The sequence below is a fragment of the Neodiprion lecontei genome, chromosome 2 (genome assembly GCF_021901455.1).
Source record: "Neodiprion lecontei isolate iyNeoLeco1 chromosome 2, iyNeoLeco1.1, whole genome shotgun sequence".
Classification (NCBI taxonomy): Eukaryota; Metazoa; Arthropoda; class Insecta; order Hymenoptera; family Diprionidae; genus Neodiprion; species Neodiprion lecontei.
This window is the reverse complement of record NC_060261.1, coordinates 27,316,651-27,460,829: the sequence shown is the minus strand read 5'-3', so window position 1 is coordinate 27,460,829 and position 144,179 is coordinate 27,316,651. Positions and strand designations below refer to the sequence as shown.

General features: G+C 38.0%; 2 protein-coding genes and 1 long non-coding RNA gene across 21 annotated transcripts; 1 reads left to right on the top strand and 2 right to left on the bottom strand.

Annotated features, from left to right (window-relative positions):
• Window positions 1-11,322: 11,322 nt before the first annotated feature.
• Window positions 11,323-13,744, bottom strand: LOC124293118. The gene is made up of 3 exons (XR_006903035.1): window positions 13,532-13,744; window positions 13,081-13,199; window positions 11,323-11,450 (listed from the first exon to the last, which is right to left on the bottom strand). It is a non-coding gene; the product is annotated as an uncharacterized LOC124293118 (long non-coding RNA).
• Window positions 13,745-30,155: 16,411 nt separating this feature from the next.
• LOC107216975 lies at window positions 30,156-143,707 on the bottom strand. Of its 19 annotated transcripts, XR_006903029.1 has the most exons (11): window positions 142,538-143,029; window positions 141,731-141,870; window positions 140,663-141,201; window positions 83,717-83,792; window positions 73,120-73,246; window positions 56,688-56,823; window positions 48,182-48,315; window positions 35,533-35,645; window positions 35,056-35,129; window positions 30,842-31,039; window positions 30,156-30,716 (listed from the first exon to the last, which is right to left on the bottom strand). XR_006903029.1 is itself a non-coding variant. In XM_046732680.1 (10 exons), the coding sequence occupies exons 3-10, from the start codon at window positions 140,706-140,708 to the stop codon at window positions 30,954-30,956; spliced, it is 792 nt and encodes a 263-aa protein (XP_046588636.1). In that variant the 5' UTR covers window positions 140,709-141,044; window positions 141,438-141,870; window positions 142,538-143,029; the 3' UTR covers window positions 30,156-30,953. The 19 variants fall into 19 exon arrangements, 17 of the variants coding, with proteins under 17 accessions (XP_046588636.1, XP_046588624.1, XP_046588626.1 ...); XM_046732680.1 differs by having other exon boundaries at window positions 30,156-31,039; window positions 140,663-141,044; window positions 141,438-141,870; XM_046732668.1 differs by having other exon boundaries at window positions 30,156-31,039.
• On the top strand, window positions 49,453-50,138 carry LOC124293114. Its single transcript, XM_046732687.1, has 2 exons — window positions 49,453-49,874; window positions 49,994-50,138. Exons 1-2 carry the CDS (start codon window positions 49,539-49,541, stop codon window positions 50,018-50,020), a joined length of 363 nt encoding a protein of 120 aa, XP_046588643.1. The 5' UTR covers window positions 49,453-49,538; the 3' UTR covers window positions 50,021-50,138.
• Window positions 143,708-144,179: the final 472 nt, after the last annotated feature.

The window sequence follows — 144,179 nt, the reverse complement described above, 5'->3', positions numbered from 1 at the left end:
AGTTTTAACAACCAACTCGCGTTGCCAAGTGTGATCGCGAAGTTCACAAGGTATCAAATTTCATTTACTGAAGACAAGTCGATCTCGGGAAAATATATTTTTGGACGAAAGTGGAAAGAGAGACGGATGGAGACAGTGAAGTTCACGCATATAACGATAGCATACCAGAGTAAGAAACACTTATCCATCCACCTTGGACTCAGACCCTGATCGAAAGTAGGTGTATTGTCTCGTGATCTGCGAAGAACCGCTTTGACCCTCCTACATGTTTGACAGGATTGGATATACCGAGGCTGAACACTGTCAACCTACCAACTGACTGAACTCAACGACCCCGGCGCGTTTGGCCCGGAAGAAAATCGATATGCAATGCTTCTCTAGCTCAACATCTCATCGTCAATTTCTATCTCTTCCCACCTACCTTTTCCCCCCGTCCCCCACCCTCATCCCACCACCTGGTCTCTTCTCCAGCATTTTCCTCGATTCTTGCCGACCAACTTTTAATAATGAAGACTTGGCGCGCGAATCTGAATGTCAGATAAGGTGGGTTCGCTTCGATTTTTCGCGTCACGAGGAAGCAAGTTAGTTGGCACATCATCTTCCACTTTCAGATATTACAGATGCGGTTGCGGTGTCTCTTCTTGTCTTCCTTTTTAGGCACTGTTCTTGACTATGCCAACCATGAATTAGTGATTGGATTAGGAAACGCGGAATGTTATATGTGTTTTTGATTTTCAGAGACTTGAACGAGCTTGGAAAGACTGCAAAAAGTAAGCCTTGTTAAGATTGGTTCAAGGCTGCGCCTGATTACCTAACATTGTTTGGGCATTTTGTACCGACAGCGACAATGAATCTATAGCAAAAAATTACCTTCGGAGACAATAACAGAACAGAAAACGCGATGTGATCACCGCGTGGAATTCCCGGAATCGTTCATTCGAATGTAAATGAGTATCGAACGAGCAGGCGAGTGGTAAATTTGATTTGATGTTCCCTCGTGTAATCCTATACCCTAAGTAACGCTACGATATTGTTTTCCGCCTGTCTCATTCCCAATACTGTGATTCGTGAGCCCTAAAGCGTTCCAATTGAGATACGGCAAAAAAATCATACACGTGAAAAAAAAAAAACAAAAAGCAACATCCCAATTGAATCGAAACGCCTTGTCCCTGAATTGACGTTCTAGTTAAATATCTACGTCACAGTAATTGCTTGTACACTTCGAATGCCAGTTTCTTCAACCAGCAGCTCTGTGTCTTTCTGTTGGTAACTGATAAGTACTAGAATGTGTGGATCGTGAGATATCTAAAACGAAAACGAGTGTCGTGAACTTCAGGAGAGGAATCAAACGGCTTAAGCCCGTCGGGAGAAGATCAGCCAGTGATCGCAGCTAATCGACTAATCCCACGCGGCTAGAGTCACGCTCGCCTTCATCTTATCTCTTGCCAAAGTCGGAGCTGTGGGAAGAACATCTGTCACATTCTCGTCGACCCGTTTATACTATCAAGATGAACGATCAGAGGTGACGCGGACACGAGTATCACTGTTAAGTGAGTATCACATTTAAATTTGACATCCGATTGTGTGAATTGACCGACTGAGATCCAGCTGTACTTAAATACACTTTAAAAAATGAAGGAAACGCAGTTGCTCGTTTGATGCGCTGACCTCTCTGGTGTCCTGTTCTTCGATTGAATCCAAACGAAATTAATCACTGACAACGAGACACATAAACGATTTGACAATAATTGCGAGCACGGGAAGCGGATGCTGGTATGAAATTCATGAGGCTTCAGTTCGGCGCTCAAGTATCAGACAGGAGAGTCTCTACTCGCGATTTCTTTTACCCATAGTTACTTGAGAAATACTTTTATCTTCCTTTTCCCGGCATACCTATATCATACGTAGCTATATCCATTCTTTGGGCGTTGTTTTTATACGATTTCAAAAGTTAAGCCTCCACTTACCGCTCCACATGCCCGCGGAGTTCCTCAGCTTTTAAAAAGTTAACATTTTTTTTACCGTTTTTCTATTTTTTTTGATTTTTTCTTTTTGTTCTCTCCATAGATCAATACACGTATAATAATGTGTACAATACGTCTTCGCGCATCCGAAAGTTTGACCTGAAACACTTTGAAGCATACATTTTTCCTAACAGTCTAATTCCTTGATACTGAGTATACGAGGGTTTTCGGGGTCGCTGAGAATGAATCTGACGTCAGAATTCCAAAATTCAAGATGGCGGATCCAAGATAGTGGACAAAAAATATGAAAATTGATTTTTTTCTCTTGAAATTTGTTGACCGGGGGTTTTCACAGTCGCTGAAAACGAATTCAACGTCGAAATGACAAAATTCAATATACGGAATGCACGAAAAAAAAAAAAATAGTCGGTTTTTTTGAAACACTCTAATATATATATATATATATATATATATATATGTGACGCTGTGGGGGGCCGTTGATTTGTTTCTCTTTCTTTACTTCCAAATCCCAATTAGCCTTCTCCGAAGAACTCGACTCCTAAGGAGCTTACTTAACTTCGAGAAAATTATCTTTCTTGAATGGTATCAAGTTACCTGCCCGAGGAAACAGAAGATCCTACAAATCCACGGATTAATTTCTCTCAATTGGCACTTGGACGGCTGTAACGGTGCTTTTAGATATAATTCGTAACACTGGCCTGTGAATGGTACGATTGATTTATTGGAAGAATTAATGGCTCGCGATGAAATTAAAGCTAATGTTTACTTGGAAAACACCACAACAATCATATTTCGTATCAGGACGAATTGTACACATGCGATGGTATTTTCGTTCAGATACTCGGTCATATGTATGTATGGTACGTCGTTCACGTGTACGAACATGTATAATACAAGAAACAGAAAATACCTCTGGGAAAAGTTTACGACACGGTTGTATCAAATATCCGTTACCGTTGCCGAATCGTGTTTCATCGTCGTAATGGAATGTCATCCTGTACACTCGGCCATGTAACGGTCTTTTCGTTTTCGCGGTTTGCTTCGACCAGGATTAACTCCAACTGCGGAGCCTCTCGCAATTAACAAAAATCATCCGCTATCAATTTACTTTTTATTGTTTTTTATTTTTTTTTTTTTTTATTTAAAACGGAATTTCGGATGTCGGTATGACCGAATGACATGCATCTATAAATGGAAACCGAATAAAAGAAAAGTATAAATATGAGAGAAAATAATAAATAAATTGTATAAATAAAATGTGCACGGCGGACATCTAGGACAATAACAATTCCATAAACGGCATACTCGTAAAATTACAGATAAAAATAGTACAGGTCAGAATATAAAACTTATCATAAGCGTGTCTTTGGGGATATTCTTCAAATCCCAGTTTCCATTTCCTCAGTTGCGCTCGCTAATTCTGTGCCCGGCCAATTTGAATCCCCTCGTCCGTCATATCTAGGTGGTTTTTCCTTGATCGGGAATCCGTAAAAGATGGGTCGCTGCTACGAGTCCTTCGTTCTCGCAATAGAATCCGTATGCGTTTTACTTCATTTTTCGTCGATTGTATTTATTCGTTCGTTATGATTTCTTTATTTTAGAGCGCACTCTGATGACGATCGACCGCTCATCCGTCGTCTATCGCTTACACTTCTCGATCGATTGCCTATACATATGTCATTTAACCGCTTAGGTGAAAGCCCCCCTCCCTACGGACCTACCTATTACTGAGTCCCGTAGTCACTGCTTTGGCGGCTAAATTCAACTGTTACAGCCACTACTAGTGAACGAAGGAACCAGGAGATTATATCTACACATACGTACCTACAATTAGATACCAGGGATGTGTGATATTCACCATTCGCCGTGCGATTATCAATACACAATTTTTGTCGGGGTATTTTGTACACGGGACCGTGTTTCATCCTAGTAAAAGAAAAATGACTTCGTTTATCTGATTTTTATTGAATTCAGATTACTTAATATAATTCCTTACGACTCACAATGAAACCGCACAACTTGAATGACTTCATAACGTTGCTTTGATCGACTTTACCTAACACTCGATCATCTCATGTGATTTCAAGTGGTTTCAAAAGATTTTTCACAACGTATGATTTTGGGTTTCTGAAAGTGGATTTTTATGGAAGATTTAAAACACTCGCATCTTTGAAAAACTTCGAATTCTCAGGAAAATTCTAACCATTTAGCACTTTGCTAACAATTATTTACTTAGCACTCTTTTCAGCCGTGCTGTAAGTCAACGCAGCCTTGCCACAGATTTCAAATACTTTAATGACGAAGTTGAAAAGATTAAATATGATATTTCACATGATTTATGTAATTTTGATTTGATGATCAGTCCACCGGTGGAAAACCGTATGCGCGTTGTGGTGGGCTAGATGAAATTTGCACTGTAGTGCAATTGTTGACTGTTGGCAATCTCATTTATTATTTGTAAATGGCAAAGCAATCGGAAAGCGGGTTCACGTTCCCTGCGGGGCGAGCTATAGGCTTGAACGAACAACGATCACCATCCCGGGGAACGGAAACGGAAATTATGTGTAAACATGAAACAAGGATATAACTAGATTATGTATGAAGGCCTGAACTGTAACAGATTGATTCTTTTTACACAGCTTTTCCTGTTCACTACTGATTGCAATTCCATTTTCGAGACAATCATCGGCAAGATCTCGTACAATGAGACTTGTGATATTCTATACAATTCAAAGAAAAAAGATTTTGCATGTGTAAATTGTGCACTGTTACGTTTTGGTACTTTGATGAATTGTTATTTCAATCCCATATTCTTATAAGTTTATTTTAAATTTGTATCTCTCTTTATCTTCTTATTTGAAATTCTAGCCCGCCTGCATTTCACTGTATCCTTTCATTAGCTCATCTCGAGGCCAGGGCGTAATAAACGAAATCCAATCATTCGTTCATCTATACAATTTTGAGTCGAAAAATGTGAAAAATATCCATCTGTCTGGATGTAGCTGTTACAGAAAGCTGCCAAGGAAAGATAAATTGTGTTTCGAGAAAATAATTTCGTTCTACGTTCGGGCTGTTCGACCAACACCTACACAGATCTGTGCTCGCGGTAACGTTTCAAACCTTTGTAGTTAATCTCTAAACCACAGATGAAAACCATGAACTGAGAAGGATCGAAACAACAGGTCGGTTCCGGGCTCGCATGGCAGAGCTTGCCTTTGCAAATATACCTTGCTCTGCAAATACCTCTTACTTCACCGGTGAGATGGGCTACCAGCTTTGCTCAGTTTCACAGTTTCTGCCTGTAACGTGGAACGAATAGAATTAAAATTCACTTATTACACTGGCCAACAGTGGTTTTGTTGCTCTAGATATTTGAGTCGTCTTAGAAAGATTCGATGTCAACGACCTTAGGAGTAAGCATGGTTTTTCGAAATTGGCTCTAGTTATTTATTTTATCGACATTTTCATATATGACTCAAAAAAGCAATGTTTAGGTAAAAAATTCGATTTCTTTTTTTTAATATCTAAAGTTTATCAGAAAAATACTATCTATAACCTTAGTTATGCTTACTTTATTCGGGCAGAAGTATAAAAAATATAAGAAATATAATACTTTGTTGTTCTCGCCATGAAAAAGAGGGCACAACAAGTTTTTTCGAAAGGGGGGGTATTGGGGTGTTCCGAAAAAAAAAAATTAAAAAATTTCTCTCAAACACGCATCAAACTTTCGGTAGAGCATCTTATATAGAATATCTCAGCCAAATACGAGCTTTTAATACTAATTTTTTTCCATTTTCCATTTAAATGACAGGTAAAAAAATTTAGGAAAAAATATATCTCATAAACGTCTGACATATAAACCATCTAAACGTACATCTAATAAACTATCTGTATTAACAGATTATTATAGGAAATTTCACGCTCTATAAAAAACTACTGATATAGAACTTTAACCGTTCAAGAGAAATTCGCCTTTAAACATTGAGTCATCTCGAATACAATACTACAATAACATAAAAACCAGAGCCAATCTAATATAATCATAATTATATTCGTAAGTTTTACGTTCTCAAACACCAGGATTCACAGAAAAAATCAGAGCAACAAAAAAAAGTATTTATTTTGTAGAGCTGTGTTACCTGTAGGTGGTAACAAAAATAGTGTTCTCCCCACCATTGTCCACCAGACATGTGCCATATATTCGTCTGCAATATGTCCACTCTACATCTGAAGTTAAGCGATCGCTTTATCGTGGGAATAGTTATCTGTCTATTCATCTCTGCCGGAAAAAATGTCACTAGAAGAGATGAAGAACAAGTTTAATGGTAGAGATGAGCGTATGTCGCATGTAAAATGACTGTAAATAAAGTTTGAAAAGGATAAGAGAGGAGCGAAGTTCGTATTCCACGACACGCACGTGTCACCAAGGCTAGCAGTCGGATTTCTCTCCTAGCCACATAGGTCACAATGGAAAAAAAAAAAAACTTCAATTTGACACCTTCCAAATGTTTCAGACAATCGACTGACAGCTTCGTGTAAACTCAACGCTGCTCGCCGACGAATAAAATTTTTCAAAATATGTACCTGGCAACAATAAATCAAACATTCTCTGGGCACTTTACTAAGAGAAACTAATTCCCAGTCTGCTTTTCCTGGTGAATAAAAATTTCTGTGGAAATCGTTGCTGAAAACTCAGCTTTCGTCTGTTGTTTGGAATATTTGTCAGAGAAAAGTCAAACTTTTTCTTCAAAACTCTATTCAATATCACTGGTTAAAACATTTCTATGAAAGGCTGCAAAATGTCTCTGCAATTGTCAATCGTATGGAACCACAAAACTAATACAACACATTGCACATTTACTTTAAACTTTTAACTCAAACGTAGATACATATAAAAATGACTGAAGGTTTTGGAAACTTTTATATATACTGAGCTTGGAATATTGCACCATCTGCGAGAGAGGATATCACGCTCAAAAATTTTGATCTACTCGTTAATAAACAATCTTTTTGACAAACTGTATTTGGAAGATGGCCTTGATGTTTGAAAGTTAAAATTATAGAGTATGAATCATTTTTTTTAGTTAAACTTTTGTATTGTTCGTTAATTAATTGGAACATCAGTAGTTCGAAAATTTTGATTCAAGATATATTCTTTGGGAAACTTGGCTGATTTTCACAGAATTGTTACGTCCAGCGTACCACCACACATCTTTCCCATCTTCTTCTTCCACGTATTCCCTCTACTTGCCAACTCTTCCACATTTCATGTAGTAACTTTATGGTCTCCATCCGATCCTCCTATTTCCATCCAGCCTTACGCCACTCGTTATCACCCTTATTCTATTTCCCACCATTCTGGATTCTCGCATCTTTCGTGCATTCATACTCTTTCTCTCAAGACCATTTCTAATCCACCCTTCATCAAATACACTTCAATTCCAACGTTCGTCTAATCAACTTCTATTCCTACGTCCAACCAACTGAACTTTTAATTACAAATTCCAATTTCATCTATTCCAAAATTCACTTCGTTTACACATTTAGACTGACAATCAGTAGTTCAATAAATCGTTTACGCGGTCAATTTGACCTTCTCAATCTCATTTATTGCTCCTTCCATTTTTCCCCGAGCCAAGGGTACTGACGAGAAAGAACCCAAAGAAACCCAAAACAACATCTTGGGTGGGCGTGAAAGCGTATTGATACTCGCTTGTTAATACCAATCCCTCTATCCTGTAACAGAATTTTACAGATTTAGTAGCATTTTTGGATTTTTTTCCCAGAGTTCAGATATCTTTAAGACTATGTTTTTTATTTCTACTTATTCATTGGTAGAGTTTTTCAGAGAAACAATACAGAAATGACGGAGCTTTTTTACACCAGAGTTTCGACCAAATTTGACAAAATCCCTGTGCTTATTATGTCGCAAAAATCTTAATATACTATAAATTTGAGAAAGTTGCCTAACCGAAGATCGATAATTGTTACCAATATTATCACAAGATGGCCGTACATTTGATAGCTGTTAAAATTGAATCATTAGAAGGTGCGAACGCGTTAAAGAAAGCCGTTGTGTAGAAAGTCAAGCATTTTAGTTGTGCGCATGCGCCAACGTCATTTTACCGCACTCTTAAGAAATGTAGTACTTTAAGCACGCTTCGGAGACTTCGAAAATTGATTTGTCTTAGCAGGTGTTGGAAATATGTACATATGTACAGGTATACGTATAACATTCAAGGGCTGGCATAATGTTGGAAAATGTGGCTACATTCCGATCGATGAAGCGCAATCACCGTCACTATCACAGTATTAAAAAAGCGTCCGTTCCTCCCCGCACAAGCCTCTTGGCTTGTTTCTATCTGTGTGTATGAAGCATTTTCAATTTAATTTTGTTTCACTTTGATTATTATTATCGTTATACGATTCCTTTTGCTCAAACGAATTTCAATCGGAGAGCAGAAAATTTAATATCCCCAACTTACAACAGTGTTTTGACTTCTCACTCGATACAAACAACTTCAAAAACTTATTACCACAAAGCTTCGTAACTGCCGCACTGTGTTGGAAAATTATTACACTAATAGTACAGACATTCTGTCGATCTCCGTACGATCTCGTTTTCTCTTCCATTTATATCTCCCCTTCACATCGATATGACTGTGTTATTTGGCAATATTTATTTGTTTCTTTTAATTTGTTTTGGTACTTCTTTGTTCTAGATTATAAAACGTGGTTTCGATGAAAGAAAGTAACACGCATTGGTTTTATAATATCTATTTTTCAATACTAATAATTGTGAAACGTGTTGGTCTATGGGAACGAGCACCCAAAGAGAAATCATGTTTTAACTGGATGAAAAGTGGTAAAATTTAGTTATACAAATCCGCTCCATGTCCGATGTAGAGTTGAGCCTCGTTAAATTTAAAAAATCATCAAGTCGAATGAAACTGATTGTGAGTGGTCCGATCACGCTTCAAATAGAGTTAAAAAAAAAGCAGTCTGGCTAAAAGGCTTTGCTTTTCGTTTTTCGTTTGTGTATTTCACAATTTGGATGATGATAGCAAAAATCATAGAAATTAAGTGCAGTAGAGATGTATGCCGAATTTTTTTTATAATCTTTTATCTAAATATGTACATGACGTGCATAAAAACATATTTCAACGTCAAAAAATTGTATTTCAGACTGCGTTAAATTATCTCGAAACATGTCGGAGCAGTGTCCACCATTTTCAAATCGGTTCTCGGTCTGTCGTACCGTTTTTCAAATGAACTTGATTACCTCCGAAACAGCTGTAGATAAAAATATAAAAATTCCAGAGTTCACTTGGTTATTAAACGGAATGCGGCCCTCTCGTTTGAGGTCACATCCGACCACTGTTTATTTGTTTTGGGGTAAATAATTTTGAGCAAACCGCGAATTGGGTTGATAAAAGAGTATAAAATTTCGTAGCGTAACAGGGAATGATTTCCTAGCCGCGTAGCCGGCAGTAATTCGACCCAAACTTGGTACACACGTTCTAATCAATGACTCTAGTGACACACGAGATTGAGTAAATACTGGGCTAAACCGCTCGTTACCGCCAGCAAAGGAGATCACACGCCGCAGATGATATAATTATCCTAAACGGCGTTGGTGACGCGCGAAAAGATTGGCGCGTCGTCGATTAAATGTCGATAATTGCGTATCGGTCCGTCTCGAATTCGCCTTTATACCTCTTGACCACGTACGAAATTACTTGACTATGGTGTCTTTGGTATCTTTTACGCGGACGGTGTGATGGTTGCCTGTCCCAGTGGATATATAAGTGGATTCCAGGCTGAATGGTATGCGTTTGAAACAAGGGATTATCCTTTTGGACTCAACGAGTTAATCAATGTGAGAAATATTTTTCGACTGGCTGAATGGAGTCACATAAACCTAATAAATTAGCCTCTGTTGGAATTTAGCTGTATTCGATAATAACCAGGTTCAGTTAAGAATCTTGGTTTGTTGAATTAGCTTTACTTGGGATTTCTGCACACATCAATGAGGTTTTCGTTGAATCAAAATGAACTTTTATCTAATACGATAGAAAATTACGCATCCAAAAACGCTGTTCACTATTGTTGACCTCAGAATTTCATTATGCATGGGACTCCGAAATGACAGTTTGGGACAGAATTCATATTCTTCCTTCAGAATTATAAAAGATTCATGCAATATTCATGTAGTATATAAACCATGTTATACGGGTGACAACCACAGAGAAGCATGTGACGTAAAAATAAAAGATGCCGTAGCTTTGATCCCTGAAATATCATGCCCACATTAAAAGAAAGCTTCCATTATTTATTGATAATTTTTCAACAAGCTGAAGTATGCAAATTATGCTGATGTAAATGCAAGCTATAAACAAATCTTATGCAAAATATCGATGTCACAACGGAAACAAAATTGTCGCTGAATTTACTACAATATCTGGAAAAATGGGGGACTGGTACAGATTACTGTTGAAGCTAGATAGGTCCTGCGGTACATTTATTGCGAGTTACTTGATCGACGGTACGATTTGTCACGGAGAAAAATTGCAGTTATTTCTGTAACGCGAATCTGCCAGCTCCCAAATTAGTTTATGCAACAATAATATCCGTCGATTGATTCATTTGCGGTCGTATAAATTATATGTGTAATAATGTGTATATTGTATGGAAATGAGGATGCGACCAAAAATAGTACAAAACTGTTCGATCAGTTTCAATAATTGTATGCATTAGTTTGTAAAAATTTCAGAGTATCAAAAAGTCCCGATTGGCATTATCTGTAAGGTGTATGATATTTTTCATATCAATTAAAATCAGTGTTGAAAAAAGAACCGAGGAGTTGTTGCCGTCAACAAATCCGTGCCACGCTTGGCATCTAATTTTCACCTCATACAGAGCATCGACTCTGTGCATGCCAGGACTGAAGGAACGTTAAAGTACTTACTCATAAAGTAACGAAGCGATATCGGTGATAAATCATTCAAGGTACGCATTTGGTAGCACGCATGGGTTAGATTCCAGACTTCCAGGACTGATGATACATCCTAGACGTGGTTGTACAATTCACTTCGGATCCCAAACTTCATAGGTTGATGAGGTTTTCGGTTGTCTTTTGTTGATCGTTTATCTTTGATTAGAATCTTTGGTGAATTTGCATGGAATAGCGAGAGATGGGAATCTTTTCCGATTACATGTCATTTAAGTTTATAAGACAAATATACTAATATAATACATCTATAAAGATATAACAAATGCATGCGGTCAAATCTGACTGTCAATATTGTATTATTTTGGTTGGACAGTCCACATGTCACTTCCAATTGACAGTTCGACAGATTGAGAGTTTTTACGTGTCTATCGCATCGGTTTTATTCATAGACTGAAATTCTATTCGGTCGAGTTGAACCTAGCCATTCCAACACTGCAACGGCCACTCTGAAGCTTAACGAAATAAACCCCAGTGAGAGGTGTTCAGATTGAGTATCTCAAGATTTTTTAGATGCCAGAGAAAAAGGAAAACAAAAATACAGAAATATATACCCTTGCTCTTGTCGATGCTAACCTGTCATAACCTATGGAAGGATGAAATTATCTTGAAGGATCTGTTGGTTAGGTATATTAACCCGTAATGATCACACTTCAGTACAGTTTCAAACTGATTACACCGGTCCAATTTGACCCGGGGAATCTTGGAGCGATTACTGGGGCAGGACGACGTATTACATTGCCGTGAAAAAATTTACAGACACAATTTGAACATTGGAAAATATGTTCTCACTGAATGAATTGTAAAATACTGTCTTGTTAGTCTGAAATAAATTCATAACATTTTTTGCAAAAGAACGTGGATCCTCACTCTTGAATTTATAAGTTTTGCAATTTTAATATTACTTCGCAAAATTTCGATACGGTACTCGAAAGTTATATTAAATTTAAAAAAAAATCGTTTGATACAGTGTGTTTCAAAAAACATATTTATTTTGAAGGTTAATGATTTAGGATCTGAGCGGTAAAATAATTCAATACAACCCGAAGAGTTTATTTACTCATTTTGTTACTGATTATATCGAGATCCTCATCTTCCTCGTGAAGCGTGAACGAAGATTAATCGATATCTGAACAATCAATAAAGCACGATCAGCGATGAAAGAAATGGGTGCGTGTACTTATGTACGCGCGTGAGAAGTTATACTTCTTTGGCATCATTAAAAAACAATAAAACAAATAACGGATGTCTTACATTAAATTTAAATAATCTATTAAATTTTTGTCACGAACTTTTTATTAAATGTTCTATTAAATTTATTTCTTTATTTTGTAAATATTAAAAAACCAATAATAAATATTCAACATTGATAATTTAATAATATTTAGTATTAATTACATTAAATAATGATATTTTAATTTATATCAATAAATAATACATACGGATAACTAACCTCAATTATATTGGAGCACTTGAAAAAGTATTTTAGCACAATTTTTTCACTAATATTCACAAATAGTAAATAATATTAATCCAAATATTCAATTTAAATCACTACTGAATATATTTTATTGCCACATATATAATTCGCACTTGTATGAAAATAAAACACGTGTTGTGACTGTAAAAACTAAAACCATGTGGATAAATATTATAAATAAATATGAAAACAGTGATCAGAGGCGACAAGCGTACCAACATTAGCTTTTTTTCGAGACTTAATGAATTCGGTTGAGTGGGCAACTTCATCCTGTTAATTTTGTGTTACAGTGATGCGCACGCATCTTGAAATTTCACTCTCATTAGTTTTTCATAACGCGCCTAAAGAAGTATAACTTCAAAAAATCGTTTTTAGAAAGTTAGGTTCAGCACGTGACATAATTTACATTATTTTAAATATATTTGACCAACAAATGGCAGCACAATAATTCAAATTTGAAAAAAGAGGGTCCGTGAACATTTTTTTGGCAAAATACAAAGCATTTTCTTTTTCTGGGGAAAGTGATAATTCCGATTCCCCATTATTTTGCATTGTACAAGGAGTATTTCTCGAGGTTTCAGATAGCGTTCAAATTTTATCCTTACTTCAATATAGGTATGGTCGGACTCTCAACTCCAACAACCGCCGTTTTCTTTTCGACGTTTCTCACCACAACGAAACCAGAACCCGCTGAACTTTTAACTTTCAGATCATGTTTCAAAATCTGAAACAATTACAATGAATTCCACGCAAAGCTTGAAATATTTTCAAGCCTCGCAGGAAGTATTATTTTCACTGGCTTGAAAAGGATTGATTATAAAAACACTACCGTTACTATTAAATTTGTCCTTCTGCATCTGCGTTCTAAAAAATGAGTGAAAAATTACGAATAACTTTAGATAACATTACCTTTCTAACGGTGTAGGTTGTATCCAAAAACATCATCAAATACCAATGCAACCCTACGTTGACTTCTACCGTCAAATATCGCATGTCATTCTTCGCATATAATTTTTTCTCTTAGGTCTATACAGACGATGTAATTCGAAGACACACCGATTTATTTTCGTCGATTCACGTTGGTAGTCCGGGGGTAAAAAAATCCACGGCAGTACCTCACCTCATATATGTTGGGTAAAAGTTTGAGCGTATGATAAATTTTCGGCGTCCAGAGAGATTTCAGAGACCACATATCAGTCGGGGTCTGTAGCTGGAATGTGAATTTGATAAATCTCTACATCGTGGGTAGCTCTTCAACGATTCGTTTCAAGCAAATTGAAACTTGAAGTAGAGAATGATATCGATTGAGGAAGGCTATAAGTCTGTCTCGCCCCCCCTCCCCCATCCGTGGAGACCCCCCTGACCTCAGAAATTTATTGAAAGCAAACTGCGAGCTCTCCTGAAAGGCGAGGCCATGTTCCACATCACATGCGCGAACCAATATGGGTAGTTTATAACAAGCTCATATACTCACCAATACTGCCCGCCTTTGCCTATGTATGTATATTGTATACCCACTTCAAACTTCCCGGCAGTCCGATCAACAGCCTCTGCATCATACTCTGCCCTTCTGTGATAGCTCAGAGTATCTGAATTACTTCAAGAAAACTCCTCCATTACTGTCTGTAGTATGCCCATGGCGTTGCAAGGGAAAGTAAATGTACGTATTCTCCTTGGGCCTCGCCAAAAAATTATCCTAAAAATATTGGGTTGATTCGAAATTCACACGAGTTCGTCGTTGCTCCTATTGTTTCCATATTTTGATATTGTAATACCGATAAAAAAAAAAAAACCCTAGTTACGAAAAGTTCCGTCAATAGGCTTACACAATTATTACATCAAATTACGGTTCGTTGATACAGAATGTTATCTCTGAATAACAATTGTAATCAGGAGTCAATATCATATACCAAAGTATTCTTTCACGGAAGTTCTGTATATTCAATACCAGTGTAAATTGCAACAGGCGTCAATTGTAAAACAGAATTGTTACTCCGACATCATGCGAGAATATTAGCGTCAACCCGTGTATCGATACATGTGACCATCTGTGCCGTTATTGCATCGATCAATGTTTGGCAAAGTTGAACGAAGTCATTCCTATGCTGTGTCTGGTTCTTTGTTTTTTTTGGTTTTTTTTCAGAGTGTAAAGTGTAAGTCTTATCCGAAATTGACCCGAACCATAATTGACTAAAAGTGATGTGGATTGGAATTTAAAGATTATAATAATTGCAGTAGCGGATTTAGGCCATAATTAACAACGTTGTGAATTGTAACACGTTAATCGGTGTCGATTTAAACGCTACTCGAAGTCAGTCAATTTTTTCATTCGCAAGACTTACACAATTCGGGTATTTTCAGGGTTCCATGAGTTTGTCAGCGAAACATTGTACAGCTGAAAGTGATCGAACAAAAAGCTCGTGAAACGAAGCGAGGCTGAAAAAGAGTACTTCCACTTCGAATACTAAAAAATCTCATCGCATTCATACTAATACACTACAACTTGTGCGGATTTGGCCAAGCAGTCGTTTCGTTGTTTATAACTTATGTTGAACCGTTCAGTGACTGCGTTCTGGCGAAACGTTAAATCACTTATACGACATGACTTGACTGAAATGGTAATGACTCGGTAAGTCTGTTTTACCGATATTTGTTCCCCTTAGTAGTAGGCACCCCAACATACGACGTTGTTCACTTGGAAACACCTTGCACATAAACGAGATGTGTCGAGTGTTTCGTGTACGTGTACCTCCGTGATGCACTGTCAAGGTCGCAATGACTATACGCAAATCATGAAACCCGATTGACTAATACCAATTGCCACGCACTTGCAAGAATATTATAGCCAATAATCATTTGCATGTATTATATTTGCTTGCGCTGGTATATTCAAATCATTTGGGGCTGCTGGGTGGGATGTGTTACCGATGTTGGGCGTCTGAGTTCAATTTGAACCGTTAGTATTTTCGATTTGGTAGTAATGTTAAACTATCCGCACTTGAATATGTTCTTCAGCCCAGAACGTGTTCGATTCCAGGTGTAAAAGATCAAATAATTTCCGAATTATCATGGCATAAACAAAAATAAGAAATAGCTTTGTTTTACCTGTACGAAGGACTAGTCAAAAATAATGAGTTGAAGAGCTAAATAATAACAAAACGAAGACGATTCTATTCTAACTCTGATCGATTTCAACGGTTTCTTTGTGATATATGTACTTGCTATACCTAATCACTGGAATTATTTTATGTTGGCGGCTTTCTAACTATTTTCTGCCTCATTCTCCCTATTCCAACTACTCTTCCTGAGTTCACTTACCCTATATTCAAGTCTATGAATTTTGCATGCATTCTCGCGTCGTCGGTTTCCGACTGCATCTCTGTTAATGGGTTAGATATACCTGGGTAGGTAGAGAAAACAAATTGATTTTTTTTTTTAAGTGTTCGATCGAAAGTACCATCCTTTGAGTGTCTAACCTAGAAATTTCGCCAGGAAAACTCGCAGTAATGACGAAGTTATAGCGTTTTGTAACCGATTCGTTGAGCAGCCACAAAGGCATCAAAACGGAAGAATGAGGTTGACACAGCAATAGAAAAAAGGTCTAATGGAATCATCGACATCTCAGGAAGATTCATCATGTGTCCTAGGAATCGACGGTTTTATACAAGATTAGAATGAACCAGTTATTTCACTATCAGTGTAAACTGTACTCAAAACTGTAAACGCGTTTTTTTCGAAACAGTGTTTTCAAAATCGGTTCCACAAATATGTCCGCGACTATTGGATCTATCGGGATCTAATTTTGCACAGTTAGGTTTCACAATATAATCCAGTATTTATCGAACCGTTTTTTCCATCCCCGGCTTAGTTTTTTTTTTTTTTTTTTTTTTCATCGTTAGTACTGAACAATTTTGAGGCGAAAAATCATGTGTTTTATTCGAAAAAATTAAATTTTTACAATCCGGCTGAATAAGTATTACTTTTATCTACCTATATGAAATTTTGTTTTCACATAAAAAGTGGCGGAGACATGTCTGGCATCGCAAACGCTATCAACAAAACCGTCCCAGAAGAATGACTGAAATTTTTAAACAACATAGATAAAATGTTATACTTTAAAAAATATGTAATGGTTATTCAATAAAATAGAGTTTTATAGACGAAAAAAAGTCTGAAATATAACCTTAGTTTTAGCCGTACCAGGTACATGTAACCCCTTAATTGATCAAGATTATCATTATTCAGCGTTTCTACGGTGTCGTGAAACTGAAATTTTTTTTTCATCTGAGAATTCTTCTGTAATACAACACGACAAAGTTGCATAATAGTAGAATTAACTTAGTGGGGCAGGGTTGAAGTTCCGATTTTGAAAAGTTCCGAAACCACCTTATTCCGAATTATTTGGTGGTGAAACTTGAAGTAAAGAAATAAGACTTTCACGAAACAACAAAGTTTCAAATGGTGGGAAACTCGACGACTTAAAGCTTACCAAGATTTCGAAAATTCAAGTTACAATCTAGCAACGTTTCGAAAAGTAAAGTTCCGATAGAGTAAAATATCGAAAATTAAAATATAGATCTGAACTGAAAATCTTCGATCATTCGGAATTTTTATGTTTCAAATTTTTCACATTTCTTATTTCCACACTTTAGGAATTTTGATTTGTCGGATTTTGGTTCATTCGAAACTTTGATGATTCGACAAATTTTAGTTTCTTTACTTTAAGTTTCCCCGCCAAAAAAATTGTAATTTATCATTTTCGGAACTTTCCAAATTCGGAATTCAATCCCGCCCCAGCTTAGCTAACGTGCATGCCTATACAAAACTGGCCTGTGCTAAAGTATGATTTTTATCTATTTCCACCCGTAATTTGATCTTCCTCAAGCAAGCAAATATCTTGATTTATGTGCTCAAATGCGAACTTGAATTGTCACGAACAGGTTTATAGGCAGTTACAGTTATCCCCAATTTATTCCATGAATGTAATTTTATTAATTTCTATTATTACAAAACTTCCGAAATCATGAAGATGCAGAACTCGGTAAACGCCGCACTATTCTCTAATCATTAGACGATCCGAACCATCTTTAAGGTATAGTTAAGAGAGACGATGGTTGTCAAAGAGGGAATGAAACATGAAGACATGTCCATGAAGTATAAGTAAACGCAGCTTAGCTTTGGCATGGTGAACTTTAGAAGGCTTCTGAGAACGTTAACCCTCCGTATGACCTTTACGCTTCAAACGTCTATGCACGTGATGCGTATCCTGCTCTCACCTCGTTTGTAAGGTTGAATTAAAACATCTCATAATCGGATATTCAAACTTTTTTTCCTTACTTTCCATGCATGAATTCTCAAAAACTATGCGTTTTGAAGATGCTTATGCGCTGTTTTGAAACGTTTTCAAAGCTATTCTAAAGATTGTTTAGCTATCGAGGCTTATTGCATGATAATTATAAATAATTTGAAATCAGAATCGTGATAACTTTCATTGTCAAAGAAATACATACATCAGCCTTTCCAGCTTTCGAGAAGATTCCCTAGTTGTCAGAAATATAACTTTACAAAATACACCGATGCTTCAAAGTTTGACCACCACTCATGGAATTTTTCAAATTTCGAGTCATGGTTGCTGACAATGGTTTTTTACTCGATATCAGAGACCGATTGAATTTGTCACTGTTGCTATATTTCCAGGTTTCCAATCGATTCATGTTTCAATATTCTAGAGATCATACAGGTAGCCTCTTTCTATTTGTGACATTTAACTGAATATTGATATCGCGTCAAGTGAAGAGTAAAGCTCTAATATCACGTGCCTGTATATTCAAGAGGACGACTGAGTGTTAAACCTTCGAGAAGACCATCCAACTTTGAAGGAATACGGTACGACGTGTGCTATGAATAATACACGTACGCATACGCGTACCTTGAGACGAGCTGGTCTTATTTCAAAGTGGGTGACGACCCACCCTTCCCCCCAACTTGAGTAACTCTTGGAAAGTTCGTAGCAACTCTTGGAAAGAAGTATAATAATTCCTTCCGAATTAAAAGTATACAGTAATGTACATTATTCTTTTCAGTGTGTACCGTAACTTCGAGAAGTTTCTTTTCTTTGAATACACTGTATATAACACGTGCAGGATCTACACGCAGCAGCCATACCAGTTTCACGAGTTTCCTTTACTAAAAAATGTATGATTTCTTGTTTGCCGCTTTCTCTGAACTCGCAACTTTTATTGCAAAAGTAAAAATTTCTATATCACGAGATTAATGCTCGAGGCTCGGATTCAATATGAATATTCGAATTTTACTGCAGCCGATTTCTGCATACGGACCTGCTCAATCGCAATCACATTAAGAGTTCCTACCACCATCCTCTCGAACCGAGAACCAATTTCAACCCTCCGCGGTCTACGGATTTCTTTATTCGATCGCAACTCAATGCTGTGTACCAGCGATGCAGCTACAGATATTATCGGATCCGTTGGCAAACGACGTTTGGTTCGAGATAAGACCTGCATCCCCGACTCAGTCCAGGCACCGGTTACTCGACGGTGTGCTATTGACGTCCTGTCAAGATTCGAATATAGAAATTTGAGAGTTACTTCATTTATGGCATGCGTACTTAGATTCTTTTTGAGATGCGGGATCAGACGCAAAAACCAACCTCGAAACCCGTAACACGACGTATCCAAAGTCTACCTAGAAATCAACCAACTCCAAGACTGGACTTTTCCATCCCTCACACTTCACAGTATAATCTTCCTCATACATATTTTTCTCGCATTTCCTTCCACCAATCAGTATCAAGTTTTTCAGTTTATGCTCCCTACGTTTCCTAGTGATGGCATATGCGGACCTTTGTTTTGTATTGGTGGTTTGAAAACTTTCGTATGATTGTGATGAACGTATAAACCGTTGGCAATCAGCCGAAGAATATTGTGTGGATATCGAACAGCTACGTATCCTAAATAAAACCGAGTAGCAAATGATAAATTAATTCGTACTAATTGTGTCCAACAGCGTGAGTCCCTGCAGTATGTGTGAGACAGATTAAATTCAGCGTATGTACCGAGGTAGTATATCCCTCCTCCGTTAATTTGTTCGATCGATCTCGCAAATTCGAGCCAGCCCGAGGGTAATTCGTGCGAATATTCATCAAATAAATAAACGCGTTTAGCGAGTGTCTCGTTAAATCTCCGTATTTAATCATTCGATCATTATTTTATCGAGGGTTAAGTTGTTCCAATTTTACAACACGCTACGTGACGTTTCGCTCGAACTCAAATTCCACCTTTCTTTTCGCAATCGCCGTTTTTCTTCGCGATACTTTACCTCACCTCTTTCCGCACTCGTTTATCTCTCGCAAAATAACCAAGTACATTAAAATTCGTACATTGGAATGACGCACCGGCATTGACGAGCGTAGGAAATGCTGTGAATCGTCAAACAAGCATGGCGCAGAATTTGCGCACTCGAAGCACGTATCCAAAACATTCCAGAGGTTAACTGCACAAGTTTTTGGCAAAATTGCTCTGGGAAATCAGACAGTCACTTCTGCGCCGGTACGATTCAAAATCTCCATTCCCGAGTGCTAGCGGAACCTGAAGTAAATCCTTGTTCATCGAGGCGTTCTTTCGCTGCTTCTTTCATAAGTTGGGTTACACACATTTTCGAAATAAAACAAGCATCGAGTCTCTGGAGCGAACCATGCAAGCGTACGTATTAAATAGAACTTTTTTCACGCGAGGTAAAGATTGAAACGGGAAAACAAACTGGAGGGAAATCAAGACCGCAGGGAACTATCAATATCTAGCAGAGATACCCATGCGAATGGTGGGTATAAATTGGTACATTTCCCACACTGTACTTTTCGAATGGTTTGCTTCGCTCGCGATCGGAATATGCATATATTCAAATGGCGTTGCCCCGTTTTCCTCCTCATTACCATTAATCGCTCCAAGCTGCGCCATCACTATAACTGTTCAACTGCTAACCGCCACATCTTTTTGCGAAAACCGAACATTGGCACGCCTACAAGCTTCGGCTAATTTCTGCATTGCGAGGCGACTGCCGATGGAAAGTAAAATTCGCTCAAAGTTTAGACGATCATGATTACACTTAATTTTCAGACAGATTTAGTTCAGTACATTACTTACATTAATATAGCTGCAAACTGCGAGATGCCTGTTTAAAAAATATATCAGCTTCAGACGGAAAACAGGAATCAAAACTTTGACTAGTTGTGACGGACTTTTGTTCGTTTGTGTTTGACCAAATCAGTTATTTGTGTGAAAAACTATGAAAAAACATTTTTGTAGCACATGTTCGGAAAGTTGGAATTTTCTAAGTAGTAAATGTTCTATTTCTGAACAGTTCGGTAAAACGACGCTTGCGCATGCGTTTACTGGAAATTTTCATTTTCCACACTAGGGCTTTCTTGGCACATGCGTGCTTTCCGATAATTTAATTTTACGCACCACCAGTGACATCATTCGGCTGAGTTTATTCCGAAGTTTGCATGTTTAGATTAGGTTTCATGAAACTGTCTATGCTTCTGGACCTCATGATCGCCCTTAATTTACTTATTACAAATAATTGTATTAGATTCGTTTGTTTTTTAAATCGAACTTTCCTTCACGGGTGTAGGAAGAAAAGAGTGTATTGTGCTGTTTACAGTTTGGCTTATGCTGCAAACTTCACACTTGTCGGAAATCGCTTACTTTCCGCCCTTCTTACACAATATTTTACATTTATGGTCAGTAGATTAATAATATATTTAGGGTGTCGAATATTTACGAACGTATCTGGTGCACATTATACAGACACCATCAAGAATATCATGTCAGTCTGTACAATATTGATGTTTTCTGTAATGGGGTCATTTTTCGAATTATCAGAACCCTTTTGTACCTCACCCCCACCAATTTGATTATTAATGATAATTCGACACAACACTACTAATAATCGTACTTGATCGCTCGTCAGATGTGATCTCGTCTAGAGACGATCTTGAACTGAACTCTAGCGAAGACGACTGGCTTTTATATAATATAGCAAGGCAGCGTTCCGGAACTGGACTTCGTAGTTAGACTTTTCAGGTAAACACAAGTCGATAGCTAGGTTCTCGTGGCTCCGATCCGGTCCCCTTGGTCCAAACCCTCACCACTTTCTGTTCACCCGAACGCTTCCATTCAACAGAATCATACTACCGATGTTTTGAATAATCGAAATGTACTTTTCAAATCCAATTTACTGAAAATTGGAAGACTCGCAGGATTTCGATTATCCGAAAAATTAGTGTCACTGTTTTGACGAAATGAAGAACCATCAAATTTTGAAAAAATACGAACTGTACTTTGTGATGTATACTATTTACACAAAAATTAGAATCAAGTTTGTCGGGGTGAGGGAAAATAGTATTTGAAGAATTCGGAGAACGACCCAATAGCAGACGTTGACTTTAATTAAATACCTTTACCGAAGCACGAGATTATGTTGTGGAATTAATCCTCGCAATATGTTACTAAACTGTTGTTGAGTGCTACACTTTTCTTTTTCGTCAAAACCTTCAACAATATTGATGATGTGTGTAGTATTCTTTGGACTCTTATATATTTTGAATTAATTACACGTTGACTTATCGCTACATTTAAAATCAAATTCAAATACTCCTTACTCAAATTATCCGCAGACCGAAAATAGTATCAGTTTATTTCTACTTATTTCTTACAAATGATTTGGGATCCGGAATTTCTTTTCTTTTTTTTATCAACTGGAAAGACGATGAGAAACTTTCTCATTTTTTCTTTTCAACCATTCAAGACTCTGAAAACACACTATGAAATAGATGCCGTTATCAAACGACCAGTGGAAGCAAGAAACAAATGGACCGATAAAGTATGAATTAAATTTTGCTGAAGTTTTCATTTTTCCCACCTCTGTTCTAACTCCTCTCGCACGTAGCTGCCACAACTATCCCATCGCCTCGATGCCTTGCGGCACGTTAACGATCAGAGAATATCCATCCTGTACACTTGACGCAGCATAGCTAATCGTAGAATGCTGCATGAGATACGATGCGCGGAATGCCCGAGTACTCAGTCGAGCCTCGGAAATCCGTTTACGCGCAAGAACCCGTGAGATTGCAATGTCTCTGTCCGGCAAACCGGGCTGGATTGCCTTCTAACAAGTCGTATAACGCCAGGCGGCGGCTTGATATTGCACTTTTGCTACCAACTCAAGGACGCCGCGAACCAAGGTGACAAACCGTCCTATGACTTCTTCACCGATGTCTCATTCGACCTGCGTGATGCCCACGGGCATAATTATCGCTGATAACTTATTGTTAGTATTACGGGCAGCAGCGTAACTACAGCGATAGAATTGCCGGGCCCAATTTACCGAGAGCGTGAAATGTTCCTGGATGCAAAAAAATTTTAACAACAAACAAGCATGTTAACTAAATTAGACGCACAATTTGTGGTTTCTTTTGGATTTATGGGAGCTTTTATGAAATTCTGTGTTAATTGACGAGAATTGGGATTTCTTTAGTTATGCTGAATTCATTACTGAACTACAAATTTGAGTAAGTTTTGGAAAGAAGTCTTTTGATATTTCGTAAAACTTTGATTTCTTCACGTCAAGCTTCGCTACCAAATAATTCGGAATTAGTCGCTTTCGGAAATTTTCAAAGGAGGAATTCCAGCCTAGCCCCTGAAAATCCTGCTTAACTCAATAATCGTTGAGACGAACAACCAAATTAATTAACTAATTGAAAGAGACGATTACGTACAGAGCCAAACTAATCGTATATTAAACCTTAATCACACCACAGGCATAAAATCTGGCATATCACGGCGCTGGATACCAACGAAGAAACCTTGCCGCTCGTTATCTCTAGCCGCACCGCTTCCTAACAACCCTCGACAGTGGACTAGAGAAGAATCACTGGTTGAGCAGTGGACAACCGAAGGAGGGAATAGGTCGTATAAGAGGATTCAGAATTCGCCGACTTTCCAATATACCATGCGTCTCTCCTGGGTGATCTATAGGCAAACCAAGATACATTCACCCGGATGAAGTCACCCTCCTTTACACCCACGCGCATAAGTTTGTCATTCTAGGATTTACCGTTTTTATTTTACTTCCCGCTGCATCCTCTATGCTGTTTCATCCGGCATGTTCTATTTTATTCAACCGGATATCAGCCGCCGCTGATTCAAATATTGCTTTTAATTATTCTACAATCAGTACGAACTAGATAATTACATCACTTCTGAATCGATGATGGGAAGCTAGAGTCAGTTCGCAGATTTTAAACCAGTTCTGTAATATTGTCAAATCCTAAACGGCTTCTGATGTTTGTCAGATAGTTTCATGGTAATATTTCAAAAGAGTTTCTTGGAATAAGGTTTGTCATAATGCGATTAGATGAAAAAAATTACGTAAAAAATACGCCCGGTATAATAGCCTTCTATAATGTACCTTATTTTTTGTTTTTTTGATTGGTACACTTTCGGTTATTCTCAGAAATTCCATGGGACATGTCAATGAAAATTTAAGTGAAATAGAAATGGATTAACAGGAATGTGCCAAATTCTGGCGGTAGAATAATGATTATGAATACAAATCCGCGAAAGTTTCTCTACAAGGTTCTTGAAATAATCTGAACTTCTCTGGAGGATCTTTTTTGAAAGATTTTTGAATTTCAGTAAAATTTCCGAATGCTTGAAAGGTGTAAGAATTTACTCCACGAGACGAATATTTAGTAAGCGTATTTGGAAATGTTCGAAACAGTTGCCAAACTGATTATTGATACGCAACTATAAATTCGAAAAAAAAAACACATATATGTTTATCCAGTATTTTCATCAATTATGCATTCAATCAAAATATATTGATTCATCACAATCACAAATAGTATTAGAGGAGGCCTGTTGATTTTTTATTTGAATCAATGTAGCTGCGTTATACTTTCGTATTTCGTGAAGTCCTTAACCCTGTCGATGATGGAATTCAATGTCTTACATCTAAATCGACGAAGTAGGTATTATTCTTCTTCAATTTTAACCTGATTGGGAACCATGTCATAAAACATTCGCATACCAAGACAAAAGCGAATATTCTCATTTTGCGTGAAAATCGTCAATTTTCCAATGTTTATGAAAATCATGTCATCAGAACAAGAATTCCGTCTGGAGTTTATAGAATTCACTTTGTATAATTGCCTGATCAATATAATAAATCAATAAAAAAAAGGAACAATAATAAACGGAAGAATTCAGAGAAATAGTCAAATTTGCGTCTCAACTTTTTCATCATTGTCATCTATGCTAGCGCAATCCACATTACAATCTGTATAATATAAATAGTTTGAAAACCCTCTTTAAGCTCATAAGAACCCAGGAAATTCTGTACTAGTAACTGAAACAACGGAGGTCCGTCCAATGGGATAGAAATTAAAGGTTTCTCTATGTTTTGACTGAGACTTCGACATTCTTTAAACAACCACAAATAGCCATCGCTTTCTATCTGATCGTCGCATCAACACTGATAAAATTTCGTAGAAACGCTTACTATTTTGACATAGTAATCGATACTACGTGCAAGTGAAGAAGGTGTAATTATGGATTATAGTGTTCAATTCATGAAAATGTAGTAACAGTACCATTTGTATAGTAACGGATACTATGCAACCACATAATTACCTTCACTGTCCAATACAGTAATCATTACTATCGGCACGTAGTAACAGATACTATGCCAAGTTACGCAATGTTACTTTGAAATTTTATCAACTTTGTTTAAGGGGACTTCCATAAATTACGTAACGCGAAAATTTGAGTTTTTGAACCCCACCCCCTCCCAATGTGACATAACACATTTCGTCAATGAGCCCCTTTTATCGGAAGAGTTTGAAGCTAATTATTGATAATAGATAAATGAATTGTTCAACGAGAAAATATCGTTACGCAACAACGATATCAAGCCGCCCCCTTCCCTCGTGTAACAATTAAAGCGTAACGAATTTCTTGACCCCCTCCCGCCCGCGAGCGCGTTGCGTAATTTATGAAAGCTCCGTAATGTAAAACTTGGAATAAATGTTATTTTTTTGTCTTAGGTACGTCTTAACGACGGGCCTGGATTCAACCGTCGATATACTAATAGACTCAGGACAACAATGTGGAGAACAGATCTCGCTAATAATTTAATAACTTCAAGCATTCAATTAAGGGTGAAGTGAATTTATCTGTGTTTATTGCACATTAAAATACTCCAAGTAGTAGTAACATTCTAATGAAAACGACATCACCTACCAATCTCACACGTTCTCCCTTTGTTAACTTTGCCGATTGTGAAATCTAACTGGCGAAGTCTATGCGGCGTGTCGGTAAATGATATTGGCACAAGTTTATCCCGAACATAATCGGTCGCTACCGTTACTTATCCCGCGGGCTACGTAACCACCCCAGAGCCAAGCTCCGGGAAGGTCTCGGTTTACATACCCATGCTGGTTTCCCAGCATGTCAACCATTACGAGAATCTCCTCGCGGTTGCGAGACCCATTCGTGAAGGGCAACCCGCGCCAATAATTTTCGCTTCCACTACCGATTCGCGGACTACAATTTCCACCCGTGTGTCAACCACCCTGGCGTAACCCCTCGTATCGGGCCCCCAGGAGGCCAGCCCGCGAATCCCGTACTCCGCACAGACTCGCCCTCGTCTCATGGTTAGCAGCAAATTAATTTCATCATGCAAGTCGTCCCGATCGACACGCCGACAGCCGTTCACTCCCGCAATGCCACACTGACCGCGTATTTATGCCTAGACAAATTTTCCTTCAGCACTTACTACTTGCTGGCGCGCCGTTTGGAGCAATACTGAGCAGATATTGTCGGCTCATCCGGTTAGCCGAACGTGGCGCTGATTACATAGGTCAGGTCGTGTTTACGATTAGCTACTCGGTTCTGAACCCTTTTTCTACTATATACCATTCGTTCGGCCTACTCTCGCGGGCAACGGCCTCTCTTTAAACGAATCGAGTAACTGAACATAATTTTGTTTTATTTTATGTGAATGACACATGGATGATGAAAATTTATGGCTAACCGGAATAATGAAAATAAACTAAAATTCGTGTATCATCAATATTATAGTACGTAATCTCTGAATCGTTAACTAAGAATTTATAAAGGCGGTTACGCTTGTGGGACTTCGTGAGTCAGCCAAGTTTTATATCATGGACTAGTTACGTTCTTTCCTAATTTATTGGTCGTTACCGTCATACGGAATCTCGGCAGATTTTATACATTCGCAACATGTAGTTGCCAAGACTATGTGCGAAGTTGCGGGAATTATGTCGATATTGTAACCGCCACAATGTGACGCGGATTAGCTACTATGTGACTATAGTAACAGATAGTACGCGTATCACGCGGTAACAGTTACTATGCTTGCATACTTCGGAGCACCAAAATGGCAAACCTGTTACTTATTTACCATGTTTCTCTGGTAACCGTAACTATAATTTTAGTTACCGTTACTATAAAATTTTTCCATCAAAGATAGAGTCTTAAATAGTTCATTTAGGCATATTCACAATCCTTCAATCTCAGTATTTACAATTAATTGTCAAAGTTTTTCAGGCTGACAAACCTTTAGCCACCGAACCTATTTACAGAGACCTTCTGCCACCAATTGAGATCCCAAAAATTCAAAACTACCGTACAAACAAATATCAAAGGTCCTTTATATTGCTTAGAGCTTTGTGTTGCTAGAAGCCTTAATCCGCCTCACTAATTTCGAAATTTATAGGACCAAAAGCTTTTGATTTTAGAGTCGACATCGTGACATTTTTTTTTTTTATCTGGCAATTGGAAACTGCAAATACCTAATTTTTGCGATTCTTGAGTCCAAAAACTGTTTACCCCAAAATTGACGTAGGGTAAAATTTTATTTTACTATTACCTACCGTTTACTATTAATAAAACAACTTGGGACCCAACGCAGTTGGCTTTTTTGATGAATCGACACGTTTTTCATATTTTCTAATTTTCAGTAAGAAAGCAAAAGTATTACAGACATAGCTCCATTGACGACTTACGAGTAAATCTTACTTCAACACTTTGGCACGAGTGATTTTGCAAAATCTTTCGTCCCTCTTCGTGAGCCTTCTGTATTCATATCTTGTGGTGACCATTTTAGCGTTTTAAGGGCCGATCTAAGGGACGAGTGTTACAAAAGTGCACCATTTCTGCTTCGCTTCAGGTATCAAAATACGTGGATCTACAAACTTTACGTAATATTTTAATTTTGGTCGTGGTTTTCTAATTACCGAAAATATGTAACAGAGAGGCGAATCAACGAATTTTAAATCATGTGATACGCACAGTGCTTGTATTTCTAAAAACATTTTGAAGAACGAGATAACCAATTATAAGCGGGGAATGTTTTTGCCGCGGGGTTTTTTTTTAATCTAAACTCAGTGGTTGGAGCCCGAATATTATAACGTGTGCTGATGTTATTTTTAGTCGAGTTGTTGCAATCAATAATTCAGAGCTTGCATCAGGTTCGTATTTGCTTAAATCAGTGTCACGCAACCCCTATAAGTTTCATAATTCATGAAATTAATTGAATTACTGTGAACCCCTCGCGTGACGGATACCGCAGGAATTAAGAACAGAAGCCCGACTGGTGGTGATCAGTTGCCAAGATAAAATTATTACGTCGAATTGTGGACCGGCCAGTTTTGTTCGTCCGTTCAAACTCCAACTTCTTCTATTCCATCGAAGACGTCAGGAGACTGAATACGTTCATGGGACTTCCCTGAAACATTAAAAACGGCGAAAAAAACCTGTCACGGATTGGAACTTTCCACCCGATTTCTGATACAGTGGAAATGAAATTCTTTCCAGCCGATAAGAAGTATCGGATATCTTCTTTACCGACAAGGTAACGCTGGGCTCTCAGATTTATACAACGTCGAAGCGCTGCCTGGTACGCAAATATTAGGGATCCACCAATTATTCATTTAACTTTATCTCCTGCCAATCGTTCATTTCCGAAGATATTCAGCGTCTCGTGATTCTACCCGAGTGGGCATTATTGATTTATGCCTAATGACTTTGAACGACGAGATATGCACGCTGGTCGACGTTATTGAAAATCGCTGATCCCATTCACGACAACTTGTACTAATTCATCGGTTTGTTCATTCGCTGGTTTCCGATGTCTTTTAATATCGTGAAATTGGCTGCGGCATAATTTTTTTTTTTTTTTTTAAATAATACGAAAGAATGAGAAGTGTCTTGATTGAAATTAGACCATTTCAAAATACACTCAGGGTTCTCTGTTGGAGGAAAGTAATTTTTAATTTCTTATTTTATCGTCTAAATATATATTCCCATAATTTTCAACACAGTTAAGATTCTGCTTTTGAAAGTTACGAACGTAAAATCAATCCTGCGGAATATCTGAAAGATCGAAAGAAAAACGTCTTTATTTAGCAGTTACCTTGAAATATTAATACCGCCTTTGACTATCGTCCTGCTTACTGAATATTGTTCGGATTCGGGTGAAGTTTGGTCAATTGATCTGCGAACATTGCAGCTGTAATGAAATATTGATTTATTACTAAACTTGCGAATTATATACATTAGGCCGTACACATAAGTATATATTGCATACATATATGTATATTATATGCACCATACATATCATATATATATACATGTACAATTCCATATTTATTGAAGGATCTAACTACTTTAACGCAGGGATAGGTATACATAAATATGCGTGTCTATGGTGTATAGCTGCAGCTCTTTCGGAATGAGAACCAATGGGCGATCAGAGTTATTCGTTAGTTTGTTTCATTCGTTATGTATCTATTTCTAATTACGTTTCATTCTATTATCATATCAATATAACGCTTTTGCGTTTGATGAAATGAATTTCTTAGAAAAACTTCCCTTTCAAGAGGTCCCGTCATCTCTCTTTTGTTGTTCGCCTTATCTTTCCGCAGTACGTCAAATACAAGTACAACTTTGTTCTCGAGACGTGTCTGTATATGATTTTTCAACACCTGCTTGGAAGTTTTTATTTTCGCAGCCCGTGGAGCGTGCGTAAAGTATCCCGTTTCTGAACAGCGCGGTAAAACGACGTTGGCGCATGCGCACCATCGACATGCTCAATTTTACACACTAGCGCCTACTCTTCGTACGCATTCGCACTTTCGATCAACTCAATTTTACGCACTGCGTCATTGAGCGTAACATATCCGACCCTAAATTAACGCGCTGTTAGTGGTATCTTTGTTGCTTTTCGAATGAAACTTTTCTTCACAGGTGCTCGAAAAGATAGCGTGTATCACAAGCGTGGATGGACGTAACACAACATACAATCTTTTTCAACATTGTCTCTTTCGGTGGCTTGTATCAACGATTCAACAAATACTAAATCCACGACATTCATATTTTCAGGCTTAAGGTGAAATCGTCACGCAAAAAAAGAAAGCAAAGGCGCTTTTTCGATGCTCGGGGCTCCTAAAAAAAAAAAAAAAAAAAAAGCCCCTATTCTTACATCCTGTGAGTAGGTACAGAGCTTGTTTTAGGCTTAACGTTGTACAGCGTTTTACGGTTAGCATGTGTCGCAGATTATTCTCCTCGCTTATGAATATTATATATGTAATATATTTATTTATTTATCTATGCAGTACGTGTGCGCTGATTTCACCCTCAATAATATCACTACAGAATATACATGTATGTACATACACACAATTGGTTTCATTCGCGGTATACATGATTTCGAAGATATGTTTATTTCATTAAATGTCTAGCGCAGATATATCACAAAGCCACGTAAGACGATCAACCAAAGTATTATTACTACAATTTCTTTTTTTACAGTGTCTGTCGTTTTTTTCAAGCATTGTTGTGACAAAAATTTCAAGACATAAAAAATCATCACAATTCGTCCACTTATTTCCTTACCTGTATTTCACAGCTTTGTTTTGTCAAAAAGCTTTATCATGTTCAGTCCGGTTATAAGATTATAACCTACAACAATACAAAACACGTTTTACGGAAGTATTTGAACAAATTCGGATAAATTATCCTACCGAATTCATGGTAGAAATTTTCGTATTCAAGCTTCTCTGCCAAGTCAAGCCTCGTATAATTCAGGAAAAGCACGACGTTTACTCTTCGTTTAGATCGAACAGGAATACCGTCAACTATAATTAATTACAAAACTGATATGACGATTCAACTATCCACATTGCACACGTACTTTCTGTACACTTCGTATATATATGTTTTATATATATATATATATACATATAATTATTGATATATTAACCTGACCGCAGCTCTATGATTATCCACTTAGATTTTTCGCAGCTGCTCTGATTGTCTTTAGTCACGAATTTTTTCTTCTTCATGTTCTTCCTCACCGTACTCGCATTCCGAATTTACGAAAGCGCAAGTAGCCGAGTGACCGTCAAAAATCCAACCAGCAACATCAAGCATGGCCTCGGGAGATACGCGCTGCCCTGAACTGTAAAATAAAATAACGTATTCGATTTATACAAACATTTCCATTCTGCCCAACGTGTTTTTATTCAGAAACTGACAACACCCGTATAAAAAAAGTTTTATGAGAAGTCGACTTGAAATTTGATCGGATTAGACGAGGTTTGAGTAGACAATACGTAATCGCATTTCAACAACTCGTTTCCAAGTAATTGCAGACAAATTTATTCCCTGCTTTGAATAGACGATTCTCTCATCTCGGAATAAATGAACTGAGAAAATATAAATACCAAGAGAAAAATGGAAAAGAAAAGAAAATTTTGTATACAGTGGTGAATTCGAAGAATTATTTATACAAAAGCTGTTGGGCCTCTCCAACGGTCCGAATGAACGATGGGGCGCCTCGAATGATATTGCTGTTCAACTTTTCGAGGTAATTCGGAACAATGGGAGATCTTTGTGTGGACGAGGAGAGGCCAATATAATGGGTGAAAAGTGGAATGAAAGTTCGTTACGTGTACGTGAGCGCAGCCACATAGCTGGGAGACGAAGTTACGGAAACGTTGAACACGTTTGTACCCAATGAGAATGCTTCGCAGCTTCCCCATCAGATTCATCCTGGTAGAATGGAGACGATTTATGTTTTTCTGCAAGGACTCGTTATGTATACGCCCGAACAATTACAGCGTCAAACATCATTCCAATTTCATTTGCATTTTATGATCGGAACGCTATGATTCGCCCAAGGTGGAATTATAAAAAATGATGTTTAAAGGTCTTCAAATCGTTGTCCTGCGAATCAGGCGATCTAGCGTTTGTATAAGATTTTCACTTTATTTGTCGCCCCAATGAGGATAACAGAGGAAAAATGAACAGAAAAATGGAAAAATGATTCAGTAGAAAGATCAATGACTCGTGAACTTGTTCGACATGAATGAGGTTCATTTGCCAACAATCGTTACTAATCGTTTATTTCATTACAAGATAGTCGTACGTAATTCAGGATTTGTCAAATTATAATATTTGTAAGCTATGAAAAATTCTTTGAAAATGCAAAAATGAACAATACTGGAATTATGAACGCAGACAGAAAAGGTATTCAATAAAGATTTTCTCAATGATTGCTGTTCTCACAGTGACGAGTTTCCCGAAATTATATCAATTTCATCGAAAGAATTGGTATCGTTATTTTTAAACAATCATGCATAATCAATAGATTTGGGCCGTACTGTTTCAAAATTCATGCACGGATTTACTAACATAAATTAACACAGTGTTACATCCTGTAGTTAATGAGTGGCCCAGTTTCAGCTATACCTTCGTTATTGATGCAACTAAAAGAGCAGATCATCGATTACGCGCAAATTGTAAGCTAGATTGTGAAACATTAACAATCATTGATCGCATAATTTGCGACAGTAATGTGGTCACCAAATTGTAACAGATGACGAGTGAAGAGACAAAGAAACTAACAACGAATAATGACGATCGAATCTCAACAAATCTCAAAAAACGCAGTCATTATTCACTTTCCAACCTGTTGCAAAACAACGACGTTATAATTTTCCCAGATGTAATGAAGCTATTTGTTCAACTAGGTACTGCTGATGGAGATATTCCACAATATTTTGGTACAACATATATTTGTTGTTATAAACCTAATAAGAAATATTAAAAAAACACTGTATTGCAATGCATTTGATCCGTTTTTGTTGGGTATAAGTAACGATAAAAAGTAGTTTCTTCTTTTTGGCATCGAGGGAATGAGTATAGCCGCTAGCACTGGGTGTAGACAGTCATATAATACAGTATACGTAGCTAGTTAGCCTGTAACGTGGACATATTGAAATTTCTCGGAGAATTTGTAACATTAATTAACCCTTGGGTGAGCAGGGTGTTCTCCCGTTTCAGTATGCTCCGATTCTCGGCCGGCGGTTCTCTTCAATCGTATTGTCTATGGTAAATGTATACGCTGTGCCTAATTGCTTCTTAAATTAGACCCAGTGGCAGATTGTCTTATTATAAGCGTACGTACAGTTCACTGGCGCAATAAAGAACAAGTTAGAATTGAGAAATATGGTCACGGAGGGTCGGAATTTGTTCGTAAATCACACCCGCGGTCGTACCTACTAGTGCCGTTACAAACAATAGTAACAACAATTAGAGGAAATCAAACGTCCGTTACACTTTATCATGATCCGCCAGCGATGATTCAGATAATAATCTATCACGAAATTTTTTAATATAATTATTATTTGACGTTGACATGGAGGATGGAAACGAAAATTTCAGAAAAAGATAAAAGAGCGAGGGGGGAATCAAATTATCGTAAATTGGGTGACAAGCGATTGTAATGATGTCAATGATTTCAAGTGACATCAAGCGATTTCACACGATTTCATGCGATATCAAATAATTTCAAGCGGTTCCAACTGATTTTAAGTGATATCGAATGATGACTGTTTTCCGAAGTGATTTGCGATTTCAATAAGCGAATGCACGTCCGATTTAATGCGATATCAAGCGATTTCACACGATTTCAAGTGATTTCATATGATTTCAAGTGGTTTCAAGTAATTTCAAGCAGTGACTGTTCTGTAAACTGATTTGCGAGTTCGACAAGTGAATACGTGTGTAATTTTATGCCATATCAAGCACTTTCATTCGATTTCATACGATTTCATACGATTTCAAGTGATTTCAAGTGATAACAAACGATGACTGTTTTCCAAAGTGATTTGCGATTTTATCAAAGCGAATACACGTGTCATTTCACGCAATTACATTATCATCTTCTATCGTTTCAACTAATTTCAAGCGATTCTAAAGTGAGTTCTTTCCAAAGTGAATGGCGATTTCAACAAGTTAACTCCCCCTCGTAAAAATCGATATTGCAGCCAGTGCGCGTGGCGGCTATTTCACAATTTCGGCATCAGTTTAAGGAGTAATATTCAGAAGTTGCTGATTCAAAAACTGACACGAGCGGGTAATTATAGCAACTTTTTGGGACCGGGTGGGTTCAGCTACTTATTTAGCCCAGCGTTATGAACATCAGGGCATTCGGGCAAAGACCGGCTGGTATATACGCCGACGGCTCCAGAGCCGTGAATAAATTTAACCAAATGTCATGAATAAATTTCACCGTGCAACTAGAGTCTCTTGATTTTGATTAAGCCGTAAACTGTATAACGTACACACTGGGCTGTGAACAACCCGTATAAACAATATATACATAAACATACACAGCCAAAGCTTAGATACACCTTATAAGCTGCGAATAAAGTGCATTCCATCGGTGTACGTTAATGAGAAAATGATATAGGCTGGATGCATTCCGCGATATTGCTCTGATAATCATATGAATTTACGGTAAATGTGATCAAATTATGATCATAAAAATGTTGAACGATATTCAAGACTTCTGCATCTGTAAAAATGAACTTTTGGCAAGCAGTAATTAGTGCATAACCATTCTGAGAGGAAAGTTGTGAAGGTTTTTTTACTTCCTAATTCGATTATGTAGAGATTGTTTTTTACGTTTTATTTTTATACCGAAACAAAGTTCGTTTTTTGCTAAATTGGTACTTAACAAGCCGTAGCATCCTAACGATCTTTTTGAGAGCAAAGTTCGGTGGAACTTTTTTATTCGTTATTCGATTATCTGGTGGCGGTATTTTTTTTTCTGTCAAAGCAACGTCAATTTTACGCAACCATTGAACAAGTAATGCTGCATCTTGTACCAATATACTGTGAATCAGTGATACGTATTTACGAAATTACTAGCCAAAGTACTCATTCAGTAAAACAAAACCGAAAAAAAACAACAAAAAAACGATCTTTGCATCCGTTTTAAAATCAAAATTTTATTCCCACTTCTTTATCAAATAAAGTATAACTATGTCCTACATAACTTTGCCATCAAGAGGAATAAGTTTGTTTTTGGATCTACCATAAATCTTGAAAGTCGTAAATGTTTCATTGAAGTATACAAATATATGTTTCTTTATTGGATGGTAGGTTTAATTTTTCATTAAAACTTACCGAATACTTGCGCCTTTCGATAATCAATCAGCGGCTCCTTGATTGGACGACTTGATTGCACTGTTGCCTCACACCTTTATAACAGGGAAGTAAAAAGGAGATGATAGAAAAATCAATGTTAGTTTGCTTCAAGATATTACGTTATCACAGGCTCGAGTACCGCGGAAAATTAATTCATTGTAGAAAATTTACCGAGGGATGCGCAGTAATTGTCTACACTTTACAAAGGAAAAGAACCTGTTCATTTCTGCGCATTTCACTGTGTCATAATTCAGGTTTACTTTGTATATCAGTACGAAAAGTTCTCTGTTATTTTCAATCACGAGGCAAGGTGAATCAGACAGTTTCAATTTTCAGATATAATTATTTATCATCCACTTTTCCCAGTGCGATAAATTGGCAAACAAAGTTCATTTTCCCTCGCCGCTACGTACTTTTATATTTCCGAGGGTCAGATTTAACCGATTGGAATATTACCTCACGTTTATTTTTCCCTCCGTGAGGTGATGCGGTCCAACTTCCAGACGAAGACCCGACACGGACGAAACCAAACCGTGCTGTTGTATCAGCGCCTCGTAGTCCGAGCGTGCCTGAAAAATACAGGAAATGGCGATAAAGAGAAATTAGAGAAATTGAACGAATTGCGTAGGGTAGTTTTGGGCTGATTGATGAATTTCAGAAATTGATAATATCGATAGAAAGGAATGTTAGACGGCGAAATTGTGACCAATTTTTTCCTACTCCCTTCTCCATGGATCCCCATGCATAGATGACCGACTAACCTTGCTTGGACAACTACAACTACACGTGTAGCAGCGATGCATTCAAATTCCAAAATTTAAGTGAAAACGCCTTTCGGCCTAGCAGCCGGCAGCTGCATACAGGAAATTAATGTTCTGCTCATTTCCCCCACATTTCCGCTGTTTTCAATTCGAATTGAAATCAACTTGGTCCCCGGTGCTTATCTCTTCGAGCTAAACGAACATTTCAATTTCGTACCGTGTGCTAGTATTACTGTAGGGCGTATTTATTGGAAAGTGATTCTAATTTGTAGAGAATTTTAATTTTACTCAAAGTTGTTTCAATTTGTGATTTTCGTTAACTGGACAAAAAGGAGTTGCACAGAGTTTACGTAAACGTACCAAGTTTAAATCAGTTTCGTAAAGGAGTTGGTTCGAGAGAAAAAAATTTCCAGTCATTTTCGACAGTCTGTAAGTGCGCGATGATGTCTCGCACTGTTTTTCACAACTGCAAGTGTTCAACTTCTTCGGTTCTTACGTGTTTTTATATCTGTTGAAAGTAGTACTAATTATCTTCTCGTACCTTTTCACCGGAAGTTTAATCAGCATCTCTGGGTGTATTTACGAGTGTGTATGGTGTTAATTAAGTCAATTATAACTATCCAAACGTGACGCCTACGCAGTCGAGCAGCAGAAGGTTATAAGTCAGAACATAACTTACTGCGCATAGGCGCGGAAAGTACGACGGGTAGACTTTCGCTGTGTTTCTACTTCAGCCCTGACTTTAATTTACAAGTTTGTCCGAGGTCGAAACTTTCCTGTTATTAGTTTACCGGTCAAAATATAGGCAAGAGTTTACCGAAAGACATTTCACAGTCCAGCAACTCGAGGGTAGAAATAAAACATCCGCACTCAATTAAAAATTTAGAATATTCTAAAGAAAAATGAATCAAAGATTCAAACTTTGTTACCGAAGTAGAATTGTGCAGAACTTGCGTTCAAATTACTAACCGCGAATTAAATTTAGCAAAGTCATGGCTTGATAACACAATCGGGAGAAAGAATAACAAAAAAATTAAACGACAAAAAATAATGGTTTTGAATTTCAGAATAATTTTTCAAAATATCTGCGGCTTCTCTGGATTTTGACTCAATCTTGACTAACGATGTTATAAATCTGGAACAATTATGTTGCGTCTCATCGCGATTAGATTTGGATTCAAAGTCCATGAGGATAAACTGCACCAGAAAGAAATGCCCTGTTCGAAAAACGAGTTCTTTTGCGTGCGGTTTGCTTGAACAAGTATATTATTTGTTATGTGTAATGATTGAATGCGATATTGGTGGTATGAGACTTAAAAAGCTACGATTTGAATGAGTACAAAACTAGGTTATGGGCTCCGACGCCATGAGGATATTTCCCAACTATATAGATACGCGATTATTCATTTGCTAGAGCGAAGCTATTGAAATGAAATATCGGATCAGTGAATCTCGAGCGTGAAATCTGCCGGCAATAATCCCACGCAAATAGAGACTGAGTGAAATGAGAAAAAATTAAGGAATAATGAGATGGAGCAATTAGCAAAATACTGAGAAATATTAATTTCTGGTTTCGTCGGTAACGCACTTAGCCCGATGTATTTTTATTTATTTATTTATTTATTTTTTTCATCTCGTTCATCATTTTATTTCGTCTTTATCCTGCCGTTAGATGTTTTTAAACTTTCTACATTACTGCAAGGAAATCAGAGTATCAAACGAACCCTGGAACCCAGTTAAGGATATCATTAATTTCAAGCTCTGCTTGCGATTTTACTCGAATCTCTCTCATCCTCTCTCTCCTCGAGATGTATCTGTATATTCGCGCATTTGCACACCTCGATTCGTATATCTCGAGTCGGATTGCTATTCGACTTCCGATTATGATCTTGGATATTCGGTATTGTCGGAAAGCTGATTTCAGATTGGAAGTTAAATTACATCGGCGTGAAGTATGATTTTCTATAATGTAGAAAATGCGTTATGGGTAAAATGAATTTTCTTTCGAATAAACTGTTAACTCGAGATGATGACATTCATCGGTATAAATTCTTGAGAATCCAGGGGCGTTTAAAATTAATTGACTCGGCAAGAATAAGCGAGGGAAGCAATTTTCCGCGTGGGAATGTATAATAATGGAAGCGGTGCGCAGAGTTGGCGAAAAATGCGGAAAAAAAAAAGTTTAATTCTGTAGTAGGTCGGTGAGTGGGTGTGGAGGGATTTTATCCCAAGTTACTATCGCGAGCTCTGAGCCGAGGGAGGAGGAATCAAATTTTCCAAAATAGTCAGGCGGGCCCAGCGCGGCGTCCGATACAGCTAATAAGCAATATTGGCGGGAAATTTACCGTCGAAATAGTTTAAGGAATGTTTGAGAAAGTTCACCGCACGGGTTTATCCGATACGGATAAAACTTTGACGCTAAATTTACCAAAGTTCAACCGGAACTTCTGCCAGACTCTTGCTAACCCCAAACGTTGTACTAAAATCTTATCCGCTTCTAAAGACTCGAAATCTGCCTACTCATTGCTCGGTTCGCTATGGAAGATCAAGAGTTTTCCTATCAATTATGTCGCGGCCTTTACTCAGCCACGAAAATTTGCGTTTACCAAGAACTCAATTTTAGCCGCAGAGACTTAACGTGTATTAAGCCGAAGATTCTCGCTTCAAATCTTTTACGGAGAATGAATCAGTTTTTTCCCTCTTTTCCACAGGCATATTCAAAAAAAAATCTTTTCATTTCTTGCACATTCACTTGAAATTGGTTAACTCTTGATGTGAAGGATTAATATCAAGTACAATAATCCACTGAAATATATTGCATTTTTTTGCAGAAATTTTTATTTTTTTTTTCTTCCTTCACTAAATATTTCGGGATTAAATCTTGTCGTAATAACTAATGCATGATTATTATAACCTTCTACTGAAATTCACCAATGATGTCACACCCACAAGTGAGTGGGAGGATTGGTCGCATGACAAATTGTGACTTCAAGGGTTGAAGGGTCTGGCCTAGCGTGATGTCACGTTATGCGTGCTACTCGCACGTGTAACTTATCTTAATTTCGAAATGAGAAATCAGTGAACGACGTTTCAATTCGTTCTGTCTGACGCAATTCTCAATTAATTCAAGAATCAGCTCAATTTAATTCTATTAACCTTCGGAATTTAGCAAATTAGGTCATTGTTTATTGACTCAATCACACTGCAAATACAAAAACTAGTTTGCATAAGCCCTACACGTATGACTCCGAGAATCTCGTTTTATTCCGAATTATGTGCAATATACATTAAACATCGTGACGCATGAGTTAATTATTTCATATTTTTATTCATTTGAATACTGCAATTGTAATGAAGGTCCTTTTTCAAATACAGACGGTTCTCATATTTTCGAACGTTAAAGTGAAATTGACGATGCGAAAGGACGGGGGGGGGGAGGGCAAAATTCTGGAAATCGGCTTAACATCACTCGTGAATGGCGCCTGAATCAGCTGACAAATGAAAATTCACCCATCACTGTTATTTATTCAATAAAGTTTACGAATTTGCAACAAGAACTAATGATGGTAATTTCGAAACAAAATTGTCATTCTACAATTGGAACATTATTAACAATGTGATTTCACGGGAAAAATTTCTGAACGGTATTGCGATGTCTTGATCAATGAAGACCTTATGCAATTGTCCAATTTTAAACTCACTTCTTTGGTACATAATACTCAAATAACTTCAAGTTAGGTATAAGAGACGGAACGGAATGCGACTTTACGATGTAAATAACATTTCTCAAAGATAAAAGTCAAGTTGCTCTGCCATTCGATATTCAAAGAATCGTTCATACTCCGTATGACCAAGAAGCCTGGAGACGTTTAAATTTTGATTGCGAGTGATGTGAAAAGTGGGTACGACTAGTAAACTTTGAGAGGAAAATGTGAAAGGTTGAATTCTATAGTATGATTGAAAATAAAGGAAACTCTAGAAGGCAGCCGACCGCGTCTTTGCAGTCTCTTGACGTTCAAGTTGGGATTGTCGGACCTGACCGTGGTTCTGGGAATCCCGAGGCTCGGACCGGCATCATTCTACGTCGAGCAAAGATCCCCTGAAAAGCAACTATCCGTCAAGCCGCGCTCACTTGAATTTCTTTGAGACCGCCCACACGTCCATCTCCTACGCGAGACGAAGATGTTTGAACTTTCAAAAACTGATTCCATTTCATTTCCTGTCAGTACCCGCATACACATACCCGTAACATCCACGCGATTCAAAAGCTAAAATTCTATTCAGTTCAGTTTTTCTTTCAAAGAGTTTATCCAAGTAGAGATTTTCATCAGGCTTAGAGATAAGGCCATGATCAGGCTTGCCTTACCGTCTGAACGGGGCCTGAGCAGAAATGTCACGTAACACGTTCTGGAATGCGTGATTAACCTGAATTCAAGTACGTTGGTCAGACCCAGATCAGGTGTTGATCAGAATTCGATTAGAACATATAAATGCGGTAGCTGATCAGAATTGGGAAACGGTTGATCAGGTTTATTGATTTTGCAAGTGGATGGCCACACTTTGTTACAATTCATCCGAGTCTTTTTTAATGAGAACGCCAAGGACTTTCACGACACCTGGCGGCTGCTCGCGGTACTTGCAATATATGCGCCAGGTTTAGTCAGAGTTGGATCAGGTGTACCGTAGTAGAGTTTGCCTGACCTGAGCCTGCTCAGCACCAGATCAAGCATGCCCTACTTATACGTGACTGATATTAACCTGATCATCCTGCCTTAACAAGGCACTTCTGATTTCAACCGGATCAGGTACTGGGCTGGGACATCAGACTGGCCCGTTAAAATCTCTAATCGGAGAATGGATGGAGTTCCGGTGAGTCTAGACTCTCTAATATCTGAATCTCGACCGCCAGATTCTCTGAAGGACTGGTTCAGCCCTCACCAGTTGGCGTGTCTGGTTGACATTAGAATGAGCCGGTTCGTAACGAGCCTTGTTATTCCACGATATTGACGTCTGCAAAACGAGTGGGAGGGGAGCCGGGATCAGTTGAATTATTTGGATGTAATATGATTTATGGTAATTAAATAAGGAGCCCCGAACGAAAATTCAATTACATCGGCGTGCCTTGCTGCAGCCTTATGCAGGGGTGGAAGAGGCGAACGATTAACGGCCCACGCTATGCTTGAATACAAATTTACGGGGAACCGGTATGAAGTTTGCTTTGACAAATGGGGAAAGGAATTTTTTTTTTTAATTAGATTTTTACTTATAAGTTTACGATAAAAACTCACCAGAGGAACCAGACTTGATCATTTATTTCGTAAGTAGTTTAAGATTATGTTAATTGCTCGGATATTAACAAATCACTGTTTTTCGAGAGATTTACTCGGTGATCGAAGCAGTCTTGTAAGGTCCAAAGTCGATCGATGAGATAATACAAATGTTTGGCTCTATAACTTGTCGAAAGAAGGCATCGATTCTGCGAACCAAGGAAACAGTTTGGTGACGATCTTTCTTGTATCAATGTTTCTCAAAAAAAATTTTGGAGCATCGAACAAAATTGCCATCTCATTTGGGATGTTAGCCTTATATGGATGCAAAAATTTGATCACAATTTTTAGGATTCAAAAAGTTTGAAAAATTTTTTACAATAATTTTTACTAAGGTTATAAACTCTGACACCACAGACAAAGTATATATTTTTAATCTTGCTAAGAACAGTAAAATGAAAAAGCACTTCATCACTCGAACGACATTTTCTCCTGCACTCGAGAAGTGCCTCTGATCACGATGATCGCTGTCTGAAATATTCATCGTGATTTTTAATAATTTCCAATGAATAAATTCAAGGCAGGAAAAGGTCACGGACGAGGCAGAAGCAAATCGATAAGTAAAATAAAGGCAACACATAGAATACGGGGAAGATAAGCGTGTGAAATGAAACCAAATGAAATAAAATCGTAAAATTTCGCTTATGGGTATGGAATGAGGCGAGATAAAAGGGGAGCGGGGGTCGTGTTATTTAAAAATTCCCAGCAGCAAATCCGAGTTTAATAAGACGCAGCGTCGTCAGAATATTTAATAATCTCACAGCAATCAGTTTGAGCCCACCTCTTTTTCATCCTCGTCATCTTCGTCGTCTGATTCAAGTTGACGAGTGACTCTTTTCAATTCGCTTAAGAATTTACCAACTGACACGCCCCTGTCGTCATTAGGAGTAAGAAGACCGGGTTATATCACGGGGCCCCAAGAGTCTATTCCAACAAGCGTGCGAGCCATGGGGAAGAGGGCGGAAATATTCTGAACCACTGGAAGTGCCGGTATGGTTGATGAACCAAAGCTTAGTCCCAATTAGCGCGTAGAGACCGAGTTTGGGTTCACGTAGCAGCCTTACGAGGAGATAGCTTAAATCGCCTTGGAAATTAAGGTGAAAATTCTTAGCATCGACAATTTTCGTCGGGGTCCTTTGATCTCCGGTTAATTTTGAAAATGGTGTATACATGTGTGTACGGATCAGCTAAGAATAATGTTCCATAATTCTGTAAAAATTTTTGCCAATTAGCTCGAGACTCTTCTAACAGCTTTGGTAATAATTTCCCCAGGATCAATTCCAGAACCGGTTAAAAGATTAGCTATTAAGTAGCGCCGAGACATATTTTAATCGTGTCCTCCACCCGGGCTCCTTCAGAAATTCGACGGTGACAGCTGAGCTATTTTCGACCCCTGAACAAGGCCCGACAAGTGGCTCCTGAAGTTATCCTCTATCGTGCGTAAGGATGGATGCAGGATAAGAAAGAATGGAGGAAAGGAAGAAGTCGAGGCATCCACGCCTCATTAAGGCCCGCAGAATCGATCTGATCAAAAAACGCCGAGACGAAAAGAGCCCTCATCGCTCCCGCTGCTGGATGAAAGTTAATTGTAATCTCCCGAGCCGAGGGCGCAATGAGGGAACCAGACGCGGTCAGTGTATAGGTGCAACTTTTTTATGGGCGAAAAGACAAGCCGCGTGGTAGTCAATCATCTGCGACGCATCTGGTGAAAGGCTACGCTGAAAATCTGCGATCTCGTCATCAGTCGTTTGTATGATGGAACAAAAAAATTTTGACACCTTTTCCCGAACGTCAAATAAAGACGTAACACGATCGTGACGGTTCATAATTTCATTGAGGATTAGAATAACGGATGAACAAAGTCAATGACGATGTATTGATTGATGTGGTTAAACGACATTGGTTCTTTTACTCGGTAACTGATGGTGAGCTAGGTAATACACATACTCGTGATTAATGATCCCAAGAGATATATTCTCAAACAATGAAGACTAACGGCTGGTACACCACATTGTTAAGAATCCCTTCTGTGACTTTGACGTTTTTCTTCCATGCAAACGCATTTAGGGAAAATGTGGTAGAATGGGGAATGTCGACTTCAAAGTTTAGTTGAAGATACTTGAATAGACGAAACGAGTATTCATACCCACATAATACCGAAATCTCGAGTTATATTAGCAATAGTATATTTTGCTTTCATCTGTGTCAACAATTTTCAATCAAACTCAACGGGCTGTGTAACATTATTACATTCAAAACAAGTACCTACTATCTTCAGTTCAGGGTACACGCTACTTTTTCACTCCGAGTGCGTTTGTCACTACGGATGAAAACGCGAAAGCTTGAATGCACGGTTTAGAGCGATGATGGAAAGGGGGTTGGCTTTACTCATGTTCTGCTTGGTGAAACATCAGCAATTTGCCGGCAACGCTTGTGTAATTCACTCGTCTCAAGCCCTTTTCATGTAATCATCTACATGCAGAGGAGTGGAGTGAAGAATACCGAATAAAAATGGACGTACGAAGAAATGTCAAATTGCAGGCTATTCATCACTTGAATAGAGCGATAGTGAAGAGAATGATTTGATTAGCTGAAAACATCTTGTTGCCAATGTTAGGCTTAAAGCCGGAAAACTGTCAAGTATTAGTTCATAAAAAAAATTCCAAACTATAGTAAATTAATCCTTTAGAGATCAATGGGCTACACTGGTAACCCATGAACGCTATTCAAACATTCTTATATAATAAGTTTAAGCTTTTCACTGGTTTAGTTCTCTAAAATATGTAAATGTGAAAATCGAATTCGCAGACAAGTTCACGAAATAACGGACCGGTTTTTGCGACTTGAATCCGATGGTCTTTCTTACGACTTAAAACTTTGCCCACGTTTTGTACATGATATTAGTCTTCTATTTGTTTCCACAATTAAAGTAGTAGCTGATGGCAAAGTTAGAGTTATTGATACCATTGAGTTCAACTTTACATCTTGACCTGTTGTCCTGTTTGAGAAGTTTCATGCGAACTGTACAGAGTTTCGCAGAATAAAGTACTCCTAAGTCGTGTTATTTTATTCTCGAAATAACGAAAAAAATAATAATTCAAACAAACAACACAATTTCTTTACATTTAGAATCGTTACGACATAAGACACCGACGTAAGTAGGCTTAGCATATAATACAAATAATAAAGTCTTAGATCTTGAGCTTGCAGGCTATTCATGAATAAATACTGAATATTAAATCAACATGAAAGATTATATAAGCCTATAATGTATTTGGCACGCAATATTGAACACGCGTTTTTCAACTTTGATGCTACATTCTTTTGCACTTAATTACATGGATTTATTTTTGAACGTCGTATGCAGCGTACGACAAGAAAAACATCTTTTGATTAAATAGAGTCGGATCCATTCCGAGCGAAGTATTGTTACGAGCAGCTGATAGTAATTCTGCCATTAGCGCCGAAAGGCAATACTTGACAATAAGGTTTACATGATGAAAAGGATTTGTAATTTGAGATTATCGGAGGAAGGAGATATGGCGGAACACAGAAATACGTTGTTAAACTTGAATAATCAGCTGACGGAATTCGGGAAAACTTTGAAGGTAGAAATAGCAGTGGCAAATTTTCTTATGTAATCTACTTCAATCCCGTAATACTTCCATCATTGCTGTACAGAGTAGACCTTCGGAAGATCTCACTTTAGAATTAGTCAAACATAAACTCATAGACGAGTATAAGAGGCCTGAATACAATGATGAAAAAAATTTTCAAAGAACAACTATTCGAGTTACAGTTTCAAGTGAAGAAATGAAATAAAAATTAGAATTGTACGCGAAGAAATGGTTTCTTCTGTAATAAAGTAGATTACATCAAAAATATTTGCGAAAAAGTGGGAAAATTAATTTCCGACGGATATGCAAAAAAATTGAAAGCATATTGAATGAAAGTAATGACTACGTCACGATCAGCAGTGACGTTAAGGGTTTGATTAAACATAATGATGAGCATGAGAATATTGAAGTCAAGCCAGAAACCGAGTTTGAATAAATTCGAATAACGAAGATGAAGCAGATGAAAATGAATGAGCTGAAGAAAAAAAAAGCTGAATAACGAGAAAAACAAACAGAAGACCGAAAAATGTTGGAGTACCACAAGATAGGTACGACAGCGCAGAAAATTTAGCATCGTTGAATCCGATAAATTCAGAAAACTACAAAGAAGCAACTACGGGAGAGGAAAAGGATCTAGAACAAAAAACGAACCTGAACTTTCGAAATCAATCATTTGCAATACTTGCTTGGAAGGTTCAATTTTCGGAGTCTATAGAGCGTGCGTAAAATACTCTTTTTTTAAACGGTGCGGAAAAGAAACCTTCTACATAACTTTTCATAGTATGGCAATTTTTCACGATCACTTTTCGCACCGCTATGCGTCAGTGACGTTACTGATCGTGGGTGTGGCTCACAATCAGCCTTCTACTTCGTTTAAGCTATCTTACGCTATTCGTCTGCTTCTCAAATTTAAGTTTCCTGTGCAGGTGTTGCGAAGACTAGCATGTCTTGCCCTACCATTATAAAGAAAGAGCGTTTGTGTTTGTTATCAATGATCTAAAAAACTGCTAAGCCGATTATTATTATATTTTAACAGAATTTTCTGCAATATCTGCCGATGACTATAGAAGGTATAAACTACAGTTATATATCTTATGAAGCTGCTATTATCAACAATATTCAACAGCTTGGTGATAGTCGAAGACGTTTCGTGGTAAGTGCGTCTTAGTTTAAGATCCTTCGCCAGATAGCGGTAGGTCAAAAGTCGTTCCGGCGTTCCAAATATCTATTGGACATACATCATTCCGAACTCTGCTCGAAATATAGCAGGCGAAGCTTCACCGGAGGATGCAATTTATTGTATACACGGTGTCCCAGCTCAGTAAATTGTCCCATAGAACATGTGGTCTCCAAAGCAGCTTTTGCGAGATGCAACCGAACAAAAAGACGGATAACATTATCGATTCGATGCGTCAGTCACTACTTCATACAAGTGAATTGTGCGTCAAAACTGAAGAACGTGATTTTAAGCGAATCTTGTAACGACTGGTTTCTTCTTTAACTTAAATTTGATACTAAGAGTACTTTAGTTTGATGTTTTCAAATTTGAAAGCGCTCGGACAAGCATATATAGTCAACTGGAGTGATCACGTGTTCTGTTGTTCAATTTACTCAGTTCGATACTTTCTAGTGCCCCCTTAAATTTCTGCACTTGGTTCTGGGACACCATGTGCAAAATCGTTCAATTCAGGTTCACTCACGTTATTTGGAACAATCTATTATCGATATTTATGTCATAAATATTATGAATATTATCCTATAACATACTGGTTCTGGAAAAATCAAATCGCTTATCCTGAAAAGTTGCTTGGTAGTTGGTGGTCTCAATACGCTTGCATAGATCGGGGCAAGTCGAACGCCTTTAGAATATTCCTAGTCCAGCGGGTATATCAAGTTGATCCAGTTCTACTGATACATTTCCAAGGCCATTGCAGCCGTCTATACACACACGTAATGGGGATAGACAGGTGTGGGAATTAAAAATTGCGAGGTACCGAGAATGGTCGATAAAAGGTTTCTCTACGCCGCGGCGCGGTTCAATCCTCTTCACTTTCGTAGCTGAGGAAGAGCTGAGCGGATCGGAGATAGCGCGAGAGAGCGGAGAGGATTTGCTGCTTGTAAAATCTATTTTATCGGAAGTGTGCAGCTCGGTGGTTCACTGAGCGCTCGATCAATTTTATCGACAGGTTCAACCGCATCGTCGACCTTATCGCGTCCCAATATTCTCAGGAAGACGGCACCCTCCGTACATCCGCGTATAGATACACAAGGTGTTTTCAGAGCACCCACGTGTCCGTTCGCTTCGTGTTACTCGCCCCCTGCCGAAGCGGGCTTATCGGCGAACATCGCGATAACGGTTTCCGCGACAACAAACGGAAACCCGTATTGTTACCCGCGTTCTACGCGACCACGTCTTCAATCTTTTCCCAGTTCACCCCCGGTATTGTATAAGATAAGTATTATTATTTAAATGAAGGCAAGATTGTTCATACGAAGTTTCATCTGGATACGAACAAAATTATTTTATCTCGCAATTATTTCTATGAAAGATAATATTAACCTCATTCTCATCTGGATAATCAAACAGATAACGACAAAATCGAGAGACTCTTCGTATCACAGAGAAAAAAACATTGTTGATACATACATTTTTGCCACGAATACCTTTTTGTTGAAAAAATGAAAAATTTACTGTTTGGGTGCGTCGATTTTTGAAGCCTGTCGAGCGTGCAAAAAGTACCCTATTTCCGAATAGTGCAGTGAAACAACGTTGGCGCATGCGCGCAGTCAATTTTACACTCCACGACTTTACTTGGCGCATGCGCCCTTTCGAGTTACTCGATCTTACGCGCTGTATAACCCAGCAGAAGTTACTTTACCCCAATTTTACGCGCTGTCAGTGGCGCCTTCGTTGCTTTTCAGATCAAATTTTCCTTCTCAGATCTCGGACAGAATACCGTAAACTCAGCACTCACCTTTGCGGCTCACATTGCGAATTTCACACTCATCGTAACATAATATACTATTCTACGTCACCAGCTAACACAAATATGTTTTGCTGAAACAATGTTTTTTTTTTTTGTTCGGTGTACTAAATTGACTTTCAATGGCGTCGCCCATGTTTCAGTAAACAGTTCATCTTATCTTTACTAGAAAAAAATATGAGTTGCGATTGCAGATTTATGTAGACGAAGATGATAAATGATTTTCAACTTGTGTCATCATGATCTATGAGATAAAAAACGAGGTGAATGTATCTTGGATTATTATCTCGGATAAAAATTGTATACATAACGGACAAAAGTGATCACCATGCTATTAAGGTTAACGAAAAGTGAAAACAGCAAATAAAGATTTCAAAAAGAATGCAATGTGATGCAGCATAGATCTAAAATATTACCGGAACGCCGTTGATAAACCACTTGAGCCGTGCTGGTGGAAAGGATTTGCTACTCGTACAATTTAGCGCCAGGATATCCCCACTGGCATAGACTTTTTCCTCCCCCGTGATCTGCGGATCCTCTTGAGGGAGCGCTGTAACAAGGAAATGCACATATTTGACAACATGCATATATAACTATGCTAAATTGTTGCGCTCATTGGAAATATCGTTTCACAAGCTTGAGATGTAGGTTAGAAAGTTGTAACGATATTACATGCGAGTCACATAGAATATAAAGTAATTCGTATGTACGCGCCTTAAGCACATACAACGTTTCAAAATAAAGGGCAAACGCTTAACTCTAGGTGTCACGTCGGTCAAGATCACCTATCCGGTGAAATAAGTGTAACTCTCTCTCTCTGCGAGCCGGGGTCGAAGCGAACGGTCGATATAAAGTCTAGTCCTGTCATATTCACATTCTTATAATTTCGTTAACATTTGGGAAAACAAAACAAGCCAAAAAAAAAAAATTTTGAGACGACGATTCATACAAGAAGTGTAACCCAACGCAATCCCAATCTTTCGGAGCCTGTGAGCCTAAAGAACAAATCCAAATATCTGATCGACGAACGACCACGCAGTATAATCGGTGAAGACCGATTCTATAAAAGGAATATCAAAGAACTTCAACATCCATGATCATCTACGGAGCCGTTAGGCCACCTCTCTTCATCAGAGATATTCCGAGCTAAGTCATCTTTTCATTACTGATTAGTAGGTGGATTGTGCCACAAATCTGTAATAGCCTTCTTAAGTCAGTATTTTATATCTTCGTCTGTTAACTTTATTGTAATCTCACCATAATTTAGAGTCCTTTGTCAGTAGATTCATTCTTTCACTAGAATCATTTTTAAATTTGAACCATAAAGGAAAAGAGAGCCAGTCTTTCGTTAATATGGTACAAAAATTTTACCAGAATAATTATATACAAAACGTCGGTAATCGCATTGAGTAATTTTAACGTGTGAATGAAAGAGTGAATGAGATTTTCTATGATTGCCTGTTCTTTTAAAAGGTTATACCAAAACTCAATAAATCTGTGTTCTACATTGTTTCCTCCTGATTTAATGTATTTTGTTCATTGAATATATCTAGATTTCTAATATAACATAAAATCAAAACGTATCGGTTGAACCTCAAAAAAAAAAAAACCGTTACAAAATGGCGCCCGAACATAAAGTTTAGACATAAAGAAAGTAAACATAGGATTAAATTTGAAATTTCGTCGTTGAATGTTTGTATGATTGACCTTAGGTAGTAATTGTAAGAAACATATATTACGCGATAAATAGAAATATAAGAATTTCAAAAGTACATGGCACCAACGATTAAAAGAACACCTGTTAAAACTAGGTCAAGGATCACAAATAAACCAAGGAGGTCAGAACCTGACATATCAAAAGCAGGCAATAGTCAAATACGAAATAATACAGGCGAGATGGAGGGAGAACTGGAGCGTTTGAAGGAGGAAATGGCGAGTTTCGCGGGTTTACGAAATGCGATTGAACAGCTACAGGCACAACAAGCAACTAACGCACAGCTGGCAAACGAAGTCGCATTGTTGAAGCTCCAGAACGAACAACAAAGACAGGCTCTTCAACAGATACAGAATCCAGTTCAACAACCAGTTACCAATAACGATCAAATATCGGTGAGTGAGTTAATAGTAAGTTTGCAACGAAGTCACATTGATGCCAAAGCTCCCGAGTTTACAGATGAAGAAGTTATAAATCCTATTGAATATTTGGAAAATTTGGAAAATTATTTCAGGTTAAAATGTGTGAAGGAAGAGTGTAAATTGTCGATAGTCGAAAGTAAATTATCAGGTAGAGCAAAAATATGGTGGGAAGCGAGTAAAGAAACTATCAACACGTATAATGATTTTAAAGAAGCCTTTAAAAATAAATTTTATTCCATTCCAATTCAAGTTAAAGTCAAAACAAGGTGGAGTTCAAGAAGGTATAATCAACAGGATGGTTCACTTCAAACATATTTTTTTAAACAGCTTAAGGAAGCAAAATACCTATTACCGAAACTAGACCAGTTCGAAATAAACTATACCATTATCCAACAATTACCATATAAAATTCGTGATACTCTAGCAACTGTGAATATGGCGGATACAAAAATAATAGAACAAGCTTTATCGCAATTAGATGTAAATTATGAAGAAAGAAACAATAATAAACACAAATATCAAAATCAAAGTAACAACAATCAAGTGAATAATGTAAACAACATGCAAATTCAACATAAACAACAGCAACAGATAAATAATACAAGTAGGCAACAAAATTATCCAAATGCTGCAAACAACTTTTATCAAAATCCTCAATTTGGTACAAACTTATCACCATGGCAATATCAACCGCAAGTTCAAACATCAACAAGCAACCAAATGAATTTACCAAACGTCAATTATCCACCACCTTATTTCTCAGGAACCAATAATCAGATACAGTCATTACAAACTCAAATGCAAACTAACACCAATAATTTACAAACCAGTCCAAATAGAAATTTAAACTAATAAACAGCTCGATGTGTATAAGTCCGACATCGAGTTGGGATTATGCAAATTTAGTTGAGGACTTAATGCACGAAATTGGTAATGCTGAAGAAAAAATTGAAAGAGTAAAACAAAACTTATCGAAGGGTCCAAATGTAGTAATAAATGTGTTAAATTATCGAATGGTAGCTTTATTTGATTCAGGAAGCCAAGTAACATGTATGTCTGAAAAAGTATATAAATCTCTCAAAGGTAATCATAGTTTAAATGAACTACCAGTTACAAATGTAGTAGTTTTACCAGCAATTGGGAAAAAGCCCACAGCGGTTAAGCGACAAATTTTGGTTGATGTTCATATGGGATCGCAGAAAATCACAACAGCTTTTTTAATTATACCGCATCTGTCTAGTAGTGTGATTTTTGGTAACGATTGGCTTGATATTAATAAAGTAGTTTTAGATTACGGTCAGAAAACAATTAGTATTAAAGGTAAAGTAATAGCTCCACCACTTTTCTCATACGACCGGGAACCTGCGGAAAGGTTGAGCTCATTTGCACAAAACGCGAAAATATATATCAAAATTTTAAGAACTGAAGATTCAGAAAAAGAACATGAAAAAATAGGTAAAGAAATATTTAAAAAGAATTCAAAGAAAGAGAATAATAATGAAGAAAATAAAAATGATGATGAAGATATAAAAACAGTTTTTGAAAATATCACAACTAAAGATCCTGAATGTGATAATGATGATAAAATGTCAGAAACACATGAAAATGTGATGCAAATTGACAATGAATCTGATTGTGTAGAAGAGAATAAAATTGATGAAGAAACAGAAATAAATTTAAAATATATTTTTGTAGAAAATGATGAAATTGATAAAAATATTTTAGTAGATAAGGAAAATATATGTGTAGCAATAAGTGAATTTGATAAAATTGCATCGGTAGATCAAAGAGATAATCCGAGAAATAATGAATTAGAAAATCTAAATTTGATGTGTGTAAAAAATAATATAAAATGTAATGAATCTGTATTTCAAAATGTAAACGAACATGAACAAAATAACGCAGAAACAATAGAATCACAAGACCATAATTTTTACAAAAAGAATTTAGTTTGCCAGAAAACAGTAGAATCGGAAGATCACAATTTTTTGAAAGATAAATTGGATGAAAATATCGAATCAATTTTAATAGAACAAATTCAAGTAACAAGATCTCAAACAAATGATCAAAACTTTTTCGAATCTGTCCGGTCGATCGCGAATAATCTTATGGGTACAAGTGAAGAGCAAAAAGCTGAGCTGGAAAAATTGCTAATTAAATATGAAAAACTATTTTCAGAGAAAGCCGGATGTACAAACATTTATGAACACTCTATCAAATTACTAAAAGACAAGCCAATCGTTAAAAAATCATACCCGGTACCATTTAAACTTAGAGAAGCAGTAGATGCAGAGATAAAGAAAATGCTTCAAGCAGGAATTATAGAAAGATCAAATAGTCAATACTGCAATCCATTGCGAATAGTACAAAAGAGGGAGAATGGAGTGAGGTTATGTTTAGATGCCAGATATATAAATGACATAATTGAGTCTGATAACGAATGTCCACCACCAATAAATGAATTATTAAGAAAATATCATGGTGTAAAATACATGACATCTACTGATCTAACACATGGATATTGGCAAATCCCGCTAGAGAGAAATTCACGTCAATATACAGCTTTTTTACACGGTGGCACTTTATACCACTTTTGCAGAATTCCATTTGGTCTCAAGACGGCAGGAAGTGGATTCATACGTGCCCTAAATATGGCATTAGGTAATGAATTTACCTCCTTTCTGACTTGTTATATAGATGATCTTTTAATAACCTCAACTGATTTTGATTCTCATATGAAACACCTAAGCCTAATATTTGATCGTTTAATGAAACACAATTTTACACTTCGTCTAAATAAGTCACTTTTTTGTAAGAAGTCAATCGCATTTCTCGGATACGTTATAACACCTGAGGGAGTTAGTCCCAACCCAGACAAAATCAAGGTGATTAGAGAATTTCCAGTACCAACAAGTAAATTGATTTTACAACGATTTTTAGGAGCGTGTAACTTTTACCGGCAGTTTAGCATAAAATATTCGAACTATGTCACGCCTTTGAGAGATTTATTAACAGACAATACACCGTTTAGATGGACAGAGAAACATACGAAAGCATTTAAAGAGATAAAGGAAAGTTTTATAAACTGTGTAACCCTTAATCACTATTTACCTGGCGTCATATGTAGAGTACAAACAGACGCAAGCGATCTTGGAATAAGTGCGATTTTGTACCAAATTGATGAGGAAGATAACCATAAAATTATTTCACTTATAAGTAAATGTTTGTCGAAAGCAGAATTAAATTACACAACTACGGAAAAGGAATTACTGGCAATAATGTATGCATTAGATAAATTTAGAATTTGGTTAATTGGAAGTCCATTTGAAATAATAACAGATCATAAAGCATTAACTTTTATAAATACAGCACCGTTTTTAAGTCCACGATTATCACGATGGGTTGTAATCTTACAACAGTACACATTCACAGTCAAGCATTGCAAAGGAAAAGATAATGTGGTGGCAGATTTTTTCAGCCGAAATATCAACGGGAAACAAAGTACAAACGAACGTAACAAGTTACTAATAGCAAAAATAAACCAACTGCTAGTAGATAATGTAGAACTCGAACTAAACAAAATCGCATCTCAAACTATTAAAATGAATCCAACGTTGATAAAAAACCTGAAAAATTTAAAACAATTGCAAATAAAAGATGAGGAATTGAAAAATATCATAAATAAATGCAATACAGATTCATCTGATGGTTGTTACAAAGTACATGAAGACTTGTTGTTTTATAAAAGTAAATTCGATCAAAATTGGCGAGTAGTAATCCCACAAAGTATAGTAGATTTACTCGTAATTTCTGTACATGAAAAAATAGGTCATATGGGTGTATATAAAACATACCAATATATTAACAGATATTATTACTGGCGAAAAATGAGAGAAGGTATCAAAAAACGTATTCAAGCATGTGACACATGTCAAAGAACAAAGGCATTATCCTACAGCATGCAAGGAAAGTACAAGCAGGTAACAGCTGATCACCCGAACGAATTGACTACAATTGACTTCTATGGCCCTCTGCCGAGATCTATTGGGGGAGTCCAATATTTGTTAGTTGCAATAGATGCATTTTCAAAACTAGTTACGTTATACCCCATAAAACGAGCTACTACAACAATAGCATTAAATAAAATAATCAACGAGTACTTTAAAAACGTAGGAAAACCAAAAAGATTGCTATCCGACAATGGAACTCAATTCACAGCTGCTAGATGGAAAGTCGAATTAGAAAAACAAGGAGTAGAAGTTTGCTATTCATCAATTAGACACCCACAATCCAATCCTACTGAACGAGTGATGAGAGAACTGGGGAGATTTTTCCGTACCTTCTGCAATGATAAGCATACTAGATGGGCAAAATATGTCAAAGAAATCGAAAAATTATTAAATTTAACAACACACCATAGCACCGGTTTTATTCCATACGAACTTCATTTTAATAAAACAGCGCATGATGAATTAACAAAAATTGTAAAATTTCCAGACAGAATTGAAAATAGTCACGATATTAAAATATTGTTAGCCAAAGAAAACTTGAAGAAAAATTTTGAATATAGAAGCCGGAATCAAAAATCAATTTCAACTGTAATTTTAAATGAAGGAGATCTAGTTTTACTACGTGTACCATATCCATCCTCCGCTATCGATAAATTAACACACAAATTCTTCCATTTGTTTAAAGGTCCGTACAAAATAAACAAAAAAGTTAATGAAAATGCATATAATTTAATAGATACAAAAAATAAAAACAAAAACTTGGGAACTTTCAATCGTGTGAGTTTACGCAAATATTATCAGCCCACAAATCCAAGTGCTAAATAACAGATAATTTTTTGTAATGAAAATTCACGAAAAACTCGTCATGAATCCTTCAAATGTTCTAATAAGTCCAACATGCATAGATTATAGAATTTTTTAGATGTAAGTCCAGTTAAACAAAATGTTTGCTAAAAGAAAATGTGATTAGATTTTAAAATGATAATTTTAATGATGAATGATGAAGGATGAATGGATTGAATGATTGATAAGTAAGAAGTAATTTAAAGAGAGGTTTTTAGATTTTACTGCAAATATAGGATAACGAGTAATTTTCGATATTTTCGTTCTCACAACAATCTCGAAAATGGGGGGGGTGATGTAACGATATTACATGCGAGTCACATAGAATATAAAGTAATTCGTATGTACGCGCCTTAAGCACATACAACGTTTCAAAATAAAGGGCAAACGCTTAACTCTAGGTGTCACGTCGGTCAAGATCACCTATCCGGTGAAATAAGTGTAACTCTCTCTCTCTGCGAGCCGGGGTCGAAGCGAACGGTCGATATAAAGTCTAGTCCTGTCATATTCACATTCTTATAATTTCGTTAACATTTGGGAAAACAAAACAAGCCAAAAAAAAAAAATTTTGAGACGACGATTCATACAAGAAGTGTAACCCAACGCAATCCCAATCTTTCGGAGCCTGTGAGCCTAAAGAACAAATCCAAATATCTGATCGACGAACGACCACGCAGTATAATCGGTGAAGACCGATTCTATAAAAGGAATATCAAAGAACTTCAACATCCATGATCATCTACGGAGCCGTTAGGCCACCTCTCTTCATCAGAGATATTCCGAGCTAAGTCATCTTTTCATTACTGATTAGTAGGTGGATTGTGCCACAAATCTGTAATAGCCTTCTTAAGTCAGTATTTTATATCTTCGTCTGTTAACTTTATTGTAATCTCACCATAATTTAGAGTCCTTTGTCAGTAGATTCATTCTTTCACTAGAATCATTTTTAAATTTGAACCATAAAGGAAAAGAGAGCCAGTCTTTCGTTAATATGGTACAAAAATTTTACCAGAATAATTATATACAAAACGTCGGTAATCGCATTGAGTAATTTTAACGTGTGAATGAAAGAGTGAATGAGATTTTCTATGATTGCCTGTTCTTTTAAAAGGTTATACCAAAACTCAATAAATCTGTGTTCTACATTGTTTCCTCCTGATTTAATGTATTTTGTTCATTGAATATATCTAGATTTCTAATATAACATAAAATCAAAACGTATCGGTTGAACCTCAAAAAAAAAAAAACCGTTACAAAGTCCTGGTTCCAAGCTTTGACTCCTAATGTTTGTCAGGGAAATGAATCTAAGTGTGGAAGCTGCCTCTACTTTACTCTAGTATTTGAAAAAAAACTACACAAAGAAAAATAAAAAATAAAGTAAATAAACTCTTATAGGTAATTTTATAGTGTCTATTTGGAAATTCTTCTACAATACAACAGCCATCATTTTGCTTCAGAAAAGAGTATATCACGAACAAATACTACCACCAAAAAAGAATACCAGCAGTTTGTTAGTGAATTGGATATGTTCTTGTGTGAAAAGGTCATGTTGTAGATTGAAACACTTAGATCGACCTAAACAGAGTCACTTGTAGAACATAGACTACAGAATTTAAATTGGTTAAGGTTCAACGTCAAGTAGTCGAATATGTGGTGTTGCATTTTTTCCAGTGTATTACGATGCCGGTGATTAGGTGCTTTGAATCGTAATTCAAAAATTCAAATGGAACAAAGGCCTCGGTCTAGAGTTTTACTGTTGACCACCGAAGTACTCGGAAAAGGGAGTCTTCACCTCATGTTAAAGTCCAATGAGAAGCTGCGTTTATGTTTTGCAGAACACCAAAGTCCCATCTCTTTGCTCACTGGCGATTGATTGATCGTGAGAATTTCATTGTCGTTAAATCCAATGTCATCCAATGGTTATTATACTCACAAATAACTTCCATGTGGCCGTCGCCATGAACAGAAGTGAAGCTCGGCGCCTCTGCGCTCACTTCACATCTGTAGAGTCCACTCGTGCGTAAGCTTACGTGCCTCAAGAAGACCTGCTGGCTGTCCGACATGTGCGCCTGTAACAAATGATTGGATTCTTGAAAAAATTTAAAGCGATTGAGGCATTCGTCCCGCTGGTGAGAAACGATAAAATTCTGTGAACAATTACGCAGCTGGTCGGACCGATTAGGGTTTGCACGAATTGTTTTGTGTCTTAAACCTTCCCTTCAGGCTATATGTAGCCAATTTCATGGGCAAAAAAGTTTTGCCCATGCTGAATTAGCCGATTGACAAGAACCTGACAATTAATCTGCTTACTCAGCCACCTACTTTGAGTTGCTTTCGCATGGTATAAAATTTGCATCAGTTTCAAAGTGCCTGCGACTGTCTTTGTAATGACTTTCTTTGCTTGAAAATCTGTTTCGTATCACACGCGGGTTTGTTTTTGAACTTGTTTTTACACATTTGTAGGTATATCTGTACAGAAAAGATTTTTCGTTCCGACTTTCTAAAAAATACCTGGAGCAATTGGATTGAAATTTGGCTGAACAATCAATCTGGTGGAGGTGTGTACTTGATGAAACATCGCAAATTTTGTTAAACTTGATGAAAATTGATTGAATTTCTGCGATTATCCGTAAACCTGCGTAAACTGTCGCGTCCTCTATGATTCTATTACTTTACACACCCTCCTGAACTGTTCTTTGAAGTACCTATTCCATAAAGGCTTTTGGTGTTACAATCTTTCATATTTCTACTATCTCAACATTTGAGAAACCTATGAGCTATTGTGACTCATGATGCGGTTTTGGTATCTCATGCAAAAGGAAAAGAAATCTTTTTCCTTCATTTCACCGGTTACTTCTAATATTCCGTTATTCTCCTACAGCGGTGTAAAAAAACGTAAGTTCATTTTACCTAGGCAGATAAGTGTTATTTTTACTCACCATCGTTACAAAGTATACTTTTTCAAATGCTACTGTCCATCGATACGTTCTAGAAAGCATTATTAGTTCTTTAGCAATGATTTCAGACCTACAAAACGTTTTCAGATATATTCAATAACACCAACTGTTGTATAGACAAATAAACATTGTATAAATCTACTTTTTTGCAGGTAATCAATATTTTGTCGTCTGTTTTTAGATGCTAATGAATCATCACAGATCGTGTGATCCTTGATATAGTTTGACTAATTATGAGAGGTTAATGCTCCCTTGTGTAAACTTTTTTTTCTTTTCCTCGTTCTTCTGTTATTTATTTATTTATGGGTATACCGTACTATTCCTCCCCTCTATAAGTAAAAATTCAAGCTAAAGAATTGAACACATAACGAGGTATGTCGTTCACACTTCACAGCCAACGCGAAAAAGTAAGTGTTTAGCATTAATTTATAGATACGATGAAAAATACGCAAACGGTGTTCATACTTGAATTCGAACTCAGACTTGTGCGCTAAATTATACATTCGTATCGAGATCAACGATATGCCTAAACGAAATGCAATTAGGTACAATTTCATCACGACAAAATATACTGTGTAGCCTTTACGAGAAAATCGAATAAATAATTCTCGCAGTTAAGCCATGGAAATTATTCACCGGAATAATTTGTCTCGTTTGAAAATAAAGAGAATAATTTGGAAGTGTCTCGCCACCTTCTACCAAACTTCTACCGTGCCACAAAGTAACGTCGTCGTTGAACCCGTTTGAAAAAGTCTCAAACTCGATGCAGTTGCAAAATGGATCTCATTGCGATAATCTTTGGCAGTTTGTATCAAGATTCATCCACTGCAAATATAATGCAAGTGTGATTTCGTAGTTGTACCGAAAACTGCGGGATCGATTAAGCACCGTTTGGCAAATACGGTGCCGCAGACAAAACAAACACCGGGGTAACGAAATCTATTTTCTGTACACCTTGATGAGATCGATACTCGCGTATTGTTTGATCGATTTTATATAACTTTCGTACGTTGTTGACCATCACGCGACTCTCGCGGGGTCTTCAAAGAGCGTCACAATTTGACCATGAAGTTGGGGATCTCAACCCGGGGATCGGGGGCTTCTACGTTTCTTCCTGACAAGGGATAAGGGATGTGGATTACTTTGGATCCGTCGCTGAAGAGCCAGAGCTGATATATGTCAAGGTATCACTGTGCCAGTAGCGTGTACTCACTGACGTACTACGATTTTGAGTGTCAGAGTGCGTTGAATTATATACACGCCGATAACACTGGTCAACATGAATTTTGAGTCTGGGTTCTATATATCAAATTGTGATTTCTTCCACGTAACTAATAAAGGAAAAATAGTTTTGTGACATAAAGTTCTTTATTTCAACGTGCTGCTACCTGCTCCTTATGCTGTGCACCGAAAACTTCAAGACTTGTTTTTATCAACGTAAGAAAGACAAAAACAAACTTCATGCATCAAGATTTTGGTTATTATTCGTTCTATAGAATCAAAATTTGTTCATTTAAATATAAACACAAGTAAAAAAAAAAAAAGGTATTATCCCAAATGTGGAACGGCGTAAATTGTCGAGCATCATAAAAGTTCTTTTCTAACAGACTGACGGGGACGGAGCAATGATTGGTTAAAGACCGCGAAACAGTTTTCCAAATACGGTAGTCGTACCTTCTCATTGCGAATGACGAGATTCACTTAAAAAATTTTATCGATTTAAATGAAAACACTGATAACAAAATTCATTCCTGGATCTTGCTACCACAATCTTCATCGAAAGAAGCGAAACTGCTCAACATCTTCTAGATCATCAACCACACGTCCATAAACACAAGCCTCTGGCGAAGTAAGCCGTTCATAAAAAATCTGTGGAAGCTTGACGTTCCGATTTTCTACCGATCACAAATTTCATAATTCGTTTTCATTAATTGACAGTATAAGTATTGAAGCAAGTCTGCAGATTATAGGTACTTTATAAAACCAAGTGTTTGTCTAACCAAACTAACAGCCTGAGTCTCAAGTATTATTTGGTATATTATCCAGTAATTAGATAACGAGAAAACTGATAACATTATTCCAAATTACTTTAACATAAAGCAAGTACCTACGGCTGGTTGAAATTTGTCGAGTTTGTGATGTTTGTAATGCCGAGAATCCAACTCACAATATGAATTCGCCACTTATTATGACTTTCAGTTCGGAAGATGCGATGACGCCAATTTTTGAATCATTAAAAACATCTACGATTACAGATCATCATCAGTGAACACATGTTGAAAAAACAACAATTTTACTGTACATGGTAAAAATTCGTTATCCACTCTGCAAACACGGCACCAATAACGAGCCTTGGACATTTGAATTAAACCGCGACGCTCCACGTAGGCAATCGAAATACATTTCGGCCAAGTAACATGGCAGGCTGCTTTGCATCACTTATCCTCAATCTACTCAATCATCGACCCACGGGAAATCATGGCACTTGGTGAAAAAGACTCGATAACCACTTAAAGGAAATATTGAAACTGAAAGTAATAAATCGCTGAGAAAAAAGAGAGGCACGTTCCTCTTGCAATTAGCTGTCTTTTATCCTTGGATCGATTGGCACTCCCCGATCAAGAGGACGGTTACTAATGTCCAACATGGATCAGTTCCTACTTTATGGATCACCACATATCCAGTTAGTATGTGTTCTGATATCCGCAGTATTTGCATGAGTTCGAACACGCAACGTACAGCCTACTCAGATAAAATAATTGGGCTAATTTCAGCATCAGCAATTAGTAGAGCAGTTACGGATAATCGGAATTCACCTATGAAGTCTAATTGAACTGCTTTATCCGAGGCGTGGTTCGACAAGATCAGGATACTCGAACACAACGCACAATATTGCTGGTAACCTACCAGGTGTAATTCGATAAGCAATATCGACTCGAAGATATCACGGCAAATCGATGTACACGCGCTTGTGTACCTTCTACGCAAATTGAGTCCGCACGGATCGGTGGGTTTCGTCGTGCCAATCCAATTATAAGACGTCATACGACATCCTTCGCAGCAAATCACTTGACAATCACAACCTTAGCGGAGAGTAAATCACGCCATCTATAACCGTGGATGGATTTTTCATTCCTATTTTTACCGATTCTTGGTTTCTGCGTGGTCGCTGCGTGTCCGATCGAAAAGTACAATGTACGCGTCGCTCGTTGTGTAGCTTGGTGTTGGGATTTCAGGGATGCTGTGCTGCCCAGGGGAGTCGTCATCGTACAGCCATGCTCCTCAATCTTCCGACCAGCTGGGGGCTAAAGTTGTAATTCAGTTTTTTGATTTCAAGAAGTTCACTGCAGGGGACTCGCGAGCAGAAACTTGGAAGTGGAACCTTAAGAAGAATGATAGTGCCTACCCGCTGTAAAGTGTGGGAGTGCAAGACTGGGCAGTGACTCGAGAAAAAAAACGTTCGAAACAGGAAAAGGGATCCAGACCAGGATATTGAAGAACTGTGTGTGAGAACGATTTCCAATGCTTAAACCAGTACCTTCATAATACAATGTTCTAATTTTATAGTATTACGTTATTTCTTCTTAAGAGAATAAGTTTGCCTACGGTGGGTCAGTTGATTTGATATAAGATGGAGTCGACGATAAACTCAAGTTTACGGTTTCGCAATTGAATGTTGACCATGTTTTCAGTATTCTCCAGTATAACGAATCGTGAAAATATAAATATTATACTTGCACAATGACTTAGACTTAATTCTTTACAGAAAACTAGTTATACTTCTGCCCAAAAGTTATTACACGATACTGTTTCCGAAGATGTGTTTGAAATATTACTTTGGGATAAAATTGATGTAGAAGTCGAGGAGTTTAAGTATACTACCAGAATATTAAATTCATAATTAAATAAGTTGCCATGGTTAATATTCATCCTGTTTAAGTTACTCCTGTAGCTAGATCTCCATCATTACTTTTGCTACTTTCTGTTTTCTCTTAGGTGGGAATAGGCTATGTCGTACCACCACCATGTTGACAAGTGCGAAAATGAAATTAGACGCTGCTGGATGCAATCCTCGAAAAGGTTCGCATAATTATTTATTTCACTAGTACTCGATAAGGCTTTTGACAGTAAATCCTAATGCTTTTCAGTATTAATACATCAAAAGTGTGATCCTTCCTGGTTATTTTACCGCGCTGGTACTTACGTTACAGTTGCTATGAGCCAAATGCGAAATGTTTTCGCAAAACAACACGTAGTTGGCTAATTCGTACCAATGCTGTTCCGGTAAATTGTACCGGGATACTAAATAACACTTCTGCCTCAGCTGATACAATCAGAAAAAATGAAGAAAGAAGCACAACGTGCTGTAGAACTTATTAGCAGTCCATATAAAAATGACTTGCATATGAAAAAGGAAAACCACAAACAAAAGGTGAAATCAAAGGACAAAAAAGTCAAGAAATCGAAATTGTCTTCGTTGCGAACTGCCAAGACGATTTGCAGATAAAAGAAGAAAACCAGAAAGACAAAGTAACACCAAAAGGTGAAAAGATAGTAGAAACAAATGAATTCGTTGCCAAAAACTGTCAAGCCCGTCGCATCTATATTAAAAAAGAATTTCACGATTGACATTGATGGAGAAGAATGGTACTGTGGAATTTGATTCTGATTAGTGACACTTTCGAAAGTCAAGATTTCGAATAATACATCTTTCGTTGTTTTATATACGCATGTTTGAAATTTTCATGTATCGGCAATTCGAAATATTGACCCTTCCAAGTCTTAACCACCACCCAAAAATATGTCCATGACATCGGAATTAAAAATAAAATTTGAAAACATACAAAGTCCAAAGTGTTGCGATATAATCTACATGGAGAAAAATTTCATTTGTTATAGTAACTCGAAAAATTCAGTAAAACAGGTATCGTTAAAAAAACTGTTTGAATATTGTTGGAATTACGAAAATCGATTTTCCAAATCACGCTGCTCAGATTACGAATGTAACAAACCGAAACTTACCTAATAATAAGTTTTACTTGAGAGGTACTCGAACATATTTTATATGGGGTATTGTGGGATACGACGAACCCACTAAGCCGCTAATTATTATTTGTCGCTTTTCAGCACCGGGTACAAGTTGTTTTGATATATCTCTAACAAATTCATCATTATATTACCATAACTTAAACTAAAAAAAAAAAAAAAATATCCAGAGCACGACGGACACCTCCAAAAAATGATTAAGGAAATATTTTTATTTTTTAAAACTATTGGGGAATTGTATTTCACCGGAAATACTCTATTTTGTTTACAAATCTCTTGTAAACTCTCAACTATAAAGTTTAAACGTTACCCTATCTATACCGTTTTGAGCTGTTGCCACAGATCTGCGCTTCACAATCTCTGTAACATTATTTTCATTACTAATCAATTGCAGTTGGCCTACTTTGGCAAATATTTGCTCGCTTACGTCTGATGCCCGTCTGAGATCCTGTAGCGTTTTTTCATTCCTATATAAATCACACCAGATTTGCAATATCTGAGATGCAAATAAGATAGATTCATCACGACGTCACGTGTTCTCAGGCCTCAATGAATTTCTCGTGAAGTAAATATTGTACGGGAAAGCATGACGGTAAAAAGAACAAGGTGAAGAAATGGAGTCTGATGGATACTGTTAAAAAGAGTTTCCGCAGTATGGCTGATCAACACCCCAGAGAGCCGTAAGAAGTTCAACGTGAGATTTGGCGATCCGGATGCGAATGTAACTTCTTTCGGAATTCAGGGATCCGGATAGTTGTCAGACATCCCACGTAGAACTCATTACGTCTGCAGGGATGTTCACCGCACAGCGTGATCCCCCTATTTCCATCGTCAAACACTTTTCCACCGTGGCGAAATTCAATGCTGCAACCAACTGCGCTGCGACGTTAGATATTCGTTAGGAAATTTTGCAAGTCGGCGCCAACGCACCGGATAAGTTGTACCGTACTACGATTTCACACAGCTGCCCGAGGTGGTGGGAGATTGCAGGTGAGGTGCAGCGCCTTTGATCTTGGTGGAATTTTATAACGAGGCTAATTTATGCACTATTTTTACACGGTGGGAAAGTCAAAAGAGAAAATCACACAGGGATTGTAAAAGGAAGAAAAAAGTAGATCGAGCACCTGGTATTGAATTTTTCCTCGTCGGCATTCCGTCAGCCTCACCACAATGCATCACGTTCGAAAGTAACCCAGCCAAACTGGATTGGCACTAGAAATCTGCCGCCTTAACATCCGAAGGTAAAAGTGTACAATTTAGTTTTCCGACCCGATTCTTTACTGTGCTGGAAATTATGTATCGCTGTTTTGCAATTTGTTACTCCAGTGAAATAGGTTTCACACAAAATCAATTTAGATTTTAGATCGTTAGATGTAAAGAGTGTCGAGATGTTGACGTTTTTACAAAATTAAAATTTTTTTTTTTCACGGTTAACGAGCAAATTTCAGCTGAAAAGCTCGTCAGTTTTTGTTTGCAAAAGGCACGATTACTCAAAGCTGGTTTACCTGATATTCTTGCTAATGATGAAGCAATCTAAAAAAATCAGCACATCCTAAGATTTGTTTTCGAATCTAAATATGCGCATTTGCTCAAGTACGTTAAAATAATGATGGCATGTTTTTTAATTCCACTTAAAAGTGACAATTGCATATGTTATATGCAAGGGGATGCTCTCGAATCAGGTCACCAAGGATCTCCACGTCACCGACTAACGGGTTCATAATATAGAGAGCCGTCGTTACATTCAAAAATATCTTTCAATCTTGTCCAAATACTCTTTTATTCCGGTGTACATAATTCTTTACAATCTGTTGTACACACGTGTCACACACGATCGTCACAATACACGGCAGTGCATCCAAATGTCTTGATTCTTGATCAAGAAGCTACAAATTCTAAACGTACCTTATGTACACAACGTGCACCAAGCCGAAGTCCCAACGCAGTCACATCGACATTAAGTCCACATCGTCGCCACTGACTTATCAATCGTGGCGTTAAGAGCTCCGGCACACATATGCACACACGCCTCAAACCCAAAGACTTTTCTATATTTAGCCACGAGAGGGGTTGAAGCTTTCTTTCAATGATGAAAACAATCCGGAACAATGGCCGATTCGATACGTGCAATCTACTCATAATCAGACGCCGGGATCTCTACGCGGTCACATGAACATCTCGGTGTCTACGCCGCAGAGAACCAGGCGCTTCTGATATGCATCAGCACATACTCGTATTCAACTTCAAATTGACGGACTCCCCTCCCCTCGTATCGCTGTTGATTGGAAACCGATATCTACTTAACTGTCTCGAGCACTTCTGGTTGTCACGATGTCTAGAGCTCAACTGAAAATCTGAAAATCATCGTGCTACCTCCAGCTCGTTTCGTTTCTCCCCGATTGTAGCGCCCGATTCGAGCGGCTAGTCCAAGAAACTTTTGAGTTAATAAATAACTCTGTTGAATTGCATTGCAAAGGTCGTTGCATAATTTCGAAATGAAAATAGATGAGTCATATCGATAACCTTTTCAAATCCGGAGATGCGATTGAGCTCGAAACCTTATTGGCCTATCTTCGTAACAACAAAAATACCATCCCGTACAAAGCTATTTCAAACCAGTTTAGCGATTTTACTGAAATCCAGTTCACAAAAAACTCATACCCGTACTCGTGAGACAAAAACATCCAAAGAAGTTCGGTAATTTTTTTTCAACGTTGACAGACCGTATTCCAAAGCTCGTTTGAAAATATCGAAAAATGATGTAGTGGCAAAAATAATGCTGTGTCCAGATTTCAACCTAATCGGTTCCGCAGTTCGATTAGAATCCGGCTTACAAGGAATCCATGCAAACATATATCCACTTCTGAAAATACTTTCTAACTTTCTCTTTAGAGTACTAAAATGCACTTCGTAGGTGATTTTAGGATTTCAACCTGAACTGAAGTTTATTGCGATGCACAATGTATAAGGCTGTTTACTAACGATCTTGCAAAAAAAAAAAAAAATATATATATAAATGTCCTTACGTGATTACGGTCCGACTTCAGATCCGAGCTCACCTTATGTAATCCATTATTCTAGATATAGCAGACGATCGATTGAGCATGTAATTTTGTCACTTTCACGAGCAAACATGGTTTGAACGTTGATAATTCGCTCAGCTCATTGAAATTTTTTACTTCATTTCCTTGTGCTCTTCGAGCACACAATTACGATTGCAAGCACCGATAAGATGCGATTAAAAAACTATAAACAACAGACGCACTGTACAGTATTGTCAAAAAATAATAGTGTATAAGAAAAGGATACAGAAAGATGAACCTTAGGGATGATGCGTATATTGAATTTTTTCATTCTCCTTATTCGCCGTCAAGCTTTCATGCGGAAATAACGACATGAACACCAACCTTAGACGAGGTTCAGGTTTGACTTTGAGTGAATATGCTCGGAGTATTAGAATAATCTTCAAAATATTTTTTTGTCGTCTAATCATGATCGAAATACCTGTGTTTTATTGCCACAATACAATGTTGATTGATTTACTATTTATTAACTTATACGTTTTTTTTTTTTTTTATATTTTTTTATGATTATTAGTTTGCACTCTCAGTTTATCATTCCAAGTATCTCTTTTTATGGATCTTCCATACTTTTTTTCAGCCCAATTTAGAAAATACAGCCCCGTTAGTTCCTCGATGACAGGGTTCAGTTTAACGCTATGTTTTTCAAAACACTAAACAGCACCATTAAAAATGATTTTCAATTTACTAAACATTTACTGTACAAAAGAGGTGTAAATTTACAAGTTCAGTTCAGCAACGTGAATTACCATGCATTTGTTTGAAATTTACAATTGAAATTGTAGATTTCATTAAATTTTGTAGGAAATTTATTGTGTTCATAAATTGTATACACAGTAAATGTATGGTGAATTCATTGTTCCGTATCCGAATAAAACGTCTAATGCAGTGTAAGAATTTCGATACAGAAATTTTCAACAGTGAACGTTCAGAAAAACATTGACTATTTTGTACGTCGATAATTCCGCACGTGACTAATGATGTCAGGATGCATGGATTGGAGTCAGCTAGAGAAAGAAAAGTTCCTACAAGCTGCTTTATCAATTGCTGTTTAGCCACTGAACCCATTCCGGTTATCTGAGCTCAAATTACGCGAAACCTTGTCTCGAATTTACTACAGAGACCTGCCACTTAAGTCTCTTAATTAAACTAACGCTCCTGCAGCAATTCCTTCCCCAGCCCGGCACATTATTCATTTCATGTGTCACGATACAGTGTTTCATTTTACAGTCACAACCGCGTCGTTTACGCTACTTATAAGTTATAACGTGCATGCGGGAATGACAACCATGAACCACCTTTACGCGTATCCATGCCCTATCCGCTACATCATCGTGTGCACCAGACTTTCTCCCTGGCGAACGAAACTTTTTGCCCCAACAGGAAATTGAGTTAATACCAAGGTAAAACTTTCCTCACGACTATATTATCGCGGGCTGAGTTTAAAACTAGAAATACGAACGCGTATGCAGGATCGTGAAACGCATTCCGAACTCCGCAGTGCAAATGAATTCGGGCGGGATTATTCTCTCGTAGCGAACACTAACGATAAATCGAAATGCAACCAGGAAATAAAGGCTGACAGCTATTGCCGGGTATTGGTTATAGGTTGAAGATTTCTCGAGAAGATTGAGGCCACACATCAGCCGGAAAGGTGTACTTTGTCTGCGCCCCTTTCCACCAAATTGGAGGGCTCGCAGCTGCCTGACTGGGCAACCCCCAACTGATCGACTTCTTACAGCACAAATCTATCTTGTAATAGGGAGCTAAGTCTATTACCGGGGCTACTTGTCAGACTGGAAAAGTGCCGCCGTTTCCGGTTTATACGCGTATATATACACTATGTGAAACCTTTTCGCGAAATTTCGTCAGCCAATTGTTACTTTTGTGCAATGAATAACCGCCGAATGCTAAAGAATATCAATTTATTTCTGGTGCAAAAAATTTTTAAAAAAATTTTTTAAATATGCAAACTCCTGGAGTGAAATACATGTAATGAAACTTATTAATCCAGAGTAATTTTGGAATGAAAATTTTCAATTTGTTTTTTCAGTCAGTTTGTGGAGTGGGTTACAATAATTTTTGTCGGCTTCGACAAACTATTAATTTTTAATTAATGTCACCAGCTACGTTCAATTACTAAAATACCTTCAAATATTGACCATGCGACAACAATTTTTAGCTACAACAAACCAGGCGTGACCAAATGAATCGTAACACATTCGGGACAGTGGCGGGATACGTGACGTTGATTTTTCGATTATGAAGGTCAACAGTTGAGGTAAATTTCCGTATAATGATATGATTTGTCTTGTGATGAAAATTTCTCCCATGGTTAGGGATACACTTTTGCTGTCCAGCTCACTCGATCTTATTTTAAACAATATTCAGCATTAAATCTCGGCGCATTAATTTTAAAAGTGTTCCCTGCATAAGCCGCCAGAATCCGGAACCGATTCTAAGCACAGGATTCAGCAACAGTGAGTCGAATTTGCGTCCTATTTGACGGAGCGACTATTGACGTAGTTTTTGGGAGTGTGATGGAACGGGTAATCCCTCCACGTGGCCGCGATTGAATCGAATTGAAATACGCGTATCGGAAAATCCGGAATTCTCCGCAGTGCCGAAATGCCGAATTGAATAAGTTGGCGGTGATGCGAGTGGGTTGTACTGCGATGAAGGAGGAAAACAGAGAATGGAAAAAAAAATAGGAGACGGACACGAAGAACGAACTACAGCTATAACCACGGTAACGGTAATGGTAACGGAAGTGCGAGAAAAGGATGAGCCGATAACCGTTTGAACGAATCCCAACCTGCTGAATCTCCGAAGACAAAAAGTCCGCGAACTCTTCGGGCAATCACTGAGATCAGAAGTTCTCCCCGCGAGCCAAGCCTAACGTGTGTCACAATTTTTCGTTGTTGACTTTCATCCAATCCAATCCGACGCCAACCGCAACCCCCGTGAGTTGGAGTCTGGATTGAGAGCTTCCGGTATTCGCATGGGAATCGTTTTCGAATTGTATAAGAGTGTTTTCTTTTCGAGAGGTAATTGCTCTCGGACGTCAAAGGTATGGATGACCACCGACAAGGAGGGGACACTGTTCAATGAATGTCAAGTTATTTCTTTCGGCATAGCCATCTCATTTCCAGAGAAGATACGAGTCTGATACACTGAGAAAAATTTCATTTGTTACAGTAACTAGAAAAATTCAGTAAAACAGGTATCGTTACAAAAACTGTTTGAATATCGTTGGAATTACGAAAAACGAGGTACGCCTAACCATTTTGCGCTATTGTCGATCCTTTTTTGGTCATTGCAACGCAAAATCAGTTTCTGAGGTTTACTCTACTTTTTTAGCTAAACAAGGTTTTAACGTCAATTTATTGTCGCACGAGCATTAAACTTTCGCAACAGTTGCAAGAAAATCTAGTAACAGCGATCGTAATGAGAAAGAACAGTAACGGATACTAGAGTTTCCGGTAACAGCTAGAAAACTAATTTCCATTTTGTACCGAGAACTATATTTTTGATTGCGGTAAAAATGAAAATAGTTAAGGACTGAGCGGTAACCGGAACTAAAAATTTCTCTCGGTGTACCACTGCGAAACAGGATTGGGGTCCTTCATAAGTGAAACGTTTTTTATCATCGTACGCTTATTCGATAGAAACTTGTCGATTCACACGAGCTAATCTTCGAACGAGAATTGCACAAATATTATGTTGTCTTAATTTGTACCGGTGCCTCCAACGAGGTTATATTGCAATGAATAGAAGAGAAACAAGAACGAGCCGTAGCGATGAGGATGATGGGCTGAATCACTGTATACCTATACTTCTAGTCCTCGGATGGAATCCCTGGTAACCACGGTCGATGTGAAAATGTGTAAATTGCTATTCTATCCGTAATTCATTCACCGCGTACGTATAATGTGCATCCGTTGAGCCGAGGGATCTGCGGCTCAGGCGGTTGAACAAAATTGACCTAATTATTCGCACTGTCCAGATCGGACATGCTTCCACTCGCCATCCATTGTGCATAATCGTACACAACCCTGCAGTTCTCATATAACGATATAAACACACATGTCTGCGTGAAGTACGTACTTCACGAATACGCCTACACCGCACACTTGCACAACATGATTTCACGAATGCGGATAGAAGGGTAGAACCGTGGACGTAGCAGAGATAGTTTTCCATGCAATCTATATATATATATATATATATAACTGATCGTATCTTTAACGATGCTATCCGTCAACAAGGTTATACAATTTCCTAGCGAATGTTTGGTAATTTTTATTGGATCTAAAGACAGTTTTTAAGATTGTGTTGATACCATTGGCTATGATAGGGACTCTGGTCAATATGACTGCTCGGAGTATACATTTCGGAATGTATTTACATGGGAGTATGATAGGAAATAGTGTATTGTTAATTAACAAAAATCACAATCATGTTGTCATCACGCTCGAATATAACTTATAATTTTGCGAAAGCGATGCCATCATCACAGAACGTGATTGAAAGCCAAAAGGTGATTAATTCGTTATGTATCGTGCAGGCGCGTGTAAACGCACTACTGTTAGTTTGCGGATTGCCCGGTAGTGTCGCATTGCAATTTTAACTCCCAATATACAATGTTCATGAGTTAACTAACAATAAAATATGGTATATTCTTATTCCTGCGTCAGTCTCTTCTACTTATTTTCGTTTCACTTACACCAGGTGTATAATCTCACAGTCAATTAGATTTTGGTCATGATTAACGATTCGTTACGCTATGTACTGAGGTTTCCCGAATCAGTCATTACATTAGTTCTTTTACTTAATATGGCTGTATCTCCTCATTAGCAGCCTGCGTGAAAATCTTAACAATAATAAAGTGGTCTAAGCAATTGAAAGCAAATCATAAGTATGATTTTCGTATGAAAGTTCCAATATAATTTTGTTCTGCACCATTCTTCGAAAGCAATAAGCTGATTGGAATTGAACTCTGCTGCAGCCATTTTGTTTAAACAAATGCACAAAATTCTGCGTTATCGGAAGTTGGGCAGCCAACTGTTTGAAATTTCAGAAGTATTTACGTGAAGTATTTGAATACAATCAATCAGCGATTTAATCTCATAAAACGAACAATTAGGAATTATTTATTGCAAAAATCTTGATGGAATCTGTATAATTTTGAGAAAATAATTCTGTTGATTGCAAGAGAATTAAGGTCAACGGTCATATTAGAACACATTTGTCTTGGAATTTAAGAATTGCTGGCATTTAGAAGATAGACTAAAAGTATTATTTCTCAATAGTATTTGAAAAAAAAAATGCTAAAACACATACCTTCGTATTCTGTTCCGATTATCACAAAGAAAAACAGTTTCATTAAAAATAATCAATTGAAAGGGTCGATTACTCAATCAATCAAGAGAACGATAACTCTGAAATACCAATGAGAAAAAATTTCTAAATATCGATTAGTCAAAGTCTCGATTAACCGACTAGTTGACGAATCAATTGTCGACAATAAGTCAACTAATCGCGTGGCTCTAATATTTGATGATCTCTATTTTTCATAAGTCGAAAGGAAAGCAAAGACGAATGAAAAGCTGTACGCAGAACTGAACATCTTGCATATCATATTGTTACAAAGGTACCCTCTCACCCTGTATAACAATAGAAGGAAATCTCAGCCCTTAGAAATGAATTTCTATCATAAATAGATGAACTGCTGGGCTGTATTTTTTTGAACGGTCACTCTCAAGACTTTAACACGAGAGCATGTATTTATAAAATACACATTTTGCCCCATATTTTCTGTGTTTACTGTACTCAGCTTATTTTATCGGAGACCCGTTTCACATATGTAAAATTCACGATTCTCATATGTGGACCTGCATACCTGGGAAGGAAACAAATCCCAACTGTATTTTATTTCATGACTCGTGAAATTGACTCGAAATTATAGCATAAAAAATAACTGCGTGCCATTCACCAATGTTCCGACTCTCGGCGTTTTCGGTGCACATTTGCTTTACCCTGAAAAGTTTCCCGGTAGTCCGTAAAGGTATCGCCTAAGGTAGCCATCCTAACCAAACCCTACTCCGTCTCACACACCATCATTGAATTCTTAATCAGCCTTGGGATACGTAGAGATCCAACATGCCACCTCCAACTACTCTATCCTGAATATTTTAATTGATACAACTGGAGAAGAACACATTCATACTTGAGTTAAAACTAAAATGTAAACATGCTCGGTACGGGCAGGGTAACAACTATCGAAAGTTACATAAATTTTAAATCATCAGCTGCGTTTAGTATCCGTTTATCTGATCATTGCTTTTTCAAGACGGCTTTCCAGAGCTAATTTCCGCGATAAATAACACCTCGATGCAGTATACGTGAGCATAATTTTAGGGTAATTTCTGGGCAATATGAAATTTGATGTCGAAATAGATAATTTCATTGGAACTACTTCCATGAAAGAAATTGAAAAAAAATTTACAAGGAAATTTGAGAGAAATCGATTTATCGAAAGTGTTGTACTGTCCAGCCCACATGACTAAAATCAACAACGAGAAGTCATCGAAGAGAGACTTGCGTGATTACAGCGCTCATTTTGGCTCATACCATCGAAAATCATCCTCTTTCCGCACTTGAAACACAATATACTGATCTGTCGGGTATTATAGTCTCTTTGATAACATTTGGACACACATGTCTTTCAATCAGAATTTGTTCCTAGGAAAAGTTGTAACATAGTTGGATCATTATAGTGTATAAAAACGCTTTATCCTTGCCTCTATAGCGTAGTTGGATTAGAAACGTACCGTTGAATTGTCTGTTCATAAACTAACCGCGAGTGTCATATTCTGGCTGATGGATTCTCATAACTTAATAAATTATGTTCCACAGTGGAGCTTCAATCTTATCAATAATCGAAGACCGAAATCGTTCGTTCTCAGAAAGCTGTGTACCTCGAATATCGGATACGTGCGTCTAGGAGTAAATTCAAAAAGATTTTCCGTGCAAGTGTAAGAAGTTGATAGCAGGTTAAAGGCGGGGAACATCTTCACGCCACAGAATGGAAGACCCGTTCCGATCGGGGGTCAAAGACACATGTAGGGAGTTTGCGAGTGGGCGTTGATGTGGTGGGTGCGGTAGGTGAACGTGTTTGTAGCGGAGGAATAAGGGATGGAATGGGGGAGAAAACGGATGGAGAAGTGACTGTCCGTAGCCAATAGTCCCGGGGGCCTGAAGGGCGGGCAGGGATACTCACGTCAACTTTAACCCCGTCGACGAGATAACTGTGCTGGGTTGGATTGGACCGGGGCACGTATCTGTAGAACTCTTCGTGGTCCTTGTACCACGTCACTGAGTAGAGTTTGTCTAGGCCCAAGTCGTATCTGTAAACACAAAGGGTTAGAAAGGGTTAATCTACATTGAATCGTGAAATTAATTCGAGTCGCACAACAGACACCAAACGTCTCTCACGCTGGTTATTGTACCTATCTCACCACGCGGGGTTTCGATTTAACAAGTCTAGTGAGATTATCGCACGCGGTACGAAGTGGAAGCCAATTTCTACCTGATACCTTCGACCCTTCTGCCGTTAAATTCCTTTCGACACGTTGTGATTATAATTTTGATTTTGATCGTAAGAATTTAGGCGTTCTCAATTGTGTCTGACGAGAGTTTTCAGAGCGAAAGAATATGAGTGTCTGCAGTAATCTTTAACGTGTGTAGAGAAAACTGTTTTCGATTAAATGGTCTTGTGTTTCTTGAGTTCCTGATTCCGGGTCAGAGCTCGCTTTCAGACTGTCAGGATAGAGGAAAGCCCAAAAACCAGGTTCGATTTTCATGAAAAGTTGGTTTCAAGGTTGCACTGAGCTTCGATTCAATTTCCAAGATTTTAAATTTCAGAATATTAGCACCTTAATGAAGGTCCAAGAAACAGGTTCGACTTCAAAACAAGATTCCTGAATTTAAAAAGCCTCATTTAATTTTCCAGAAATTCTAAGCAGTCTGTTCAACACACTTATAATATTGGGGCAGCCCAATACAAAGTTTCAAAATCTGGTTGGTGATATTCTGTAGTTGAAAATTTGTTCCAAAAAATGAAAACTAAGGTCAAACATCATATCCATTTTAGTAGCTCGAGCTGCCAGTGAATAATCAGGTAGTTTAACCAATGATAAATAGCGTATAGGTGAGAAAAATGTGAATAGTTTGATTTGAGGATACTGCCCTGTGTCAAAGTTTCAAACAATGAGGAACAGTGACCGTTTGACGCTAGGTGAAATCGCATGAAACTCTCGATCTACGTTCTTACACATTCCGACAAGCGAAATGGTTTCCGATTCCGAAAAATTGTCCAAAATACTCAGTACAAAAAAGTTGCGGCAGAATTTTGTCGTTTATTATTTAAGCGACACAGAATGACATCCTGTGGAATACCTCGGATAAAACGAATAAAAATTGCTTATAATAAGAAAAACACACTGTCGGTATTTCTGAGGGTTTAATTAATTCGTGGATTGTTAGACAAATACATGCACACGTATGGATGTGAACAGTTTGTTTCCTCGCGGGAGAGCTGTGAACAACTGAAACCTGTAGTCACCGAGCAGTTTGCTTAAGGGTGCGAGTGTGGATAGTGGGTAATATTCATCATCTGGAAATCTGATGCGGTCGTTCCGACTTCCAAAGCCACCGTTGCACCATCAGAACTGCCTTACTAGGTGTTAACCTCCCTGGAGAACGTTCCTATATCTCCGCTACTGCACCACATGAATAACAATACAAAGCACCAGCGTCCCGCAGAAAGCGCCACGGTGAAGCCTTTGTCTGTGCAGTTGCATTGGAATATGATGCCTTACGCAGAATTGGCCCTCACTCCGAAATAGCTGAATGTGTGTTTCCGTACTCCGTGTATCCGAGAATCCCAACGAATAGAGACGAGCGAAACAGTTATTACCTCTGTTGGCTCCATCGCGAAGATCAGTTTTCACGTATGTTTTGGAGAGAGATTTTCAGATGTTGTCCAAATCCAATTCAGAACCAATAAATCTTGCAATACGTAAGTGGTTTGTGATAAATTTCAACGTTCCAATTAGATTGACCTACAACCCTCAGAATTTGTCACTCCGCATATTTACGGTACCATAAACGGACGTTACCCAAGTTAATCTCGTACTCTTTTGACGCATCTCGATATAACTGCACTTGGAAGTCTCACATGGTTTATTCGCAGTATCTGAAATGGATTTCAATTTCGGATACAAAGTGATCCTGGAATAAGTATCGGCATATGTGTCGATGAAGTTTCACCCCTGCTGTTCAGCGCTTGCGTAATAACAAGATTCGTCTCCCTCCGAGTTGGCTTTCGACTGTAGTACCTGGATCACCACATCCAGGCATCAGATTCTGGGTTCAAACACTTCGGACTCAAATAGTAATTGCAAACTGTTTGCACGCGATGAATGTCGTTGAACTCTACTCGAAAGATAAAGTTTGGTGGTAGATGGACACACAGCTGCGAGCATCGAGCACTAGAGTGGAACTAAGAAGTCGAATCATTATCATCGCACAAGATGATTCCTCCGAGGAACGTCAATGTTTCGCGCGAAAAGAAAACTGTAACAAGGCGCTCGTCTTTAGCTCATCCAAGACCTTGTCTATGGCCAACAAACAGGCTTTTAGAGAACAGTACCTAGGGGGCGTCAATTTTTAATTGGCTTTCCGCACTCGAAGGCTCATCGCCTTGAGCCACAAGGGTGGTGCACCCCTCGCAACGAAGGCTAGAAGTTAGGTTACAGTGAAGCTTCGTTTCCGCACGGTATATATTATCCACGTATATACACAGAAAAATATGTTATTCCGGAAGTTTCCAGCACGCAAGGCTCCGGAGGACGTAAATCACTTTATGTTTATTTAATTTCCGATTGGCTACGTGCCTTACAATCTCATAACGATCTTGGCCCGTGTCGAACGCGGTTAGTGCAACAATAAATTATTAGAAAAAGTCGAATCGCGAGCAATAACTGCAACGGGACGTTGAATGGGCGTGCAACGAGAATACAAAGGGAATCGAGGAACCTGGAATGTGTGGGTGAATCGTGCGCGAGTATCGAGGCGTGAATACGGGCGCACAATTTGGTGCGCTCTACACTGGAATTGATTTGCATCCTCCGGCTTATTTGCCGGGTCACATCCCAGGGGTGGTTCAACCCGACCATCAATTGATGAACATGCAGTATTGAAATACAGCTTCGCGGTACCATTATATACCGCGATATTATACAAACTGTTGCCCGCGGTTTTACCGGCTAGGATGAACGTCGCACTATAAAATTCTCTGCATGGATCGCTGGGATCCATTATTATGTGACGTGAGCTCTCCACGGTCCAAAGCTTCCGATCTGAATGGCGACTTTTCTGCTTTCCAAAAACAGCTTTTACCCCAAGCACATGCTTATGTGAAACAAGTTCCTTGACGATCCACAGTTGCTCTTGCAATCGTTAGTTCCACCTACAATTTTCACCGATTTAATGGGAACTCGGCTTTCTATACGTGCAGAATACCAGACGCAGCTCTTTTCACCTCGGAAACTGTTGCACTTGCGGCTACGGCTAATTACAAACGGTCGCTTGGTAATCCCTGGACTGCACTTTACGCTACGAAGCCCATAAAAACTGGACGACACTCGAGTTTGACACTCTGGCTTTGAAGGACTTTGTGTTCACGAATACGTTTCCCAACGTTCATGCCAAAGGTTTACTCTAGTGATTCATTTTCGGATTTTCCGTTTTGATATCGGGCTGCATTCTTCATTGGTTCGATACTCGAATAGCAAGCTTCACCATGACCATTTTTCGGCTAGCATTCAGTCTCATCAAGCCCCCAATTTACGTTATCGGATTGTAACGCAAGCCGTAAAGGTGGTTAGTTAAGGATTGAGGAATGGAAAATTGTGTACACTACGCCCAAAACGGTTTTACGTGCCTTCGAGTCGCGTGCTGGTCCACAATCCGCGGCTGATAGATGCGGAGAGAAGAGCTGGGGCGCTTGTAAAATCTTTCATATCATCGTGTACGTGCTTGGGGGCGCGTGTTATTTTTCACCCGAGTACTGCTGACGCCGCTTCACCGTCTTGAAGATCATATAGATAAGAGAGCCCCCGCGGCTAAGAAAATAGAGAGCCGAAGTAGGCGGAATCTGCCACGAGCAGTGCTGACGTCAAATTATACGTCCGTCTACGTGTAACCTAACATATATATATATATATATATATATATATATATATATATATATATATATATATCGCGGAAGCCCGATCGCGTCAGGGCGACGGCAGAATTCAGAGATGGTGTAAATTTGACAGAAACGCAAGAAGCGCTTGTACAACAGCCGGGTCAAAAGAGACGGAGGAACTAAGAGAGGGTGAATCAGACCGAGACGGAATCGGTGAGTGTAGGCGAAAGTCTCAACGAAGCTGGAAGCTGGGCTGAGGATCGAGGAATTAACGCCATATTGTTCAGCTCGTCGTTCGGAACGAGGAGTTCTTGAGAAAACTTAATTGCAAACGGGTTACAGTTTAGGCAAGTATAGAATCACTCCAGAGAGCTGGCGGAAGACTATCTTGAAACTGGATTGTCGGGACACTCGGTACTCTTCCGACCATCTCGGATCCTTTTGGATTCTCTGGATATAATTGTTTCGGCAAATGTGTCTACTACCAAAAGACCACTGGCAGTGTGCCATTCGTAATGCTTAGGCATTTCGTCTATGCTAGTTATCGCACACTGTCATGACAATGCTGTGTGCGTTCCAATGCACCGGTAACACTGCGACATAATGCAGTGATGAAAATCTGCTTCCACATACGATATCGATAATTCTACAATCTTCATGTGAAATTTGGCGCTCCGATAATGAGGACATTTACGCTGGTGTTACTGATAATAAATTTCACTATCATGTCTGGAGGGGAAATTGATTCACTTCGAAGCCGGTAGATCTCTTATTCATCGTATAAAAAGTGTTGCAGATGTTCATTTGATTCCAAACTTACGATAACTGTGCAACACAGATAAAAATCTTATTGTTAGTTACAAGTGGGATGAAAAACATGTAGAATAGGAAATTGGAGAACTAGCTGGTACCCAGGAATCAACAGTAAATCAGAGATTCAGACTGACCTTTTTTGGAAATGAACAAGCAGCAGGATACATCAAAATTTGATTGATTTTTCGATGCAGTGTGCGACAACTTGGGTTAAATATTGTAAGAGGACACTTTGGTGAAATTTTGTCCAAAAAACGATTTTCGTAATTATTGACTGATTATAAAAAGTCGTATAAGGAAATCCTTCCACCAATTCCAGATCATCGTAGTATTTCCGTTGAAATAAATTTCAACCTTACGCGATTAAAATCACTATTCGCAGAACCGAGGATGGCAGGCAATGCTCCGACCGAAACGTGTCAACAAAGTATTCTTATTATTGGCAACTGACCGTTGCACCCAAGAATTCTCATCCTTCCTATCCCGCAACTGATTGCGGAGAGATCATGTTACATTGAAGCATGAATATCGGAGCTGAGGTGGACCGAGAGATCGGGTGGGAATGTAAATTACGAGAAGAGATGTTATTGAGTTCGTTAGATGCCTGGTGAGTCGCATTCGCTGAAGACATGGCTGAAAATTTCATTACCAGATTACTCGACTGCCTGCCTCCCCGGTTCTTGCGCTCGCGCACGCGGATGGTATATGGAAAAATCTGAGATAATTGTATCATAATTTAGGAGGACGTTGTCAGGCGTGCCCGAGACGCGGCGAAGAAGGTAAGGGAAGGGAATGGAAGGTAAGGGCGGAGCGCAGCTCCTCTTCCATGCCGTTCAACCCCATCCTCCCCTTTTCCGTTCGCCCCTTCCGCGCTGCGTCGCGTCGTTCCATTTCGCGTACACCAACTGCATTAGTCGAAGCCAGGAACGCTTCTAGAATTCGTAAAATAAGCCGGTTGCCGTTGGCAGCATGTAGAGAAGAAGGGAGAGATCCCGGGAACGACAACGTCCGCAACTTCCGCCGGCTCCGGATGAGCATCGAACCAGATCGGCGATAAGTGTGGATAGGCTTTCGATCGAAACTCTCTCTCTCTCTCTCTCTCTCTCTCTATGCTGACTTTGGTCTGCTATTCACAACCGAGGCATTTCGTTCTGTCGATACGTGCCTCGTTTCCTGCCAGATGCATCTGCACACCGATGGCTGCTGCAACGCGAATCACGCGAATGTCCGAATTTTAGCGCGTCAACTAGGCGTCCTCATTTTCTCACTCACTGTCGGAGAGAAATTCTTTCGGCAGCGCTTACTTATTTATTAATGTAAATCCTAATCAGTTTTCCATCGATACACAGTTGTACGAAGATAGGTATTGAAAAAATTGGGTGAATTTTGCAGTGAGAATAATTGTATAAATATTTAAGAGTTATTTGAACAGTCATTTGTGATATTTAGTACATTTTTTTTGTCACTTTGGTTGAATATGACTGTCTATTACGCTTGGTGTAACTGCGGCTGCATCGAGTACATGGATATGGTTGAACGCATTGAATTCACGATCATGGTCTGCCGAATAAATGATTCAGTTATCGGAATTGAACATCGGTTGATTTATTTAGTGGTATCAGTGCGTAAATAGATGTTCGGTAAAACCAACTGACGATGAAATTTTATTACAGCGAGTAAATTCTCATTCGGTGGTGGTCTGTGGTCGTTGAATTAATTGGTTCAATAAATTTTTCAACTGCTCGTGAATGAGAAAATATTATTCTTATTCTTGCAACAACGATCCCATAAAAATAATAATAAGTTTATCATTTCTGTTTAGTAACTGTTACTATATATACATATACTGTTATTTTAGGGATCCAAATATTTCTTAATTCTCAAGGTATGAGTTTAAAGGATTTGTTGATTTTATTGAAATTGATTTTATCGCGCTGAAAACATCGTATTTATACAAAAATACTTTCACAAAGGTTAACGTTTCGTAAGTTAATACCTTGGATTACGTACATAATATTATATATTCTCTATCTTCTATTTCAAAACCTCAAACGTACCCTTCAACTGAAACTTATCTACATTTGTCAGTAAGATATTCACCATTTCAATTTAAAGGCAAAATATTTTGGAGACGGTAATTTAGAAAGGAAATTCATTATTTCGGAAATCTCCAACGAATTTTGTGATATTTCTTTCTTGTTTTTTTTTTTTTTTTTCAGTATTATTTATATTTCCCCATTCCGCAGAAACTATAGCGTTTCTATAAAATATTTCTTTGACTCTGACTTCGAAAATAACAAATTTCATGAAACTAAGCGGAAGTGCTTGCTTCAGTGCATAAAATAAATAGTAATAACGTTTCGCATGGTCATAATATTTCAGCACAGAACCGCAGAAGCTCGAAATTTGTATCGCGAGTCAGTGATTAGCATACATTATTTTATTTCACTGTCCGTATAATTTTTTGTGAATCTCCTGTTCATATTAGGACAGAACATGGTTTGCCATAAAATAAAAAAAAAAAAACAGATTATTTTTCTCTCAAGTTACGTAATTATCACTGTACGGAGTAAAATGGAATTGTAAGAATATCGTGAAGATTATAATATATTAGTATTTCAATATCGCTGAGTGATGAAGTAAAAAAATCAATCAATACCTCACTCTATCGCTATGTGTATCTTCGGCAGAGTTTTTGCAGCGACTGCTAAAAGACACGAGGCCAAATTTGAATTCCCCATGAGTATTTCGAATAAGGCACGAACGTATAGGTATGTGGATTCCGGTTTTCTAAAAATCCCAATCTTTTCCCGGCTGGCCGTAATAACACAGTTTCTCGCCCTGCAGCGAGAGTTGCGAAATCGATTTGGTGGTAAAATTGGCGAGAAACGTGCCCATGTTCGCTGTAGAAGGTTGCCAATTAGAAGAAGGCACGTACCGAACGCGGAGAAATTCCAAGCTCCGGTGTGCTGTTTTGTTGTTATTGCTTTTTCGGTTTTTCGTTGTCGTTTGTTTGTGTTATTCTCATCCCCCTACGCCCGTCTCCTTTCCTCCTCAGTTTCCCGCAAGTATCAGCAGTCTTGTTATATGCTCAAGGACGCAGCTAATGCATTAGTGATCAGCCCTATACCGAAATACCCCCGTGTAACTGTGCGGACGAGAATCAATGGGGATAATAATCAGGAAGATTGAGAAGGGATTTGAACTTGGTGGACGTTAGAATTAGTCTCTCTGTATATACTCCGCCTAATTCTGACCTGATCCAGAGTCCGGACCCGTAATCCCACCCGAATGAAAATTCAGATCTTTTCCTGCTCCCTGTCTCATTCTCTTTCTCTTTCTCTTACTCTCTGCCTCCATCCAGCCTGTATACCTCCTCTCCTTTTCATTAGTAGGCGGTACTGTAGTTGTCAGGAACTCGCACGAGAAAACTTATTGGTACCCGGATTACGCGAGTAGTACGTTATTAGTTGGGATTGGGGATTATGATCCAATCGCGCAATTACAGAAACGCGTGAGCTGAACCGCGGGACTCTGAGACCACCACTGACCCTCGTGAAGTAGAAAGTTCTATCTCTCCGAAGCTACGTTTTCTTTTATATTTTATTCTCGACTCAACTTTGCTCAACTCAACGAATGTTCACTTTTTTTTTTACCCGTGAAGCGGGACGGAATTGATACATTACTCCCTCTTTACTATTATTTCTCATCTGCGGGAAATATGAACTTATATTTCCCGCAAATTCAAATTAGCGGGAAATATGCATAATATCATATTTCTCACCAATAAATTTTCTGTCTTTTCTAGTTTTCTCTCTTTCGTTTCCATTTTTAACTACATGCTCTCTGTATTAATTAGAAACTTTCAATAATATAATAATTTTAAGACTTATAGATAACACTCGCACGTTGAAGGAAAACACTTTCAAGTCAATAATCTGGCCAGAGTTGAGTTGGAAATAAAGTCTTATATGTAACACAGGAATAAAAGTTGATTATTTCCTTGTTACATAATATACTATTATTCTATTCAATTTTTTTCATCATTACCACTGTATCTATTATAATTTACGAGTGACGAGCATACACAATCAGGGATTTGTCTTTTTATCGTCTAAGAAAAAGTTGCAGTTAAGCACAAGATCCGAATCTGCATTCAAAGAGCCTCGCGGATAGTTAGCCTTGTGGTGAGTTTTGATTTTTTCTTAATTGTGAGAAAAGTCGTATTCAATATCTACCGTTACAGATTATAACAATAGTCGAACTGCAACTTTAAATAGAAAATTTATCAGATATTGAGCATATTTTTATCTAGTTTCACCTATCGCCGTGTGAAAAAATTACGACTCTAATGCAATCCAAGCCCGTGAAACATTAACAAATGTAATGTTTTATCTGTTCCATCTTGCTATTCGAATAATTCGATAACTAATTGGCCGATAAAATCCAAAATTCATCCTGTTTTAGGCTAGGAAAAGCCGCGTCGACTAAAACGAAAATCATCAAAATCCGCTTGGACTATCTCGAGACATAATTTTTTTTTATTTTTTTTTTTTTGGGGGGGGGGGGGGGGATCTCTTTATTCAAGTAACGCAAAAACTACTCTGGCAATCATATGCAAAATCTAATCAGTGCTAAGTTAAGAATATTCCCATCGATTGAGCTCAAAATCAACCAAATCCTTTCATTCGTTGTCGATATATGGTTGTACAAAAAATTGATCTGACACACGCTAAGATACGCAGTATTCAGTTTAATGTATTCAAATTTCGGTAAATTTATTTTAATCTACGCAAATTGTAACACCGACAATGCCCTTTTGACATGATGGAAATGCAGAATAATTTATGTTGACTGCTTAAAATCTTCAATAACAGAGCTTTTACCATCGGAATTCCCTGGAAAATTTCTTTTTATGTTGTGCTTAACAGGGAATGTTTTTCCAATTGACTGAAATCTTACGAAATTTGTTTCCACGTCGGGAATCTTCGTTCAATTTTTATACCTGTTTTCACGTTCCTTTGACTGAACCATAAGTTTATTGCATCGTCACAGAATTTCCTTTTCATTTCTACCCTCCTACCGATGGTAGAAGAGTCAGGTGTTAAGGTACCGTAGTAGGGCGGAAAATTAAGAGCGTTTAAGGGGGCATTTACAGAGATTTCCGGAAATTCCTGGATATTAGAGTTAATTTTTTTCTCACGCAGGAAAAGTTAAAAAAATTTTAGAGGTTTCAAGTATGAATTTCTTAGATCGTTTAGAGTGAATTTGCCTTATTATTTCCTCATTTAAATGTATCAGGGTGATGCACAGAGAGAAATATTAATATAGTATAAAACGGTGAAAATTCATTGCGTGCAAGGTTTCTCACTTAATATTTGTAGCGTAGCCTACGGATTTTTTCGGCATAATGTACTTACAAATGCCCACAAATTATAACCGGATTATTTTAATAGCTTGATTGTTAAAGACAATACATCGTTTTTAAGAATCTTGACGAGAAATTATTTAAATAAGGCTTTTACATCAATTTATTGTTGCACAAGCATTAAATTTTCGCAACAACAACAAGAAAATATAGTAACAGTGATCGTAATGAGAAAGAATAGTAACGGATTCTAGATTTTCCGGTAACAGCTAGAAAACTAATTTTCAGTTTGTACCTAGAACTGTATTTTTCGATTGTGGTAAAACATGAAAATAGTTAAGGACTTAGCGGTAACCGGAACTAAAAATTTCTCTCAGTGTATAATGATATATCACCTCTTCACACCAAGCTCCACGCATCCATTGGCTAACTAGTCCTTACCTGCAATGAAGAATCGCATTTTCCCCCTTGATAGTATAAGGTGGTACGTGGATATGGAGAAGCTTGACAGCGTCGGCTGTAACAGAGAAATGAGAGGAAGTTTTAGAAAACATTAAATGAGAATTAGCCACAAGCAGAGCATCGTAGCCCATCGTTCACAACGATCATTATCATCGATTATGCATTTGATTAATAAACAGTTTGCAATTTAAGAATCAGATTTTCGTCGGCGTGTATATTTCGCTATAAAAGAGATTGTAACGGTTTAAATAGCGCGCCTATTACCACCGGTTCATGAACTCTGCGAGAAGGCGCCGAAGAATCAACATCTAATCAATACTTCGTAATCCACATTTTCAATCTATTTATCGCACATTTAGATGTATCCAATTTTACAATCTATATTTATTTTTTTTCATGTTACAAAGTCTAGCTACGTTTCTTCTAAAACTGTAAGTGAAATCGTAGCAATTTTAACAAGTTTATAACAGTTGAGAGTGAAAAGCAGTCGACGGAAACGAAATATATAATATAAATTGAAAACGTGGTTCAACGGCTTGACAAAATCCGTCTTAAAATATCTGCCTCCGTTTTCACGAAGAAACTACGAACCTGCTTCGACAACAATAAGGAAAAGTAGGTGTAAGCTAAGTAAAACAGAAAACTGGTAATGTTTAAATGAAAGACCAGTTGCGTAAAAATATTCAAATTAAATTTGAAAATTAACATTTATATACAGAAAAAGCGTATTTTAATCTTGCCAAGGAATGGATAGATGAATGAATTATCCACAATAATTAATAATGACAATTTTGTTTCTACAAGTTTATACACCTGTGATTTATTCGCTTATAAAACAAAAAGAAAATGTATACAGTTCACCTAAAAAGAAAGAAATTCACTCAAAATTGATAATAAAACTAAACTGACTGATTTTACATCTATGAGTATATGTCTGAAGAATGTTGTTTCCTGTTTGAGTCTTGTGTCATAAATAATAAGTTTTCTCTTTTTTTTGGTCACAATCGTTACAATAAGCACCCAAAGTTTATTTATTATACACATATGTATATCTATGTATAATATATGATCTTAAAAATCGAGGAAATGGAAACAGAACATAAAACTTCGTATAGTGGTTGACTTCTTTTTCAACTCCCTCATCTTCGCTCCCTCATTGCAATATGTGAACAAAACGATTTTAGGTTTGAAAAAGAAATCCAATCCATTTCATCCTGAATGATGAAAAAGGAATAGTTTTTTCGTATGTGCGAATAGAAGCATGTATTTCCATCACTTGTTTCACTGTATAATTTAAAGGACACATTGCCTTGAAAATCGGTTTACTGTACTTTTTTAGTTAAATAAGGCTTTGACATCAATTTATTGTTGCACAAGTATTGAATTATCGCAAAAGTTACAAGAAAATATAGTAACAGTGATCGTAATGATAAAGAATAGTAACAGACACTAGACTTTCTGGTAACAGCTAGAAAACAAATTCTCATTCTCTACCTAGAATTATATTTTTCAATTTTGGTAAAAAATGAAAATAGTCAAGTACTGAGCGGTAACCGGAACTAAAAATTTCTCTCAGTGTAAATTCCAGTCACACGTGCTATAATTTTTTTCAGAAAAGACAATTTCGTGTAAATTATAAATTTCTTAATCCTTCGATACAACAAATAGCAAATTGATTCCACTTAAATTTGAAATCCTCACAGATATTATTCCAATAAAATTTCATATATAATATGCTGGTGAGACGAAAGCATCGTGTTTGCAGGACCATGAATCCCGATATCTGGGTACGGTAAAGGGATCAGTCCAGCGGGCAGGCTGGCGAAGAACAGTTTTCTGTTTCATTCAAACCCCACAGCAGGTGTTATCTGTCCCTCGCGATGCCAGCCATGTATTATATATAGTTCAGGGGATGCTCGAGGTATAATCGCGAGCCTCGAAAGAGACGGAAAAATTCCGCAATAAGAGATACGGACACATTTCTAAGCTGCTGCGCGAAGATCGATAGGAAAATAGGACAGGACTGATTTATGCATGAGACACTTTGCTTACGGTGTCTGCGTTCGCGTGTGTGTGTGCGTGTGTGTGTGAGTTATTATGAGAAAGTAGAGTAATTGTGTCAAAACAGTCCAACGTGTGTACGAAAATTAATAAAATCAATTCGAATCTATTCTAGGCTATGAGCATATTTCGACTGATATAATTTGATGTAATTGTTCTGAAATTGTGAAAAATTGGAATTTTTTAGATTGAGTCTGAACGGATGGGAAATTATTATTGTAAGGTAGTCCTTCGCCGAAATCGACTGTCAAAAAATATCATCTATGAATATGTAGAAGTTGAGATATAACTTTGTACATTATTTGAGAAATTTCAAATTTGATTGTCAAATAAATGAGAAGAAAACGCAGCTTATCGTTTGGAAATTAAATTTCTGTCACCCATTTCTTTTTTTTTTCGAAGAAATTTAAAACGCTTGAAGCAATTTGACCTTGGAGCTTTATTACTCATTGTTTCAAGAACATTTTGAAATTTTTTCATTGAAATTATCAACAAAACAGCGGCATGGTGTATATAATTAGTTAATTACTTCGAATTCGAGACCTTTTGCGGTAGCGTTTCTCCTGTCTTCACTGTCCAACTTGTAACAGGTGGAAAAAAATTTTCAAGTTAAAAACACCTCTTCGGATTCAAGCTCGTAACCCAAATATTAAAAACAAATTTTTTTTCAAATATATACTATTATAAACAAAACAAATGTATCCTACCTACGAGCTCGATTCGATAAAGAAGTTTTAAAGATTGTGTCAAAATTTCAAGTCGATCGGATAAAAAGTGACGCAGTTATCTGCGCCACAGGATTGAAAACGTGGTCGTTCGCTACTTAAATGCGCCATGCTGCCAGTTTGTGATGAATTTCAATGAAAAAAATTCTAAAATGGTCTGAAAACTATAAATAATAAAGCCCTCAAATTGAAATTGCTCCAAGTGTTTTCATTTTCTTTCAAAAAACTCTTAAGAATAGGTATAATTTTAGACCGTCCAAGCTGTACCCCCCAGCCTTGTAAGTAAACATTTGGCAGAAGCAAAGTCAATATGTCACAGGCTCTGATAATTCCAGACAACGCACAAAAAAATGTCTAGTCGGCAGAAATTTTGAAGAAAAAAAAACATACAGTTTTAATAACGTTACTTTATAAATATTTTCTACTAAATCAGAGGATCGATACGTCTGCATTGTAGACAGCCAAATTGTATTCATGTATACTTCAGGGGACAATGTACAGTTTACAGAACTGAAAATTTAGTTTATATTGCTAACCTTAGATACTCTCATGTTTGTTAAATATTTCAATGCAAACATAAGATCGTTGTATAGGAGTTTTTTGCAGGTTTTCAAATGAAATGAAATGGAAAAATAAATAAGAATGTACAAAATAGTTTGAAGTGTGTAAAAAATAGATTATTCGTTTATTTATATGATTATTCATGATTTCAAACCAGAGAAGTTTATAAAAACAAAAATAAAATATACCCAGTCGTCACAAGCCATCAAATCTGACTTGATATAGTTCTAAACATCAAATATAAATGTATAGTACGAAGTGTATGAATGAAAGTATAATTGAACTTTAATTTTAAAGAAATGGAACAATAGCGTAAATAAGGATAATCGCCGAACTCCTATATGAAGGCTTTTTTTCAGCAACATTCCCTTTAATATGTACTTGGAAGTTACTTAAGCAGCCACTAAACTATTCGTAATGCGCATAAGATTCAACCTATGGTATCAAGAATCGAATTACATGAATTTTGTTTTATAATCGAAAAATTAAGCGGAAATAATCGCTCAATTAAAAATTCTTTTTTATAGGCATACGTATAAGACCGAACATTTAGACATTATTTATGGGATCCTCGAGCATAATTGTCAATTTTACCTACGTGAAACCTTAACAAATTAACTAAAGGAATTTCGTCTCAAACGCGCACAATTCCAGTAACAAAACATGGAGAAATTTTCAGACAGTTGTGCGTCACAGACGATTATTTACTCACAGGGTATTCGTTAAGCCCTAAAGATAATCCCCACAGTCATCCTCAAACTGAGTGAAAGCCACTAAAAAAAAGATTTGCCTCTTTCTCGACTACGACCACTTGAGTATCACCTTGAATTTCACAGTTCAAGTCGCGTATGTTACCTCAAATTATTGAGTATTATATTTTGTTTCTCAGTGTCAACAATTTCTGAACTATATCTATGCAGTATACAGTGGTATACGCACATGTACAGATAATCAAGCTCCTGCTGAGGAAATTGCAAAAAGGCATTTAACTGAAGGAAAAGCTCAAAGAGATGTCTCGTCAAATTAATTCAACTCGGTCAAACTCATCGTTAGTCAGAGCTTTTTTGGGCTAATTTTGTCATGTCGGGTAAAAGCTTTGAAACAGAGAACTCCGTGATCTGTTCAATTTTACCACATCGAGCAAAACTTCTACTTCTGCGGTTACTATTGCCCTCAATTATTTTCATTTTTCACCATAATCTAACGATGTAGTTCCGGCACGATACGAATATAAGTTTTTCAGCCGTAACCAGAAAATCTGCTATATATATATATATATATGTATATTGTGACGTGGATTTTTCTTGCACCTCGGTCACTTGGAGCAAATGACCGAGAACTTACCGCGTGCACAATGAATCGGCGTCCGCGCGGTATCCTGGACCTAAAAACAATATCGCGAAATACGTAACGCCAACACGTTATTTTATGAAGTAATGATAAAATCAACTAATATATTTTCTTCCAATGATAGTACTAACAAAAAAAATTATACAAAACCAAAAAAAAAAAAAAAATATAACTCTTCAAATGTCGCTTGTGGCGACTCCAAATACAAACGAGAAATAATAATGCCACGGTCGCTCTTCGCGATTCGAAAGGCTAAACAATAGAAATACTAATTCGTAATTCGCTATTCGCGATTCATACTCAGTTACTTAGAGTTAACAAACAAAAGAACCTAAAATCGGCTCTACGTTATTCCGCGCAACACAGGCTACGGTCACCAAACGAGAGAATCGGCAAACGAATTTCGATGATTTTTCGACACGCAAATTACAAATGGCTATCTTTTTTCGGACAAGCCCTCGCTCAATTCCTCTCGAAATACGATCGCAAGAATAGCAGCAACGCTGAAGCTCCACATCCAGCTCACGAAGCTTCCCACTCCCTCATGTCCGTGTCCGTCCATCGTGCCTCGCAACAACACTTCACCCTTGTCTACTCAAAAAGGAACGGAACTCAAACGCCAAGTCAAAGGGGTAACCGTTGCAGTTAACCGCCAGAACTAGAGTGATCTCAGATGGCCGATCGGCCGTCACGCTAATCCTTCGTGACGTCGTCACCCTTGGAATGCGCAACAATCGATCTGTCATCGATTTCGGAGATTGCGCAGCTTGACGCGCAGCTGTCGTCGCTTCGCGGCGCAGAACTTAACGCTAGATCGCGATTTCGTCTTCCGCGCAGCTCCACGGTGTCCAGGGGTTGAACGGGGTGGTGCTCCCTCGTCGCTAGCCGGTCTCTCGCGGTTGCCTCGGTCAGGTGTAGGCGGAGTAAGGGGGGAGGCTGCGGTGCGCCGGCCGCCAGCGGAAATCGCGTCCGCCTTGGATTCCCGCGCTGCAGGGATCTGCGTTGGCTACCCCTCCGCAGCCTCGGTATCCTTCACGCGAAATCTCCGCGGTTTTGCCTTGCCTCGAAATATCTTTGGCGTCGGAGTTTGTCGCTGGCTTGTGGCCGGTGTACTCAAAAAAAAAAATAAATAAATAAAAACAAAAGCCTGCAATATCTTAGTCGTAATTCGCTGTTGCGTCCCTGTCGAAGCTCGGATGCGGGACTCCAGTTCTGGCGCTCTCTGTTATTATTTCGCGACTCGATCTCAGAAACCCTTATTCCTGGACTCCGCCCAAGGTTCAGGAAGTACCTTGTAACGGGCATGCCTAACCGAAATGCCACGTTACAATATATACAACTATTCTGTTTGTTATGATTGCTCGTTCTATATTCTTTTGTCACTATTGGGATGATTTGATATTGATGCATTAATAAACTAACGCCACGACCCTTTAACTAAAAGAATGTATTTGATTGAACAAACAGATTTGATTCTCGCAATAACTATAAATTTGGTGTTGATAATTATAGTCACACGAACTAGCAGTTACTTCAACTACGTTCCCTTACAATTCTTACAACATCTACTCAAAGTATATGAGTGTAACGTTGGTCATTTTACAAAAATTTTTTAGTACAAACTACGACAAATAAAATTTTTCTCAACCTTCTTAACTCTGTCAGTGACACATTTATCAACTCAATATTTTGGCTCGAATTCTGTTGTTCGGAGATATTCAGGGTCGCTGATCACGAATCTGAACCAAGAATTTGATAGTTTCTAAATCCAAGATAGCGATTCCTATCTGTCCGATGTAAACTCGAAAAAAACTATGAAAATTCGATGATTCCAACCGAAACTTGTTTACTCGGGGATTTTCGGGGTTGAAGAAAGTAACAGATATCATTGGAAGTTGTAAATAAAGTGTTTTAAGGCTAGGACAAGCAAATTTTTGAAGCTGGACGCTGAGCATCCCATGTAACTAAAAGTGTTAAAAACCGAAATACTATCCACCCAAACCGTGTAGTTCAGGGTGACTGCGGGCAAGACTTGCCGGCGATGCGATTGCCGTAGAAGACGCTGCTGCTTTTGAAGAATACGTATCCCATGTTTACCGAGATAGCGGTAAGGCGGGGTAAGGCGCAACTCCAATGAAGCCGAAGCCTAAGGAGCGTCGGCCTTTATGCGCGTGCATGATCCCCAAAAAGTGTATATATACAGAGAATGTTAAACGGGATGAATTATTCAGCCATCCTTGAAGCACGTAGCCGAGTTTGGTGAGAGATGGCCCGAAGCAACTGGGCCGCAGACTCTAGTAGAAACAGAAGTAGTAGGCAAGCCGCTGCCTCCACTTCCGCCTCCGCACCCCCAAGAAGGACAAGTTTACTTATTCAAGTTGACTCAGCCCTCCCTCATCTCAAAGTACGCATGTGTGTTCACCCTCCTTCATTCGCGTAAGCGGGCAGAGTGCAAAGGTCGCGCAGCTCGCCCGACTCGCCAGAAACCCTGCATCCTGCGTCCGTAAGGATACCTGACAGGACAAGGATGCTTTGGGTAATTATCGACCGGATTCTCGCCGGGAATGTTTCCCGGCTTATCTGTGTATATAATACGGAGTTATCAAATCAGACCTCGACCCTCGGTTTCCTACCATATTGCAACCCCGTTAAGCTCCGCATCATCAGCGCGTGACAATTATACATACCTACAGTGAATCTGTTGACCGCAGTTGGGTTATCGGGCCTCGATACCTCGCGATTAAAATCGGGTAAAATCGATCGGACAAATTTAAATTCCTGTAATACACGATGTCATTAATACTCAGCTTCCGATTTTCCGAAGGTCATAATTGACTGGTGGTCAGAATTGCTCGAGAAATTATCGAATTAACAAAAGTGATATCGTGACTGGATTAGCATTATCCGAAGAATAATTAATCAGGCTGAACTGGTACCTTTAACCATTGAAAATATCATAAGAACGTTTATCGCTGTGATTAATAGTATACGCGATAAGATATTCGAGATGAGCTTGCATAATGTGACTTAAGAGCGGAGCAAAAGACCGTGCTTACTGGTTTGGTTGATCATTCAAGCACCAACTTTCAGGGGGATATTACGTTACGCACCATCAGCTTATCCGCAGATACTTGACGCGCTTGTTCACAAAAATTCAACGCAGAATGATTACGGATTCGTGAGCATCCCGTCAAGCACCTTCTCAGTAACGGGAAATTACCACTCAAAGATCGTGGACCCGAGCAGTGACATATTTTGGTCGAGTATTGTAAATCAGGGATCATTTCATCAGTCTCAATATCTGCCAATACTTCAGTGAACAAGACAAATATCAATTTCGTACGACTCGTAGAAGACAGTGATGCGTTCAATATCCTGAAGGGTCAAGATCTGGACAGAGAATCCATCAAACTGTTGACCACTGTTCGGATTACCGTCTCCATGTTGGCTGCAGTGAGCCATAGTCTGAACCTCATAAAAGTTACACCAAACATTAAATTATCGAATCTAGCTAGGTTGAAAAGAAAAATTGTTTATTACGAATGTGGCGAGTTTTCACATCAACTATAATTACATTAAATGAAGGCTCACACTTACTGTGGAGTTCAAACAGTCGAAACCGCAAGGATTCAGAGATCCATTAAACCCTGGATTTAGTCCTGATCCAGGGAAGGTCGTACCTTGGGTTATTGACATAATCTACCATGTCTACCACTTGGTGTGGTGGGGATTCTAATTGTTATTGAAGGGTCCCCTGAATGAGTGATCTCTCTCTGAAGGTAAAGATCGCACTGGAAGACTGGATGTGATTTTTGAACAAGAAATCAACAAATTGGTGACACGTGAGAATTTTTAGTAACTCACTTAACTTAACTAACTAATCATTTTGAACCATACTTTCTAGTGAAAATATGCTTTCGTTGAGAAATATGCTTCAGTTTTTTCAACGCCTGGGAATTCTTAGGCGTTTGACAAAAATTATCCGTAATAATAAATAACGCGTGTGTGGTAGAGTCTTTCAGAGCAAATTCTTTGAGGAAACTTTTGGCTAATAAAAATCTGAGAACACATGTTTCTGGCAGATCTTAAGGATGCTTTCACATTTGCTTTGACAATTAAAAATTTTCTAACAAAGTAGAAAACAATCGATTTCCAGTAAAATAATGTTACGATTAATTATTACCACCGTACCATTAAAAAAATATTGAGCCAGATTGAAATTTTTCTCATAACTGCAATACCAATCGAGCCGTAAATTTCTCAAAAATGTTCGCATAATTTTTAAAAATCTCACAGAGCCTATAAGAATCTAAACGGTTTTTAACAATTTACCAACTCGACGAAAAATGTGCACCGCATATACAGGGTGCTTCCTAGTAAACGTGGCATTATTCTGGGTTGCCGATCACGAGGGGCATAAATATCGTTAAGACAGACCTACCGGGTTATCGGTAGAGAACTTATCGTGAGAAATTCAACCCATCCACTTTTTTGTACACTATAATGTACGACCTTGATTATCGTTTTTTTACGATATTCTCGAGATATACTGCATATCAAATAATTCTCAAGTATATGAAATAGGGGTAAGATTTTCTTACAAATCGATTGCTGCTATTTATTTTGTAGAATTATTCTCTCGCTGCGAGAAAAACCCAAAATTTTGAGAAGAAGAACTCTACTTCTTAAACGTGCCAAAAAACATCTCGAAATTGTCAAAACAGTGTTCCTTAAATAAAGGAATTTTGAGTGAATATTTTCATTTTAAAGTGAACAGGTTAATTTAATGCGTTACTTACCGATAACTCCGCAGGTCTGTTTTAACGACATTTATGCCCCTCAGTGGTAGGCAACCCAACATACTGCAATGATTATTCGGAAACACCTTGTGCAGGTATACACTTAAAAATCAGCGTCACTGATCTCCAATATCAGAACAATTTGACATTCACTGGTTTGTAAACATCTGCTAAGACTTGAAATGATACGTAAAAATTTCGGTTTCACCTGATACGGTTTCAAAACCTCAACATGTCACATAAAGTGAGGTTCGTTTTACTTAAAAAAAAAAAAATCCACCTTTTCAACAGATTATTTCCGTATTTCGCGCACGCCTCATCTGTTTAAAATGCATAAACATGGGAAAAATGAAGGGCCAACGGGGCAATGACGAACACCCGAGAGCTGAGCTACGCTACGTTTATCTCGGTGCTCGTTGAACAAGATGTCATCCCTCCGATAGGCTTTTGACTCGCATCTCGGGGCGTCAAGAACAGGCGGCTTTATTGTCCCGGGTGCAAGCAGCTCCGACACTCAACCCTCTTTAAGATCTGGGAGAGGAGATACACGCCAAGGGTGAGACCCAAGTGTAACCAGCGCCTTTTCCTTTGAATTGAAAAATCCACGGGTCACTCACTCTCCGCCCCTGCCGCTCTCTGGACTGGATGTCTGGCGAACCGCGCCGGAGGAAAGAGGGTTGGGAGTTGAAATCGCATGTGCACGCCGTGCGGGCAGGTCGTCAGGGGGATATAAATAACAGTTAGGTAATTATTATTGTGATTTATTCCCTAGGACGAGACGACCGCTCCGCTTGATTCATGACCGGCATTAAATCTCACATTCAAACCGTTCAATGTTAATTGCCCAAGTGGAACACGGAGCTTCGTTTGGGCTGCGAGCACGCCTTGGCATGTATTCGGTGTATTTGTCGGCTGTCAGGAATTTCTTGCATGTAAGTGACTATGTGTAAAATAGTTTTCCGAATGAAAGGAATCATCGTATAATTGAATCGAATGGAGCTGATAAATTTTTAACCGTTTGGAAATAGTTTGAAATTTTTCGGTATGACTTCAATACTTTTTATTTTAGTATTTTTAGAAAGATAATAACTTGATAAATACCAAGTGCACGGGTATCAAGTGATAAAAATTATTACAAGCTATCAATCTTTCAATGTATTACGATGAAAATACACTTTTTCGTCAGTCAAGGGCTTTAATCGCATTGATATTCACCAAGGTTTTAAGTTTCCGAAGAAAAATTTTTCTACCCTGCAACAAAAACTTTCAGAGTTACAATTTTCCAGCAGATAAGAGAATCTTTATTTAAGACTTATAAATAAATTGGATTCATAAGATCTTATAAAATTCTCAACTTTAAGAAACACGGATGGTGTATGTATGAGCGCTTCTGTTTTCTCGAACTAAACTTTTCACGCCTCTTCACATTCTCGATGAAATTTTTATTTCCCCACAAAATTTACCAAACATATAATACAGAGCGCGAAATAAAAAATTAGCTACACAAATGCTCAAGAAAGAAGACAAATCGCGTTTCACATTTGACCTTTCGTTTGGTCCGAAATGTTGGAGTGCAATATTCGTACAAAGTTTCAAGGGTCGGAGATGAACGATGTGGTCTCTAACTTATACGAAAACCACTTTCCCTGCGGTTGCCTCCAGCTGCGTGGAAAGCGAGTATTCACAGATGCCTGCTTTTGCCTGATTATCTTTCCAAAGACATTTAGAAAATATTCCCTTCATCAGTGTGCACCGTTCGTCATAAATCCCTTAAACATTATTCGACTGTGATTTCAAAACAAAATTCTCTTAATCCGCAAAAATCGTCCTACCATGAAAGAATATTTTTTTTCACGTGTGAATCTGGGAATTTTTTCAAAACAGAAAACTTTCCTACCAAAAATCACGTGAACGAATAATTAAGTAAGATTCACGAATGAGAAATTGCCAGACATGTATTTTTAATTCAAAAATTGACGTCTCAGACAATGAACAAGAAATATGAGTTTCATTGATAGAAATACGTGTAAAATAAAACCCAGAAATATGCGAGTAAGGATGACACAGTTCTCGAGCTGAGATTCACTTTTATCCCAACGATTCGATCCGCGGAGTGACGAGAATGAAGACGCGGAGCAGAAAAGCATATCAGCAATACAGGGCCGTTAATTGCGTCGGCTTCGAGTTTAATTAGTTATTCCAAGATGTTTTCCAACTCGAGTATCCGAGTTGTTGGTTGGGCATAAGCCGGCACCTTGAGACTGCAGTGCCAAAATCAGCGTCAGCTGGTTGAGAAGTGCGGTCGTTATTGATCCGAGGGTGTTTACACGAGCTTTTGCACACCTGGGCGCTTACCTGTGCCCGCGAGCTTTACGAGGTAAACTTTTCTTTTCGCATGGGCCGGCGGAAAGCGGAAAGTCGAGTGTCCCGCAAAGGAGGAGGACGAGAAGAGGGAAGAGCTCCAAGAGCCGAGGGTGAAGGAAGTCGAGCCGCAACGAGGGAAATGCGCGAGGAGAAACCCCTGCCGATACATCCGCCAGCTACTCAGCGGAGGATCTTTAATGGGGAGTTAACAGTCTCCCTAATAAACCGTGGGAATACGAGCTTACGGGTCCTGGATGCCTGACGATTATCCGCGCCGATATTGCGGACCAGGAACCTTAATGTGGCGAAAATGTCACGCTTGTTTCTTTGTTCTTCGCCTGAAATATCGCGAAATTAAACGCTCGAACGGGAGTGAAGAAGTTGTACTTTGTAAGGAATTTCTTGAAACTGTAAGAATTTTTATTGAGATCACGTGATAATTGCTCAGCTCTGTCAGTTGATTTTTTTTAGACATTGAGTGAAGAGTCTGCATAAATGATTCGAATATACCCGCCTAATGGACACAACGAAAGCCGATGTGAGTTTAAATCACGGAGTGGGACACGTGGTGTGTTTCTTCACCAGTTTCAACTATATTTATAAGAAGCGGGTCTCTTGGTCAACGACTCTCTTAGAGGAACAAGGTACGGAGGTTACAGTCTCGGTAATAGAACATCAGACACCAAAGATCGACTAACGTGTTATAAAAAGCAAAGTTACCATCAAGACGGACATTTCGAACCCAAAAAGTGAAAACTCCAAAAACAGTATCAACATTATAGAGAGACTGTTTGAAAGGAAGAAACAAAATAAATTAAAGTGAAATCCAAAAGTCAAGTGTATCGATGAAAAGACAGTTGTTTGCAATTTTAACAATATACACCGGTTCAAAAAATTTACACCTGAAATGAATGATGGAATGAATAAACGAATGAATTTTAAACTGAAGGACGGCTCATGTTTTGTTAACGAAATATTATTACAAGCTACATTGATTTGTGAATTGAGGATTTTGGACAATTAACAATTAAATGTATTTACTTATCTTTTAGAAGCGTCGTTTTCGTTGCAGCTGAATTGCTTGAATTCTAGTGCGAGTCGTTAGTTTTTTCAATTGTATTAATCTGCAGTTGTATAAAATTTAAAATTACCAGAGAATATGTAAATAGATTTTCCAACAAGGTTCGATCATCGAACAACTGACTTTTCTCTCGTCACAGGTGCCGCTCTTATATCAACCAGTAATGCTCAAATTCTTACTATTTGTAGGCTGCTCTACTTCCATTGTTTGAGGTTCCTCAATAATGGACACCGCATCTGATTGGGAAATAATTGTAGTTGGACAGTTGGGAAGATTATTGAGTTATCGCCGTTTCCAGAAATGCGATCGGCTGTTATGCATAAATAATACGGAACGGCGGAATAGAAGTGTCAGTAATGGTTACGGATGTTGAAAGTTCAATACGGGTCAATTGATTATGAAGTGCTCGAAAGTCAATTGATATGAAACATTACATGAATGGCAATTTTCTAAGTTAGGATTCCACGAGTGCTTTCATGGTTGGCCATTACGTTGCACAAATCCTGTGTATAAAACTCGTGTCTCACCGGAGTCGCTGGAGACCCGAAATCAAAAATCATCGCGTAAAAACGGAGATGTCGATTTAAATAACTTGAAGAAATTCTAGGATAATCTTTAACTATAGTGTTTCAAAACAAATTAGTTACTTTCAGGGGAAAAAATTCAAAAAACAATAAAATACCGAAAAATGTATCATTCACTCAAAAAATCGTAACTCGCTAAATATTTAATATTTTAAAAATTGATTGAGTACCTCTTGAAACACAAGTATTTGAGAAAAGAATATGGCAATACCGCGTGATGAAGAACAGATATTTATTTGAGCGAGTGAGGTTGAATTTTTGGAAAAAGAATGAATCAACGATTTTTACGATATTTCATCATTTATCTTGGATCACATTAAATTATTTTGCATGTTTTTTACATGATGTTTACGTTTAAGACGGTGAGAGCTTATTTTAATCTCGGAAATCAGCCTAAAAATGTGTTGTGATGAAAACATGACACGAGAACGGTTCGAAGAGTAAATCTAAAGCTAATTGAACTAGATATAATTTGAAATTCCTTGTGATTCAGAAAAAATACACAAATCCTGGATTTCAACTGTAAAGATTCTGTTATTGTCCGTTAATCCGTGTAATTCGTCCGATTTTCGTGACTAATAGTTTATTTCACTAATATTTAAATGAGTATACTTCTGAGCTCGTTACTTCGTAAAGGATTATCGGATGAGCTGCGATCATTAACATTTACAAATGTTAAACTTACAATTCATTTTGTTTATTACGGTTGAAATGCGATGTTATCAAACAGAATCGGGCAAGCAGCGAGGATTTTCTCGGTGCAAAGTGACAGATCAATGTTAATTCTCTAAAATCGTTATCACAATCGCGTATTTACATGAAAACTTTGTCGGTTTGGAATTTTTTTTCGAGTAAAATCGACTTTTTCATTGTTTGAACCTTTAGCGAGAATTTCTAATCCCGCGACTAGTCACATTTTTGCTTTATTGTCAATTGATTTTTCGTATTGACAGCGCTTACCGTACATTGAATTTATGATTCGATCGTTCAAAGCTTCGAGTATAAAATGGGAGGGAATAATTCGGTTTCGTAACTGCTGAGCGTTGGATTATCACGAAGTCTGTGAATTACTAGTGTCACCATTGAAGGCCAGATGTCGAGTATTGCATAACGTGTGGCGAACGTGCTGGGTTTATTTGCAAACTGCATAACTCCCGTGTACCATTCGCTGTAGTCCCTGTGCAGCAGAGCTCGCACGTAAATTCAGTTTTCAACTTTGGCGAGTATAATAAATGTCGAAAGTTCAGTATAGTCGCAGATTTGAGAGTTTCTGTTCCCCGCAGCATGCGCCTGTATTGCGAACCTGCACCTCTACTCGACCGTGCTATTAATAAAAAAGTTTCCCTGCAGATGTGATTTTTTACTCCTACCCAGATAGAGTGCACTCGGATCGCTGACGTGAGGGGCCAATGATTCTTCTTCTTCCGAGCACTGGTCTCGCCTCTATAATTTGACTCGTCCCAGGAATTTTGATGGGATGTTTCTCCTCGTGTACAAGAGTAACAATTATTATTTTTTGTATATGCAGATATTTTCAGAACCTCCTAAAGACGACTGATGTCTCGATTTGAATATTATACTGCAATTCAAAAATTTTATATATCGTAGCACGTATTGAGATGTGAAAATCCTTTAGGATAAATTTTTAAACTTTCATCAGATTGATTTCCATATAGTACTACTCTTATATCGGAATAAAAATTGATTATTCAAAGTGTCTTGGATTTAGGAAGCTCATCTGGTTTTTTCAACCATAGAATTCGTTTCAGTCCAAACCTTCAACAAAAAAAAAAAAACTTCTCCAACTCCAATTTGAAATTTACCATTTTTATTAGGGAGGTCGCAGTTTTCCACGTGAAAAATTGATTTTTTTGGAGGATACTGGAAACTACAATTGACTTTATGAAGTTGTACAACATTTTTATTTTCGTTACATTTGTAGCTGTATGTAGTTTCAAAAATTTGACTATAATTAATATATTTTGCTACCTAAATAACATTGAAAATGTCTCGCCAAACAAAAAGAAATAAAAAATTATGCTTCATAAAATCTATTATAGCCTCCGCCATGATCTCATTTCTAGAACTTTCCAGGATGATGAGTCTTTCATGTAAATAACCGCTAGCTCTCAGATAAAAATAGCAAATCCGAGACAAAAGTTGGGAAACATCGAACAAACGTGTTTTCCATTGTTTCTGACGGTCTAGTTCAGACTTTTTTGCGTGAAAAAACCTTAGATCGTATTCGGGATTCCCGCTTATAATAGGAACTGTCTAAAAAATATCAAAGTTGTGGGAAATTCGACATTTCTGCCCCAAATCACTAACACGTAGACGATTGGTGGAACAGCTATTTCTATAATTCGAACCTGATGTTCAACTGACATTTAAACTCTCATGTCTCTCGACTTTGAAATGTGAACTACAGTCACCCGCGCTTTAATCCATTTGATTTTAAAGATTAAATTTGACAGTTTCTCTTCAGGGTTCGTGGTTGGTATATTTTGGCTAAGAACCCCGCAGAATTCTTATAGAAATTGGATTCGCTGGATTTTCAGCATGTCATAATACATATCCTCCCGATCATGAGTTCTCATCGACACAAGTCCCAAGAATCAGTAGTTTCCGAGATACAGACTTCGGAAGAAAGCTGTGAGATTTTTAGATATCTATGGATTTAGTGATTTTCATGAATTACAAAGTTTCAAGGGGACTTGAAATCCAACAAATCACTCAAAAAACTGCACGGTTGATTCTGAAAGATAGGCAAGAAGCTGTGATTGATCCTATACGTGAACTCGCTGATGTTCTCGAAGGAGATGCGACGTCAAATTTTGACTCGTCCTGTTTTTCACGCGTGTGTGGAGTCTCTGCGAATCGACCGTACAATTTTTGAGTGATACATTTGATTTCAAGTCCCCCTGAAGCTTTGTTATTTGTAAAAATCGCGTTATTCATAAATATCAAAAAATCGACACACTCTACTGTTATTTAACTAAAAAATTAGAGTAAACCGAACACACTGATTTCGCGTTGCAATAACCAAAAAAGGATGGACAATAGCGCAAAATGGTTACGCGTACCTCGTTTTTCGTAATTCCAACGATATTCAAACAGTTTTTGTAACGATACCTGTTTTACTGAATTTTTCCAGTTACTGTAACAAATGAAATTTTTTTTAGTGCATTTTTGGGACTTGTGCCCATGAGAATTTTCAATCGGGAGAATATATACCATGGCATATTGAAAATCCAGCCAATTTCCATAAGGATTCTGCTAGGTGCTTTCTGGGACATGTTTTGGACTTGACGTTCAAAAATTCAGTAACGAGTGGCTGTACGGTTTCAGCAGATCCCAATCTGCCCGACTCTTTTTTCGAATCGTTCTTCACCCGATAACCATCAGCGAAGTACACCGCTACCGTACATTAAATAATACCAATCTCGCTGAAGAAAATTTACAACCCCGTGCCGTTATCTCACGCGAGATAGTGCAGTCGAGGCAAAGATGGCTGCCATACCGCCAACCCGGTGTTCTCTCTCTCTCTCTCTCTCTTTCGGTGTTAAAACCGCGCGCTACGGCGTAATTTCACCTCAGCACTGTGGGCAGCCAGTAATTATTGATAGATTTGTCAACTTTAATGGGATTATAATAACAGCCCATTGACGTGAAACGGCGGATGCAAGACTCACGCGGGGTTATTTTTTTGCGCGAACTCAGTCCCAGCTTGGAAAACTACGCCGTACCATCACCCCAGACGTCCGTCAAGTCGGTAATCAGTCCGATCTCAAGATTAAATTACATCCGGACGGCTCTTGTCTGGTTCTCAGTCCTCCTTGGCTGTCTCTGGACCTCCGACGCGACGCTGGAAATCTGAAAATCTTGACGCCCGCATTCCGTCGGCAGTACGAAGGAGTTGAGAAGGAAAGGGTGGCAAGAGGGTGAACCCTGCCTTGCAAATTTCCCTCACCTTTCGGCAATTTTACAGACGACTTGAACTCCGCGTCGGTGCGATGCACTGTCAGCCGGATTGATGAAAATCGTTTCTTGTTTTGTTCAATCTTTTTTATTTTCTCCGTCTTGCATGGTTATCTATACGTGCACTGTGTTGGCAAAGATATTGTCACGTGGATGGAAATCGATTTGGAATTGGTCTCACGTTTTTGGGCTTCTGAAAGAAAGAAAGGGATGGAGGAAAGAGCGAGAAATTTTGTTACGGGATGGGATGGCGTTTTATGAATAACCGCTTCCGACGTTTTTCATAAAATTTGTTCACCTCGATGGGAATGAATGAGTAAGCGAGTAAGCATTGCTTCAGATTTTTTAACACACCTTGCGAGAGCGTTCATTTTTCAAAATTGTATAATCAATAAAAAATCAATTCAGGAGGCGTTTAAAGAATGGACTTGGAATTCATTTGCTCAACCAGCTGAACATTCAACGATAATTTATCGGGTAGATACTCAGCCAACAATACAGAATCTACTGTGATACTCGAAGTATCAAATTTTTCAAAATTTTTCCGAAATGCAGACTTCAGTTCGAAAATGATTCAGTTTACGAAAGTTTCGTCACAAGTATTTATTTATTGACTAACAACAAACTACTCGAAATGATCAAACACATTTTAAAAGTTGCGTTGAATTTGTTGTCAAAAAAAAAAATAAAAATACCATCAGAATTTTTTCATTTTTTTGAAAACCACCCTAATTGAAATAACGATGTTATCTGCGGTCAAAAATTCAGTACGAAAAACTTTGCGGAACTTGAAAAGCGATATAATACTGACCGCTGATGATCGATGGACCGGAAGTTAAGTTCTGTTCTCGTTAATTTCTAATTCGAAATATAACTCGTACAAAATAAAAAGGAAGGCATGGCAACGAAAGTTGGGAAGTATTGACTTCCTCGTCCCCGGAACTACAAGGAAAAACTGAAATCCGAACGCTGAAAGATCAAGATACGAAAATACTGTACCTGAGGCGTTGAACGCGATTATCTCGAAACTTTTCTTCAATGACTTTCAAAATCGGTCTACACGATTACTCGAAAACTATTTGACAGATCAAGCTCAGGTTTGAAACAAGTTTTTATGATACTCATGTCTAATTGATGAATCTAAGACCGACTAAAAATCTCAGCTTTACAACTTCACGCCGACTTGTTATATCTCCGTCATTTCTCACTGTTTTTAAGCACAAAAAATTGTTTTAAAAACTGGAATTACGAAATAAAAAGTGCCCATGAACCTGAAAAGATATATAAATTCTTCACCTTGAGAAAAAAAAAGAAAAAAAAAAAATTTGAAAGTCGATTACGATTTGGCGTTCCGTACGAAGTGCCCTCCTTTTATTGCCGTCGAAATTCCTTAACCCGGCTATAAGGAGCGCGAAACGCGACTATTTTCATATGATATTCAAGTCGCCACTTTCCCTGATATGTATGGGCTATTCCGCGTCAACCGGATCAGTCATCTCTCAGATATTTTTTTAATTTGGCATGTGGATTGTGTAAGGGGAGTTAGATTTTTGTGCCAAAGCGCGAATCTCATAATGCAAAATTCGATTTTTTATTAACAATAACAAATTAGACTCCCATTTTTTTCAAAAATTCATAACTTCGGCAACAAATTAGATACAATTTTTTTTTTTTTTTCAAATTACGCGGAAAGCTCCATAGAATTTAAAAAAAAATACGAAATGGTAAAAAAAAGTTGTTATCAATTGTTTATTTAACAATTAATTTTTCAAAGATTTTTAAAACAGTGACCGACACGATCAAAAAATTTTTTTAAAATTCTGACATGTTCCTTGAACTGTACTACAACCTGTGAATTAATTCCAGAGGGGTGTTTTTCTTCGTTTTCGAGTAAAAAATCATTAAAGGTGTCGATGCGCATGAAATTGCGGCGCGTCGAGTCTCTACGTAATGGCGGGCGGCCGGTTGCCGTCCACCGCTACCCCGCGGCGGCGTCGCGGCGTTATTTTAGAGTCATTTTCACGATGTAGGACATGATTGAAAAATCTGAAAAAAATACTGTACCTTCACAAGGCCTGCTCAAAGCGATAAGTGAAGTTTCAAGAATGTGTTTTTCACCGTTTTTTTATTACAGAGATTCAAAATAACAGTTACGCACCATGAGAGTGCACATAAATGATAATAATTACATAACTTGCTACTTATTTTAGTACTTATAATCACCCCCGAAGATATGTGGAAGCTGCGAAATGAACGCACTTACAATTATATATTTCATACAAATAAATCGCTTATTCTATGGATACAATCTATTAATCTTTGATCAAACTGGGCATTAAACTTAGAAATGTGAGCAAAGGTTTTCGTCATAACTTACATGGCTATCTTAGCGCATAGATTTACGGGTAAATGACTCATCAGAGGAAGAGTAAACCCTACATTCTACAGTTTTTATAGATAGAGGTAAAAATGAATGGAATCGTCGAGTGCCTTCAACCGTTATTGCTTGGTTCAATCGCGGCTTCAATAATTTTTCATGTTCTTCGTGTTCGCTGTTGCTGCAGAAGTCAAATGCGATATTTTTTAATGCACTCACACTCCATTCGAATAATTGCCTTGGAGTCAAAATAAGATTTTCATTGGGCCGCTGTAGGCTTGCACGTGCAGCAAATCTTTTCACAGTTCCACCAATGCCATCACATGGACTTTTTCCATGTGACGTTGCAAAGAAATGCCATTCAGCCTCGACATTGAAGTCGTCAAAATGATGAGTCAAATTAATGAAGTTGCTTTTATTTTTATATTGTGCACTAGCACCGTCAGTAAAATAAATCATTTTCTTGATAACTTCACTACCGAAGAACTCAAAAAGCTTACCGATTAGTTTCTTCTGAAACAGATGGACCGCGACTGTATTATGTTGTAGATTTTCTGATATGATAACGAAGCTTTTATGCTTTAAGTCCTCATTTTCAACATAATACACAACAAAAGGATGGATGGTAGCTTGATTGTTATTCCAGTGGAAGCTTTGAATTTCATCTTGAACAACAAATGCATAGTTTTCAGCAAAGTCACCCAAAACTAAGAACTCCCCTGGTTGTAGACGATGTTTTCTGTCTTTCAAATATGCACTTTGCTGTTTAGCAATGAAATCATGTTTCTTGAGGGCTATCGTCTGTTCCTTTAGCGTCTCGAGGAACGTTTCCGTTTCTTGCGTGATCGTTTCTAAAACAGATCGATCCGTATGAGTCCACCGTTTGTAGCTAATACTTTCTACGAAATTATCGTCGAATAAACTTTCCATTTCGTGTGTAACCATATCAAAACTTGGACAACTACTACAATCACCGAGATAGCACAAAGGATTTGGAGAGTCACACGATATCTGTTTTATCAAATCGTGGTACGTTCTTTTGAATGTCTGACAAATTGAGCTAACCGCCACCAACATAAGTTTCACATTCTGGTGAATTTTGCAAACACAAACTGTATGTGTTCCTGTTGGTCCAGCTAAAATACACTGCTTTGGGCGGAGTTCCGCGAATTTTGTAAATCCAATTTTATCATTCGGATGCTGTTGCTTGAACGCGGCGTAAGCTTCCTTCAGATCACACAAAACAAGTCGTTTTTGGACTTGATGTTTTGAACCATCCACATCGCGAAGAGTGACAAAATCTTTCTGACCAGGCATGATCCGACTTATTTCATCAGAACAGTAAAATTCCACTACATGAGAGACAACATCATCACAAAGAGTGCGAGATGGTCTTGGATCTGGGGAGGATCCAAATCCACGCTCACTTTGCAATATTTTAGCTTTACGAGCCATTCTATATGAACAATCAAATTGTAACTCCAATTCTCTGATGGACCAACTACGAGGAGTCATTGTGAGATATTTAATTTTGTCCGCGACACACTTCGCGTTGATAAACAATTCTTTCACATCACACAACAATTCTTGCCCGATATCATTCTCAAGAAACATTTCCACACTGCTCTGTTCACTAATTGGTGAAGGTGAAACAAGATCGTCACCACTCGCATAATTATGATTCATATCACTTACCTCGTTTTTATCAGATGGAGTAATTGTGTTGCATTTGTACAATTTTATTCGACAATCCATGCACACATATTCTCCTAGGTCCGGAAACTTTTTCCGTAATGCTGGTGTCACTGGCTTTACCAAATTTCGCACCCAATTATGGCCAACTCTTTGGAAAGGATTACAGCACCGTTTCACATCTGTTGTAGACATTGCTTTCAGAAATGAATTACTTGTGTGAAGAATGAGACGATGTATTGCACTGATCGCTACACTGGTATTCGATTGAATGTTATGCATTTTGAAATGCTCGAAATTTATACTCGTTCAGAATAGTGCTTCACCCACCCAACAACTCTTCTGATTGGTTGAATTCCACCAATGGGGCTAACATAATGAAGGTGCATTTCAATGTACCTGACTTTAGCCAAATGACCCCTTCGCGGAATCGAGGTGGTGACCCGGACTACCTGGATAATGAAGGATTTAGGTGACGCATGCACAGGTGGACGTATTCCATATCCTGGAATATAGTGCTTCACCCACCCAACGACTCTTCTAATTGCTTGAATTCCACCAATGGGGCTAACATAATGCAGGTGCAATTCAATGTACCTGACTTTAGCCAAATGACCCCTTCGCGGAATCGAGGTGGTGACCCTACCTGGACTACCTGGATAGTGAAGGATTTAGGTGACGCATGCACAGGTGCAGGTATTCCATATCCTGGAACAACACTTGACCTGTGTTCGTAATTCATGTTTGAATCATAATGCGTCATAACAAATTTCGAATCTCTGTAATAAAAAAACGGTGAAAAACACATTCTTGAAACTTCACTTATCGCTTTGAGCAGGCCTTGTGAAGGTACAGTATTTTTTTCAGATTTTTCAATCATGTCCTACATCGTGAAAATGACTCTAAAATAACGCCGCGACGCCGCCGCGGGGTAGCGGTGGACGGCAACCGGCCGCCCGCCATTACGTAGAGACTCGACGCGCCGCAATTTCATGCGCATCGACACCTTTAATGATTTTTTACTCGAAAACGAAGAAAAACACCCCTCTGGAATTAATTCACAGGTTGTAGTACAGTTCAAGGAACATGTCAGAATTTTAAAAAAATTTTTTGATCGTGTCGGTCACTGTTTTAAAAATCTTTGAAAAATTAATTGTTAAATAAACAATTGATAACAACTTTTTTTTACCATTTCGTATTTTTTTTTAAATTCTATGGAGCTTTCCGCGTAATTTGAAAAAAAAAAAAAAATTGTATCTAATTTGTTGCCGAAGTTATGAATTTTTGAAAAAAATGGGAGTCTAATTTGTTATTGTTAATAAAAAATCGAATTTTGCATTATGAGATTCGCGCTTTGGCACAAAAATCTAACTCCCCTTACACAATCCACATGCCAAATTAAAAAAATATCTGAGAGATGACTGATCCGGTTGACGCGGAATAGCCCGTATGGGCACTTGGGGCTCTTAAGAAGCACTTTTTCACCCTGCCGCGAGTTCCTGAGTCGGTGTATCGACTGCTTTACCCACACGGAAATTTGGATCCCAATATTTCTGGACGTGTGAATTTCGTTCGGTCTTATCATAATAGCAGATTTTCATAATAGGCATGTTTGATTTTGAGTTAGTCTGTCGATTTCCGAAAGATCGCGGATTTGTTGAGTGATGCAATATTAACTGTATAGTTGTGGTAACTACGTACAATCCTTGTGTAGATATACTTTTGTTTTTTACCGTAATATAAAAATCACAACTCTAGTTACAGTAAACAGTTACTTGTGCCAAATTTTTTTATAAATCGATTGAATTTTACTAAGATCTTTTCTTATGAACTGTAATAAATGCAGTTTTTATTAACTTTGTCTAGTGAAATGTAACATTTATTTTCATCGCTATATTCACTGCATCGTTGAATCGCACTACACTCCCATTAACGTTCCAATGAACAGAATGATGTGAATACAATACCGCACGTTGATGGGCGGGGTTGAAGTTCGGACAGAGCCTAATTCCGAATTATTCGGTGGCAAAACTTGAGGTAAAGAAATCAAAATCTTACAAAACAGCAAAGTTGCGAATGGTCGATAACCCGACAGATCAACGTTTCGAAATGCAAGGTTAATAAAATTCAAGTTAAGATGGAGAAAAGTGCCGAAAAGTAAAGTTCCGAAAATTAAAATATACTCACACAGTGTAGTTTGTGCATCACTCTCAGCAAGTGGGTGAAAAAAATCAGAATGACCAGAATTCCGTACGTAAAAGTATCGAGAATCCAAAACTAAGAAAAATCAAAGTGGTGAAATTTCACCAAACCAGAAATTCACAGAACTAAAACTGTTCGATCAATCAAAATTTCGATGATTCAAATTTTTTAATTTTCTCATTTTTGCACTTTCGGAACTTTCGCCTGTCGAAGTTGTGCCCTTTCGTAATTTCATCCCTTCGGAACTTTGGAATTTCCGAACTTTGAGCGTCGGGTTTCGGACCATTCGGAACTTTGACGTTTCGGCAAAATTTGATTTCTTCACTTTAAGTTCCACCGCAAGAAAAATTCAGAATTTGACACTTTCGGAGCTTTCATGTTCGGAATTTCAACCCCTCCCCCAAACGGAGTACGAATCCTGGCTCGGATTTGATCAGCTGACCCGATAAAATCACGCCCCCAAATAACACCTTGGTATATTCGGTATGTCAATGCCAGAATTATCGTATCATAGCGGGCTTGAATTAAGCCCCATTGCAAAGCCTCGATGAAATTTTCAGTGAAGGGATGCGGAATAAGCCACAGCTGTCGATCTGACCCGGGTATGACGGGGCCGGGAATTAATCGTCAAATTGTTTTCTGTGGTTCAGATGACCGACGTGATGTTTAATTAGAATGCAAACCCGACTCCGTTTGACCGCGTTTCAATGCTAAACAGTAAACCCTGCGATGTGACAGCCCAGCGGTGTACCGCAAATTGTCAGAGAGCACACATTGGCCTGCAGTATGCTGTTCCGGAGGCAGATGCAACTCCGTGCATGCATCGCGCAATGTTGGACACTCGGTAATTTAAGGGATTACGGCCAAAATAGACAGCCAATATTTTGCTGACCGTAAGACATCGTGGGAACAACAAAACCAAAATTCGGAGAATCATTTCGCGGTCATGACTCGAATCGGCGTTACAAAAAATTGAAAAAATTGATGGCTTGATGTTGGATTAAGAGATTAGATCAAAGTATAGTTGTGTAGGAAGGGCTTGTTCTTTGGTTTATAGTTTGTAAATTAGTTCTAAATTAATTTGGAGTTATTTGTGAATGATTGATTGATGGAAAATAAGTTCAAGTTTGATAAAAAACGCCATTTTCACGGGATTGTTGTGAAAGGGGAGGAGAAGGCTTTGGGAATAATAAATAAAGTTATTTACGAATTTCATATCTCTGGTATCATCGAGTGCACTGGAAAAGTTTATTTGAATTCATTATTTAATTTGAGTCGTTTTACCTCTGTTATAAAATTTTATCAGAGAGATTTTGGCAACTTTAAATTTTTGCGACATCCTGTGGAGTTGAATAAAATTTTCTATTGAAAGGATTTTACAGGGGGTTGGAAACCTGTTGGACTATTTTTCCTGTAAAATTCTCGGCACTTCTTCAGCAGGATCCGTGGTAAATTTTTTGGAATTATGCTACGCATAAAATTAATTTTCTTCGGATTTACTCGAAGTGTCAGATCGGAAGCATAATTGCAGTTGCAACACAATTCCTGACTAAACATCTTCACAACATCAGCTCGAACACGTACCTTAAGTACACTGAATAGCAATTTCCAGTCTGACACGAATACCGTGTGTGACCGTTTTTACGATTATTCGATCTTGGGAAAAATTTTCGAACCCTCCATCATGTCGAAAGCTTTGCAGGACTTATTCTTTCCTTTTCATACAGTGATTGCGTAGAAGAGAAATTTACAGCATCAGCCCCTAAAGCTCTTGATAGTGTCGATAAAGCTGATCATGTCTGCGTTCGTTACTTCGGTCTACTAACTACCGAAAAACTCTCATCTAGTTCCAGGAAGGACAGTGGCGTTATCTTCCTCTCAGATTTCTCCGGGCGGATACTTCAGGATGTTCATCGAAAAGGATCGCGCAACTTGAAGTCTATCAATTCGCTGCATTCCTGCTCACCAATTTCAAAAGGATCCACCCGCGGTGGGCGAGTATCGACGAAAATTTAATATTCAACTATCATGCATATATTGAAATTTGATATATCAAACAACTCTCGAAGCTTGAGGTTAATCTCTGTGATCTCTGATGACTTGACTTTAAAGAACAAGGTATAGTGAAAAATTGATGTTACTTTCGGATTTCAATACAAGATAATTTCGTTTCTACCTTTAGAGCAATTTTGGAATCAGGTCGAATTGGATAAAATTGTTCGTTCGCCAAGAATAAGATGTGAACTATTCGTCTGAAAATTGAAACTGATCATATTTTTACGTTGAAAACAGCTGTATACGATTAAATAGAGAAGTGTCTATTTTCGTTAAAAGCTTATGAAATAAAGTTCTTAAATTGTATCTATTACTAAATGCATAACTGTCAAGCATTTTGGAAAAGTTCAAAGAAGTTGTGAAATTATTTTCAATTAGAATAACAAAATTCGTATATTTTATACAATAATAATTTCATATGGAAATGTCGAAAAAAAAAAAAACTTCAATTCAATGATGAAACGAAATAAATCAAACGGAAGTAGACTTAGTTTGTGTATAGATTTACCGTTTATCGGGCCACAATTTATCGTATTTGAACAGCTAAGCAAGTGAAAGAAGATCGGTTTTTGATGAAGGATGATAGAGAAAAAGCTTTATAGCTTCTAGAAATTTACATTTCTCGTGATCAGCGTAGTTTAGTAAAACATGTGGTTTTTACTAGTTTCTGGAGGATGAAGAAGGTGGGGGAAAATCATAAGTTAAAATACCTCCACCATTATACATACCATGATTGCGATACGCCGGAGTGCGACACAACTTCATGCATAAAGATGTAAAAAAAATATGGTAAACTCACGCACTCAGTGCCTTAAGAGCTGGGCTAAAATTACAAGAACGACCTTTGTTTTTATTCTCACTAATAAATTTCACACTAAATCAGCCACGCTATCTTGCTGTACTTAAGATTGTTACATATATACATATATTATACATTGTTCTGATATAAATATATTTTTCCCGTATTTTACGGGTTACGAAAATTGATAATTTATCGGTCAACTTTCTTTCGCCCCTCGATTGGACTTGAAGTCTTCCGTAACTCAGCTTATTTGGGGATTTTTTTTGAAGTTACGGAAACGGAAGGAGAGGAAAATCTGATCGTAAATCTTTTTCGTGATGTTCTCCCCAGCGGAATAATGTATTTATTCATTTAATTAAACGAGTAGGATTCCGCTTCATACGCGAATGATATACTTTCTGAATAATTTTCATAACGGAGGAGAACGATTCACTTAACAAAAGCTTTTTTTCGTGTGGTACATTGGAATTTTGATTCTATGATTTCCGTTCGTGGGGATAAAAATTCTGCTTTCAAATCCACTTTGAAATGTATCATTTTTGAAACTACTCTGGGGTTAAAGAGTGCATAAAAACCTGTCAAATATACCCATAAGAGCTTCTTTCTAAAAATCTTAGGCCTTAAAAAATTCTGAGGGTGAAAAAATTACGTAGGGTTGTGAATCTCGGTTGGCTTATCATTTTTGTTTGGACAGTTTATCTTCACCGTAGCCAGAAGTTAAAGAAAATCACGAAGGTATGAAAAATTTCGCAAAGAATGCTCAATAAAAAAAAAATAAAGTGTTGCAGAGTTACATCAAAGGCGCTAAATTTCAACGGAACTGCTCATTAAGTCCGGGAACTAATTTTTGCTTGGTTATAATTATTTCGAGTTACCTGAGTCCAGTCTGCAGGTGAGTAAAGAGAATTGCATAAAGTAAATTCGTACAATACTGGCTCTCCGAGGCACAAAAAGTGCTTTCTCAAAATATCAGTGACAGACTTGTAATTTTTTCAAAATTATTTCCTTCGCCAATTTTTCAACAGGGTGAAACTGCGAAACAGCGTAATCGAAGTTGCAATTAGATCTCACTCCGAGCATAGAATTCCGGGTTGTTGTAACATCGAATGATAATATTCACCGAATGGCTGCGTGTGCACTTGAATGAGAATTTATCTGCATAATGGTTATCGGTATACGCCAGGTAATACACTGCCGTTATTCAATACTGCATTATTGGAATACGCAATTAGCAGATTGGCTGTGAAGCTAACAACAGGGTTGATTGGCGGTGTAGCGGCATCAAATGAGTGTGAACTCGATCTTTAATTGCTTACCGATAGTCCGATAAATCCTGCTATTATCCCCTTGCGGACAAATACCTATAAGGATCGTGTGTCCGTTTTTTGTGACGACGTTACTTTTTACAAACAACGAAAGTAAATATCATCTTCGTACGATATTTTATCTGATAATTTCCAACCTAGTATCAAAGACTTATTTGGCGCGTCGGGTGGAGAAAAAAGAAATTTTCTAACCTGCCAAAAATCTGAAGGTGAAATTTTTTGCTAGATTATTTCAAGGCCCGATGTGACTCATTGTGGAGAAAGAATAGAAACGAAAAACAAAAAGCGTGACTGAAAAAAGTTCTTAAGTCATCGACATTCATCATCTGTTTGAGTAAGCTACACTGACAATGAGAGAAATTTTCAGTTCCGGTTACCGCTCGGTCCTTAACTATTTTCATTATTTACCACAATCGAAAAATATAGTTCTAGATACAAAATGAAAACAACAATATTATAACAATATTCAAACAGTTTTTTTGACGATACCTGTTTCACTGAATTTTGCTATTTACTGTAACAAATGAAATTTTCCTCAGCGTATGATCATTTTCAGTGATCCTCTCTATTCGGTTCCAAGTTATGAAAAAATGGCAAATTTCTTTCCATTGGCGTCGGGCATGAAGTTGGTTTTATTTCTTCGGTAAAAAAGGCGCTCCTGTCTCTTGTGCCGTACGACGGATTTATACCCGTCCGTTTATCTACACGAAAAGACTGAATAAAAGTCGATAAGTACTTCTCGAACTCCTAGATCTTACTGGCGAATGAAAGTTTCACCTCGTGCACCTCGGTATAACCAACATTGCTCTTGTGTCTGGCTCCTGATTCGAACCACCTTTCGCGATAAATCACGATTCGCTGTATTACGCATACATATGTAGGTATGTTTATCAGATTATACCCGTCGAAGTAAATTTTTGCCGCTGCGTTGTATCTATTCTAGCCGGATAACATCTAGTGCTAGGTATAAGTACACAATTTAGTTCTGTTTTGTAGAGAGAATTGAGCTAATGTTTTTTTCCACCATATTAGATATTGCAAATCTGATCTCAGATTCGTAATCGGCAACAAAATTCTAAAAAAATCTAAATATTTTTAGTTTTTTTTCAGCATATGGAATATGGCAACTCTAAATTTTGCATCTTTATCTTCAGATTCGTGATCACCGATCTGAAAAAACTCGACTATACAGATTTTATTCAAATCCGTTCACCTATTCTCAAGATACTATCATTGTTATTTCATTTCGTAGAATTTTGCTATTTGACGAGTTACCGTGAATTAATTTTCTATATATCTTCTGAATTATGCTTTGGGTACAAATGTTGCATGTATTGCTAAGTCAAAGGTTTACCATCTGTAAATTACAACTAATGTACTTACATATTGGGCTCCTACCGACTAACGAGCTAGCAATAAAAAACTTGCCTCATCGTCAGACAGTCTTTGGTACATGCGTTTATAAGTAAAATAAACTCACGTCGATCAAAATCGGACGAATTTATGGATTCTTGGTTTCAATAATAGTTGAATATTTTTCCCTCACCTCGTTAATACGAAGTCTTCTACGGTTGAAATTCGAAGCTTCAATTATATGTTTCTCATATCTTTCTTAAATTTTTAATTATATTTCACTTGATTGTCTTCAGTCCCACTTTGAAACCTTTGTTCATTCAAATTTTCACTTTGACACATTCTTGACTCGATATCACTTCCCATACTTCTTTCCGAACTTGTGTTTTTGGCATTCTCCAATTCCCATCCTTACCCCATAGCTTCGCACATTCGTCCACAAGACTGTATACGCAACCCAGCCCTATCAAGCCATCCAATCTCAAAGCGATAAGAGGCGGTCAACATCTACCGCTAAGAGGATAACAGCGGTGATACGCGGTTGTCGTTTGGCGAAACCCACGTCCCCTAATTTCGGCCTATTATATGGTCACGGAGTGGCGTGGTCGTTGGTCGGGAAAGTGTCGCTAAACAGGTGTCGCTTGGATAAGCCAAGCTTGGGTTAGTAGTCGGGGACAGTTTTCGTCCACCTTTGGATACGATCTTCGTTAATTATTCACCTGTTTCAGGGTGAAGATTTTCCACAAACGGCTTAGGATGGCTATCTAGAAATAACCGCCATTCGACCTCGATTTTCTCCACCTTCAACTACCAATGAGCTGACTTTCAACAGAAAAATATTCTAATCTTCTTTTCTAGTCCCAACTGTGCTTCCATTAACCACACGAATAATGCATCCAAGTGATTCGCCAAGTATCTTAAAAATCTCTTTGTCTTCTAATCTCACCTTCAATTTCTCATTCACTTATTACACCTCATTGTTTTAGGATTCTGAGAGGTTTTGTCCTGTGACCTGAAGTTTCGAAAGAGTAAAAAGGTTTACGGCGAGTCAAATATTCATTGAATACTTGGTTCTACAAGTGAATTCCGTTCAAGTTCGTCAATTAGCTTTAACTAATTCAGGACAATTCCTGGTTGACTAACGAATGGAATAGTTTACAGGTAAGATTTGTAATTTGAACATTTTCTCTCGTATGAATAAAACTACCATCTTTATTAGCCAGCATCAAACACTGCACGAATCCAATTTAAGGTCCGAACTATCAATGAATTATGACGCCTTACATAAGGACAGAAGTCATAAGGCAGGCGGACACTTCGTGAGCAGCACGCTACTCGCGTTTCACTTATACGAGCGAAGTATATACGTGTAATAACTGTTGGGTAGATTTCACGCAGCAGTGAGGAACGCTGCCGGGGTGAAATATAGCTCACGTTATCACTGTCATGAGGCAGCAGAATTATTTTCACACATACATAGAGAATGCAGGAACGTGCCTCTCTGCACCGTCTGGTTCCCACACCTTGAGTAGTGCTCTCGGAAAAAAAAAAAACATGTAATATCTTGGCCCAATTCCACTCGTTTCATTATTTAGTTTTACTGGCTGCAGTGCTGAAAATCGGTGACGAATGAGCCGAAAGCCGAATAACGATGGCTGAAGTGGTTTAGAAATCCGTGGGTACCGAAAACCGTCGTGGAATATTTATTGTACCAATCGGTAGCGGATGAATCCACCGTGATTATTCAACCCGTAAATTTCAAGTTCGGTTATTATTTCTGCGTGTTTTTCCCTCTTTACCGCCCACTCGTATCGTTTAACATCTTTGAAAGTACCTCCGAAAGGTAAATATGCTCAAAAAATTTACCCAGTAAATTGGCGGTTCTTTAGGGAGAATAGATGCGAACATGTAAATTTCGCTGATTTATTCGGCTTCGTAGCTATCAGCTTTTTTCGATAGCTACTTTTCACCCTTGTTCTTCAATTTCATCGTCTAGACCCAAGATGAACTCGTTGAGGCAAAAAACAACTTTTTAACTGGATGTTTCTTTGGGTTCCTTTTATGTTATTGGAAATCCGAATGTGTAACTATCAAGTGACCTCTGGGGTCAGGTTATTTTAGTTCTGAACAAAACAGCACCTCGATCAGTGTTCAGGATATGTTTTTGCAGCGATAGGTAAAAGCATTGTTGCAAACCACTTTGCTCTACGCATTTGGTTTGAAAATGACCAACAAAACTATCCAGAATTCCACTGACAAATATATTTCTGGAGTAGACAACGTTTGGTTTGTGCTGAAACAAAATTGAGATAAATTTTTGACAATGAACACGAACACATATACGGTAACAGTTTCAGGAAACTGAACACCCAAATAGGCATGAGCCAAATCGCGAGATTCCATTAGTACATTCAACAAATTCGCGCCGAGCTTTAGCTATTCAAATTTGCAAGTACACGAAGGTGGTGTTGCATTATTTTCATTATTTACCATAATCGAAGAATATAGTTCTAGGTACCAAATGAAAATTAGTTTCCTAGCTGTTACCAGAAAGTCTAGTGTCCGTTACTATTTTTTCTCAATACGATCACTGTTACTATATTTTCTTGCAACTGTTGCGAAAATTTAATGCTTGTGGAACAATAAATTGACGTTAAAGCCTTATTTAACTAAAAAAGTAGAGTAAACCGAAAACACTGTTTTGCGTTGCAATTACCAAAAAAGGATCGACAATATCGCAAAATGGTTACGCGTACCTCGTTTTTCGCAACACCAGCAATATTTAACCAGTTTTTTCAACGATACCTGTTTTACTGAATTTTTCCAGTTACTACGACAAACGAAATTTTTCTCAGCGTACTGAGTTGGCCAGCCTGTCTAAACAAACGATAAACTTGGCGCATGCTGACTTGAGTGTTAAGTTTACTTAGATCTGTCCAGTATTTTACTTATTGGCAAGTTCAAATGCAAAAATATGTTGTTATATAACGCGAGCATGTTTTACATGTTTTTCGTACATAAATTACCCGTTTCTATGGCGGTAAAGAGAATCTGCAAACAGGCATGAGCGAAGTACGGAAAGGACCACTTTCAACTGCTAATGGTCAAAAGTGGTTTTTCTGTACTGCGCGCATGCGCTGTCGCAAACAGATCTAACATTACGCAACCCTAACCTCAATTTTATGCTTCGTTAAAAAACACGCAACATACTCTTGTTATGTAAAGAAGTGTTTGCAACAAGGAAGCAACGGTTTTTTCATCTCGCATATTTCTCTTAGCTCCAGCTACCGAGTTTGCCTCCTTGTTACACAATATACTATTTCTTTGTAATCAAAGGTAATTAAAACCGTTTCTGCCACAATACCCTACGGTTAAGTATAAAAATACAGAGAAAAGCATCAATATTCAATCTGACAATCATTTGGCGATTTTCGTCAATCGAATAAGAAAGAGGGAGAAATGGATTGCCGATAAATCTTGTACACAGAGTTCAATACTATTTCCCTTGCGTTTGGAAATAAATATTTTTGTAGCCATCCTCTTTATTCGTTTTCATTTCAAAATATACGGCCAAAGTACAAAGGCGCAGCACCGTGCATAGCGTGCCAATGTTTTGGATTGCGGAGGGTTGCCCGTAAATAGTTTGCGTGCATGAAACGATTCCGATCGTGCCTACATTTCCCATGTGTGCGCGTATAGAATGGGTAACCACCGCGATGGCCGGTCAAATGCGTTTATTATTATCTTTTTCCCAGTTTTGTTTACTTTTATCAAAATTTCTTTTTCCTCCCCTTGATTCTCTTTCTTTTTTAGCCTCTTGTTTTCATATCCTCTCTCTCTCTCTCTCTCTCTCTCTCTCTCTCTCTCTCTCTCTCTCTCTCTCTCTCTCTCTCTCTCTCTCTCTCTCTCTCTCTCTCTCTCTCTCTCTCTCTCTCTCTCTCTCTCTCTCTCTCTCTCTCTCTCCCCCGGTATGATGTACGGGTTAACGCAATAATCAATATCGAAATCCGGTAAATAACCTCCAGACGAACGAGCGGATTACGGTGAAAATATAAGCCTTGTTGATACTATGGGTATACTTCCACATCACCCTCATGCCCAGGCGTTCGACGCACCTCAAATGACAGCTATCAATTTTTTATTAGCACACCGTAGCCCATACACGTATATATACGTGATATACGTGTATACATTTTTTTTTTCATTCCCCGAGAGCACAGGTGATATCGTTTTTCGAGGAGAATGGAATTCTACGCTACGCCACGTTGATGCGTATCAGAAATATCGTACACATGTGTCACGCGTGTGCAGAGAACAAATCTTTTCCATCAGTTAAACACTTTCTGCCGGGAATAATTGTAAGTATCTACCGGGCACCTATTTTCCATTTGATCCCAGTATGTAGATTGAGCTTTTGCCTTTGAAAATATGTAAAATACCGTCTAGACCGCGTTTTCTATTTAAATAGATTTTCTGTTTACTTATTCATTTTTTCTCAAGACTTTTTTCTCTCAAACAAGGTACTTACTCGCTTCATCGTTCACGTAATAGCCACATTTGGTTATCAAAATACAGCATCGGTCTACTCGACGAATCTTTCGCTTTCACAGCGGCGGTAAGTAAATGCAGTATCCCGACAACTAAGTTGATGGGAAAAATCATTTTGTTGAAATAGGCAGTCTCGAAACAACTAAAAGTTGCTTCATTATTTTTTCCAATTATCTTGTTATATTTATTTTTTTTAATTTTTTTTCTTATAAATTTCACAAATTTGAGATGTTCATTTTACTACAGAATGGATTGTTGTGATATAAAGACCTTAGCTTTGTTGCATTGATGTTTATGGCTGAATATCCATGTATTATGATCATTCATCTTGTAAATTATGATCACTCGCCACTAAAGCATAACGAAAAACGAGCTTTTTTGTGAACCGAAAACCTTGGTTTGAGAATTCGGAAAACACGTGATGACTAGACATTTTTTATTGTGCTCCATGCTTTAAGACCTCGGTGCGCATTTGTTAATGCATTTAAGTTTTCGAAACAAAAGATGTGAACTGTCAAATTGTGTGACAATGCCTTTGATTAGTCATGGGCAAATCATTGATAGTATTACTATTGCGATTTACAGAATTCTCAGGGCTCCTTAGCGGAAATCGAAAATCTCGATCCTCATCGTATCATCATCGTAGGTTTGTGCAGGTACCGGTAAGTTTGTTAAATTGAATCCCGTATTGGAAAACAATCAGGATCTTAGCCCTCTCGTCAAATAGCGGTATCAGCTGCAGAATCCAGCTTCTAAAGCGAAAATTTTCAGAGTAAGAAATCAAGATAGAACGTACAACTTGACTTCTTTCAATTTCTATTTTTACCATCACTATTCTGATTTATCCCAGTTTTTATGTCCTAAATTTTGGTTACGAATTCTTCTCAATGTATCCATTAATCGAAACTTGCGTAGCCGAAAAAATAAATTTATAAACTTTGCATGTATACAAAATTTTAGTCTCAAGAAACATTCGTCTGACTCTAAAAAATCTACGCGTTTTTAACAATGAGAAATTAATGCCATGGTACAGATGCGATTACTTCTCTGAAGAAGAGGTTTAGATACCGAAAGGAAACGATGAAACTCAACAATCTGAGTGACTAACTGTTCATGCGCAGAATAATTGAAATCTATCGCTCAGCGAGATTGTACAATTTTCGACACTCACTCAAAACGTGTCGTGATTCGTCTGTAATCATCAGTCATCAGACAGTGTTGACGATAAAAGTTTGCTAAGCTATCTCGAATCACTGCATAAATTATTCAGAAACTACGCAGCGCAACAAAAAAAAAAAAAAAAAAAAACGCTGAATCTCGTACATAACCTCTGAAAGTCTCGTTTGGCAATTGAAGCTTGCGGTGGCCAGCCTGTTAGAAAAAATAACAATGTTCGCGCATGCGCAGTCCGACACTGAGCCGGTTGAACATAGGTGAACGAATACTTGTCACGTCTGTGAGAAAATTTGTCCAATACGTGAATAAGCCGGTAAAAGAGAAGAAATAAGCGGAGGGAAAAATAATGAAGAAGAAATTGAAGTAAGAAAATTTTGACAAAGGACGCGACGTGGTACAAACGATGGCGACCCTTCATGTACGTGGTGAAATAATTTCTGTATTTTTAATTCCCTCATTAATCTAATCTGGTTTTCTTCATTCTCCTACGTTCTTTTCAACCGCTTATCTTCGCACGTGATGTTGACGTGCATGACGTTGATGTGTCAGGTTTCTAGGGGCGGGTGAATGGGGGGGAGGGCTGGGATTGGGTGACGAACTTCCGATTTATAGCGTGACTATAGCTATAATACCGTTGAACATTTCACCTCTGGTGTAACATCGGACGCGTTTTACTGACCGTTTTTCACGTGTTTTACGACTATCGATTTTCCCGTCCCCGAGGCGTCGCGCCGGTTTCAACCACCCAAAAACCGTCGGTTCTGCACCCCTGTGAGTCACCCTTAGAGTAAGGCACACGCACTGGTCGAGCCCTCACACAGGCGCAGAATTGCTACAACACAATGCAGCATTAATATTAATTACCGGCTCACATGCAAGGCCGACTGGAAAAATTTATCCCGCAGACGACGCGGCCCGCTCACAAACGTGAGAAGCTTTTCAAGTATTCACGATCCTATGTGAAAAACCTTTAACCCCCCTCCTCCCCCACCATCCGTCCCTGCCTTCTACTCTTGCTAATAAAATATAAAAGGAACCAGGAAACACCGGATAAAACAACGAGGACAATAACGGAAGGAGAGGAAGGAAAATGAGAAGTATAATTTTAGCCTCGTAACAACGGGGAGTAAAATGAAAGAGAAGCTTTTTTCGGTGATCATTTGCGACGGTAAAATTTCTCCTCATCGGACCACCGGAAGTTCAAATTTCGGTCTCTAACAATTTTTACTGGATCTGACGGAACTTTTTGTTCATAATTAATAAGACTGAGTTTTCATCAACGAGACACACACGAGGGCGATAAATTTTTTGTAACATGTTTTATTTTGGTTGTGATTGGATTCCTCAAATTTTACCGATACCGTGAGATATCTTATTTATTTTTCGGGTTACAATTATTGTAGTAGTAACCACGCAGTGAAATGCCCTTCTCATTATGCTGAATACCAACCTTTCATTCTTCTTTGTAATAATCATCTGTTTCTCCTGCCATTTGGACAGAAAACATCGAGTGTTTTCGTGCGAAGTGGACTAATGTTTAATTCTGCCTTTCACGAAACTGATACTCATCCTTTTGTGCCAGTGTTTTGACTTTTAGATTGCCGTCAAACTTTTCTTTTTTCTGAAACTTCATTTGCCTCTGGTCTGTTCTTATATTGACCGAAGGCCTGGATTCGTAATGTAGTAATAAAGACTCAAAATTTCTCTGCTAGGTAATTATTGTTTCGAGTCATTTTCAATGATGATTATTTCTTCGATACCTTTTACCGATTATGGTCATTTCAACAAACTGAGCGTCAACGGACGTTTCGATGTTTCAATATAAAGTAATTGTCGAGAATAATATGTTTCAGTGAGGATTGATGAAAATATTATCCTAAAAAAATATGTCTCTTTAGATATAAAATGATAGTCTTCTAACGATTTCTTTCGAGTATAATATTCGTCAACGATTCATCCATTCTTAAAACACGATGCTATCTAGCCGGAGTTTCTCAAAATCAGTTAAATTAGCAAGAATACTTTGAATACATTCTTAAACCTGGCTCGAAATCGTATCTTAATTCAACGTAACAATTAAGTCCAGACAAATGAATTTTACTTTTGTAAATTTCAGAAAAATTACTAGTGAAAATTAAAAAGAAAACTGTGAAAATAGTTCGAAAGTTCTTGATGAAAATGTAAAAAAATAACGTCAAACAAAATACAAGTGCAAGTTTGGCACGTGGAGGCATAGCATTAGTCCGAATCAAGAATAAACTTCCTTCTTAAAGTCACTTCAAAACAACTCCTGGTATCCCATCGTTCAAAACAGTTCGTGCTCTGCAGCGTCGTAGCATTTTATCGACATTCCATCAGACTATTCCATGACTATTTTAATCAAAGGTGAAGTTCGCCTCTGCGACACCCAGTTTCCGGCCACAAACGATTGTGTCTACCTTTCCAGGGTCATTAATGTCATGTCAGGTCGTTAAAGGTACAACGTGCACCGTCAGTGTTGGTTGGAAGTGTATTTCAGTTTGGGGACTGTGACACGTTATTTCGTAACTTTTGACCAGTTCAATTAATAGCTCCCTCGACATCACGCGTAAAAGTGGGATGAAAATAATCGACTTTTCTTTTTTTCCCTTCCAACTGTCAAACGTTGAGCTTTAGCATGCGCACTTTCTTCATGTTACATTCAAGGTATAATACCTGATAGTACTGCGAATGCGAGTGAACGTATACAGAAGGCATGAACCTCGTGTTTCAGGGTCGTGCGTGCAACGGCAGAGAGATATTTATTCGTGTAATATTCGAGCAGGGTAGGTATAATTTTTCAGGTGAATGAAGAAGGTGCGTGTACCTACTTATGCCGTAGGCACAGGCACCATCGCTGCACGTATTTCTACACGAGCTTTATTTGCGCTTGGCAAACTGTCGAAAGGATGAAAATACGAAACGAAGAAAAAAGGTAAATGTGGGAAAAAAAATAAAAATGAACCACGTTAAAGTTGAGACAATGGATTTAGGCGGCATGAAAAGCGGTGGTTTGCGCACGTACAACGCATGAGTATAAGTGAACCGAAGAAACGCTCGTTTTGCTGCATGATACGTGTACACACGATTCGGAAGCAAGCGTTTCCGTTCACAGTCAAAATTCTCTTGCGTGATTGCGTGCGGATGAAACGGAAGAAATTTATACGTGTATCTTACGGACATGGAAATTTTTGTACTCTCATTTAATTTCCTCATCAAATTTTTGCTTCATTCTGCGCATTAGGTAAGGGAAAAATTGGAAAATTCTATGCGTGATGAATGAGTAAGTATTTTGTTACGCTTGTGTCACTTTTTTTGGAAACATCCGTACTCCGAATTGCAGACGAAATAAATCGGTAGCATGAATCATTCTTCAGACTTCATTAATTTCAATTATCTGTGCAAAGGCGATGAAGTTACAATCAACTTTAGGTCCAACATTGACATTTCTTTTTGTTTACTTTATTTCATTGAAACTCTTTGACTAGATTGACATCCATGCACAGCTTTGACCCAAAGCATGGAGCATGATTTGCGAATATGTTTGATCGCTATCATTTTGTTGGGAGAGGATACAGGAAAGGAAACAGATTAGATTCGAGAATGAAATGAGAAAAACGAATGAATAAATATACATGAATTGAATATTGAAAAATGTATAATGAAGGAATAAATGTGCCGCTGCGACAGAATGTAAATTAAGATGTTGATTTTGTAAATCAGTCTTTACCCAAAGAATTCATTACCCTGCTTATGATTAACCGACTAATTCCATCCGTTCGCAAGACCAGCCTCAAGTTAAGAGGCGAAAAAGCCGCTCACCCAAACAACAGAAAAAGCTTCAGTATTAGCACTGCAGGTTATTCGCTCGGTAAATATCACCCGGATTTACGTCTGTGTGCAACTGTATTACTCGGTGAAAGCACGATAAAAAAAAAAAATATGTAGTGAATAATTTATTCTGTCGTAGTCTACATACTATTTTTATACAACCAAAAAATTTTACATCAACTTCAAGGAAGTAATTATCGATTAAAGTGAGAATCTCGAAGTTAATAAAAATACGCAATTATGTCTAATCCGTAGTTTTTACATTATTTCGACGTCAATCGTGATAATAATGCATTAGAGACAATTTCGGATAGAGATCCTATTCATGGATCATTCCGTACCAAGTCCCTTTTTGCGAGTTTTTTATTACGTTCCATGGAACCGAGTTAGTTCTCGGACTTTGTTTCCACATTTTCATTTCACGTATTTTGCGATATAAATTTACAAATTTCAATGATTTCTCGTGCGAATTCTATGCCGAGTGTGATTTCAAAAGTAAAAAATTTAAATTCTCAGTATAACGTTCGAGAAAACGATGCAAAACAAAAATCTGTAGAAGATATTGAATTGGTATGGAAGGCCACTTACACTCGCATCAAATTACGAACTGCAGGATTAAGTTTTCAGTGAACAAAAAGTGCGGATTTTGCGTAATTGTAACGAACTAGTTGAATCAAGAATTAAAAGACCTTTTTCCACGACACAGATTTCCGTTTGAATGAACCATTTTCTCGAGCGTGCTTTCAAAGCAAATGATTAATAATTACTAGTTGAAATACAGTTTCATCGACGCATACGCGTGCAATAAGAAATTAATTTCGTAACTTTTACCATGTTTACAAATTTTCAGCTCACAACAAACTGCCATTTTTTAAGCGTGCGTGCGTTATTTTGTGAAAAAGTAAAGAAACACAATAAATAAATTATCTCCGTGAAACGCACCCTCGTGTTGACGCGATTCGTCGCGTGGTATACAAATAAAACAATCATTTCATTGAAAATAAAGTTTCTAATTTCAAATATTATTAAAACAGACTTAGACGTATAAAATAACGGTACAAAACGAAAACCGTGGGCTGCATGCAATAGATAATTAATTAGTTTAATGACAATAAAATTGATTAAATAATAGCTTACAGATAAATTGAGAAAAGAGCTCGATAAGATAGCTCAATTGGACAGGGCCCTCGACATATAATCGAACAATCTGGGTTCGAGCTCCAGAAAAACGAATAATATTGCATTGTCATCCAGTTCGGAGCAATGTTTAAAGTTTCGAGTATCTAACTCATCGAGAAGTTAATTTAAAATCGATTGTGAAATTTCAACCGAATAGACAAACAAACAGAAAAAAGTGAATTAATAAAAATGTTTTAATAATAATAATATACCAGTACAGATCAATACAAAGTATTGTAACGAAAATCCCTGTCTGCAATCGAGAAGGCAATGCTCGAAAGCGTCCAGTGTTACAAATGGGCCAGTTAATACGAGCCGAAAAACTCGGCTCACTGAAACGTAATATAGGCATTTCCTAACCAAGTGTACAAAGTTCGATTTTCCGTACCCAAGAAATCTAATTTTCTTAGTTAGAAAAAACGGTAAGCCCAACACGTGCGGGAATCATCTATTTTGCGCACTAGTGGCGGACAATCTACTGTTTTAGGAGGATTAGGAAAAAAAAAAAAATTCCTTTCGCAACGATATTTTAGCCACTAGGAGGTATTTGTGAATATGCCCTGAATCTCGTACGGGAGATTGCTATTAAATTCTGATCAATATCGATACCGTGGTAGGTGAGCTCCGCACACGCCTCAAGATGTGTGTGACAGCGCGGCATGGCGGTAGGTGAAAAGTATACCCCAGAGTAAATCAACCAGAGCAAATCGCATGTATCCCCCCACTTCGCTCGGATAATGGACTGCTCTTCGGGCGGTGGGATTATGGGTGCTACAGGCACACGGTGGGTAATCGCTACCAGATTTTCACAACTGACAAGCAATTTCATCCACCGTATAAATATCAGCCTATAATACATCGCGTATATTTTTGCAACCTTGCTGAAAGCCTGTCATGGTCGAGAATTATTATCTACTTGTATTCTTCATCTTTTATGTTGGTATGATAGTCGGCTCGAAGCCGAAAGTCCGTACCAATTAATGAACTTCACTTATATACACGTAACACCCGTACCTTCTGAATGGGTAATTTTTATCATTTGTCTCGTAATAATAGCCTTAAACTATATTTTGCGCTATTTTCGATCTTTTTTTCTCTCACGCCGTAAAGTTACCTGCACTCACACTTGGTGAGGAATTTTAATAATGTAATCCTACTCGCAGTAAAAGGCGAGTTCATCTTGAAAGCGAAATGTAGTGAGGCACTTTGTTTTTGTGCAGGTCGTTGAGAGTTAAGGCCCCGACTGGTATCGTATTTATCACAGTCGCATTTTTTGGGAAAGAGTTTTTTTATCTGATAATAAATTTTATTCTTCACGTTATTTTATTTTTTTTTCTCTCAGCGAGGTATCTTCTTTTCCGATACTTTCACCCAACGAACGGTAAAACTCGAGACTTTTCTGCTTTACATAACGTCCAAGCATATGATGGAATTACACGTTGATATCAATTGTTTTTTCATCTTCAACTGTTTTATCATGTTTTTTTTTGTTCCTAGAAAAATTCTAAATGACATTATAATTTAAAATTTCATGCAAATTTTTGACTTTGCGTTACATTTTCACTTCTTTATAAGTTTAGAACGTCTTCACGGCAAAAAAAAGTCTCGCTACAACTATATAATACTGTTCCTTAGATACCTTACCGTTTACTAAAGACGAATAGCCACGTCAATCCATAAAAATAAACGATGAAACGAAAAATACATTACGGCACCAGCTGAATAACACTTATCCCTATAATCCATTGCTAGGTAAAAAGTGAACGGCATTTCTTGTAGATCGAGTTTCGTGTTAAATTTCGTATTTCTTATACGGCCTTATTTGAGTTTTTCTTATATTAACGGCAGTCTGCTACTTGTGATCCAACAACTATTTTAATTATTTTGTGACACTTTGATGCGTTTGAACGTGTATTTTCTTGGGAATTTTGTTCGTCAATAGGAAGCAGACGGTATTTTCTATGAAGACTATTTATTGCAGATTTTTACACCGTGGTGACAATGGTATGTTTTCTGGCAAATACGCGCCTTGTTAAGTAAAATTGTACCGACGATGCACTTTCGACTTTACGACAACCAACTGTTTTTAAACCAGGAAAATGTGCCTATGCGTTGAACTTTGTACTGCCAGTAAATATATTATGTAAAACGTGGTTTATGATGTTTTATCAGCAAACGTCGACCATACGCGTTCACTATTGAGCAAAAATCGATATTTGCCTCCCAAGATAATCGGTTTTCTTGACATAGCGGATCCTTTGAATAAATACTGGACGCTAAACTCCATGCAGTAATGATTCATAGCACAAGAATATGCGCAAAACAGCTGCTTGATTTTATCGAAAATTATAGAGTGAAATATCGAAACCCAAGCCCTGCCGAAAATTCATTTCGTGCAGAATAACATCCACTTGAGCGATGATCGATTATTATTATTATTATGGCAAGCCATTACACCCCTGGTACCGGAATAACGATTTGGGGAGGAAAACGGCGCGGGGCAATAATTTCGAGAACTGTCGAGTGTCATCTCTGTCAGCCTCATGCGGTCTGGGGTATATGAAGAGCGTTCAGGACGTTGTTGGTTGTCCAGCCATGACATCAAGTGCCAATAACAGTTTGTCGTGGATATCGAACGTGGCGCGGTGCGGAGCATATCACTGTCCAACGGGCATCGAGAACATTGAATATATTCAATTCGATTCATTTCAGCCCACAGAAAATTGACCCTGAATGTATCAGGACCAGGGTATTTTGATTGATCATTTTTTTGAAACTATTTCTGCACAGCCAAGCCGTTGGAGATGAGTTGCGAGAATTCTAAAAGCCATTTTCAAAGTTCTTTGCAAATTACTTTTGTTTCTAAGACTATTTAATGGACGTTTTCCGTAGTGCAGTTTTCTTATTCTTCTGTATTCGTTGTTGTTGTTCCGTCCGCTTTTATTGGTTTCTTTAACCGCCCTTGAATCTACTGTTCATAGTTCTTGATCTGAGATTTTTTCAACTTTGAATTTGAGTATCTTTAATACCTGTTTTCAAGTGGCCATGTCTAGAATATTAACGAAGACTACTGTAATTTCAATCTTGCAGCAGATGTTGAGAGCATAATTTTAGAAGTGGGTTGGATCAGTGTTACAATACCGAGAACATTACGCATATGTTATGAGTATTTGTTGTCCTGTAATCTCTCGAAAACCCCCTGAAATTTTCTGAGTATCCTCTAAAAGTCTTCATAAATATTTCAACGTAAAGGAAAGAAGACACCACTCTTGTCGTACACTTTTTACATCGGTTTTTACACCAGAACACATAACGTTTCGTGTGTGAGAAAAATGTTTCAATATACGTACAAGTAATTTGGATTTGTTAACGGTTAAAAGAACCATTCGCCATTCTAAGATCTTAAAAAATAAATCGAATAGCGAGCACTTTCCTATTTAAACGGTATAAATCGGAGATTATTTGAAATGCATGAAAAATAGGAAAGGACATTTTCCATTTTACCTGCGTATTGAGAATGAAACCATTTCAAATATCAGCCCACCCTGAAGGGCTAGTAAAATTAAATCTGCACGCGAAGCTCAATGAAGTCGAGATTAAAATCTCAGCCAATGGTGCACGCCGGAATCTCTTACGTCCCAAGACGTCTAATGTCTGGGGTTGAACGTCGCCTCGACCCCGAGTCACCCCTCGGTATCTCACGCCTCGCGCATCTGCTCTACACACACTTGACCGCCCTTGAATCGCAGGCGTTCGGCTGGCTGAATAGCCGGTGGAACCCTCCTTGATTTCCGCTCGAGGTAATATAATTTCTCCACGGTTTCCTGTTTCATTTGGCGTGTCCTTCCAGGAACAATGTGAACGCCGTTCCGAGATAAAAGTTATTACAGATTTCGGTATAATCTGTGGATGCTGTGGCGATTTGGCTAACCTGCGTCTTTCACGCGGGTTGACTAGTGCCGTTCGCGGTACGTGGCTGTAGAGCTTCCCGACATCGGTGGGAAAAGCCAATTTACATCCACATCCTGTTTCATGAAAACTTGAAAGCCCCTTGGTATATTTTGCGACTTGCGAAGTGTTACTTTTATCAGCGAAAAAACTGTTTACGAGTTCGTCGGCACAGCGTAACAAGCATATCCAAGATATTGCCCCGCGAACCACCGACGAAACGGGAAACACATAGGTGGCAATTAAACTGGCTATATGACATGAAAAAGACACCCCAGCTACACCCAACGGTGATAACCGCGTCCCATTTTTCCCAAATCTCCAGCCATAAGGCATAAAATAAAGAGCCGAGTAGAGCAGAAAAGTGGAAGACCTCTCCAGAGCCGGGGGGATAAAACAAAAAAGTAATGGGGAGAATGCCTGAGGCCATTAATAGTCTATCAGGCAGATATCTGGAGCAAGCCGGGTGGATATTGTCCGCATTTGCTTTTCAAATAGTCGGCTTCCCGATTTTCATAATTCAATTTGGGCCTCTTTATGTTTCGCACGTTGGATGCTGGGGCTGAATTATCGTTCACAATATTGTCCGGATCGACTCCATATCGAAAACAACGCGCTGCAACGTCGATTGTGAGGCGTAATCAGTTTGGCGATTTGATAATTTTGGGTCAGATCGAGGCCAATTGAATAGATGATTAATTTGAACCATTAGTTACAGCACAAGTACGGATGTACGTGGTACAACGTTGCGCGATTCGTTTGCAAGTATCGAACCAGTCTTTTTCCGAATCAGCTATTTTCGTCCCGACTCGAATAGAGCTTCGTGACGGACGTTCGAATCAGCGAATATGGAGTCACTCCGGGATCACAATGAATAACCCTGCGTTCATCGGTCAGCTATCAACCGCAGATTCCAATAAAAGTAGAATCGAAAAAGGCAAATGGGAAATGAAAAAGGAGCCACTTTTCTTTCTCCGATCGGTTTCTCGTCTTTATTCAACGTTTAACGTAGACGGCAGATTAACTGGTGGGAATGAATTTTGTGCTCATTCGTAAAGTAGCTTAACAACGTTCATGTCGATATAACGCGCGTGGTATGACAGAGTCTGCAGAACGTACAAGGGTGGAATTTATCAAAGAGGATCGCGTCCCGCCTGTATATTGGCGGTTTCTCTACATAATTGAAATAAAAATCCACTCCGACTTTATTACATGCCATCAATCATGCCAAACAGGGTAAACATATTTACGTCTAACTATACAATCACTTTTTCTACTGGAGTTATACCATCGTCAGACTCCGAGGTATGGCGCATTGCACTCGAGCTTCCTGGCAGTAATGATCAGCCACAGGTTAGTCCAGACTGTGCCTCGACGATTAACATCGATTTACGTGAACTTCGTTCTATTTTGTCTTCGTCAAGCCAACTTTATGATCATATACTCGTAATGTATATTTTAGACCGATCATTACGCGTTAAGGATGGGAATCGTTCATCATGATCAGTGTCCGAGTCTATTCTAACGAGCGATCATGCAACTGAACTGGACATGTCCTAAGATATGATGGGCTGATTGATACGAGATCACACTGAAAAATAGCATAACGTGTAGCAAGTAGGTAAACTCGGTCTATTAGGGTCTAGTGCAAGTTAGCAATATGAGTCGTAAGTGATCCGAAAACGAATATTGTAAGCACGCGAGGCGAAAAGACCGTTGCTTCCTTGTTGCGCACGATTCTTTACATAACAATGGTATGTTACGCGTTTGTTCACGAAGCACGAAATTGAGGTTAGGGTCGCGTAATGTCAGATTTTTTCGCGACAGCGCATTCGCAGATTCACTCGACCGTCATAGAAACGGGTACTTTGTGTACGGCAAGCACGCATGGAAAAGCCCGCAAGCCATGCTCGCGTCGTATAAAAGAAATTGCTCTTATAGAAACCTATGAAGTATTTTTCGTACGAGAAATGTATAAAGCCAACCGTATTCAGCACAGATTTGAAACGTATTTTATTTGAGTGATTCAAACTCATTTGAACAAAAACAAAAAAAAAAACGAAAAATTTACTTTGAGACTCGCTGGTTTCTATTACTTAAAATTAGGTATGTGTCTCATTTGCAATTGTGTTCTGCTGTACAATTATACATGCAATTAACAATACGTTACAGGTATCGCAGCTGCTGATAGGATACAAAAGGCTTAACGTTATTCGACTCCCGTTCTGAATTATTCCCGAAACTTCTTTATCACATTATCGATGGCTGTGTATGTCAGTTCATACTAAGTGCAGTACAAAAGTAAATAAGTAGTTGATTTGGCTAACGAAATATTTACAAATGGAATTATTTCAATTTTTTCGTTTTGTTATTCAAATAGAAAAATGTTCACTTCCTAAACCAAGAAAAACTGCGTCGATTGAGCCCAGAATCAATAAATTCCGTTGATCCACTCTCGAGACAACTCATAATTTTTTTTCCTTGATGTGGTTGGTTATGTGACTCGAAAACTACTACTGATTATTTCAAATATTTAATCACAGACACGCACGCACGCACACACGAACGTCCATTCAAAAATGGTCAGCGACGATTCTCTAGATCCTGACAAGGGGCTAGTCACTCCCGAGTATAGTCGCTTCTTACTTAAGGTAGTTACCTTATTTAACTTATTTTGCTCATCTATTCAAAGAATTCGTCGATACTCGGCGATACTCGCGGCGACGAATCGTCAATACCAGTTTCGATGAGTTGAAACTTGGTATTAAGCTTTCTGTCACTTGTAATGAGTCTAACGATAAATTTATTTCACGTTATCCACATCTGACTTCCCAGTCGTCTACCCGGCCTTACAAATGTCTCTGAGGCTACTTTCGCAGCGAGAAAGTTCACCGCCTAGTGGCCGTTTATAGTACTAGAGTACTGATGCTTACTTAAATGTATTCGCTACTTGTTTCAACGCATACTTATTGTATTTGAAGAAGCTAATTGTTTCTACAAACGAACATGTGACTTGGAGGAACAATACATAAGCTTTATATGAAATAATATTTAGTTCACTCAATTTTACAAACACATCAAAAGGTTCACTCGAACGCGACAAGGAAGACTTTCATTGAATCGAGGGATTCGCTTGACTAAATCATTTTGACAAACTATCTCAATCGAAATCGTTGAACAGAAGTCATTGTATTTTGAAAAAATAAGTGATACTAGATTGGAATGAATGGACTGCAACAAAATCTATTTTATTAGTTCAAGAATTCCTCTCCCTCCGTGTATAGTTGTAGTAATTTAGTTTCTCGTCGCCGAACTATCACTTGTTTTGGTTAACTTGCAGTAGTTATCGTATAAATAAACATGCTGGGGCTTTACGCCTAGATGCAGAAAAGAGTATCCACTGAAATTCGTATAGGGCATTAAAGGCCATCGACGGTCAATTCAACAAATATCGCAAACTCGTTCGAGGCCCCACCTCGCAGAACGAATGGACTCTTGGAGTGCTGCAGAGACCATGGGAGAGCAACTCGTTCCTAAAGATGCGGAGTATCCGCCCGGAACAGGGACAGGATGCGGCCGAACAGTGTTTCACCCATGGGACTCCTTTCGGCTGGAGCTGGTGGTCACGTGAATATTTTAGAGTCTGGATGGTGACCTGCAGACACTCGACCCCCGTCTTTCGCTTCCGCGGGTGTTTCCGTCACCCGTCACCCTCTCCTAAACACTATCAAACTCCGAATGTCAGTGTATGGGTGCACATGAGACCGACTCCAACTTTACATTTCACAGACTTCGGGGAAAATACCCTACGCCAGGTTACACTGTGCTTCCTCTCTTTATCTATTTCGGTTCGCATCCGATTCCAAACTACAGATGTACATTTATGCCTCAGATATGGGCCTTTTTCTCCGCATTCAAGATCCAGTTCAAATTTCACTGACCTTTAGCTGGTACGTTGGGGTGGTTCGTGACCTGAGGGTTTTTAAGCGTGATTTTCGTGACTTGAAAGTTTCTGCCTTTTAAAAAGTGTTTTACGACCTTAAAATTAAAAATTATTGTTACGAGTTTTTTGATCTGGTAAAACACACTTGAGTGAATACTCCAACAAGAAAACATTCAAGTTAAAATATTAAGTTGCTTCCGTGCATGACCCCAAGGTGCCAGTAATGTTATATCAGATAAAGGTGCCAGTTAAAGTTAAGGAAGATTTTGTCGGAAAAACGATGAAGGATAATTTTATAGAACTACAGGCTTCTGTATTCGGCTCACGGATATCCTTTGATCGGGCTCGAGAAATTATCAATTTTGAATGTAACACAATAGCCTAGCTTTCACTTGTGTCAAGTGAAATTTAAGGACAACTTGAATTGCAAGTGAGTTTCCGATTCTGATGAAAATCGACGAAGTACACAATTCCTCGTTTTCTTAATCACTTTCAAGCAATCAGTTAGACATTCAGAAAATTATTCAGTGAAAAACGTTGCAAATGACTCTGAGCATTATGCAACGTCTGTTAAACTGTATCAAAATGTATTGCACATCGTAGCTTATCAGTACACAAATATAAAAGAAAAACTTGTTCCTTTTACTTCGAAAACAAATCTTTCACAGCTTAACTGAATCTAAGTCAGTGCATATAATGAACTGCCAACTTGATTGTAACTGCTAAACAACTGTATGCAATATCTTTATCAACATAACCGAATATTCCAATATATGCATATTATATATATTTTTTTTATATTTTGAGGGTAAGAAAATCATTCTAAAACATGAATTACTATAATTCACGTATATGCAATGGTAAATGAGAATATAACCTAAAATATCATTGTGATAACATCACCAGCAAAAAACATAAAAGATTAAATAATTCTACACACGTAAAGCTTATTGATCAATTAGGAAAAACCGTTACTAAGATTCATAATATACGAATGACATTTGACAGGAAAATCTTATGTATTAATCATGATAATTAGAGAGCGTTAAGTACACGAATTAACCACTATTAAGAACTACGTGGCGTGATAAATACTGAATGCAAATTGATTGGTGCTTTAATTGCCGAGCACATTTCTAAACTCTCGGAATAGCTCGTATTTCAATGGCATCGATTGTGCTTTGACTCCATTTTCCACAGAATATAGACTGATCGATAATTTTTATGCTGAAGAATGTTTAGTCACCTTTCAAATCGTTTATTGGAGTATTAAAAGTTGACAAATACGTTACATATTTGGCTGAAAAATAATGCCAATAAGTTTTTCTCCGGCTGTAAGAATCTGGACGAATCGTCGTACATTCGGTGCAAGGGTTAAAAAGAAACCTTTAATTTCAGTAGACGTTTGAATCATCGGCGAGGGTGTCTAACTTTGCGGTGTAATTTCATAAACTTATCAAATAACTTGCGGAAGAAACGAGGGTAGCTGCGCGATAAAGACGCGGCTTTAAGAAGGAAGAGTTGAGGTGCGGGCCGGAAGGAGGTTTTTACCGAATGACTAATTACTCGATAAAGTGAACCAAATTGAGATTAGCGTAATTCCGTTATCGGCTCTCTCCCATCCCTGTGATTTCGAGTCCAGCCAAGATGCCCGAGGCAGCAAGCAACGATTTTCCACCGCCACAAGAAGCAATTGCTTCCGGTGTAGAGGAGCGTATGCATTCGTAGCTCGCATCTTTAATTTTTGCTCAAGGCGTATGCACACCAATGAAATTTCCCCGTCAACCAAAATGGAAATATAAAAATTCTGTTTACGCTACGGCGAGAGAAGCTGCCGCAGAGCTTGCAACCTGTTGCTCTCCAGAGTAACCTAGTTGCGTTTGTGTTAGTAAGGCATACGCCCGTGATTCCAAAGTTTGACTTTGTGCAATCGTGAGCTGGCTCCGAATCATTCCCATGTTATAGGCACTAGAGCGCGGCGAAGAAGATCAATCGGCCAGGAAACACTCCACGGACGAATTGGTTCATCCATAACTCGACTCCAGCTACACTCAACGTTGATCAGGCAGAACCAGTGATATGGATTGATTCTGCTAAAGTTACGACGGTTGGAAAATCATGACGTTCAGGATTTTCACACTTTCGGATGGAAGTTTTAGCTTTTGAACCATCGCTTCAAAAAATATGGCCGCATCTGAAAAAGAGGCACTAAATGGTATATTTTTGGGAGTACTGCGCGGAGGGTGAGGATTATTTGAATTAAGTGATATTCGTTTGATTCGACTAAATGCTATAGTCCAATGCGACGCGAATAGTATTTACTTACTGCAAACAAAATACTTTTTTCGGACGAAATACTTGTGACAACTTGAACAATCGTGCAAACTATCAAATCATTCTAGATAACACGGCGTGAATTCCTTGCGGTAATGTGAATTTCGTATCAATAAAATGTATGATAGAAATGTCAAAACAATTTGATTGAACGGACCTCGACTGTTTTCTCTGGAAAATATCAAATTGCTGTATCAAAACAAATGAAGCTTGTTTTCATTTAGGTTTTGTTGCGTCAAGAGTTCAATGGTCGAAGCAAGTAATGAAATTTGTGGTTGCAAAAATCTTTTGCACTAGAGTTATTCAAGCGCATATATCGTTCATAATTCTGTCGAGTCCAAATTTAATGGGATTTATTCTATGTTTAATGGGTATAACACGAAAAATTATTGTTGTATACGTAGGAGTATAAATTGAACAGGTGTCAATAGTTTTTGTCTATTTGACGTCAATATAAATTACAATGACTCGAAACTTGGTATTACGCTCTCTTCGTTTGTAATAGGTCTGATGACAACCTTACTTAATGTTATTCGTATCTAACTTCCTAGCCGACTACCCGGTTTTATAACTATCTCTAATACTATTTCCGTAGTTAGAGAGGTCATCACCTAGTGGCCGTTTCTAGTACTAGTATACTGATATTTACGACGAATATTATATTCTCTACTTGTTTCAAAGCATGTGTTTCTTTTACCTCGTAAATAAATTGATGTAACTGATTCAACCAGTTACGCCGAACAAGCTCCGGTTAGATCAACAAATTCTGACATTCAATAGACGTAAATTTTTTGTTGGCTAGATTTATGTTTTTATCTTAGTCGAAGTACCTAATTGTTTCTGTCAACGAACATACGACTTGAAGGAACAATATATAAACTTTAAATGTAATGGTATTTAGTTGACTCTATTTCGGAAACACATCAAAAGTTTCTCTCGAATCACTAATTCACTCGTTCGCGACAAGAAATGCTTCAGATGAATCAATGAATTCGCTTGACTAAATCATTTTGACAAACTAAGTCACCCAAAAATCGCAGTTCTGCTGGGGCGCTGTAGCGCTGTCAGACTGATAAAGTGAATTCCCTATGCACTAAACCTAAACCGTGGTTAATTATCCAGGGCCTGAATTGAACCCTGACTAAATTTCTCATCGGGAAACTTTCAATCTTCATGCTGCCTGAGTTTAGCATTTTATTTTTCCATTCCTCAACATTTATAAATATAAATCATTGCAAATGGAAGAAAAAATTTAGGAACACTTTTTCTGACATTCATTGGTAGTTGTGGAGCTACAGACCTTGATAAAGCGCTATTCGAATAAAAACTGTATTTATTCAAAAACGTTTCGTTTTTATAGAAAAAATAGTTTCAAGAATAACGGTAAAGTAGAAACACAAGTGTAGTACTGAATCAATGTTGTTCTAACTGGTTACTTCGCCGAAAATAAGCTTCGTTCACGCTTTTGCTCTTCGTCAATCCAGGAATGCCACTGTTAAGTTTACCTACGACAAACCGCAGCCAATTGTCACTTGTCTTGAGATTCACAAGACCTCTTCGGTCTATCGTCAAGACTGTTGTTTTCGAACTACTTTTCAACTTTAAACCTTACGAAAACAACCACAGTCCAAATTATAGAACAGACTTACTTGAGCCGTAGCAGACCTTGAAAAGCTGCGTAGCGTTTCAAGGTTACGTCGAATTTTGTGAAATCTCGCACCAAAGAGGATCAACAATAATAAAATTTCGTCGCTATTGAACATGAGATTACATTTTCCGCATGAACGGTTTCAATATTTCACAAGAAAAAAAAAAAAAATGCATCACCCCAAGTATGTTGTTCCGAATCCGTGCCGACCGATAAGATGTGTGCCTTATTGTTAGTCGGTTCGTTGCACGCGTGTATGGTGAGGCTAATTTTATAACTACCTTGAGAAAATAAAGCAATTTATAATCAAGAGTGCAGATAAAGCAGCCAACGAGGCAAGACTCGCACGCAAGTCAGTCCGAACATGGAGACGCGATAGTAAATTATGTCATGCGAGCTGCGGAGTTGATTTCATAGGCGATGAGCTTTGGAGGCAACTTGTCGAGGCGGAAGTCTAGTCTTACAGGCAATCGAAATTTCACGGATGTAGAAAAATGGGAGATGACTTGTTCATCCCATAAGGGTGACGCTAGGTGTATCATTCAATTTTGAGAGGTGAACCATTGCACTCCTGATCTCTATTATTATATGGCGAAGGTTCATCTTTTATTTATTTATGATAAACTCATCGGCAAAGTTTTTCCCGTCTTAAAATTCCATATTACTTTCCATCGCAATATCAATATCGATATTGATATCGATATGTGTATGGGGCTCAATGCACTTACCCGTGAGTCGATATGCTTCGGGAATACCAAAGCATTCAAGCTGTTACCGTGGTCCTATCGGTTACCTACCATCACCCCCCTTTTTCAAATATTCGTTTTATTCCATCGACTCCACGTCGCCCATATTGTACACATCCATGCATGAATAGGGGCGCTTTATACGTATTCATTCTCCGGCTTAGATCGATCGATATCTAAGCTCAACGGACGATGATGGTCAATTACCGTAATACGATTTGCCTTGGAACTTCCGCACCCTCTCTCTCTCTCTCTTTTACCCTCACCATCGTGTCTCCTTTTTTTTTATTCCCGGTGACTTGTTATCCCGAGGGAAACACTTGACTCGAAGTAACTGCCTCACCTCACGACGACAACAAGTAACGCTTCGGAGCTGGGGGAAATCATCCAACGGATGGCATCCGGTGAAAGCATTTTCAAATACTTCCCATTCGTGTGGAGCCTCGGCATCCGCTCAAACCGTAGAGTGAACATGTCAACGGATGAACTGTTCCAACAGACTGATATCCCAGTAAACAACCCCAAGTTCGCGAAAGTTTACTGTAAAACGTTCACACACTGATCGAGTTCACGATATTGCCTTAATCCGGTGCATGGAGTACATAAAACTTCCAGTCGCAGTGGTTAATGTTTCGACAGTGCAGTAGAATCCTGCAATTTCCCAGGAATACGCTGCTGATGTCGAATTATAAAAGAGGATCGGTATTTACGGGAGAAAACTCTCAACGTGTTCTTAATGAATGATTAGCGTGGAGTAATTATTTTCGAATACATGGGCTTAGAAACGAACCACCGAGCGTTGTTAGCGAGACAATGGTCTGGTTGGATATCCAATTGCACCATCCAGCGTCGTCAGTTCGAATTCAATATTTACACCGCAGATATTCTAAAAGCGCAGGCTGTGACGTTGTCGAGACATTATCGTGATGTTTAATGGGAGCAGTAAGAATCAAAACCCGGTGAAAGATGTTTTTTGTATACTCAAAACCGTAGTTAAAAAAATGTTAAATTCCGATGTATACACATACATGGGTCGATTTGGTGTGTAATGCCTCATATACACCTAAGATGAAGTAGATCTTTTTACGATTCAAGTAATATGATTTTTTTTCACGCTTAAATATCGAAAAAGCAATATTGTGGTCAAGTGATTTACAAGTTTTGCTAACTGAAAAACTACTAGATACGCTGAGATATATCTTCCTGATCTTGTACCGCATAAGACTTTCAATCATCTCAGTTTATGGATGATGGGATCAAAAAGACTCTCTTCAGGTTTTTCGCAAAAATTTATCGTTTCGGAAACAAAATTGCTGATCGTCCGTAAAAATATCAAGCTGAAGAAATCGAAGTTTGACGTACGTTCGGATAACATTTTCAAAATTCAAAATGATGATGGGACTGAAACCATAATCAAAACGAAAATTTCTCTTTGAGAATTCGAGGTTGAACTTTACTTGACATTGACGCCTTTGACCAAAGTCAATCGAATACCACAAGTTGATTCGTTATTTAAATCCTTACAACTTTTGTGTGAAATAGTTTTTCTGAAATGCCTTGTTTTCGAGTTACGCGGCAATTCGCAACGCGAAATGAAGAATGAGCGATTTTTACTCTCAAAATTGAAAAGCACTTTTTGAACGTTTCTTACGGCTTTATAAGTATGCTAAGATTGACAAATATTGGCGAGTCGTACTTGTTAGTTGCTGCAGGAAATGGCTAAAAAAAAATATACAGGATGGGCTGAGAAAAAACGTGTCTAATTTAACACGTGACTAGAATCTGAATGCGTCTACTGATTTTCAAAAACTTTTTTCAATATTCATTCCATTCATCCTCCAAGCGACTACTCGTATTTGAAAACCCGTTTTTCAAGGGTGTGTATTTCAGTAAGGAATGAAGATTTTTCGGCTTTCCGGACGCAGTACGAAAGGTGCGATCTTCTCGTTTTGAGAAAAAAATAAATAAAAATCCGTTGAAGCCTTCAGATTTTGTTCACGTTTTACATTGGTCCGTTTTTTTTTTTGGTTCGCTCTGTATATAGTACAAAGTGGATACTTCTATAAGGCCAAAATGAATTTTTCTTTACGTATAAATTTTAGGGCCACTCATCGGGTCTGAGAATGCATGAGATCCCCCTTTTTCACATATATGTCGTGTAACACAATTGACTGCGCCGGCAACTCCATCATACAAATATACTCCGATACCTACCATGTTATCGAATATAAGGAAAAGTCGTGCCTTTGCAACTGAGAGATAGCGTTAGCAGCAGATATATCCGCCAAATATCCACTCTATCCCATATTCCCTCTTTGCGATATACGAATAATACTACATTCACGGTGCAAATGGTAAAATTTCCCAAACTGTTAAGGCAGGTTGCGAAAGATGATGTTAATTTTATCTTTCGTAATAATTACTGGTTTGCCTATTTCTGATTGCTAGTTTCCCTCATATTTTATCACAGCACGATTCAAATTGTAGGTCCTTTGTCTCGCAATACAATTGAAACGGAGTAGGGTGATTTTTTCTTGTAATTAGTTGGTTGATGGAATTTGCTGAAATATAATTATATATTTAGATATTGAATTTGGGAGATTTGATCACAGGATTGCAAATTGCACGTATTAACGGTTGGTTGCAGTTTTGGTTCATTATATGTACATGAGATGTTGTTTGCTGAACAGATTATCTGCCGAATTTTGATTCAGGTTTCAAACAGAATTTTCATTTGGTATTTGATTATTAGATAGCGTAGAAACACCATTTGTGGCCACTGCACCATTTTTGGCCACCTTTTATGACGTTTTACTTGTTTCTAGTGCTATAAATCTATCCAATTATTGAATTTATTACAAAAGCTTACTCTGTAGATGATATTACTTCGATAATCAACTATCTTAATAGCAAGTCTAAGAGTGATCAAAGCTGATTCAACAGATTACATCATTTGTGGCCATGTTCTCATTGACATCGATGAACGACCACAGAAGGTACTAAGGTGGTCGAAAATAGTTGTAGTAGTTTGTCAATTGTTGTCTATTTGAAACATTGATGCAAACTGTCTTACGTTAGTTTAGCGAAGCAAGAGTTAGAAAGTGTTTTGGGAAAGTGAACGGGTGAAACGGTGTCACGTCTAGGTGATTTTAATTGGTTGGATTGGTCACGGAAATTGCTTTTGGAAAGTAGTAGGGGATTGGTGAATTTGTTCGTCGTAAAAAATTGGGAAATATGTGAGTTATATTTTTGTGAATAAACAACACGCAGCCCTTTCGCAACCACGCTGCCCAGTCTAGTCACCATCCACATCTGTCGACCAACTGATCGTGAGAGTTGTAAAACGGGAAAAGCCTGAATCGTGAATCACGCGTGTATGAAATTTTTGGATCTTGATTGATTGTCGAAAAAGGTATCTCTTGTTTAATTGGAAGCTCCCGAGTGAGCAGATTGTACTGTCAGATGTGTGCTGGCTGCAGCTGCCGGACAGCGCGGTACGGACTGACATGGCTTATAGGGAAATATATTGCACCTCGGAGTCGGGTAGAAAATCCCAGACTCATCGTCGGCGTGTCCGTTTTAAGAATATGACGTGGAATTGAAGACGGGAGTTGAAAAAGGCTGTAATTGCCATTTGAAAAGAAAAAAAATCGCTAGAATGTAATTATCTGCCAAGACAAATGTTTTCTACAGATTTTTTTTTTTTTCAAATATCAGTAACTACTTTTTATAGTTCACCTCTTCAGTACCTTATAGAATATAATCGAATTGTTGAATTATAGAATATAAATCTATGTTGATATACGTTACGTTGTTATTTGATGTAAAAGTGTTTCGACATTTTATGCGAATACGTTGTGTTGATATCAAAATTGTGTGCTGAAACACAAAAATAACCTTCCGAGGTGCAATCCCTAATTTCTGCGGGCATGTATGCGTCAGTTCATTTTTCATCCGAACCGTAACAGGGTTCAAGAATCCGTGCAGGTTTTATTTGAAATGGTAACGATATGCACACACAACTGGCTGTTTCGAGCAGGCAGCTGAGAGGTTTTTGTTTGCCAGTTTTTTGTTCGTGTCAAAGGACCTCCAGCGAGCCGGATAGGGATGTTTGCCCATGAAATTTCATAGTTCCGGCGTGGCATGGAAGCTGAATTCATATGCCTGCCTCATCCACACCTCGATTAACGTATACGTACCTCAGCACACTTGTACGCACAGTGTATATTTCCGTAAAAAGCTTACCTTGATGTCTGAGCAGAATGATGAAGAGAACGAAGGTGAAATCCATTTTTGAGATGACACTCTTGTGACTTTTTAGCTTTTTCTACGAGCTTTAGTTGCTGTCTCTTTAATAACCACGTTAGTCACTCTAGTTTCTGCGAGGGCTGAGCGATTTTCAACTCATTCCACAAGATTACAGAATCCGAAGCACGCACTGCAGTTTGTTTGTGCACGTTTCGTTTAACGGAAAACTGATTATTTCTAAAAATCCATCGATAACATTCGATACCTTCACCGGTACACACACACTTTAATAAAATGGAATCCCTCCTCCGTACAGAGCTTTATGCACCGGCCTTTAAACCCTGATTAAATTTCATGACTCGCGGTGGTACTTAAGACCCTGTATACAAATTCATATCATCGTTTTTATTGCTGGTACTGTTATTCTCGTAATTGTCATTATCATTATCATAGACAATTATGTTTATTCCGCTTTACTGTTACAATGATAACACTTTGTTGTGCTGTTTCATCAACGCATAACCCAATCCCTGTGCCTGGTACATTCGTCGGATAACGCGATAGGTGGGTAGAAAGCAAGTTATACATCCATCAAACATCGTTCTAATTCTCATGTTAAACTAATACGTCGCAGTCGTAATAAAATACCGTATACCGAATGCCTGATTTTTTGACCAAGAAAGCATTCCGGGCTGCGTCGCGTTATGTTTGTTGCGGTAATCGGTATATGTACAAAGCACAGTGAAGGCTATCAAAAGCTTTGACGGTCTACCTGGATCAAGATCGCGGAGTATTCCACTCGCCGTTGCGTTCTCGGAAATCACATTTGCCACGAATGGACGAGGAAGGAAAACAATGGAACACGATAGTAGTAACAGATGTGGAAAATATGAAAAATGGAGTGCGGATTCCAACCAACCATGGACGCGAATTTGTCGTGAATCATGTGGGTGTTTCGAATTTTTTGAAAAAACAAGCCAACTCACGACTGTAGGAAATTTCAAATGTGGTGAATGAAAGGTATTTTATTACCACCGCATGTGTGTGTTGGTGGTTTTTGTTTACTTTTTGAAAATTACTTTCTGGTTATCCCCTGCTGGGAATTCGTGGGATTCAATTAATCTAATCATCAAGTTGTTCGTGCAAATACGCTGTGGAATGTTTTTCAATTTGTTAACCTTCCAATTTTCCCACAGCGATTCCGACTACAGGGAAAAAAGTTTTAATCAATTTCACCAAACTTTAAATCCGCGATGATCGATATTTGACGCAAATAAGTCGTAGCCGTTACCATAACCACATTTGCCGTCAACGTGAACCGAATGGAGGAAGGAACGAAAGGAAATTGAAAATAAAAAAAATTCTACTCCCCAAATAGAGCGGAATTGATCTTTTAAAATATTTTACGGTTCGAAAAGAACGACCGTATTAGAAATCGTTTAAATTCCGGGAATATATTCTTCTCCGTAACGAATTCCGTATTGCGAGTCCGTTTTAAAAATATTTCGACTAATGACTTCGCCGGTGAAATGCAGTTCAAAGCTTCGTGGCTACTTTACAAGTAATATGATTCCTATTTCGCCTCGGGAAGTCTGCATCTACAGAAGTGCAAAAAAATTAATAAATAAATGAAAAGAGAAGGAACAAAAAAAAAAAATTCAAAAAATCCTTTTCCAATAAGCTACGATAAGAAAAACATTCAATTATAATCGCGGTGTATAATTCGAACTTACGAACAAGGCTGCTTCGCTATAAACGTACAACGTTACACTGCAGTTGCGAATTACTTTGAGAAACAAATTGTTTGATGAACGCGTAATGTAAACATGGTTTAAGGGCTGACTTAAAGATTTAGAGACGATGCAAATTTACATTTCATTCAAACCCAGACGTGGAAGTGTGAGCCGGATTTCACGTACCGAAACCGACATTTGGTCTGAGTATTTCTTGAAGAAGCACTCGGGATTTTCTTAGCCTTAATCTAAAGCAAACAGCGCGATTCGTAAATAGCAAAAATAAAATAGTAAGAATGAAATAAGTCCGATATCACTCGGCGTTACAAAGCCACCCGCCTCGTCTTGAACGGAAGGCTTGCACGGAGCTCGGAACCACGTGGCTTTGAGTCAAAGCTTTACACCTCGAATTCGGAGAGTTTCTCTTTCAACCGCCGGAACTCAAATGAAAAGTAATCTTATCTCTCCGCGTACAAAGATTTCCACAATTCCGTGCAGTCTCGTTACTGGTCAAGACTCATTTTGAATAATTGACGACGTCGATCCACACTTACAACAGGTACACATTGCAAACACTGTAAGTCGAATGAATGAAGCATAAAAAACAAAATTCCGCCGTCGTTGACCCTCTATTATATCGTTATCTATTCACTGACCTCTGATCATCGCATTGAAAATACATACTTCAAGCGAAGGTTAGCTGCTGGTCACAAATAATTGGAAAATTACAGTCCTATCGCACATAATACCTCAAATTAGCCGTCGATCGCTACAGAAATTTTTCTTAATTATCTATCGAAAATGCTCGTGGACTAATTACGAACAACGGTTAAATACCAACGATCATACCAATGTGGGATCAAAATTTCTTTGCCGTAGTAGAAATTGAGACCGCATAATTTCCTCGTTTTTGAAATCATTTATCGTACAGTATTTCGTTTATAATCCCATCGTTCGTTCCGGCGATTTAAAAACTTGTCACCCTTAATTTCGACCCCGAATTATTACAGATTAATTTTATTCTTTTAGGTTTCGTGTTTTACTTTGCGTACCACCAAACGAATTAGAAAGTCCGAAATTCACCTGAAACCAAATTCCCGCCACGCGCTTAATTCACGCGATTTTTATTTATTTATTTCTTTCTATCGTATCGATTCTGTCAGAATTATTTTCGGCTTTACAAAGGATCGATATCACTTTTAATACGGATATTCGCGACGTTTGAACACTCCGGCACGCGCACGCGACTTTTCAAGCTTTCAAGCTCGATTCGTCCTCCGCGCAACGCTGCAGGTTGTCGACAGGAGCGGCTACTGCCGACTGCGACGCCTGACGCCGCGGCGCCTGCGAAATCCACCTGCGCGCCTGCGTCTTCGTCAATTTCATGCACTTGGTATGCACTTGAGTTATATCCTATTTACTCGAATACCTGCGGCACTCGGGTATGTATGGCGAGTTAAACTCACAGTGCACAAATTGCGGCCGGCAAATTATCTCCAATGACTTTTCACACTGTATACCTGCGTCTAAGTTTCGTTTGCCAAAGAATAAATCATTATTATTTATCGATGTCTTATCGTCGTTATTCAAGGTGACCGCAGCAGAAAAATATCCTGAATTGTCCGCGTCGAGTAAATGCGACTTCTATCTTTTATTGCTTCGCAAAGTTTGGCATACATTCGGAGAAAAAGTGTGAGAAATTTCACGAAAATTCTAAGAGGAACCGGCATGTTTTTATGGTGACTTTTGATATGATTTTACAGTGATAAGGATTGCAAGTC

Bases quoted from the DNA above. Each gene is read 5' to 3' on its own strand.
- LOC124293114 (XM_046732687.1), top strand. From the start codon at position 49,539: ATGGCACCAACGATTAAAAGAACACCTGTTAAAACTAGGTCAAGGATC. The intron at 49,875-49,993 runs GTGAGTGAGTTA...AAATTATTTCAG, and splicing joins CCAATAACGATCAAATATCG to GTTAAAATGTGTGAAGGAAG.
- LOC107216975 (XM_046732670.1), bottom strand. From the start codon at position 140,708: ATGGATTTCACCTTCGTTCTCTTCATCATTCTGCTCAGACATCAAG. The intron at 73,247-83,716 runs GTAAGGACTAGT...TTGTGTTTACAG, and splicing joins AATGCGATTCTTCATTGCAG to ATACGACTTGGGCCTAGACA. The intron at 31,040-35,055 runs GTAAGTTTTAAT...TTTATTTTACAG, and splicing joins TCGAAAGGCGCAAGTATTCG to TTCAGGGCAGCGCGTATCTC.